Genomic DNA, 144,179 nt, shown 5'->3' with positions numbered 1-144,179 from the left:
AAAAGATTCAGAAGCTTTTAAAGAAGAAACAAGAAAAACACTCAAAGAACTCAAACAACGAGAGGAAAACAGAACCAAAGAAATAAAGGAATGGAAGAGGGAAATTAAAACAGAGATTGACACAATAAAGAAAACACTAAAAGAGATAACCCTAGATTCAGAACACCAAAAAAAGAAATCAGGAGTCACAGAAGCAAGCATTTTCAATAGATTACAAGAGATCGAACAGAGAATCTTGGGGGCAGAAGACAACATTGCAAACATAGACAAAACAGCCAGAGAAAATGCAAAAAACAAAAAGCTCCTAACCCAAAATGTCCGGGAAATCCAAGACACAATGAGAAGAACGAACCTAAAGATAATAGGAATAGAAGAGGGAGAAGAGTATCAACTAAGGGGCACAGTAAATATCTTCAACAAAATCATAGAAGAAAACAACCCTACCCTCAAGAATGAGATGACCACGAGCATAAAAGAAGCCTTCAGAACTCCAAATAGGTTGGACCAGAAAAGAAATACCTCCCGACACATAATAGTAAAAACATCAAGTGCCCAAAGTAAAGAAAGAATACTAAAAGCAATAAGGGAAAAAGGTCAGGTAACATATAGAGGCAGACTAATAAGACTCACACCCGATTTCTCAACAGAGACTATGAAAGCTAGAAGAGTCTGGATAGACATCATGCACTCCTTAAGAGAGCACAAGTGCCAGCCCAAGCTGCTATACCCAGCAAAACTATCAATCACCATCGATGGAGAGACGAAGATATTTCAAGACAAATCAAAATTCACACAATATCTGACCACAAACCCAGCACTACAACGAATTATAGGTGGAAAACCCAATACAATGAGGGAAAATACAGCCTAGTAAGAACAAGAAAACTCCTAAACAAGAAAACTAAAAGAAGAAAAAAAAACACAGAAACAACTCAACCCAAAAAAGCAATAATAGCAGGAAAAGGAAAAAACTATTCATTGATATCTACTAACATAAATGGTCTCAACTCCCCAATAAAGAGACATAGACTATCAGACTGGATACATAAACAAAATCCAGCCTTTTGCTGCATAAAGGAAACTCATCTCAGAGACAAAAACAGACACTATCTCAGAGTAAAAGGGTGGGAAAAAAACTTCCAAGCAAACAGCTCCAAGAAGCAAGCTGGAGTGGCTATTCTAATATCGAATAAAGTAAATTTCCAACCAAAAGTTATCAAAAAAGATAAGGAAGGACACTTTTTACTCATGACCGGGGAAATCTGTCAGGAGGAACTCTCAATCCTTAACATTTATGCTCTAAATAAAAAATCAGCCACATTCATAAAAAAAACCCTACTAAAGCTCAAAAAATACATTTCACCCCACACAATAATAGTGGGAGACTTTAATACCCCACTCTCACCAATGGACAGATCAGGGAAACAGAAACTGAAGAAGAACACTGCAAAACTAGCACAGACTTTGAACAAACTAGAATTAATAGATATATACAGAACATACTATCCCAAAGTAAAAGAATACACCTTCTTCTCAATGCCCCATGGCACCTTCTCGAAAATTGACCACATAATTGGACACAGAACTAGACTCCATCGATATAAGAAGATTGAAATACTCCCATGCATCCTCTCAGATCACCATGGTCTACGGCTGGTCTTTAACAACAATAAAGACAACAAAAAGCCCACATACACATGGAAACTAAAGAATGCTCTGTTAAAGGATAGCAGGGTCAAAGAAGAAATAAAGAAAGAAATTAAGGATTTTCTAGAATTCAATGAAAACGAAAACACAACATACCCAAAATATGGGATGCAATGAAAGCAGTATTGAGAGGAAAAGTCAAAGCCCTAAGTGCTTCCAAAAAGAAACTGGAGAGAGCTCACATCAGCAACCTGACAGCACAGCTAAAAGCCCTAGAACAAAAGGAAGCAGATATACCCAAAAAGAGTAGACGGCAAGAAATAATCAAAATTAGGGCAGAAATAGACCAAATAGAAACAAAAAGAACCATTGAAAAAATCAACAAAACCAAGAGTTGGTTCTTTGAGAAAATCAACAAGATTGATAAACCCCTAGCCAGAATAACTAGAGGGCAAAGAGAGAGTATCCAAATTAACAAAATCAGAAAGGAAAGTGGGAACATAACAACTGAAACTGAGGAAATTCAAGAAATCATCAGATCCTACTACAAAAACTTATACTCCACAAAATTAGAAAATCTGGAGGAAATGGATGAATTCCTAGACAGATACAAGGTCCCAAAGTTTATCCAGGACCAAGTAAACCATTTAAATAATCCTATAACACCTAAAGAAATAGAAGAAGTCATCAAAAGCCTCCCAACCAAAAAAAGCCCAGGTCCAGACGGGTTCAGTGCAGAATTTTATCAGACTTTTATTGAGGATATAACACCAATACTCACCAAACTATTCCAAAAGATAGAATCAGATGGAATATTACCCAACTCATATTTTGAGGCTACAATCACCCTCGTACCTAAACCACACAAAGACCCAACAAGGAAAGAGAACTTCAGACCAATCTCACTTATGAACATCGATGCAAAAATAATCAACAAAATCCTTGCAAACCGAATCCAAGAACACATCAAAACGATCATTCATCATGACCAAGTAGGCTTCATCCCTGGGATGCAGGGATGGTTTAACATAAGGAAATCTATCAACGTAATCCACCATATAAACAAACTCAAAGACCAAAATCACATGGTCATCTCACTAGACTCTGAAAAAGCATTGGACAAAATCCAACACCCCTTCATGTTAAAAGTCCTGGAAAGAACAGGAATCCAAGTCCCGTTCTTAAACATAATGAAAGCTATATACAGCAAACCAACAGCCAATATCAAACTTAATGGCGAGAAACTTGAAGCAATCCCACTAAAATCAGGGACTCGACAAGGCTGCCCACTCTCCCCCTACCTATTCAACATAGTACTGAAAGCCCTGGCTAGAGCAATTAGACAGCAAAAGGAGATCAAGGGGATACAAATCAAAAAGGAAGAGATAAAAACTTCACTCTTTGCCGATGACATGATAGTGTTCTTGAGTGACCCAAAAAATTCCAGCAGAGAACACCTACAGCTGATAAACAAGTTCAGCAAAGTGGCTGGATACAAAGTTAACTCAAACAAATCAGTAGCCTTTCTGTACTCAAAGGACAAACATGTGGAGAAAGAAATTAGGGAAAACGTACCCTTCACAATCGTTACAAAAACTATGAAATACCTTGGTGTGACTCTAACTAAGCAAGTGAAGGACCTGTATGACAAGAACTTCAAACCTCTAAAAAAAGAAATTGAGGAGGATCTCAGAAAATGGAAAGATCTCCCATGCTCATGGATTGGAAAAATCAACATCTTAAAAATGGCCTTCCTACCAAAAGCAATCTACAGATTCAATGCAATCCCCATCAAAATTCCAACCCAGTTCTTCATGGAATTGGAAAGATCAATGTGCAATTTCATATGGAATAACAAAAGACCTAGAATAGCGAAATCCATCCTCAACAACAAAAAAATATCTGCGGGAATCACTATCCCTGACCTCAAGCTATATTACAAGGCAATTGTGCTGAAAACTGCATGGTACTGGTACAGAAATAGGCAAGTGGATCAATGAAATAGAATAGAAGATCCAGAAATGAGCCCTCATGTATATGGTCACCTGATTTTTGACAAAGGCGCTGTAAACATTCAATGGAAAAAGGACAGCCTATTCAACAAATGGTGCTGGTCCAACTGGCACTCAATATGCAAAAGAGTGAAAATAGACCCGTTTTTATCTCCTTTTACAAAGCTCAAGTGTAAGTGGATTAAAGATCTCCACATTAAACCAGATACACGGAAACTATTAGATGAGAAAGTAGGGAAAACCTTAGAACACATAGGTACAGGAGAAAATTTCCTGAACAAAACACCAATGGCTCAAGCTCTAAGGTCAAAGATTAACAAATGGGATTTAATGAGATTGCAAAGTTTCTGTAAGGCTAAAGACATCGTCAAGAAAACAAAACGGCAACCAACAGAATGGGAAAAGATCTTTACCAACACCACATCAGATAGAAGCCTAATATCTAAGGTGTACAAGGAACTCAAAAAGCTAGACACCAGAGAATCAAATAACCCTATTAAAAATGGAGTACAGAGCTAAACAAAACGTTTTCAGTTGAGGAACACCGAATGGCCGAGAGACACCTGAGGAATTGCTCCACATCCTTAGCCATCAGGGAAATGCAAATCAAAACAACCCTGAGATTCCACCTCACACCAGTCAGATTGGCCCAGATCCAAAACTCAGATGACAGCAGATGCTGGCGAGGCTGCGGAGAAAGAGGAACACTTCTCCACTGTTGGTGGGGTTGCAAGCTAATACAACCACTCTGGAAATCTGTTGGCGATACCTCAGAAAATTGGATATAGTACTACCTGAAGACCCAGCTATTCCACTTCTGGGCATATACCCCAGAGACACTTTAATACACAACAAAGATATATGCACCACAATGTTCATAGCGGCTCTATTTATAATAGCCAGAAGCTGGAAAGAACCCAGATGTCCTTCAGAAAATGAATGGATACAAAAATTGTGGTACATATACACAATGGAATAGTACTCAGCCACCAGAAACAATGACTTAACCAAATTCTTAAGAAAATGGCTGCATCTAGAGAATATCATCCTGAGTGAGATAACCCAGTCACAAAAGAACAGACATAATATGCAGTCACTGATATTGGGATGCTAACCCCAGAGGCTTGCACTCCCCCAGAAACAACTCACAGACTGTATGAAGTCCAAGAAATAAAGAAAACAAAAAAATATACATATATTTACAAAACAAGAAGACTTTGACTATTTCCATGTTGCATTTTGTTTTGCATGTACTCTACGTTTATTGTAACTATTAGGTTTTCAATGCATACTGTCAAGCCCCTAAAAAAAATCAAGTACTGACTAAAAAAATATATTCACATGGTTTTATGTAAAAATTATTTCAATATCTGAAAAACCAGTACTGACAAAAATGTATAATTTTAAGCAAAAAATGTTCAAAATTTGTACTTTTATCTTTGTTTTGTAAAATAACGTGGTTTAAAAAAAGATTTGTATTTTATTTTTTTTTTATTTTAATGAAGCATGGCATTTTCTCATGTCTATACAAATATTTTATGCATAATTTTGAGAGAGATATCAGGTTTTCTCTGGTTTTATTATATTGTCAGGTATTTATGTTGTGAATGATAAAATTTATCCTAGTGATTAACTTCCTCATTGGTGTTTTAATCTGAAAAGATTTCTGCATAAGGCTTTTTAATTATACTAGCTATGTCTTTCGAAAAATATAGATTCCAACTTAAATTCTTTTCCAACTAAATGAAAGTGGTTATAAATGAACATTTTTTATTTAGTTATAAAACCAATCTGAGTTTCAACCTTGTTTGTAAAGTCATCTGGATAGTTGAAGGTCAAACTGTAGCACCCTATACAACCAAATTAACATCATCCCACATTTCTGAGTTGAAAGGTTAACACTTCTTTAATATCCTGAAGGATCATATTTGGTAAGGGCTCATTACATTGCTTTTGCAAGAAATTGAGTGTCCTGTAATTGAATTAGCAAAATCTCTGCTGTGTCTCTCATTTGGATAAAGATACTAGAGGTAGTAATGGCCCTCTAAAATCAACACCTCCAAACTCTCATATTCCAATATGTAATAGTATTCACTGACTATAGCTATTTACTTCATACAACAAACTGCTTTCTTCAGATTTTATTTGGGGAGATAAGACTCCACTTCATTATACTTTCAAGGTGCATGGCAAACAATTAAAAAACAAATGGTAATTCTGTCCTTTCTCTTTGAGATGAAAACAAAATTTAAAAACCTGAAATATAAGACAGAAAATTTGATACCAAATGTTAACATATTATGATAAAAATTATTGGAAGTTGAGAGTTACATGGCATGGTAATTCTTCAACCTACATAAGACCTCATGCCAGCTATACGTGGGACTCTTAAACTTTTAAGTGATTTACAAGACTAGAAGGGAGGTTTTCATCATTCTGGTGCCTCCATAAAGAAAAAAAGAATAAAGGGCATGTTGAGCTTGCCTAAATTCTTCTATCAGACTCTCATACTTCAATTCATTTCCTAAGATAAAGGGAGAGTTTAGACATGCTGCAATGTCTTTATTAACTGAATTGCCTATAATAGAAACAAAATTGCAGACCATTTATACCTTTGTGGAAGAATCTACAGGGCTGTTTAGGAATTCATGATTTTAGTCAGTTCCACTGAAGGCCCAAAGGTGAAATTCTTGAGATGTCAGCTATCCATTGTCACCTTAGCCTGTCACTTAGTGTCTTGTGATTGGTAGATAAAACTTTGTAATGTCTTCTTACCAAAGTACTAAGTTCCAGCCCTCCAAATGCCAAGAGTTTCATTGATAAACATCTAAAAACTAGAACAGAAAATTTTTTATTTGTTAGGGTATTTTTTTATTTTGGTTTGTTTTGGAGTTTGTTTGTTTTATTTTTGTTGTTGTTTGTATTGGTTCTTGGTTTTTTTGCTTTTCAGTGACTTACCTATGTGTCTTGGAAGTACATTCCCTTACAACTGTCCAGGCAATCACTTCTATGGAGAAATTCATCATTCAGGGCAGTTCATGTTTGTGTTGCTGGGTCAATCAATGATTTCTTATTCCATTTGTGTGTAGAGCTTTATGATCTATCAATTATTCACATGATATTACCTGTAATATAGGGTAAATTCCCTGCATTAATGTTTCACTTAAACTTATAGGACAAAATTTATTTCTTCATTATCTTTATAAAAGGAGAACTGCTATAATAGGTAACATGGTAGATAAAGTAGAAAGATATAATGTTAAATGTATAGCAAGTTATTAGTTAATTCCTAAAAACATAAAACAGAATAGATGTTATTTGGGATGCATGGTAAAACAAAGTGAGTTGTTAAATGGTTTAGTTTGATTATCGTAATTGCTGTTCTGCAATGAGTTGAGATAGGTATGATGATCATCCAATGTGATTTAACAGTTTGGGGTTCACAAATACACTACAAATCAGATAGAATATGAATTTATATGCTACATATCAATCATTATACATGGATCAGGAGATGTCATAACATTATTTTTCTAATGTAGTCATTTTATTAACATTATTATGATATTTAACACTTTGATCAGGAATAATATAAAATAAATAACTATTGAAATCAAAGTAGTAGATATTTTAAAAATACTTTGTGATTTTTATTTCAGGAGAGTCTTAGCGACTAAGTACTATAAATAATGTACTGTAGACATTAAACACAGAATTGAATGATGGCTCTCCCTTTTCTATAAGAGATTTGCCACTTGTTATTTGTTGTTTGGTAGGATACAGAGATATTTACAATGTAAAACACATTGATTTTGAATGCAAGTTTTTCTGAAGGAGTTCTTTTTTGTTAATATTATATTATTGTTTGTTATCTTGATAATAAATGTGATTTGATCCATGGTTAGTAAGTAACTTTACAATAGATATGAAATCTTAAATAATATATCTGTTCCATATTCCTAAGCCAAACAGCAGCACAACTGGTGGTAGTTTATTAATATTCTAAGTGCAAGATCCCAGTAGCCAATAAGTTACTTTCATGCCACCTGCATTAATGCCTTTACTTATACATCTTATACATATACATATAGACACAGACACACAGACACACAGACACACACAGACACACAGACACACACAAACAGACAGACACACACACACACACACACACACATATATATATATATATATATATATATAATGCAACCTCTGGTACTTGGGACCACATACAACCTTGCAAAAATACAAACTGGAGACTCAGCCCTGCCCAGATGGATGTGGTGAAATATCAACACATTTTCAATTGATGGAATATCTTGCACAAATCCGCCTTTCTTTTCGGGTAGTCAACTTTGGTTTTGTGTTTACCATTGGCAGTGTGGCTCATGGAATATAGCAATGATTATTCCCAGAAAGATTGCTTTAAATGCCCAGGGAATTATTTTTTGCTGATGAAAATGGAGCAGTTACTATTTAAACCACCTGCATTCAGAAATTATTCTTTTCCTGAAGAAAATAATTTTCTTTAGTCCTTATAATAAACACTAACAGGTAAGATGTGAGTTTAAAACTATGAATCCATACTTCCTACCTTAAGTAATTACTAGAGAAGGCAGTATCTTTTCAGTAGAAGATTAAACAGATTGCACAAAGATATCTAGTGCTGGAGGATCATTCTTATAAATTACGATGCATGGTCTCTTTATATTTATCCTCTTTTATATGACATGTTGAAAGTTACTTTAAAATCTCTGGAAAATAAAAAAAATCTTTTAAATGTCATTATTTTTAAACTTGGGCTTTAGGTACCATGGCTTTGAGTTCTGCTACAAGAGGCCCTGACTTAGTGTATCCTCTTGCTAACTTGTTTTAGCCTTCCTAAGTTACCATTCAAATTTGTTGAACACCACCCTTTCCACACAAGGGCAAGGATATCTACCCTTCTGGACTCCAATCTGAGATCCTGGAATATCAGGAGTGATGTGCTGTAGGCATGCAACTGTCTGTTAGTGAAGATCTTTAATGTAATAATCAAGGAACCCCAAAAATTTTAAGAAGTGATTACTAAAATGGAAATGTTCCTGTTTACATAGTGTACATTCTATTCAGGTTATGTGAAAGTGCAAATGTATAGCAGCCTTATACAAGCTGACATTGGGCAAGAGTACAATAGCCCAGGATTAATGACCATCCATTCTGATGGCTCCCCTCAGCTTCAACTATAGAAATATCATCATAGCATGCCAAGCTCTAAAAACTGTCTGGGATGTGGAGGTTTTGTCCTTTGGATTTTGTAAAAGTTCACTTGATACTTTGTTCAGAGACGTCAAAAGTATCAGGTAATTTGCCTGTAGGACTCACAGAAGGTAGTTGGATGTCATCACAGCCACAACTGAGGTAAATTAGAAAAAGACCATGTTGAGAAAGAACAGGAAATAGAGAGGCACACTATGCTGAAGAAGTAAAATGCTAGTTTCCTAGTTCTGTTCTCATTCAGGTTTGGGTCTCTCATTAGGGATGTGCTTTTTATCACTCTTTAAACTACTGTGATATATTAACAAGGGAGACTGACAAAAGACTAAGCTTTTGAGCACAGTATGTAACATTGAGAGCCATGGCAGCTAAATCTCAGGAAGGATACCAGCAATAAACCCAGCTGCATGTTATCAACTTTTATCTTTGTACAAGAGAGTCCTAGTGTGTTCATGTTCAATGATCTATTATTACAGGGGTACTGAATAAAATCACCAACCATCAGCATTAAAAGTCTGATGAAGTTCAGATTCCCAGGTCTCAGCGAAAGGTCTGTTGTGATTCTAGGTCCCCGAGAAAAGAATATTCAAGAACCAAGTAGCCAGCCTGTTCTGCCAGCTCTCATTCCAGGTTCTTTGCAAGAAATCAAATTGATATAGTCAATTACTAGATGGACAAATATGAATAAGAAGGTTGTTCATAAGCAAAACATTTGAAAAATTAAGTGTGTGTGTGTGTGTGTGTGTGTGTGTGTGTGTGTCAGAAGAAATGTGTAATAGTTTATTTGGAGATGATTCCATAAAACAAAGATAAAGAAGTGTGAAAATAAAGGAGGTAAAAGAAGGAAGGGCCAAAGAAGTTTCAATACCAAGCCAGCTTTTAGTTTAGGCTATCAGAATTCAAGCCTGGAGATATCACACTGTGATCAAGAGTAGAGAAACAGAATGATTTGTCTGCTAATGTACTTTATATCAATCACTATGGGATGTTTATAGTTATCAGTTCCTGAGCAGTATTTTTTTATTCTATGTAGAAGTCAAATATCTACCCAGATTCAAATGATAAAAAGTTGCAGCTGTTCAAGTAAACAATCATATGTACATTGGAATTAAACAAGGAAGTTATTGGCAGAGAAATGAACATGTCTGCTATATATAATTGTACATACACAAAAATAGATGTTGCTATATCCAGTTTCTGACAGTTTGTGTGAATATGAATCATAACCATGGACTCATGGACACTAGAGAATAAAATGTGTTGCCAAATAATTCTGTATTTAAAGACACAGCCTTGTAAATAGAGTGATTAATTTAAAGAGTAGGTTACTAGTAGTAGCCTGCTTCAGAGAACCATTTATTAAAGGTTACTTAGTTCATTCCAATTAAATTCCTCCAAGATCCATCTCTAAAACATGTAGTGACTTCAGCAATCAAGTTTCAATTTCAAGATCTTAAAGTAAACCAAGGACAATATCCAAAATTGTATAGTGAGTCTTATAGATTTCCCTGGTCAATAACTTAAAGGAAGATTTCTCCTGTCTGAATTTTTACATAGTCTATGAGCTCTATATGAGGAATGTTATCACCTCACATGAAGGAAACTATTACAGAGAACTCTCTGTGTGTGTTTGTGTGTGTGTGTGTGTGTGTGTGTGTGTGTGTGTGTGTGTGTGTGTATATAAGTATGTATGTATATGTATGTATGTATACATATATAGCACATATTAAAATGAGCAAATAAAATAACATGTTTCCCTTCTTTTTGAGCACCCTTACAATTATTTATCTCTTCTTCCTCCTGATCCCTGTATAATGCTTTTCTCCTTTGCTGGCTTGTATAGTTACTTCAGGTTCCATGTTCAAATCTAAAGAGTCTGAGAAAGAATCCATAAATAAGAGAGAAAATGAAAGTATCTCTTTTTGTGTGTGGGTTACTTCACTCAGTATGTTATTTTCCAGTTCTAACAATTTACCTTAAGTTTTAGTTATTTCACTTTTCCTTAGATGTTGAATCTAATCCTGATACCCAAATTCAGAAAAGTTCTAGAAAGCTACAATTGAATACAATAAGAATAAACCTTATTCTGTAAAATCTTAAGACCCAGTTATTCCACTTCTGCCCATATACCCCAGAGAAGCTCTCACATACAACAAAGACACATGCACCACAATGTTCATAGCAGCTCTATTTATAATAGCCAGAAGCTGGAAAGAACCCAGATGTCCTTCAGTAGATGAATGGATACAAAAATTGTGGAATATTTACTCAATGGAGTACTACTCAGCTATTAGAAACAATGACTTTATGAAATTCTTAAGAAAATGGATACATCTAGAGAATATCATCCTGAGTGAGATAACCCAGTCACAAAAGAAGAGACATAATATGCAGTCACTGATAATTGGATCCTGACCCCAGAAAGCTCTGAACACCCCAGAAACAACTGACAGACTATATGAAGTTCAAGAAAAGAAAAAAACATTATGCTTAATCCTTACACACCAAGAAAACTTTGACTAACTCCAGGTTACATCCTGTTTTACATGTACTTTATGCTCATTGTAACTAGTAAGATCTTAAAGCACACTATAAAACTTTTTTAAAAGGCACTGTCAAAAATGTATTCATATACTTTTATGTAAAAATGCTTAAAATTTGTACATTTATCTTTGTTTTTTAAACTAGACTTGTTTAAAAAAGACTACATTGTCAATATATACTTTATATGTTTAAGAATGTTTAATCCTCATATTATTGGAAGGCAGTATGCAGGTTACTAAAGAAGAAAAACAATAGTCATATCAACTAGGTAAGCATGTGAACCACAACAAGGACAAGCATAATAATATATTTCCAATGACATAGTAGTGACACTATTATTTTGTGGGATAATCAACAGCTAGATAATTGAAATTAAAGTCCAGGTAATGCTAGGAAATTCATGCCTGGTTCTAGAAGCCTGACCAACGACCCGTAGGTAGACCCTAGAAAAGAGCCTAATGTTATTGCTTTTCTGAAACAATATATTTTCTAACTGTAGATAGGTGTTTGAAAAGTTCAAATACCTATCTTTGTACACATAAATAACTGTAACATTTTTTCCTCATCAAAGCAGCTTCTTTTGCAACAGAAGGATAGTATTGCAGAGAACCATAAATATTTAAAACATGAAGAACAAGTGACTTGGGATGCACAGTCCCAGTTAATGCATCTCCAATGCAGCTTCTGCAGTAAGACTATAGGAACATTTACGATAAAAAGTTGTAAAAAAAATGATAAAACATAGAAATTCAGAAGATTGATAACAGTATCTTTCAGCCATAACAGGCTGTTGGATCAGTAATATCCTGATAATATAGTGTGCCAAAAAAAGACCTGCAGAATAACAACCCTAAACAAGATGCAAATATGGTTATATAAAATTTCACAAGACTCACTCCTAGATGGCAAGCTGCAGGCAAACAGTGGCTACAGAAGGAGAAAGAATCAGTATCCCTCATGAATGATTCTCCTGTGTATAAGTCTGATGTGTCAGCACTGAATTCATGTATATATACAACCTAGATGAACTCAATAGATTATATATGTACATATAACAGTTTTAACTATGCAAAACAGAGGCAATTATGAAGGCATGGGAGTTGATATGAAAGGGGGAGTGAAAAAAATGTAAACATAGTACTTGTATATGAGAGTCTCCAGAAAGGAATAAATAATTGATAAAGTCAGCAATAACAACCTCCTATTAACTCCTGTTTATATTGCTATGATGATAAGAGCAAGTCAGACTAGCAATGGTGATTTTGTCTTTGGTGCAGAAAATATAATAAATTCAAATTTGGTATTGGCTGTGAGGCTCCATTATTTGATATTTCCCTAAAAAGAGAGAAAAAAAAAGAGGAGTAGATTTACTATAACATTGTATAAACTAAAAATATGCAGTTGTATTTCCAAGATTTTAAAATATGTAACTTCGAAGTCTGGTGACACTGAGCCGTGATTGGTCAGGGCACAGAGAGGTCTGGGCTGAGCAGGCTGAACGTGACCGCCCCCTACGAACTGGATCAAGGAAGTAGAAACACTGGAATAGGGACTTGGTATCCATCCGGAAAGCCATTGTGTGCAGACTAAGAGCTCAGGCCATTTGCCACTGTGAACAGCGGATGTCCATGGACACAGGTCTGCAAGACTGCAAAGTGAGTAGCCATTGGCAAAAATGGTCTAGGCCTGGCACACAGTAGGTGCGGCCTTCTCAAAGATCCAAAGGAGCAAGAACTCTGCCACAGGTACACATTTTCCAAAAGGAAATCCCTTTCTTGTGGGCCAAACACTCGAGCCATTTGCCACCTGAAAGAGGGGAGATCCAGGGACATAGGCCAGGTACAAGAGAAAGACGGGAACCAATCACTGACAACAAGACCACATATAATCACAGACAAAAAAAAAATGGCAAGAAAAAAGGGAAAGAACTTACACAATGGAAACCAAGACAACATAGAAACATCAGAACCCAGATGTCCCAACACAGCAAGCAGTGGAATGCTAAGCACTGGAGAAAAAGAAGACTTGGACCCAAAATCATACCTAAAGATGAAGATGGAGATCTTTGAGAAGAGCAAGAATAACTCACTTAAGCAAGAATGAGAGAAAAAACATAAACAAATAGAAGCTTTTAAAGAGGAAACACAAAACACATTCAAGAAATCAATAACTAAAGGAAAACAGAAACAAAGAGATGAAGGAATAGAAAAGGGAAATAGAAACAATAAAGAAAACACTAAAAAAGACAAGGCTGGAGATGAAAAAACAAAAAAGAAAAAGAAATCAGGAGTGACAGATACAAGCATATCCAAAAGCCTACAAGAGACAGAAGAGAGAATCCCAGAGGTCAAAGACAACATTGAAAACAGACAAAATAGTCAGAGAGGATGCAAAAGCCAAAAAGCTCCTAACCCTAAATGTCCAGAAAATCCGGGACTCAATGAGAAGACCAAACAGAAAGATAATAGGAATAGAAAAGGATAAAGAATATCAACTAAGAGGCAGAGTAAACATCTTAGAAAATCATAGAAGAAAACTTCCCTACCCTTAAGAATGAGATGACCATGACCATAAAAGAAGCCTACAGAACATCAAATAAAGTGGAACAGAAAAGAAATTCCTCCCGACACATAATAGTCAAAATGGCACTTGTCCAAGGCAAAGAAAGAATACTAAAAGTAGTAAGGGAAAAGGGACAGGTAACATATGAAGGCAGACCAATCAGAATTACACCTGACTTCTCTACAGAGACTATGAAAGCTAGAATATCCTGGACAGACATTATGCAGAACCTAAGAGAACACAAGTGTCAGCCCAAGCTGCTATAACCAGCAAAACTCTCAATCACCATAGATGGAGAGACTAAAATATACCAGGACAAAACTAAATTTATATAATATCTGACCACAAATCCAGCTCTACAAAGAATTATAGGTGGAAAACCCAACACAAGGACTGAAACTAAATCTTAGTAAAAACAAGAAAAGAACTAAGAAGAAAAACAAAAGAAGAAAGACACACAGGCACAATTCTACCTCTAAAAGCAAAAATAGCAAGAAACAGTAAGAACTATTTTTTTAATATCTGGTAACATAAATGAACTAAATTCTCCAATAAAAAGACAAAGGCTATGAGACTGCATACATAAACAGAATCCAGCATTTTGCTGCATACAAGAAATTCATCTCAGAGACAAAGACAGACACTATCTCAGAGTAAATGGTTGGGAAAAAAACCTTCCAAGCAAATGCCCCCAAGAAACAAGCTGGAGTAGCCATTCTAATATTTAAAAAGTAGATTTTCAACCAAAAGTTATCAAAAAAAGATAAGGAAGGACAATTTTACTCAATTCAGAAAAAATTTATAAGGAGGAACTCTCAATGCTTAACATATATGCTCCAAATACAAGAGCATCCATATTCTAAAAACAAACCCTACTAAAGCTCAAAAACTACATTGCAACCCACACAATACTAGTGGGAGACCTCAGCACCCCACTCTCATCAATGGACACATCATGGAAGCAGAAACTGAACAAGGACACAGTGAAACTAGCAGAGGTTAAGAACTAATTCGGATTAGTAGATATCTATAGAAAAATTCATCGAGAAACAAAAGAATACACATTCTTCTGAGCACCTCACAGCACCTTCTCAAAAATTGACTACATAATTGATCACAAAACAAGCCTGAATTAATATAAGAAGATTGACATATTCCCGGGCATTTTATCAGATCAACATGGACTAATCCAGGTCTTTAATAACAACAAAGAAAACAAAAAGTCCATATACACATGGAAACTAAACAAGGTTCTAATAAATGATAGCATGGTCAAAGAAAAAAGAAAGAAATTAAAGATTTTCTAGAATTTCATGAAAATGAAAACACAACATAACCAAACCTATGGGATGCAATGAAAGCAGTACTATGAGGAAAACTCATAGCTCTGAGCGCTTCCAAAAAGAAACTGGAGAGTGCATACACTAGCAACTTGACAGCACAGTTGAAAGCTCTAGAGCAAAAGGAGGCAGATACATCCAAGAAGAGTAGTAGATGGCAAGAAATAATCATACTCAGAGCAGAAATTGAGCAAATAGAAACAAAAAGAACCTTTCAAAGAATCAACAAAACCAAGAGCTGGTTCTTTGAGAAAACTAACAAGACTGATAAACCCTTAGCCAGACTAACTAGAGAGCAAGAGAGATTATCCAAATTAACAAAATCAGAAAGTGGAGACATAACAACTGAAACTGAGGAAATTCAAGAAATCATCAGATCCTTCTACAAAAGCCTATACTCAGCAAACCTGGAAAATCTGGAAAAAATGAATGAAATCCTAAACAGATACCAGATACTAAAGTTAAACCAGGACCAGGTAATCCATCTAAATAATCCCATAACACCTAAAGAAATAGAACCATTCATCAAAAGCCTCCCAACCAAAAAATAAAAGCCCAGGTCCAGATGGGTTCAGTACAGAATTCAATCAGATATTTATAGATGACCTAATATCAATACTCTCCAAACCATTTCACAAAATAGAGTCAGATGGAACATTACCTACCTCATTTTTTGAGGCCACAATAACCCTTGTTCCTAAACCATACAAAAACCCTACAAGGAAAAAGAACTTCAGACCTATGTCACTCATGTTGCTCCAACATACAACAAAGATACATGCACCACAATGTTCATTGCTGCCCTATTTATAATAGCCAGAATCTGGAAAAAGCCCAGATGTCCTTCAGTAGATGAATGGATAAAAAAATTGTGTTATGTTTACACTATGGAGTACTACTCCACTATCAAAAACAATGACATTATGAAATTCCTAAGAAAATCAATGCAACTGGAGAATATCATCCTGAGTGAGGTAACCCAGTCACAAAAGAACAGACATAATATACAGTCACTGATATTTGAATTCTAACCTCAGAAAGCTTTGAACACCCCAGCAACAACTCACAGACTATAGGAAGCTTAAGATAAACAAAACCAGAAGAAGAAGAAGAAGAAGAAGAAGAAGAAGAAGAAGAAGAAGAAGAAGAAGAAGAAGAAGAAGAAGAAGAAGAAGAAGAAGAAGAAGAAGAAGAAGAAGAAGAAGAAAGCCTCAGTCCTACTTAGGGTAATAAGTAAATGTATAGTACCCCCTCAGAGTGTGGTCCACCTTGACCTCAAATCATTAACAATCTGAGAACTAAGATAATAGCCTTATGGCAATTTGTGGTATTCACAGATCATTATGCTTAATCTATACCCAACAAGACATGCGTTTCCATGTTACGTTCTGTCCTACATGTACTTCATGTTTATGGTAACTAGTGGGATTTCTATGAATGTTATCAAACCTCTAAAAGAATTAAGTACTGACAAAATGTTCATATAATGTTATGCCAAAATGCCTTTAAAATCTGTAAAAGTATCCCTCTTATTTTTAAAACATAAATCGGCAAGGAAAAAAATATGTAACTTCAACATCTCAATCAAACGTAATAGTATCAGTTTCTTATTGTTTAGGATTTGACTATTTTTTAAAGGGTCATATTCTACTGGCATATTTCCATCCTGTGGTGTTACTGGGAGCTCCTGGACCATTAGGGCATATGCCATTAATAGGGATGAAATAAGGTTATTGGGTTATGCTTCTGAGAACTCTTTTTTTTCTATTTATCTTTTACCTTTGTAGTTACTGTAAGATGAGGTGAGCTAATGTCCCCTGCCATGTTTCTGCCACATTTTCTCAGCACATACCCAAAGCAGTTGGAAACTCTAAGATAAAATCACCTTTTTCTTTCTTAACATGAGTCCTCCCATTTAAACGGAGGCATCTCTAGTATCTCTGATGACTCGGGGATTATCTCAGAATAGACTAAGGAAAGAATGTAAATGATGAACAAGCAGGAGGAAGGCTATGAAATGCTGTCTTGTGGTCACAGTATGCTCACAACATTGATAAACTCACAACATCTGTAGTGGCCTGCATAGGGCCTGTAAAAAACTAAGGCAGCACCTATTCAGTCATGCTTATTGTATAGGCATCTTTGGTCCCTAGTCTGCTCAGGGAAGCTACTGGTAGTTTGACATTCTTGGAGAAAAGAATTATGTTTACAGGTATGTAGCCACTGGGTGAATTACTCATGGTACAGTGGATTGCTTTATATCCATGCTAACACAAATGACTCTGGTCAAACCTAGAACATCACAGAGGATACAAGAAGACATGAAAGAGAAATAGAGATTTGGTAGGAGGACAATCAAATTACTGGCTTTGTAAAAGGATAAGAAATGTGGGAGAGGTGAATATGCCCAAAATGTGTTACGTCAAAAAGTAAGTGGACTCTTAACACTTAGTCCTCAGCTCTTCTCCAAGATTCTGTGTATCAGTGTTCAGAAGACGCCACAGTTGCTGCTCCTTGCATGAGGATTTCCTTTGGAATGGATGTCAGCAGTGATGAGTCACCTCTGGCACTGATTCCAAATATTCTGTTGCAAAGTTGCATTTGCTAATGCAGTCATAAATTTCATGGTGTCTGAGAAACACAGAGGAAGTAAATTTGTCCTTGTCATTACATGGGCAAAGGCTTCTCTTAAAAGATGCTACAAAATTAATTAGTCTGCAAATGCGTCTGTAAATTGAAAGGATTCAAAGCAGAGATCCAAACACAAATACCTAGACAAGAAAGACTCATTTCTATTAGGAGGTCCTTCTTGATGTTGAGTGGAAGTAGTTTGGATAAGATGATAATATTTCATCGTTATTATGAGTCCAAGAGTCAGTCAAGGAAGAACCAACATAAATAATCTGTTATTTCTGTCTGTGCCTATGATTGTTTACTCTATTATGTCATCACCTCACACAGTGATATTAAGAGGCTTAACATGAAATTCAATCAAAGAAAACTGAGTAGGATAGAACCTGGGAGTTTTGACGAGTAATTGCAATCATTTCTGTGTAAAGTACACTGAAAATTAAACAGATAAAAAGTATGTCTTCCTTTCATAGCTGTGCACATTACAATGTCAATCTGTAACATGAAGTTAAAATTGTTTGTGAGAATTAGAAAAGTAAACCAATGATAATATGTATTGTTATTGCAGAAGACCATGGTTCAAACCCCATAATCAATGTCAGAATGCTCACATCTCTCTGGAGCTGCAACTTAAGGGACATCTGATGACTTTGTCCTCTACACGAACTTGCACTTATGTACAATTACTGAAAGACAGACATGCAGGCTGACAGGCTAACAGACAGACAGACAGACACACACACACACACACACATGCACACGCACAGGCACATACACACACACACACACACACACACACACACATATATACACATGAGAAAATAAAAGTATATTTCTTTTGTAGTTCTACTTATTTTATTGTGCATGAGTGTTTTACTTGAATGTAAATATGTATATCATTTGCATGCATGAGACCTGCAGAGAACAGAAGAAATTTTTACATCCTCTAAAAATGGAGATATAAATAATTGTGAGCCACTATGTAGGTAATGTGAAGTAAATTTGGATCCTGGACAAAAACAACAAGTGGCTTTAAATACTGAGCCATTTCTCAAGCCCCACAAAATAAAACCAATGTTCACTTGGAGGTTTTAAAATTTTTACATGTGTTGTTATTTCACCAAAGAAGAAAGTATAAGAATACAGATCATAATTATATTTTAACCTTACATCAATTTATTTCTTTTTCAAAATTGGTGAATACTGTGACATTATGAAATTGCTAAATCAAATTTGATAAAGTAAGAGTAGAGGTATTGAAAATGTTCCTAACTAGAACTCTCTCATCTAGTTGTGTATCGGTCAATCAAACAGTTAAAAAGACATACAAACAGCTATTTCCTACTGGGATAACAATGCAGATTTTGAAACACTATGTACAGGAGAGAAATCTTGGCTGATTTTCAGCAAGTTGCTTCTGTCATTAAGTTGATGGAAATTCAGAGAAAATATGTAATGATGTAAAAATGTGTCAGAAGTACAAAATACATATAAATTATAAAAAACTGAATATGTAAACAATGAATCTGATAATTATTACTGAACAACACCATAAGTGTATGTTCAAGGAACCTGTAGGATTAACCATGCCTAACATGTTTACATTAAGTGTGACTAAATCCTATATTAAGTTGTATATGTCTGGAGAAAGGAGTATGACTTGCTCATCAATTATAAAACCAATTGGTTACCTAGATATACCCTACTTCATCAATAAATATCTTAAGGCAAAGTGGGAATGGGTGGGTGGGGAGCACCCTCATAAATGCAGGGTAATGGGGGGAATGGAATAGGCATTTTTCAGAAGGGAAATCTGGAAAGGAGATAAAATTTGAAATGTAAATTAAAAATATCCAACTCCTACCTCACCGCCCTAGCATTCCTCTACAGCAGGACATCAAGCCTTCACAGAACCAAGTATCCACACAGTGGCTTACCACATGTATAACTGTAGTTCCATGGGATCTCATCCCCTCTCCTGGTGTACAAATTTCCATGCAGACAAAACACCCATATACACAAAATACATAAATAAAATGTTTAAAAGAAAAATACTAAGTGTGGAAAATTATCTCATTTCATAAACACATACATGCTGAGAAATGATAGTTTATCATTTTATTGATAAATACCATATATAATTATATGTTCTTTATAATGCTTATGGGAACCTGAAATACCAACAATAAACCTATCATTTTCTTAGTAAAGAATATGCAAACTTAAAAAAAAAAAGATGAATCCAGACATTGAAACGGATCCCTGAGTTTGACACCGAATAGGAAGCAGTAAAACACATTGGTTTGACTTCTAAGTCTGTAGGCATTAAAAATAAGCACAACAAGCCTGAAAAGTAGTGAAGCACATCATGAGGTTCATAAGAAGTAAATCACGTTTATCCCAGCAACAGGGATCTTATAGACAGTAGCAACAGGAGAGGAAGAAACTTCAATGTCAAAGCACTAGTGAGGCGGCAGGAAAGCTGCCAATCTACTATTGTGAAGCCATAATATTTTTTAATAAAGATAGTGAAGAAAAGTTCATATCAGATAAGAAAAAGTTGACTGTCTGACTAGAGGGCTGTCAGTAAATTTACATCTAAAGGATTTACTTGTAAAGAAGAAATTATTCCATCACAGGATTTTGGTGGTAAGTACACCTGAACACAAATTTTGAGAGAAAGAAAGAAAATGGATGCATCTATAGAATATCATCCTGAGTGAGGTGACCCAGTCACAAAATAACAGACATAATATAAATAAAATAAAGAATTATTATGCTTAATCTTTACACAAAAACTTTGACTATTTTCAGGTTACATCTTGTTTTACAAATACTTTATGCTTGTTGTAACTAGTAAGATTTTAATGCATACTATCAAACCTTTAAAAAATCAAGTACTGACAAAAATGTATTCATATATTTTTATGAAAATATTCCTTTGGAATCTGTACATTTTGGGAGATCTAGGGACACAGGCCTGGTGAGAATGCATTCCAAATAGCTGGGGTACAGAGTGTAGAGTGATCTCTGCAGAGAGAGCAGAAAGTATGCCCCCCCCACCAAGCTTGGTTCAGGGAACCATTAAACCTGCATCGAGTTATTCCCACGGAAGAACATTGAGTGCAGAACAGGCACTAAGTTCATCAGCCACAAGAAACAGCAGAGATCCAGGGACACAGGCCTGGTGAGAAGGCATTTCAAGTAGCTGGGGAGCAGGAGATCCAGGAACAGAGGCCAGGTACAAGGGAGAGACAAGAAAGAGTCACTGAAAACAAGATCAAGTATAAACACAGACAACAAGATGGGAAGAGGAAAGCAAAAGAACTAACCCCAGGGAAAACAAGACAACCTGACAACACTAGAACTCAGCTCTCCCATCAGAGCAAACAGCAGAATGCCAGACACACAGGACTGGCGAGAACGGAGTGAAAATGGATTCCGACTACCCAGGGGGCAGAGAGATCTCACCAGAGCACACGGAAAGTGTGTGCCTGCCCAGCTTGACTCAGGGACCCAGGAACCCAGCAGCATTGGGCCCTCTGTTCCCAGCCAGCTGCTTTTGGGGTACACAACAGTCGCTTGGTCCATCCGCCACCAGAAACGGTGGAGATCCAGGGACACAGGCCAGGTACAAGGGAAAGACAAGAACAAATCACTGAAAACAAGATGGCAAGAGGAAAGCAAAAGAACGTACACCAGGGAAACCAAGACAACCTGGAAACACTACAACCCAGCTCTCCCATCACATAAAAACAGCAGAATGCAAAACACTCCAGAAAAAAAAGACTCAGGCACAAAATTCAACCTCAAGATGATGATAGAGATTATTAAACAAGAATGGGAGGAAAAACATAAAGATTTAGAAGCTTTTAAAGAAGAAACCCCCAGAGGCTTGCACTCCCCCAGAAACAACTCACAGACTGTATGAAGTCCAAGAAATAAAGAAAACAAAAAATATACATATATTCACAAAACAAGAAGACTTTGACTATTTCCATGTTGCGTTTTGTTTTGCATGTACTTTACGCTTATTGTAACTAGTAGGTTTTCAATGCATACTGTCAAGCCCTTGAAAAAAATCAAGTACTGACTAAAAAATATATTCACATGGACTTATGTAAAATTTATTTTAATGTCTGAAAAAACAGTACTGACAAAAATGTATAATTTTAAGCAAAAAATGTTTAAAATCTGTACATTTATCTTTGTTTTCCAAAATAAAGTCGTTAAAAAAACAAAAACAAAAAAAAAACAAAAAGAAGAAACGAGAAAAACACTCAAAGAACTAGAAGAAAAGAAAACCAAAGAGATGGAATGGAAGAAGGAATTTAAAATGAAAATGGACAGAATAAAGAAAACACTAAAAGAGACAACCCGAGAGGTAGAAATCCAAAAAATGAAGTTAGGAGTCACAGATGTAAGCATTTCCAACAAACTACAAGAGATGGAAGAGAAAATCTCGGGGGCCGAGACAACATTAAAAACATAAACAAAACAGTCAAAGAAGATGCAAAAACCAAAAAGCTCCTAACCCAAAATGTGCAGGAGATCCATGACACAATGAGAAGACCAAACCTAAGGATAATTGGAATAGAAGAGGGTGAAGAATATCAACTAAGAAGTACAGGAAATATCTTCCACAAAATCCTGGAAGAAAACTTCCCTACCCTTAAAAATGAGATGACCACGAACATAAAATAAGCCTACAGAACTCCAAATAGGTGGGACCAGAAAAAAAATTCCTCCCCACACATAACAGTCAAAACACCAAAGGTCAAAGGAAAGGAAGAATACTAAAAGCAGTAAGGGAAAAGGGTCTTGTAACATATAAAGGCAGAACAATCAGAATCACACCCGATTTCTAAACAGAGACTATGAAAGCTAGAAGATCCTGGACAGATAGCATGCAGACCCTAAGAGAGCAAAAGTGCCAGCCCAAGCTTATATACCCAGCAAAATTATCAATCACCAAAGATGGCGAGATGAAGATATTCCAAGACAATATAAATTCACACAATATATGAACACAAACCCAGCACTACAACAAATTATAGGTGGAAAACCCACTACAATGAGGGGAACCACCTCATAGTAAAAACAAGAAAATTTCTAAGCAAGAAAACCAAAAGAAGAAAGACACACAGGCACAATTGAACCTACCAAACCAACAATAGCAGGAAACAGCAAACACTATTCTTTGATATCTGTTAACATAAATGGACTGAATTCCCCAATAAAAAGATATAGGCTATCAGACTGGATACATAAACAAAACCCAGCATTTTGCTGCATACAGGAAACTCATCTCAGAGACAGACACTCTCTAAGAATAAAAGGTTGGGAAAAAAACCTTCCAAGAAAATGGCCCCAAGAAGCAAGCTGGAGTGGCCATTCTAATATTGAATAAAGTAAACTTTCAACTAAAAGTTATCAAAAAAGATAAGGAAGGACACTTTTTACTCATTACATGGGAAATCTGTCAGGAGGAACTCTCAATCCTTAACATATATGCTCCAAATACAAAAGCACCCATATTCATAAAAGAAATCCTATTAAGCTCAAAAAATACATTTTACCCCACAAAATAATAATGGAAGACTTTAATATCCGACTCTCACCAATGGACAGATTATGGAAACAGAAACTGAACAAGGACACTGTAAAACTAGCAGAGACTATGAACCAACTGGAATTAATAGATATCTATAGAACATATCATCCTAAAACAAAAGAATATGCCTTCTCAGCACCTCACGACACATTCTCAAAAATTGACCACATAATTAGACACAGAACGAGCCTAAATCGATACAAGAAGATCGATACTCCCATGTATCTTTTCAGATACCATGGCCTAAGGCTGGTGTTTAATAACAACAAAGAAAACAAAAAGCCCATATACACATGGAAACTAAAAAATGCTCTATTAAATGATAGCAGGGTCAAAGAAGAAGTAAAGAAATTAAGGATTTTCTAGAATTCAATGAAAATGAAAACACGACATACCCAACCCTATGGGATGCAATGAAAGCAGTACTGAGAGGAAAACTCATAGCCCTGAGTGCTTCCAAAAAAAAAAAAAAAAAAAAAAAAAAAAAACTGGAGAGAGCATACACTAGCAACCTGACAGCACATTTGAAAGCTCTAGAACAAAAGGAAGCAGATACACCCAAGAGGAGTAGACGGCAAGAAATAATAAAAATTAAGGCAGAAATAGACCAAATAGAAACAAAAAGAACAATCCAAAAAATCAACAAAACCAAGAGCTGGTTCTTTGAGAAAATTAGCAAGATTGATAAACCCATAGCCAGACTAACTAGAGGGCAAAGAGAGAGTATCCAAATTAACAAAATCAGAAAGGAAAGTTGAGAAATAATGACTGAAACTGAGGAAATTCAAGAAATCATCAGATCCTACTACAAAGCCCATACTCAACAAAACTGGAAAATCTGGAGGAAATGGATGAATTCCTAGACAGATACAAGACCAAAGTTAAACCAGGACAAGGTAAACCATATAAATAATCCTGTAACACCTAAAGAAATAGAAGCAGTCATCAAAAGCCTCCAAATCAAAAAAGCCCAGGTCCAGATGGGTTCAGTACAGAGGTTTATCAAACATTTATTGATGACATAACACCAATACTCTCCAAACTATTCCACAAAATAGAATATGATGGAACACTACCTAACTCACTTTTTGAGACTACAATAACCCTCATTCATAAACCACACAAAGACCCTACACGAATAGAGAACTTCAGACAAATCTCACTTATGAACATTGATGTAAAAATACTCAACAAAATCCTTGCAAACTGAATCCAAGAACACATCAAAATGATCATTCACCATGATCAAGTAGGCTTCATACCTGGTGGTTTAATATAAGGAAATCCATCAATGTAATCTACCAAATTAGTCACAAAAATTATGAAATACCTTGATGTGACTCTAACAAAGCAAGTGAAGGACCTGTACGACAATAACTTTACACCTCTAAAGAAGGAAATTGAGGAAGACCTCAGAAACTGGAAAGATCTCCCAAGCTCATGGATTGGAAGGATCAAAATTGTAAAAATAACCATGTTTAAAGAAAATATATAAAGTACACTTAATCTATTTAATCATATACTTTTCTCTTTTGTTGAAAAAAGAAGGTGTAAAATCACATACCAATTGTAATGCAGAAGAGTGAGTAATTGGAACAGAAGTTTCATACAGAATGTAGTCACTGAGTAACTTGGAGATGCTAAACTGAAGGAAAATTTAGTAAGTAAAATAAACACTTCTTTCAACTATCTTAGAGTATATGTTTAGAAACAAAAATTCTAATTAGTATGTGTAGCTCCAGAGGAAACAAACAAGATTAAAAGGCAAAATTTTAAGAAAATATAGTTTATTTTTACAAAGAATTAGTTTTAGGTAATGAATAATCTCATAAATACAATCTGGGAAACAATTTACTAGCTCTAAACTTATGGAAAATAATAGGACAATCAACATCAATGGTGTCTTCAGTTTCTTTAATGCTGTTTCTTTACAATCTGTTCCAGATAAGAATATTTTTGTGAGTGTGTGAGTGTGTATGTTTGTGTGTGTGTGTATTCATGCATGTGCATGCACAAGTGAGTGTACAATTTATTTTTGCTTTGATAGTGCTTTCCTATGACTTTGCTCATAACCCAAATTTAAAAATTATTGAATTGGACTAAACTTGGAATCTATGTAAAAAATAGCAGCTTTCAAGAGTCAGAGTGTTTACATATTTTTCAGATAGATTAGCAATACATATATCTCAAAAATACCTATTTGTTACTTTAAATTCTTTACTGTATAAAAGTGACTGTTTTTTTCACAGATTGCTTGCACAGTCCTGACTCCAAAGGGGAAGAGCTAGGCATTAAACTAAATTTAGGATAACTAAGCATCTACTAATCAGTGTGCTTCTAAATACATTTAGGAAAAAATAAGATAAAAATAAATCCCTTCCTAGGATTTATTATGCTAAATCCACATTAATTCTGGTTCCAGCCATTGAGAATTATTGAAGTAGTTTCTACTGGAAAGCCAAAGAGAACTAAGAGTGACAGGGCTATTGTGAAGGTGGGAGAATGGGTCACAGTGACAAAGGAAGAGCAATGATATTACTTTTATTTTGGTTTATATAAAAATACATTGATGCAATGGAGATTCAAATACTAATTATCAAAATTTAAAGATTACAGGTTAAGGTAAGTGGAAAGATCCACACTTTCCAACTCAAAAAGAGGAAAACGGTTCTATGTAAGGTCCTTCTTCCTCCCATGATTACACATTATCCTATCAGAAATTATAAGATATATTTAGCAATGGTTCTTAAGAGGTAGTCATGACCAGACAGGGCATCAGACCCCATTACAAATGGATGTGAGGCATTTGTCTAATGTGTTTGGCATTGAACTCAGTATCTCTGGAAGAGCAGCCAGTGCTCTTAACTGATGAGCCATCTCTCCAGCCCTTATGTAATATTTACAATGTGCATCATAACTCAAGAAGGCAACTGTAATAATTATCCTTTGCACCAATACTCATACTCACACACCCATATGGACTCCACTGTGAATGATGGATACTCCACGTGTGTGTAAAATATGACATGTTCCGTGGTTTAGCAGAACACATGATAATTGCTTTCAAAAATACAATTTGTTTAAAATATATAAAAAAGAGGTGATCATGAGAATAGTATAGCTTGGCATTTCGTAGAAGCAGTACTGGCATACATATTTATATTTGGACTGGAGATTGACAGTGTCATTCCATCACATAGATATTAACGTGTTAAACTTGAAGTTCTTCAGGACAGAAAAACAATTATAACCTTCTGTCTTCTACTGCAAATTCAAACTCTTTTATTTCAAAATAGTCTAACACACTTTACTAATCAATACATCTAAAATGTACATTTAGAATAAAAGACATTTGAGGGTTCTGATAGAAAATACTACACACGCTTCTATTATGAATTCTTATAGTGTGTTCAATATGTTTTTTTCTTCTTCCACTGGAAGCCTGAGAATGAATGAGAAAATGAAAAGCCTCCCCAGAGTCAAGAGAACTTGGGAAATAACCTCAGAACAAATCTCTGAGGAAAAACACTGCCCAGAAGAGCTAAAACAGTAGTCTGTTGCATAAAAAACAGGACAAGCAAGAATAAGATGATGCAGCAGAAGCATGTGGAGGATTTACAGGTTGGAGACCAAAGAGAAAACAGAGAATGCAGTATCAGAAATCATCCAGAAATGTCTCAAGAAGGTAAGAGAAACATTTGAGAAACTGTGTGAATCTTTCCATTGATTGTTGGGGGTGATACTGATAAAGACAGAAAGTGTTTCTTGGAAATGTTTAGAATCTGATAAGGGAGCTAAGCTGAGCTCTGTCTCTGAGTCAGAGGCATAGACAGGTATCTCTACATCAGACATTGTGAAAGGGCAATGCGGATGTAACAGCTTGACAAGTGACCCCAGAGCTGTAAATAGCTGGTCTGCAGCACTTGAATGCCTTCTAAAGTGTGTTGACCAAAAGAAATAGACATACACATAAAGATTTCTGCCATTTTAATAAAAAAAGTTTAATATTTTGGAAATAAAAATTTATTAATATAGTTTTAAAACATTCTTATCAGAAAATCTGTGACTTAAAAATAGACAAAATATTCAAAAGGTGGGATTTGCCATATCTACAGAGCTTGAAGAAAAACAATACATACACAAATGTAAGGAGCTTAGGAATAAATGTCCAGACAGCTCAAGAAGACCAAAATAAATCATTTAAATTTCAGGTATGGCACTCAACGAGAAAGTATATTAAGGAATATGAAATCATTTGAACAAACCATGAAAAGTGGTCCTCACATTGCTATGCAATTAAATTACAGATAATTACAGGAACATGCAACAGTACTCAGAGATGAAACATTTATTTTTGAATAGCATTATACTAAATAAATGTAAAATACATAAAATTATATTTTTAAAACACCACAAGCATGATAATATTCTCACTCTATCTGGTTTTATAGATCCAGATAGGTAGAAAAATAATTAAAAACATCAAGACAAAATTCCCATTTCTAGTTATTTGTGATGCTTGGCTTCTAGGCTAATTTTTCTGAAGTGTTCCTGATTACAATGTTGAAAAACAATTCTAATATACCCTACTGATATAAAACAACCATATTGACCTAGTAGTAAATTTTAGATACATTGTAGAAGAGATGTAATAGAAGAAACCTAGGACCCACTGGCTCAATAAACTCTTCACATCTACTAAACTACAATGGGTCATAATCCACTAATTTGAGGACTGAACTTGATGAAGCCAGTGACTTGGTTTCTGGTAGGTAGCAGGAGAGGATTTCTTTTGGTCAAATCTCTGCTGAGTAACTTCCACAACGTTTGACAACTGAAAGCTTCCACATACTGGAGATTTTGGTGCTGGAACTCACTAAAAGAAAGACTTCGGAGATTCCATGTGTTCAATGCGAAGGCATGTTACTTTGCAGTAGAACTTAATTATACATTTGTTGCTGGCTGTACAATAACACTACAAACTGTGGCTTGGATCACAGATGTTAAAGTGTGAAAGAAAACTGAGGACATCTTAGCTAACATCTTTCTAACTATTAAAGTAAGGAATAAACCCCATAAGAGAAGATTAACTCATGTGGGTCCCTGTAGTTGATAATCCACTCTGATCTCCTCAGCAGCTTTAGGAGATCATTCCTTGGTCCTGCTCCAGTGTTCTGGATCCTCAAATGAAAGACACACATAAGCAGTCTTCTACTTTAATAGCTTTAATCAGCCAAATAGTTGGGTTACTCCCAGTCCTTCACTTGGCTAACACCTCCCTGACTGATACTACTGAATTCTTACTTAGTAAAATCTATATTTCATCTTTGCTAACCTGGACCCAATTGATGGAGCCCCTGGGGGCTGCTCTTGCCTGGCCCTTACATGATTGTATGGTTTTACTTCTGAAGCTCTCAAGCCTGGTCCTTTTGCTTCCCCAGCATGGTGGTACTAAATCTTTCTTCTTCCCTCTGTTCTCTTGCCTATGAAATCTAAAGTCCTGCCACTATCTTCCTGCCCAGGTATTGGATGCCAGCAACTCTATTTACCAAGCAGAACCAGCTGGGTAGAGACCCTCAGTGTCTCACATTCAGGATTCTTGTGCAATCCCCAAATAACATAATACAAGCAAAAAACAAAATCCCTGAGCCCTATTTTATCCATTATAAAGGCATTTTCTCTCAGATATACAATGACTATAAGTTATAAGTTATGTATACTATAAGTTGTGATGCATGCTAATAAGCTTCAGTCCATCAATTTTGCTAATTTAGGTATATTACTCTAACACCAATCCTAAATTAGAGAGTTTATAATTCTATACTTGAATTATGTTTGGATTTTAACTTGCATTACTATCTACAAATCATTCTTTCAAGTCTATATCTTCCTTAATGCTAACCAACTTAGGTTTGATTATGAGACTATAACTAGTCTTTAACCCTGTCAGAGATGCAAGAATGAATTAAATATTACTTAAATATACCAGAAGCACAAACATAGCTTCCAAAATGTTACCAAATTTCAGAGACAGCTGACTACCTGGACAGTCTCATATTTCTCACAACACTGGAGCATCTGTCTTCAGCCATCTGTCTCAGAACCATATGACAGACCTTAAATGAAGCAGGAAGTAGGAATGACTGACTAGTTCACTCTATCTTGGCAGAGTTAAGCTGTCAACAATCCTGCCGCCTTGTGTCCTTTCCTGGACAGTATCTTTTTTTGTATGTAGATAAATTAGGGCAATTCTTATCCATTGGATGCACTACCACAGCCGAAGCAACTCCAAATGTAAGTTAGGCTGCTCAATCTCTTCTTTGAACATTGAAGTGGTTACTGTCAGGGATTTGATTTATTTCTAGAATTATTTGGGAATTTCACGAGAATTCCTCATGTGAGACACTGATGGTCATTGCACCCAGCTGGTTCTGGTTGGTAAATAAAGTTACTGGCAGCCAATGCCTGGGCAAGGATACTTTAAATTTCCCAGAGAAGGGAACCAAGGGAAGAAGAAAGATTTAGTACTGCCATGGCTGGAAAGCAAAACCAAGTTTTAGAGCTGCAGAAGGAAAAGCATACAATCATGTGAGCGAGGGAAGAACTGTCCCAGCTAAGCCCTCCAACTGGGTCTAGGGTAGCTAGAAAAGATAGAATATAGATTTTAGTACGTAATAATTCAGAAATATCAGACCAGGAGACATTAACAATTAACAATGTGGAAGTTTGGAAGTGCTCTAGCTATTGACTGTTTGAGGCAACTTTATTTACCAACCAGAACCAGCTGTGGGCAGGGAATATCAGCACCTTACATGCAGGATTTTTTCAATATTGATACATGCAATAAACCAAGTCCACAGCACATGTGTAGTAGAATACTGGACACCTGAAAATGAGTTCTAAAATTAACTCAGTCCATCACTCCTTCCTGTACTTCTACTATTTGCAATAAGACTTTGTAACTTCCTCTATCCAAAAGGAACTGGCTCTTCTTCTACCGCTAGAACTTGGGATTACTGTCTACTTTTCCTGTGTAACAGGTACGGAGAAATGGCATATGCCAATTTCAAGTCTGGTGTGTGTCAATTTAAACTCTTTTAAATTTGTATACTTACTGTGGATACCTCAGGCTAAAATACTGGAAGATGAGAAACCATCTACAACAGAGTGCTCAGATACTACATGGAGCCTCCCAGTCAGCCAGCACAATCAACCAATGACCGAGCCAGATCAGTAGAGGTGTATTTACTCAACTCATGAGAAACTACAAATGCTGTTAGCTGAATCTCTACCATTGGGGCTGTTTATTCCCAGCCATGGGAAGAAACATTCAGAATAGAAATAAAACAAGTGGAAAAACCTAGGTGGGTCATGTTTTCTTAATGTACAATCTAGATGTGTGTCTCAGCTATTGTTCTACTACAGTGAAGAGACACCATGACCAAGACAATTTACATAGTTGGGTATTTAATTAAGGGGTTGCTCACAGTTTCTCAGGATTAGTCCATTATCATAATGGCAAGGAGCACAGTATCAAGCAAGTAGGCCTGGTGCTAACTGAGAGCTTCCAGTATTTTAGCCTGAGGTGTCCATATCTTCAGGCTGAGAGAGAAACTAAGATACATCTCAAGCCCTTGTCATTCTAACAGCTTTGAAAGGGAAGTAGTAAATGGTGTTAGACTTAGAATATTAAGCACTGTTACTTAGTATCTTAATATTCTTATTGTCATCATTATAATAAATTCCTATTGTAAACAACAAATGGTGTGATACCTAGGTAATATACTGGTCAACATGTGCTGATAAAGTACTAGTTTCTGTAGCCAACGGCTGGCCAGGGTTAAACAACAATTAAACATTAATGAAACCAATACAAATTAAGTTAACTAAATTATTTCACCTTTAGTTTTGTTGAGTCAAATGTCTGTAATGTTACATTTTAAAAATTTTCCAAACATGGCTAATTTTTTAATGAGTTTGGTAAAAGCAAGACCACTAATTTTATGAAACATCAAGTCTAAGAGATTATTGTAATCAGTAAGATAATATATGTATATGGTATACCATCAAATGCCGAAATGAATACAGCATCCAATATATCCAGCAATTAGACAGCATTACACCCTATCAGTGACCAAGGTAGACTGAGATTTTCAGTGATGGGGCTTTGTTTCACCTGAATTTACAAGTTTTGCTCTCCATTTAGATACATTAACACAACTTGCAATCTCTATGCGTAGAATGAAGTAACTTAGAATCACACAAAAGACAAAAAATGCATTTATTATTGCTGTGTCTTCAGTAAGAAATTTTAAAGCAACATGATTTGAATGATAAGTTGTGTTATTGAAAACATTTTCTTGTTTGGAGCAATTTTTTTCAAAAGGTATAAAATGGGTTCAGATCTAGAATAGTATTCCATAATTTTTATTTAATTATTATCAAAATTTTATTTAAAACACAGTATTTTGGTGGAGTCAATGCCATATAATAAGGATAAGTCATTATGTAAGTATAATGATACCATCTTGAAAGGTATATTTTGATTCTTCAGTATTTAGCTTTCTATCCTGTTATCAAAACTACTTGCCAGAGATATAAACAAAACAGGAAAGTAAGGGTATTCCTGTCTTTCACAGATGAACCATGCTTCCTTGTAGGTCTATTTAGAAGCTTCAGGTATTCTTCCCTACAGAGCTTTCTTGTCCCCAGTGTTTATATGACTCTTCCAATATTTCCCAACTTCTCTGATAGCATACTTAACACTTGAGATTTTGGGTACCATTCCAGACCAAAGTATATTTGTATGTACACATATGCCACAATCCAAGGCAAAGAAACCAAAATCAGAAGAAATATATTTAAAAAATACTATCAGTGCCATTCACACAATTTATTTTATTAATTTAATATGGTCCTGTCTCTAGGGCGTTTTACCAGCATGTTCTGGGAGCTAAAGTTGGGACTCTTTAAGTTGAAGAAGTATATTCACTCATCTCTAAAAGAATGCCATAAACCTCCAATCTGAGATCTATGGTACCCTAGTCACTTGAAATAAAATAAAAATAACATTATAATTTTTCACTTTAAGGACTTATTTAAGCTTGCCAGTACAATACTGCCTGTAGGAATAACCCTTTCTTTCCTTGGGAAGAAAGTAGCTAAGAATAGAAAAATCACAATATAAAAACAATTTTGAGAAATTCAGCAAAAGTGGGATCTTTCAAAAACTTTTCCTCCTATTTTAGGTGCTATTTCCTTTCTTAATGCACAATACTTGATTTTTAAATTCCAAAAAGTAAATGAACATTTATTTGTGAATAAAAAATAATACTTAAAATTATTAATATTATACTTTACTACACAGAAAAAGCCTACTGTTAAGGGCTTTTCTGTCTTCACTCATTGGATAAAAAGCTGTCTACTGAGGCGGTTCCTAAGGTTGAAAATATCAATTCCTATGGTGGAAATGGGATTCTGGATTCAGAAATATGAATTGAGAAGTCTCCTTCTACATGACTAGAATCTGAAATTTTCCAGTACAGGGTAGCTAACCACTTTAGAAAATAAAATATGAGTTCATGTTTGTTCTTATTTGACTAATTCCTGTTAATAATTATTCAGCTATTTGAAAAAACCCATAATAAATCTGTAAAATAATACAATCCTTCCACATTTATCTCTTTAAAGTTTCAATTTTTTTAATAATAAACTTTCAATTTGGATGATGTTTCAAAAAAAAAGAAATTCATTTAAAACATTGGTTCTTGAATAAGAAGCCAAGTTTCAGGTTCAGCTTTTTTTCACAGCCACTCTTTTCATTAGTGACTTGATATATCATGACCAGCTTTTAAAAATAGCTTTTGAAGACTAAATATTGTATTTGAAAATATGATTGTGCTGTCATAATATCAGTGTATATTTATAGATACACATATTCAAACCTTTAGTGGTTCAGTCCAGCCAAATGCTCATTACATTTAAATACTGAAGCAAACCCATTGATAATTTCTGTCTTTATTGCCTGCTTCAAGTTAGGCCTTGCTTTAGAGTACTTTCTAGGAACCATGTGCATTATGTTGATGATTTCAGTTTTGTTAGTTCTTTAAGAATTTTATATGTTTTGATTGTGAACACCTCCTTTCCACTCTGCCTAGACCCATCCTTACCCACTTTTTTAAAATTAAACCCAGTACATGAATTTGTATTGCTGTATAAAGTTCAATGTGTGGCCGTCTACTGGAGTCTGATGAATTTACCATAGACTATGCGGATAAGGACAATTGATTCTCCCTCTCTGGATTGCTATTTTAAACATTTTCATTAGTAAAAGACAGAATTTAAATGATTTTTCATCAAGTAAGAAAAAGTTTGCTCCAAAAATAAGTTGGTATTACAGCTTTTACAAGTAGAAATCTGGGAAAAGTTTAAAGGTTCCCTTTTCCAGCTTCAAAAATACTAGATCTAGTAGAAAACTCTTTAAAAGAGCAGCAAATCGCCCATACACAAAAGAACACAGTGTGTGATGACTGCCACCTCTATATAACTCCAAATCCTTTGCTTGAATGGCTTAACAATAGCTTTCAATGACAGCAGGAATACTGAACAGACTTTTACAGACCCAAAATGGTGTTAGTAGGTAAGGGCCCCAATTACACAGGAACAGAATCAGCATGCAAGCTGGCTGGAGAGTAACGCTTCCCAACAGCAAAAAGCAGTCACCTCTGAGACAAAGTTGTGAAAGGCAAGCAAAGATGACTGAGCAGTTAAAAATACATGCCAAGTCTGAAAAGGTAAACGATGGGGCTAGAGAAACTTTTAATGAAGCTTCAAAGTCACCTTCCTCCTCCTTTTAAATTTAAAACAAGCATTACCCTGAGTTGTTCAGTTCTTTTCGTGTACCAAATGTTACATTTTAAAATGACAATATGAAGATTGTCCATTTTTTTCTTAAAGTAAGTTAAAGGCCTTTGACATCATAGAGGAAGCCAACATGGCACAGAGTGGCATTTGTGGGAGTGAGGGGCTGTCAGTGCTGACACCCCCTTGGGTCTCAGTGAGAGAGAGAGAGAGAGAGAGAGAGAGAGAGAGAGAGAGAGAGAGAGAGAGAGAGAGAGAGAGATTGAAGCAAAGGCAAGTTCCAACAGTTTATTCTTTCCTAACCCCTTTCTATCCCCAGTAAAACAAGTTTTTCTATTAGAAAGAAAATTACCTCATAGTCACAAGTTACACATATTATAAAGTCAACACAAAAACATATTCTTCAATAACAGATTAAAATCATTAGATGAGAGAAAATTACAACAGGGTTATTGATTACAAATTTATATGAAACATACCTAAAAACACAATTGTCATCTATCTTTCTTTCCATAAGCTTTACAATTATATGCTTTTAATACATGAAAGCTCACTGAAGTGGACATTTCTGGTTTCTTCTGAGACTCAGTTGTCATGTGATTTTTTTCTAAAAGAAAAACAAAACTGTCATATAAAGTAGTCCTAAAGTGTTGTGACTAACAGAAGGTTCTACAGTTGAATGAACCTTTAACTTTGCAGGGAAGAAGAAGGAAAAGGAGGAGGAGGAGGAGAAGAAAAGTTTTTCACTTGATATAATCCTTGCAGGAGAATCCAGTATTGATGATGTCCACTTGTCTATTCCATAGTAGGAGGAAACATCTATTTTTAAATAAGTGTGTTTTTAACTTCATGAACCTAAGGTTCTGAAATTTAAGAAGAAATCATTCACTGACAGTATCAAAAACATAACTTCCAAGGACCCCTAAAATTCCTAATGAAGCAAATCCAAAAATAAATGAAGTCAAAGAGATAAGATATATATAATATAAAATAAAGTATTTTGAATGAAAAAATAAGTATTAAAATAACACTATTTATATGTAATTATATATAGAATCTAATTAAGTACCTTTTCTTCATTTCTGTTTTTGTATATTCCATTTACTTAAATGAACATATTAATATTTGATTTTAAATAGGGAAATATTTTAAATGTTTTAGTATATCACCCAAGTCAGGCCTAATTGTGATAAAACTTAGACAATGAGGAAGAGTTCTAGATTCCTACATTTCTGTATTTTCAAAAAGATCATTAGAGCTAGACTAATGCAAAACTTACTTCACACATCTGTTCAGTATGTTTCTCTTCTTACCACAACAGTTTTTGCAAGTACATGTTCCAGATTCACTTCTAAGCAAGGAACAATCTAATCTTTCTATACACAATTCTGTCAAGAAACTATTTTTCCCAGAATTCCCATTCAGGCACTAAATTACACCTAGGTGTGGCCTTCCTCACAGGTTACCACAGAAATGAGCCACTACAACTGGGGTGGGCAAGGTCCTCCACCAAGTCTCTGGAAACAATCCAACCAACAAACAAGAATCAAATAAGAATTCTCTTCTCTCATGATCATTCATCGCTCTGTTTTCTAAAATTCTAATTTTCTAATGGAATATATCTACTTAAAAATGATAAATATTTTGTGATCCTTTTTTTTCCAGTGGCTGTTTTTTCCTTACAACTTTATTTTTAAAAAGAGAGAAACGTGCAGATTTTTAAAAATATTTTGGCATAAAAATATATGAATATATTTTTGTTAATATTTGATTTTTTTAAAGGTTTGATAGAATGCATTGAAATCTTACTAGTTACCATAGGCATAAAGTACATGCAAAACAAAATGTAACATGGAAATAGTCACGTTTTCTTGGTATGTAGAGATTAAACATAATGATTTTTAAATACCAAAAATAGCCACAAGACTATCTTCTTAGCTCTTCACTTGTTATGATTTAAGATCTAGGTGTATCACACTCTGAGTGGGTGCTATAAATTTGTTGTTATATTTTTTCAACGAAGGACTGAGGATTCTATTTTTGACCTTTCTTTTTGTGAGTTTCATAGGATCTGTAACTTGTTTCTTGGGTATTCAGAGCTTTCTGGGACTGATAATCCAATTATCAGTGACTGCATATTATGCCTGTTCCTTTGTGATTGGGTTACATCACTAAAAATGTTATTCTCTAGAAATATTCATTTTCCAAAGAATTTCATAAAGTCGTTGTTTCTAATAGCTGAGTAGTACTCCACTGTGTAAATATACCACAATTTTTATATCCATTCATCTACTGAAGGACATCTGGGTTCTTTCCAGCGTCTGGCTATTATAAATAAGACTGCTATGAACATTGTGGTGCATGTGTCTTTGTTGTATGTTGGAGCGTCTCTGGGGTATATGCCCAGAAGTGGATTAACTGTGTCTTCAGGTAGTAATATGTCCAATTTTCTGAGGAATCGCCAGACTGATTTCCAGAGTGGTTGTACGAGTTTACAACCCCACCAACAGTGGAGAAGTGTTCCTCTTTCTCCACATCCTCACCAGCATCTGCTGTCATCTGAATTTTTGATCATAGCCATTCTGAATAGTGTGAGGTAGAATCTCAGGGTTGTTTTGATTTAAATTTCCTGATGAAAAGAGCAAAAATGATGTCGACCACTTCCTTAGATGCTTCCCAGCCATTCGATATTCCTCAATTGAGAACTTTTTGTTTTGCTCTGTACCTCATTTTTTAATAGGGTTGTTTGATTCTCTGGTGTCTAACTTCTTGAGTCCTTTGTATACCTTGGATATTATGCCTCCATCAGTTGGTAAAGATCTCTTCCCAATTAGCCTTACAGAAACTTTGCAATCTCATTAAGTCCCATTGGTCAGTCTTTGACTTTAGAGCACGAGCCATTGGTGTTTTGTTCAGGAAATTTTCTTCTGTGCCTATGTGTTCTAAGGTTTTCTCTACTTTCTCTTCTAATAGTTTCAGTGAACCTGGTTTAATGTGGAGATCTTTGATCCACTTGCACTTGAGCTTTGTACAAGGAGATAAGAAACATTCTATTTTCATTGTTCTGCATGCTGACAGCCAGTTGAACCAACACCATTTGTTGAATAGGCTGTCCTTTTCTATTGAATATTTACAGCTTTGTAACATTGAATTTTTACAGAATTATGAAAATTCAACTATGTATCGGGGTTCCTTTCTGGATCTTTTATTCTGTGCCATTGATCAAGCTGCCTAATTCTTTACCAGTACCATGCAGCTTTTAACACATTACCTGATAATAAAGCTTGAGGTCCGGGATGGTGATTCCCACAGATGTTTTCTTGTTGTTAAGGATGGATTTTGATATTCTAGGTTTTTGTTATTCCAGATGAATTTGCAAATTGCTCTTTCCAGTTTTATGAAGAATTGAATTGGAATTTTGATGGGGATTAAATTGAATCTGTAGATTGTTTTTAGTAAGATGGTCATTTTTACAATGTTGATCCTTCTAATCCATGAGCATAAGAGATATTTCCAACTTCTGAGATATTCTTTAATTTCCTTCTTCAGAGATTTGAAGTTCTTGTCATACAGGTCCTTTATTTGCTTAGAATCATACCAAGGTATTTCATATTGTTTGTGTCTATTGTGAAGGATATTTTTTCCCTAACCTCTTCTTTCTCAGCATGTTTGTCTTTTGAGTAGAGGAAGGCTACTGATTTGTTTGAGTTAACTTTATATCCAGCTACTTTGCTAAAGTTGTTTATCAGCTGTAGAGATTGTGGTGGAATTTTGAGGGCCACTTTACTATACTATCATATCATCTGCAAATAGTGATATTTTTACTTCTTCCTTTCTGATTCGTATCACTTTAATTTCCTTTTACTATCTAATCCTTCAGCCAGGATTTCAGTACTATTTTCAATCGGTAGGGAATAGTGGGCAGCCTTGTCTATTCCCCGACTTTAGTGGAATTGCTTCAAGTTTCTCACATTTAGTTTGATGTTGCTCATTGGTTTGCTGTATAATACTTTTATTATGTTTCGGTAAGGGTCTTGGATTCCTGTTCTTTCCAAGACCTTTCACATGAAAATATGTTGAATTTTACCAAATGCTTTTCCAGTACCTAATGAGAAGACCGTGTGGTTATTTTCTTTGAGTTTGTTTATATGGTGAATTATATTAATGGATATTAAACCATCCCTGCATACCAGGGATGAAGACTACTTGATCATGGTGAATGATCATTTTGATATTTTCTTGGATTCAGTTTGCAAGAATTTTTTTGAGTATTTTTGCATCAATATTCATAAGGAGATTGGTCTGAAGTTTTCTTTCCTTGTATGGTCTTTGTGTGCTTTAGGAATGAGAGTTATTATAGCTTCGATGAATGAGTTGGGGATTGTTCCATCAGATTCTATTTTGTGAAACAGTTTGGAAACTATTGGCATTAGGTTTTTAATAAGTGTCTGATAATCCTGGGCTTTTTTTGGTTGGGAGGTTTTTGATGACATAGATTTCTTTAGGTATTATGGGATTATTTAGTTGGCTATCTGTTCTGGCTTTAACTGTGGTATCTGGTATCTCTCCAGGAATTCATCCATTTCCTCCACATTTTCCAGTTTTATTGAGTATAGGCTGTTGTAGTAGAAACTGATAATTTTTTTCAATTTTCTCAATTTCAGTTGTTATGTCTTCACTATTATTTCTTAATTTTTAAATTTTGATACTCTCTTTGCCCTCTAGTTAGTCTGGCTAAGGGATTATCAATCTTGTTAATTTTCTCAAAAAAACAGCTCTTGGTTTTGCTGATTCTTAGAATGATTCTTTTTTATTCTATTTGGCTAATTTTTGCTCTGATTTTGATTATTTCTTGCCGTCTACTCCCCTTGGATGTACCTGCTTATTTTTGTTCTAGAGATTTCAACTGTGCTGACAAGTTGCTAGTGTATACTTTCTTCACTTTCTTTTTTAAGGCACTCAGAGCTATGAGTTTTCCTCTTAGTACTATTTTAATTGCATCCCATAGGTTTGGGTATGTTGTGCTTACATTTTCATTAAATTCTAGAGAATTCTTAATTTCTTTCTTTATTTCTTCTTTGACTATGCTATCTTTGAGGAGCACATTGTTCAGTTTTCATGTGTATTTGGGCTTTTGTTTTCCTGGTTATTATTAAAGGCCAGCCTTAGTCCACAGTGATCTGATAGGATGCATGGAAGTATTTCAATCTTCTTATATCTATTGAGGTTTGTTTTGTGACTGACTATATGGTCAATTTTGGAGAATGTGCCAGAAGGTGCTGAGAAGAAGGTGTATTCTTTTGTTTTAGGCTGAAAATCTCTGTAGATGTCTGTTAATTCTAATTGGTTTATAACCTCTGCTAGTTTCACTGTGTCCTTGTTCAGTTTCTGCTTCCAAAATCTGTCCATTGATGAGAATTGAATATTGAAGACTCCCACTATTATTGTGTGTGGCACAATGTATGTTTTGAGCTTTAGTGGGGTTTCTTTTATGAATATGGGTACACTTGTATTTGGAGCATATATGCTAAGGATTGTGAATTCATCCTGATAAATTTTCCCTGTAATGAGTAAAATATGTCCTTCCTTATCTTTTTTTATAATTTTTGGTTGAAAATCTACCTTATTCTATATTAGACTGGGAACTCCAGCTTGTTTCTTGAGGCCGTTTGCTTGGAAGGTTTTTTCCTAGCCTTTTACTCTGAAATAGTTTCTGTCTTTGTCTCTAAAATGAGTTTCCTGTATGCAGCAAAATGCTGGATTCTGTTTAGGCATCCAGTCTGTTATTATATGTATCTTTATCTGAGAATTGAGTCCATTTATGTTAACAGATATCAAGGACTAGAAACTGCTGTTTCCTGCTATTATTGCTTTTAGAGGTAGAATTGTGTCTGTGTGTCTTTCTTCTTTTGGTTTTCTTGCTTAGTTATTTTCTTGCTTTTTCTAGGATGTAGTTTTCCTCTTTGTATTGGCTTTTACGTCAATTATTCTTTGTAGGGTTGGAGTTGTGGTAAAATATTGTGTAAATTTAGTTTTGTCCTGAAATAACTTGGTCTCTCCATCTGTGGTGATTGAGAGTTTTGGTGGTTATAGTAACCTGGGCTGACATTTGTGTTTTCTTAGTGTCTTTATGATCTCTGTCCAGGTTCTTTTAGCTTTCATAGTCTCTGTTGAGAAGTCGGATATAATTCTGATTGGTCTGCCTTTATATGTTACATGTCCTTTTTCCCTTACTGCCTTTGGTATTCTTTCCTTGTTTTGAACACTTGTTGTTTTGAATATTATGTGTCGGGAATAGTTTATTTTCTGACCAATCTGTTTGGGGTTTTGTAAGCTTCTTTTGTGCTCATGGTCATCTCATTCTTAAAGGTAGGGAAGTATTTTTCTATGATTTTGTTGAAGATATTTACTGTGCCTTTTAGTTGCTATCCTTTACCCTCTTCTCTCCTTATTATCCTTAGGTTTGGTCTTGTCATTGTGTCCTGGATCTCCTGTATGTTTTGTGTTAGGAGTTTTTTGACTTTTGTGTCTTCTCTGACTGTTTTGTCTATGTTTTCTATGTTGTCTTTGGCCCCTGAGGTTTTCTTTTCTATCTCTTGTAGTCCTGTTGGTGATGCTTGCATCTGTGACTTCTGATTTCTTTTTTAGGTTTTCTATCTCCAGGGTTGTCTCTTTTTGTGTTTACTTTATTGTTTCTATATTTATTTTCAATTCCTTCATCTCTTTGGTTGTCTTTTCCTGTAGTTCTTTGAGTGATTTTTGTGTTTCCTTTTAAAAAACTTCTATTTGTTTATGTGTGTCCTCCTGTGCTTGTTTAAGGGAGTTATTTCTGTGCTTCTCAAAGATCTCCATCATCATTGTGAGTTATGATTCCAAGTCTAAGTCTTCTTTTTCTGGAGTGTTTGGCAATCCCCTGCTTGCCATGTTGGGAGAGCTGAGTTCTAATGTTGCCAGGTTGTTTTGATTTCCATTGCATAAGTTCTTTAGTTTTCTTCTTGCTATCATGTTATCTGTGATTACACATGGTATTTTTTCAATGACTGGCACTTGTCTCTTCCTATGGATCTGAGGAACAGTAGGCTCAGGAAGAAAATTGCTTGAGTGTTTGGCCTTTAGTGGGCAAGCAGTGAGTTCTGGTAGCAGTGACTCAGCTCTGTCTTTGTGGGCTCAGGTGTGGGATCTCTTGTTAGTCTGTTCTGGGAGGTCAACCCACTGCCCACAGGTCCTGAGTACTACTGGCAGGGACCTGGCTCTTTTCTCTAGGTCCAAACAGATAGCACCCTTTTTCAGATAGCACAGTACTTTTTGCTCTCTGAAAACTCCCTGTTTGCTCTCCCTGGGCCTATGTGCCGAGCTCCTCTCTGGTCCAGGTGTATGAGGGCCTGTAAAGCTGAACTTCAAGCACTGCCTTTCCAGAGCAGACCTCAGTTTCCACTGACAAAGTTTTTTTTTCCTTACTGTGGGCTTGTGGGTTTAGTCCCCTCGCAGGGTCTTTATGGGCGGATCCAGAGTCCTTCTGCCAGTAGCCCAACTTTTACTGTGGGCTTCAGGGGCACCTTTTCTGTGAGCTCTGCATAGCCCTCTCTATGCTTTGGTTACTCAAAGTGCAATCTCACTAGGCCTGTGTCCATTTCAGTATTTTTTCAATACAATTTGTTTCTGGATCAAGTTTATACAAGTCAAAATTCAAGGTTCTCATCAAGTTTAGTCTTCCTCAATTGAAGATCTTTTCTATAAAGCCTCCTCCTAATGTTGATGTCCAGGTTATATGGCAAATAGTATATAAACTTCTAACTGACATCTAAGACATATCATTCTTTGATTAGGGATTGTCATCCAACATGTCTGTGCAGTTCTGTGTTGGTTATGAATGCTCATTGTACTGAAGGGTCTGTGAATTATTCTGCTCACTTTGATAAGAACAAGAGTTTAATTTTACTCAGGAAATTTGATGATACCAATTTGAGTATTGTAGGTGTTTCATCATCCTCTTACTAGTAATTTAGATATCACAAATTATGGCAGGGACCATTTCAATCCTAGGTGTAGGAAGTCTCTTAAGCGAAAGTCTTTATTTGCAATGAACCTCCAACACTTTTAACACTAAGTTGACACAGAAAAGCAACTTAACCAACATCTATTACAAGGATGCATATGAACACCCTATACTAATTAATTCTCCATTGATGTCCATAATAAAAAGATGTAAAGCTTTATATTTTTCTCTTCATAGTAATCAAATGATTTTCCTTTGGTTCTCTCCTTTCCTGTATCCTTTTTGGTGATGATTCCTCTCCCTTGAATAACCAGCCTCATGAGACATTGAATTTATTTGTAAAGGGAAAAGTAGTAAGGAAAGAACAATACTAGGTATTGTTGATGAAGCAATTAAGCAAATCATATTTTGGGAATCAAATCTTATGCCATTTGATCAATTTTTGAATGGATCATCATTTTCAAATATTTTAGTATTTATTAAATAAGCATGAGGGTAATTATTTCTATCTTCTTCATTTCATTGATATAAAAAGAAATGTCTTCAAATTCTCTTTTCCATATAATACATACGCATAAACACAGCGGTCTGTGTACAGATGCCAGCAATCTTATGATTGTTAAACAATACCCTGTATCATATTGTGAAAAGAAGTTCCCCAATTATTCCTTATTCAGCCTATGACTTGGCAGAAGAGATAAGAAGATTGTATAGCCAATCCCAGCCAGGAGACCTAGGTAGAGAGAGAGAAATAAATGAAGGAGTATGATAAGGAGAGTAAAGAGACCATGTGGAGAGAGGTTTGACATTATGCAATGATGAAAGAGCAGACATGAGAATATACACATGGACCAGAGCAAGACAGAGCAAGACTAAAATTGAAGGCAAAGGACATGGAATTGGGAAGTAGATCGATTAGAGGGTTAGAATCATCCAAACATTGCTCATCCCAAGTTTGCAGGTAGTTAGTAAACATAACCGGTCTTTGTGTTAATTATTTGGGAGATAGAACAGGAACAGATGAAGTTTTCACCCAAGTTTACTACTACAGGACACGAAGATGAGAAAAGACAATAGATATGCAGCAAAATAATGAACAGCAATAACACTAGGATATTGGCTAAGTCGATCATTTTGAGCACTGTAGTCAATATTCTCAATAAATTCATTTAGTAATTAGAACTAATTTCAGATGTCTGTTTACAGTTTGTGTTTGGGTGGTATGGAAATTCATTAAGGCTTATGCAGTTTAGTAAGGTAGAATTAATGCTCTGATCTTCTTAGACTGTGGTCCAGGTTTAAGTAACATTTCAAACCCAAACTTCTGTATGTGTTTTTCTTAGCAGATAAGCAGATCCTAATTCAACCCTCTTCAAGGCTAGAAAGGTCAGAAATGATTGAGAATGACGTGGTATAAATAAATAAAAGACTGCTCCCAGATTTTTATGTCTTTGTAGGACAAAAATCCTCAGAGAGATTTGGCCAAACATTTTAAATGCCTCTATCTAATTTAGCAAATTAGAAACTACACACTTAATGATATTTAACTTTTCATTGTCCTAGTGAAAGTGGTAAAATGTCTCCTGTTGCTGTGTAATTTGAACAACTTCAGATCAATACTATAATGATAACCAAGTATTTTCCCAAAGTAGCAGTCAGAGCTCATGTGTCCAAATCACTCTTCAAAGTCTTGCTGTTACCCTTATGGATACTTAGTTCCCAATTATGATGAGAAACTCTCATTTAGAGAACCCATATGAATACTAATTTCTTTCTTGTCTCTGAATCCCATTTACTTTAATACTTTGGAGCCCTTTTCTCTACCGTAAGCTCATTAGTGATCATGGTCATTTACCTTCAGTTGTTGATTGTGTGTTCTTACTGATTTATGTTAAGTTTCTGTTCATTAAATCACAGAAGTGTCTAAAAGTACTCTTTGTTTTCATTTCATACACAGATCCAAAGCAGGATCCCTAAACTTTTGTAAATACAAATCAGTGAAGCTTCTTTCAGTGTCTTACCTTATGCTTTCTGCAAATTGAGCTTAAAATTTTTTCTGCTTGAGGAAGGTTTCTTCAAATGAAAGTTATCTGACTTCAGTGAATTCAATCACTCATGACCAAGTCATGCTTTCAAACTCAGTTTAGGAACTGAACCATTATTAGTCATGAAAATCAGAAATGATTGTCAGTGGCTTCAAGGAGAAAAACAACAAAGCACTATATTTTAATTGCTATTTAAAAATAATTGTTGATATTGTTTTGTGCCTATTGGAAGGTTATATAGTGAAATAAACTATTTTGTTTTCTAAAATTATTGTTAAAAATCCAATTCTTTTTTGAGGAGTGTGTGTGTGTGTGTGTGTGTGTGTGTGTGTGTGTGTGTGTGTATGTGTGTGTGTGTGTTATATGTAAGTGTAGGTATATGGATGTGCAAATGTGTGTATTCATGTAAAGTCTAGAGTTCAGCATTAAGTATCTTCCTGAGCACTTTCTCTTCTGAGACAGTCTTTCATTCACAGGAAATTCAACTATTTTTCTGGTCTAACTGGCCAGTAAGCTTCAGAAATCTACCGAGCCCCACCCTACTTCCAAGGCTGAGGTTACTAGCAGGCATTGAAAACTCAACTTTTTTCCCTGTGGGTTGTAAAGAATTTTGACTCAGGTCATCATGCTTACATTGCAAGCATTTCATTAAATTAGTCATCTATCTCTCCAAATCTTTATCTTATATTTGGTAATGATAAACAACTATGAATGTAAGACAAATGCATTGTTATATGTTTTATCAGATCGTTTATTAAATATATTGATTATGCTATTCAAATGTCATGTTTTTAATACTTTATTAGCCATTTAACATATTACTAAATAGCAGTTTTATGTTAAATTTACATTTGTAAATTTATCAAATCTTTAAATAAAAAGTACATGGAATTTATAATGAGCTCATCTGCAACAGTTAGATATCTTTAAAGTTTTGTGCATATTCTCCTTTATTTTTGTCCACAAAGCTTATTTTATAAAATTAATATCACTAAATAAAGTTTCCTTTACTTATCATTTTATCATTTGCTTCCTGTCATATTGGAATTTGGTGACTTTTAAATCTCCTAAAATAACTGATTTAGAATTTTCCTATTACATTCTCTATTATTGAAATATAGCCTAATTTAACAACAATAATATTTCAAATTTTCATTACTCATTACCTTATGGGTTCCTGATTTTTCTATTCATTTACCTTCTCTCTCAGACCCAACAACTGAAAATTTTTGGTTTCTCTGAAATAAGTTGGCTTTGCTTTCTCTTGTTTTATATTTCTCAGAATTTACTTTTCATATCATAGGCTACACTTTTCAGTATAACTGAAACATGCAGGCTAAGTCAACTGAGCCACTATGAACTCATTCCAGTGCTTGACCAGTAGGTAGAAAGTCTGTCCTGACAGTAGCAGAATGACCAAATACCTCTCTTGGTAACCATTTAAACTTACTAACCTCATTCATGAAGGATTTGATATATTGATCTAACTATCTACCCAAGTCCTACCTCCTAAGGTCATCACATGAATAACTATGTGGGAATATATCAGTTTCAGAGGACTCAAATATTCACATCATCAAATTCCACTCCTACCTCCCAACTTTGATATCTTTCTACTATATAAGGTGTATTTTGCATGTCTTTAATGTGTTATATTTAAATTTTCATATTGAAACTTAATGGCCAATATGATATATTACAGTGTTGTTCTCAAAACGGACCTGCAGTTCAATGAAAAATCTCTTGTCCCATGTTTGATCCAAGCATCACTAAACGAGATTAAATACGTGGGCTTTGAGGAAGTAATTAAGGCTACAAAGGCTTTTCTTTGTGAATGAGATCAGGGTCCTTGTACAAAGGCTTCATTGTTTTACCATGTTGGAAGTCAACATTGGTTTCTGTGGATGATCCAGAATTAAGTCACATCTTAGCTCTCACCAGACAACTAAACCTGCTGTCCACTTAGTCTTTGAATTTTGAACTTCCAAAAGTGTGAGGAACTTAACTAGCATTCTTTATTAATTCTTTATCCTTTATTCTTGGGTATGTTGCTATAAAAAAACAGGTAGACTAATGCAGCATTTATTCACTATGGCAATAGTCCCTGTAGCCTTTGTTCATTCCAACATCAACTAAAAAGTCTGAAGTCTCATCTAAATATCTAAATCAGATGTGGGTCAGGATGGAGTTATGATTCATCTAAAGCAAACACACCCCCAGCTGTGAGCCTGAAAATTTAAACAAGTTATCTGTTGCCAAAATACAACAGTAGGGCACACATTTGAATGCCAACAGGGAGAAATTGAAAGTGGTCACAAGTTCTAAGATAATCAGAAACACAGCAGGATCTACAGTAAATATTAAATTTTACAACTTGTAAATAGTCACTATTGACTCAACCCTGTCTTCCAGACCCCTGGTTGAAAATGAGTTTCAAGCTCCATGTAGCACCACCATGGGATTCCACTGAATGAAGCTTATATTGTAGCTCTTACTTATTTTAGACAGATACTTCCTGTATATCTGGGGTCACACTGAACTTTGCATATTCTACTCTTCTCTCCTGTGCTGTACTCACAGTATGGGGTTAATGCTCAGATAAGCATTGCTGGTGGTTACTCTCAGTGATGACTGTACCCTTCTGGCAGCCTTCTGCCTGGTTCGTGTCTCAGAAATTCCAATGTCACTATCCTTCACAATCTAAGTAGTGGTAGCCATGTCTCCATTAGCTATGAGTTCCAGTTGCTTGTAGAAATGAAATCATATAGAGTAACCACCTGTGACCACTACAGTGGCAGCAGCCAGAGTTCATGCCACACCTGGTTTAGCTGCTTCCCAGGCAGGGGTTACAACACAGACAGCAATAGAATACAAGGAACTAAAACCTGAAACCTAGCAACAATTATCAATATCGCATAAGCATCTATGAATTTTTTTTTATAATTGAAATTATTCTGTAAGCCATCCCTTTGTATTCTAGGACCATAATGGTAATTGTATCCTTTGTGATCTTTTATGAATCATCAGGGCAGTTGTGATTTGAATGTAAAATCTTGCTTATAGACCCATGTGCCTATAAAGTTGACCCTAGCTGTTTCCAAAGTTTGGAGATGTGATGAAACCTTTAAAAAGTAGTGATTATCTGGCAGAAAAGGGGCATTGCATGAAATTTTGAAGAACATGGCCTATAGTTGGTTATGTTATAGCTTCTGTTATATGACTTGCCAAAATGTTGTATACTTCTGATACCACATTTTCTCTACCAACATGAACTGAATCTCCCCTATGTCTGTTAGTATAAATGAAACTTTCTTCTTTTCTTCAGGTATTTTGTCCACAGTAATACAGAAGTAACTAATACAAAGGCCAAGGACCATCCTGTTATTATTTTTATATAGGACCTAGCTAAGCTATAATCTTTAATGTGCTCTCACTTGGCCTTTTGATCTTTCTTTCTTCTTATAATATGGGCAGAATAAAATAATATCCAAATCTGTTCAATATTTTGATTTAAAAATTCATTTTCTCATGTTTTAACCACTTGAATTAAATTGTGGTGTGAAATATATTGTGACATGCTGCAAGAAAGGCAAAGCAAAGAACAATTATTTTTCAAGAGAAAGAAATGAGGTAAATCCAAATAAGAAAGCAATTATGTTTGCTACTAAATTACATATACCAACAAAATATCTAAATTATAAATTTGAGTTGTTGTTGCTTATAAAGGACTTGATCTTATGTCAATACTGTACCCATGCTAAACCTAACCAAGGTATGAAATGATAAAATCAGTTCAGTTATATTATGGGAAACAAAATCCAACAAAGCTGAAAAGCATTGAAGAGTATACAATGAAGTGTAATGATAGCCTATTTTATTGTGGATTGGAAAGATTAACATTTTTAAAATACCCTTGCTACCCAAAGTCTTTAAAGAACATTACTAGAAAAAAATGTGAGTTGGATGAGAATGTATCCAACAAGTTCATGCATTTGAACACTTGGTCCTAGCTAGTGGCATTGTCTGAAAAGGTTGTAGAATCTTAGGAGCTGCAGCTATGTTACAAGAAGTTCATTACTGGTGGTCAGCTTCGGGGTTTTACTCTTTCTTTCTCCTTCCTGTGTAGGGAGAAATGTGCTCATTATGCTTCCAGACTGCCAGGCTAGCCTTTTCTTATTCATTCTTTCCCTGTTGTGATGTGCTCAGAAAACATGATGATGATTTAGGAAGCAGATATGCTTCACCTCACTAAGCACTTATATATGGGATTATCTATCCGGGTTTTAAATGCCATTCTAATAATAGTTAATTAGCATTCTTTTAGGTAACAACTAAATAAAATTAGGAATATGTATATTTAGATATATTTAATTTTGAAAAGTTTATATATTTTTCTGATAATATTTATCCCCATATACTTTCTCCTAGATCTGGATATTATCCTACTACATACTATCCTACTACTTACTATATACTACCCTCCTAGATACTATCATACTGATTTATCATTGTGCTTTTTTTCTAATTTTGAAACCCATAAAGCCCCATCTGTGCTACTGCAGTTTATTCTTGGTGGTGTGGTCTTCCACTGGAGCATAGTCTACTAACCAGAGGTCACATTCTGGAAAAAAAAAAAAAACTAACTCTTATTCTCTTAGTAGCTGCCACTTGCTAATATGTCTCAAGACAGGATTGAAAATTCATGCTTGGCAATGATTTTATAACTACTGTACATTCATATGTTCAACAGCCCCATTATGTCCAGAGAACCTATTTTTGGATGTCATTTATTACTTCTGTTTCTAACATGTTTTACAAGGATCTCAGAGTCTTGTAGAAAGGGATTCAACACAGATGTCCAATATCAGGCAATCTGCAATCTCCTGTAGGGAGAGATGACACAGGCACTAATCTATGGATATAAAAGGATTGATCTAAAAGTGTATCCATGTAGTAAAATAATAGTAGGAGGCGCTCCCTTACTGTGTCTGACTGGTCTTTTCACAGGTTCTTAACTTACTATTGGTGCTAGGTATGGGATTTACTTAACTGATGGTAAAATCAGCTTCAACAACTTACTATCTGAATGAGTTATCACACCAAGTACATCTTAAAGACAGGCTTTTACCCTTGTTCCATTTGTTTTTCAAGCCATTTCTCACAAGCACAAAATAAATCTGTTTATATTTTTGTTTCAGTAGTTTCTTCTCTACAATGTTTTTCATTGCACATCATGTGTATCTCTGCATAGCAGCCCTTGTTAGCACCATTAGAGAATTGGATTCACTATTAGAAAATTGGGGAGAAATTGGGGTAAGAAAAAAATGTGTTTATATAAAAGTTTATCTTATAATAAGCTAATTCACACAAATTAAATCATAACTATCTTTTAAACAGTTAGTTTGGTGTATATGATATTGCTTAAACAACTAAAAGTAATCTGTGGCTGGAAACTCTATAATTAACTAATCATGATGAAGAATCCTATAATATCTATTACAAAATTACACTATCCATTAGTTGCTCTACTAAAAAAGATTACAACAAATATTTAGTCATTATTAAAAACTTGATAAATAGCTTTACTTTGAACAAGTATAAACTCTAAAGTATTGGCCATTTTAGAAATTTACTGTCTTTACTGTAACTTTACTGTCTTTTGCTGAACTACTGGGATCTCCACCAATGTGACAGGAATTGCAGAGAAACAATTTCAAAGGAAGGCTTATTTTGTTTCAGACATTAAATTAATTGCCTTAACATCAGTGAAAAGTGACTGATTTCAGGTTTTAATTTCTTTCTTGAGACACAATGCCATCAGAATTCCTGGCTGGTCTGCAGAGAACTGAGCATCCAGAGGAGACACAGGAGCACTCTCCCACAGGTGAGCCTATACTCTCTTTCCACTGATTACCTAGGGAGAGACCTCCAGAAACTCTCAGAACACAGATATCACTCTACTACATAGCTCTGTGCTATCCATCTCCCCCCCAAGCTAGAGCCGGCCCATTCCCATGAGAACTCACAGCCTGGCCATAAAGAGCTGAAGACATAACACCTCTGGAACCAATGGGCCACAGACACACAGGAAAGACAAACTCCATTCAGAGACAACAAGATCAACTAACATCAAAGATAAGAAGATGGCAAAAGGCAAGCACAAGTATCGAAGCAGCAGAAAAAAAGAAAACCTGGCAACATCAGAACCCATATCTACAACCACAGAAAGAAGTTTATATCCAAACACTCCAGAAAAACAAGATTTGAACTTGAAATCATGCCTCATAATTGATCAGTGGAACAGAATAGAAGATCCAGAAATGAACCCTTACACATATGGTCTCTTGATTTCTGAGAAAGGAGCTGAAAACATTCAATAGAAAAAGGACAGCCTCTTCAATAAATGGTGTTGGTTCAACTGGCACTCAGCATGCATAAGAATGGAAATAGACCCTTTCTAATCTCCTTGTACAAAGCTCACATGCAAGTGGAACAAAGATCTTCACAGTAAACCAGGTACACTGAAACTATGAGAAGAGAAAGTAGGGAAAACCTTAGAATGCTTAGGCACAGGGAAATTTTCCTGAACAGAACACCAATGGCTTGTGCTCTACGGTCAAAGATCGACAAATGGGACTTAATAAGATTGCAGTTTCTGTAAGGCTAAAGACACTATCAAGAAAATAAAATGGCAGATTGGGAAAAGATCTTTACCAACCCCATATCTGATAGAGGTTTAATATCCAATATATACAAAGAATTCAAGAAGTTAGACTCCAGACACTCAAACAATCCTATTAAAATGGGGTACAGAGCTAAATAAAATTCTCAATTGAGGAATATCAAATGGCTGAGAAGCATCTAAGAAAGTACTCAATATCCCTAGTCATCAGGGAAATGCAAATCAAAACAACCCTGAGATTCGACCTCATACCAGTCAGAATGGCTATGATCAAAAACTCAGATGACAGCAGATGCTGGTGAGGATGCAGAGAAAGAGGAACACTCCTCCACTGTTGGTGGGGTTGTAAACTGGTACAACTACTCTGGACATCAGTCTGGTGGTTCCACAGAAAATTAGGTATAGTCCTACCTGAAGACACAGTTATTCCACTTCTGGACATATACCCCAGAGATGCTCCAACATACAACAAAGACACATGCACCACAATGTTCATAGCAGCCTTATTTGTAATAGCCAGAAGCTGGAAATAACCCAGATGTCCTTCAGTAGATGAATTAATACATAAATTGTAGTATATTTGCACAATAGAGTACTACTCAGCTATTAGAAACAATGACTTTATGAAATTCCTAAGAAAATGGATGCACCTAGAGAATATTATCCTGAGTGAGGTAGCCCAATCACAAAAGAACAGTCACTGATAATTGGATACTAATCCCAGAAAGCTCTGAACACCCCAGAAACAACTCACAAAAATATAAAGCTCAAGAAAAACAAAGGCCAAAAAATGAAAGCCTCAGTCCTTCTTAGGAAAAATATAAGTGTATAACACCCTCCCAGAGTGTGGTACACCTGGACCTTAAATCATTACTAACCCAAGAGCTAAGAGTATAGCCTTGTGACAATTTTTGGTATTTAAAGATCATTATGCTTAATCTATACTCACCAAGAAAGCTGTTTCCATGTTTCGTTCTGTATTACATGTACTTTATGCTTTTGTAAACTAGTGGGATTTCAATACATGCTATCAAACCTCTAAAAGAATTAAGTACTGACAAAAATATTCATATAGTGTTATGCTAAAATGTCTTTAAAAATCTGTATATGTATCTCTCTTTTCTATATAAAATTGAAAGAGAGAAAAATATGAAAAAGAAAAAAATCATGCTTCATGCTGATGATAGAGGGCTACAAGAAAGACATGAATAACTTTCTTAAAGAAATACAGAAGAACACAGAAGCAAGTACAGTCCCTCAGAGAAACACAGGAATACATAAGCATGCAGATGAAGGAATTGGACAAAGCCATCCAGGATGTAAAAATGAAATTGGAAAAAAATAAAGAAAACACCAAGTGAGGCAATGCTGGAGATAGAAAACCTAGGAAAGAGGTCAGCAGTCATAGACACAAATATCACCAAAAGAATAAAAGATATGGAAGAGAGGATCTCAGAGGCAGGAAATAACAAAAAAAGCATTAAGACAACAGTCAGAGAAAATTTAACAATTAAAAACCTCCTAATCCAAAACATCCAGGAAATAATGAGAAGACCAAACCTAAGGATAATAGGTGTAGAAGAGGGTAAAGAATACCAACTAAAAAGCCCAGTAAACATCTTCAACAAAATTATAGAAGAAAACATTTTTACCTAAAGAAAGTGGTAACCATGAACATACAAGAAGCCTGCAGAACTCTAAATAGATTGAACCAGAAAAGAAATTCCTCCTGACACATAATAGTCAAAACACCAAATGTTCACATCAAAGAAAAAATACTAAAACCAGTGAGAGGAAAAGGACAAGTAACATATAAAGGCAGAATGATCAGAATTATACCAGACTTCTCAACAGAAACTATGAAAGCTAGAAGATTATGAATAGAAATCACACAGACCCTAAGAAATCACAAATGCCAGCCCAGGCTACTATATCAAGCAAAACTCTCAGTTACTGTAGTTGGAAAAACCAAGATATACAGGACAAAACTAAATTTATACAATAAATGTCCACAAATCCAGCCCCACAAAGGATAATAGATGGAAAACTCCAAGACAAGGAGGAAAACTAAAGCCTAGGAAAAGGAAGAAAATAATCTTCTTGCAAAAACCTAAAAGAAAAGAGGCATACTAACATAATTCTTCCTCTAACTACAAAAATAACAGGAAACAAAAATGATTATTTCTTAATATCTCTTAAGATCAATGGATTCAACTCCCCCCAACAGAAAAGACTATCAGACTGGATACATAAAATGACCCAGCCTTTTGCTGCATACCGAAAACTCCTCTCAGCAACACAGACAGGTACTACCTCAGAGTAAAAGGTTAGGAAAAAACATTTCGAAGCAAATGGTCCTAACAAACAAGCTGGAGTAGCCATCCTAATATTGTATAAAATAGATTTTTAACTAAAAGTCATCAAAAATATAAGGAAGGACGCTTTTTTTCGTAAAAAGTAAAATCTATCAAGATGAACTCTCAATCCTGAGCATCTATGCTCCAAATACAAGAGCACACACATCCATAAAAGAAACTCTATTAAAGATCAAAGCATATATTGCACCACACACAACAATAGTGAAAGACTTCAACACTCCACTCTCATCAATGGACAGATCATGGAAGCAGAAACTGAACAGAGACACGTTGAAACTGCCAGAAGTTATTAAATAGAGAACAGGAGGGTCAAGTCACTGTCAGAATCAGCAAGACCAGCTAACACCAGCAATAAGCAGATGGTGAAAGGCAAGTCCAAGAACCTAAACAACAGAAACCAAGGCCACTTGGAATCATCAGAACCCATTTCCCCTACCACAGCAAGTCCTGGATACCCAAAGACACCAGAAAAGCAAGATTTTGATTTAAAAATCTCAACTCATGATAATGTTAGAGGACTTTAAGAAGATTATAAATAACTCCCTTAAAGAAATACAGGATAACACCAGCAAACAGGTACAAGCCCTTAAAGAGGAAACAAAACAACAACAAAAAAAAATTAAGCTAACAGGTGAAGGAAATGAACAAAACACCTAGGATCTAATAACGAAAATAGAAACAATGAAGAAATCATAAAGGGAGACAATCCTGGAGGAAAGAGATAAGTAGTTATATACACAAGCATCACCAACAGAATACAAGAGATAGAAAAGAGAATTTCAGGGGCAGAAGATATCATAAAAAACATTGACAATACAGTCAAAGAAAATGCAAAGTGCAAAAAGTTCCTAACCCAAATCACTCAGAAAATCAAGAACACATGAGAAGATCGAACCTGAGAATAATAGGTATAAAAGAGAGTGAAAATTCCCATGTTAGAGGGCCACTAAATATCTTCAACAACATTATAGAAGAAAACTTCCCTAACCTAACAAAAGAGATGTTTATAAACATACAAGATGCCTACAGAACTCCAAATAGATTGGATGAGAAAAGAAAATCCTCCCATCACATAACAGTCAAAACACCAAATGCACAAAACAAAGAAAGAATATTAAAAGACGTCAAATGGTCAGGTAACATATAAAGGCAGACCTGTCAGAATCACACCATATTTTTCAGCAAAGACTATGAAAGTTAAATTGTGGGTAGATGTCATACATATTCTAAGAGAACAGAAATGCCATCCCAGGATACTATATCTCAATTAACATAGATGGAGAAACAAAGATATTCCATGACAAAACCAAACTTATACAATATCTTTAGATAAATCCAGTCCTACAAAGGATAATAGATGAAAAACTCCAGCACAAGAAGAAAAACTACCCCCTAGAAAAAACAAGAGATTAATCTTCTTTCAACTAACCCAAAAGAAGACAGACCCACAAACATAATTCTACCTGTAACAACAAAAGTTACAGAAACAACAATCATTGGTCTCTAATACCTCCCAACATCAACAGACCCAATTTCCCCATTTAAAAAAAAACACAGATTAACACACTAGAAACATGTAGAGGACAGGCATTTTGCTGCATATAGGAAACACCTCAGTTACAGAGACAGACACAACCTCAGAGTAAAAGGCTGGAAAACAGTTCTCCAAGCAAATGGTCCCAAGAAACAAGCTAGAGTAGCCATTCTAATGCTGAATTAAATAGATTTTCAACCAAAAGTTATCAAAAAAGATAAAGAAAAACACTTCATACTCATCAAAAAAATCCACCAGGATGAAATCTCAATTCTGAATATCTATGCTCCAAATGCAAGGGTACCTACACTCATTTAAAAAAAATCTTATTAAAGTCCAAAGCACACATCCCACCTCACACAATAATAATGGATAATTTCAACACTCCACTCTCATCAATAGATAGATTGTGGAAATAAAAACTAAACAGAGATACAGTGAAACTAAGAGAAGTTTTAAACCAAATGATTTAAAAGATAACCATAGAATATTTCATCTTAAAACAAATAATATACTTTCTCCTTAGCACCTTTTGGTACCTTCTCCATAATTAACTATATAATCAGTCACCAAACACTCTTCAACAGATATAAGAAGACTGAAATAATCCCATGCAACCGATCAGACCATCATGGACTAAGACTTCAATAACAACAAAAACAAGAGAAGCCCACATACACATGGAAGCTGAAATATGGTCTACTCGATTATAAATTGCTCAAGGAAGAAATAAAGTAAGAAATTAAAGAATTTAATGAAAATGGAGGCACTACATACACAAATGTAGTTAAAAAGAAAACTCAAAGCTCTGAGTGCCTCAAAAAAAAAAAAAAAAAAACTGGAGAGAGCATTCACTCACAGCTTGACAGCACACCTGAAAGCTCTCAAACAAAATGAAGAAAATTAACCCAGGAGTAATAGAGGGTAGGAAGCAATCAAACTCAGGGTTGGAGTCAACCAATTAGAAACTAAAAGAACTATACAAAAAAATCAACAAAACTATGAGCTGGTTCATTAAGAAAATCAACAAGATAGATAAACCCTTAGCCAAACTAACTAGAGGGCACAGAGACAGTATTCAAATTAACAAAATCAGAAATTACAAGGGAAACATAACAAAAGAAACTGAGGAAAATCAAGGACTCATCAAATCCTACTACAAAAACCTATATTCAACAAAACTGGAATCTGGATGCAATGGACAAGTTTCTAGGTACCCAGGTTAAATCAGGATCAGATAAAACATCTAAGCTGTTCAATAACCCCTAAATAAATAGAACCAGTCATCAAAAGTCGTCTAATGAAAAAAAAAATCAGGACCAGATGGGTTTAGTGAAGAATTCTATCAGACCTTCATAGAAGAACTAATACCAATACTCTCCAAACTCTTCTACAAAACAGAAACGGAAGCAACACTAAGAAATTCCTTCTATGAAGCCACAATTACACGTCTACCAAAACCACACAAAACCCAACAAAGAGAGAAAAGGTCCCTGATGAATATTGATGGCATGAATACTTAATAAAATTCTTGCAAACTGAACCCAAGAACACATCAAAACAATCATCTATTTCAATCAGGTAGGCTTCATACTAGGGATGCAGGGATGATCCAGTATATAGAAATCCATCAACGTAATCCATTATAAAACAAACTCAAAAAGAACACATGATCATCTTAGATGCCAATAAAACATTTGAGAAAATTCAACACCCCTTCATGTTAAAAGTCTTGAAAAGAAAAGGAATTCAAGGTCCATACCTAAACATAGTAAAGGCAATATACAGCAAACCAGTAGCCAACATCAAACTAAACAGAAAGAAACTTGAAGCAATCCCACTAAAATCAGGGACTAGACAAGGCCATCTACTCCCTCCCTACCTATTCAATATAGTACTGGAAGGCCTAACCAGAGCAATTTGACAACAAAAGTAGATCAAAGGGATACAAATTGGAAAGGAAGAAGTCAGAATGTCACTATTTGCAGATGATATGATAGTATACTTAAGTGACCCCAAAAATTCCACCAGAGAACTTCTACAGTTGATAAACAACTTCAGCAAAGTGGCTGGATATAAAATTAACTCAAACAAATCAGTAGCCTTCCTCTGCTCATAGGATAAAAATGTTGAGAAAGAAATTAGGGAAATGATACTCTTCACAATAGTCCCAAAGAATATAAAATACCTTGATATGACTTTAACCAAGCCAATGAAAGATCCATATGACAAAAACTTCACATCACCCAATGCCTCATAGTGAACATTATCAAAAGACTTACTAGACAATAGCCTAAAGATATCCTTTTATTCACATATCTTCCTGCAATGTCCGTGATGAATTTGCTGTTTTAAAAATCACTAACAGAAATTTCAAGTGAAGAAGATCAAGTGAATACAAACTGAAAAGGAAGATAAAAGTGTCTTTATTGGCAGATAATATGATACTGTCCAAATGTGACCTGAGAAGATCCACCTGGAGACTCTCAGCTGATAAACAATTTCAGCAAAGAAGCGAGATACAAAACTAAATTACAAAAATCAGTGTCCTTCCTATACACACATGACAAAGAGTCTGAGGAAAAAAAATCAGGGATAAAAACACTTTCATACAATAGCTTCAAATGATAGAAAATATCTTGGAGTAACTCTAAGCAAATAAGAGAAACACTTTAACATTAAAAACATTAACGTATTAAAAATAGACTTAAGAACATATCAGAAGATGGGAAGATCTCTCATGCTTATGGGTCAGCATTAATAGAGTAAGTATTGCCATCCTACCAAAAGCAGTCTCCAGAGTCAACAAAATCCCCATCAGAATTTCAACACAACTCTTTACAAACAATAAAAGGAACTTACACCTCTAAATGGAAGCACACACACCACACACACACACACACACACACACACAAACACACACACACACACAAACACACACACACACGCACACACACGAGCGCACACACATACACATACACACTCGTATAGCTAAAGAAATCCTGAACAACAAAACAACTGTGTGGAGTCTCACTAGTCCTTATCTCAAGTTATCCTACAAAGTCGCGGCAATATAATAGCACATCAAGCCACAGAAAAGCATTAAGGACCAAGAAAAAAAATCCACACATTTATGGACACCTGATATTTCATGAAGATGATAGAAATATATACTAGAAAACAAGGATAAAGTTGGGAGTGGAAAAGGAGATACAAGTAAGGTAATGCAGGAGACACTGATAAAGCTAAGGGCTACTTTAGGAAAATTATGGAATCATAACACAGTAGAGCCTTCAGAAAATGTTTACGTATATGAAGGGAATCTAAACAAAATCAAATAATGTGAGAGAAAGAACTCTGAGTGGACAATTCTTATCATTGGAAGCTTCCAAAACCAAGATTGGGTTTCATCTAACAAAGTAGTTGAACAAAGGGGTCACATGGGAAGCCCAAAACAACCCAGATAGTTGTAAACTATGGGTTACTCTTTACAAATTGACAAGTCCCAATTGATGAAGACAATACTTAGAGAATTCATTGAAAGTGGAGAAATCCAGCTGGTCCCAACATGGAGCCTTCGCTCAGATGTGCTAGCAATGTTGGGGGGATATAAGTTGCACTATGCTTCATGTCTGGCTGTGTGTATCTGTAACAGTTCCCATTTTCTGCAGTAGGAAGCTTCTCTAATGATGGTAGTCATCTATGAGCATAGCAGAATAACATTAGGGATCATTTAATAACTATGTTGTTGTTATTTGTGTATTTAAACAGTATTATTAGGTCCCTGAGCTATCTTGTCTAAGTTTCTTGGTTTCCCAGGCATTTTCAAGTATGGGTTTCATCTTATGAAAAAGCATTTAAGTCAGATCAGTTATTAATTAATTACCTCCACAAGTTTTACATCACCATTGCATTAGCTTAAGATAAGGAAAGACATCATATTTGGTCAAACAGTTTGTGGCTGATTTGTTGCTCTTTTGTTAGCATTCAGAGTACATTTCTGTACCAAGATGATGTAACACAGGAAAGCAATAACAACAATGATGACAACAGCAGCAACAACAAAGCTTAATGACCTCTAATGACAACCTACTATGAGACACTCATAGAGGAAGGAGTACCCGGCTCAGCCATCATGAGAAAGGCTCCCCCTGCAGCAAATAGGAGTAAATACAGAGATCCACACACTATGAAACAATGAGAGAGCTTAGAACAATCAGCCCTAAAAGGTAGAAGTGGGGAGATGGAATTGGAGGAAAGGGGATAACATCTGAAATGTAAATACAGAGAATATCCAACTAAAAAAGGGAGGTCTCCAGCAAATCTCTCCCCTTAGAACTCAGAGAACCTTGTTAAAGAGAATACAGAAAGAATCTAAGAGCCAGAGGGGTTGGCAAATATCAAGATAAACAACACAAAACAAAACAAGAACCAAAGAAAACTAACAAACAAACAAAAAACCAAGACCCTCTAAATCAGCATGGTTATTGCAAATATGAACTCAGAGAGACCGTGGCACCATGGGTCTGTACAAGATGAGGTCGTAGAGCTGAAATGAGAAGTGGATATATGTTCCCTATACCTAACCTAGAAGCTATCTCTAATTGATAATCACTTTTAAATGAAAATTTAGGTTTTTTCACGGTATTCTCACTGGAGAAATAAACTACTCTTTAGAGTAGGCTGCAGACCAGGGAGTAAATAACCAACAGAAATCGAAGCCAGCAGCATCATTGGAAATTCCTTTTCTCATAGTACATTTTTAAATTTCATCCTATTCCTTATTTTTATTTTATTTCATTCATATTTTCTCTTCCTTTACCGCACATGTTATATGAATATGTATTATGGCTTCTGATTTGTTTTCATGGAATTTCTGAGGGTATCTGGATGGGTTTCTGAGTCTCACACACACCCACACGCACACACACACACACACACACACACACACACTGATACATTCATACACACCATGTATATGTATATGAATGAATAAATTAAATTAGTATACAAATTTAGAATATTAAAACTAAATATTTGATAGCAACAATGTTTTAATACAAACATAATCCATTTGGGACATTTATAATAAGGACAGCCCCAATGCAATCATAAAGTCACTAAGGCAAGGAGATCTCTGAGCTCAAGATCATCTGGGACAAAGCAAGTCCCAGATTTAAGTGTGGTCATACAAACCTATAATCTGGGAAACACCTTCTGTTGGAGACCTATATAAGGACTTTTGGAAGAAGGAAGGCTTGCTCTATTGCATGCTTGCCTTGTGGGAATGAGCATCCGCTAGTTCCTTGGACTTCACAGCTGCTACTGACCATTGCTGGGGAGTTGAACTACAGACTGTAAATCACCAACAAATCCTTTACTATATAGAGACTACCTATAAGTTCTGTGACTCTAGAGGACCCTGACTAATACATGCCTCAAACTCCAACTCTCATCCCTCTTACTATTCATGCACAATATTGTCCTAAGATCACAGGATTAAATCTAGCAAAATGAAACTTTGTTTCTATGATGCAAATGTTGATAGATATGTTCCTTGTGGTGACCTAAAATTTCACATTAGCTCCACAGCTAATAATACCCTTCTGTGGAAACAGGATTCTTTTCAAAGGACTCTTTGGAAGGCCACATGTATTCATTTGTAATGCTTCTCGGCCTTTCAGTGCTCTCCTGGCAATAACTGTAATATAAAAATATAGATTTTTACTAACAAAAGCAGAAGCTTAGACTCATTTTTCCCTTTTTATTAGTTCTGTCAAATATTTGATGTACTTGATAGGAAAGAAATCTATGTATTTTTTTTCTTGTAAAACCTATTAGCTCAGTCTATCTACTCAGAAGCTTTTATTACTCTGTTGGTATGTATTTTCATATCATGAAAGTTGAATCTAATATTTCATCATAATGTAAGATCATTTTTTAACTCATTGAAAGTAACTGAGTGGGGCTGAGAGGTGAGAGAACTAAGAATCAGAGGTTGAAGAATTTTATTTCACAGCCTCTTGGTTCTTGAAAATTGTATTTTTTTATTCTTTTTACTATTTTGTCTTATTAAGACTCCATTCATCTATACACCAATTAATTTGGGTATACTTCTACAAGCACGTTTTGTGTATTAACATTCCTCTTTATACTGCAAAAAGAAAAGGAGGCAAGCAATTAATTCCAAACAGTTCAACTGATCATTTGTAGAACAAAGACTGAAAAACATTTAAAGCAACCCATTAGAATCATAAAAGTTGCCTTGGAATAAAAAGAAATTGCTTTTTAACAGAGAAATTACAAACAAAGGTAGGTTCTTTTTTGTATGTTGCCTGTGATCAACTGTTCCAGCACTTAAACAATATTTTTAAGATGAGGTAAATTTTATTTTCTGTTTTCTTCTTTTTTATTAATCATTCCACTTGTTTACATCTCAAATGATATTCCACCTCCTGGTTACCCCCTCCACCAATGCCCCCATGCCATGATATTCCACTTTCCAGTTACCCCCTCCACCAATGCCCCCATCCCATGATATTCCACTTCCGGGTTACCCCTCCATAAACCCCCAATCCCACATCTGCCCTCTCCTCTCCCTTTTGCTTATATGAGGCTACTCCCCATTCACCCACACTCTCCAGCCCCACTGCTCCAGCATACCCCTATGCTGGCACAACTAAACTCCCTGGGAACAAGGGTCTCCTCTCTAGCTGTTTGCAGGCATGGCCATCCTCTGCTACTTATGTATCTGGAGCCATGGATTCCTCTAGGTATGCTCCTTGGTTGGCACAAAGACAATCTTGTGATGGGAAAACTATAAAGTGAAGTCAAATGCCTTTACCTGATTTAAATTGCCAACCCAGATCACTCAAACTAAAAATAGCATTGACAAAATGAGTTAAGACATCTCCTCCTACTGGGAATTTTAAATGTGTGTGTGTGTGTGTGTGTGTGTGTAACTATGTCTATAACCAAAATAAGATATCTTCTTCACACTTCTTCACAATCGTATATTATAGATTATTCTACTTAAAAGTATTAGGAAGTAAAAACTCAGAAAAAATGTAGTTTTCCAAAGGTGAATATACAGTTATATCATGATGGTAATTAAACCACATAGAAACCTGCTTCCTTTAAAATTTAAACAACAAAACTGCTCATTTTAGTTAAAGAAAATATTTTGGATGCTTACTCTATTGCTAATGGTAACATCTTTATTTACAGCATAATTAACTGACTATATTGCAAAATTAGTATTTTTCAGTTACTAAACAATTACAAGAACTATATAACAAAAAAAATTGTTTAAGTAGGAACAAGGAAAGCCAGCTAAAGGTCACTGTCTTTATTTCTAAAACAGCTGATTCGCAATTTTCAGCAACTCTGACAAGTGGTCTATCACCCATGTCCAAGGCCTGCCACTTGCTTGCCCACTGCCTACCCACTGAAGCCCATGTGTGCTGGCTGGTTTTGTGTCAACTTGAATTATCACAGAGAAAGGAGCCTCAGTTGAGGAAATGCCTCCATGAGATCCAGCTGTAAAGCATTTTCTCAACTAGTGATCAAGGGAGGAGGGCTCAGCCCACTGTGGGTGGTGCCATCCCTGGCCTGGTAGACCTGGGTTCTATAAGAAAGCAGGCTGAGCAAGCCAAGGGAAGCAAGCAAGTAACATCCCTCCATGGCCTCTGCATCAGCTCCTGCTTCCTGACCTGCTTGAGTTTCAGTCCTGACTTCCTTTGGTGATGAACAGCAATGTGGAAGTGTAAGATGAATAAACCCTTTCCTCCCCAACTTGCTTCTTGGTTATGATGTTTGTGCAGGAATAGAAACCCTGACTAAAACACCATGCTAGAGAAGTGTCCTGGCAGGAAACTCTTACCACTGCCCAGATCAAACTGCTTGCTGTCTAAAAGCTAACTAACCTGCTAAAGACTCTTGGGCTTTGGGTGGAATTCATGTTTCTAAAAAAGGTGTCATTTAAATTTTAGAAAGGTTTTTAAAATATCACTACCCAAACCTACGCACCTAAGCTGAGTTGAATCAGAAAATGTCCGTTAAGGATGAGTCTTGATTTTGCCTTTATACATTTTCTTATTTTGTCTAACAATTCACTTTCTTTTCTTTTTTTTTATTTTTTAACAACTTTATTTTACAAAACAAAGATAAATATACAGATTTTAAGCATTTTTTGCGTAAAATTATACAATACATTTTTGTCAGTACTTTTTTTCAGATTTTAAAATAATTTTTACATAAAACTATATGAATATATATTTTAGTCAGTACTTGATTTTTTAAAGGTTTGATAGTATGCATTGAAAACTTAATAGTTACAATGAGCATAAAGTACATGTAAAACAAAATGTAACATGGAAATAGTTAAAGTTTTCTTGTTGTATAAAGATTTTTTTGTTTTGTTTTGTTTTGTTTTCTTTATTTCTTGGACTTCATACAGTCTGTGAGTTGTTTCTGGGGGAGTGCAAGCCTATGGGGTTAGCATCCCATTATCAGTGACTGCATATTATGTCTGTTCTTTTGTGACTGGGTTATCTCACTCAGAATGATATTCTCTAGATGCAGCCATTTTCTTAAGAATTTGGTCAAGTCATTGTTTCTAGTGGCTGAGTAGTATTCCATTGTGTAAATGTACCACAATTTTTGTATCCATTCATCTTCTGAAGGACATCTGGGTTCTTTCCAGCTTTTGGCTATTATAAATAGAGCTGCTATGAACATTGTGGTGCATATATCTTTGTTGTGTACTTAGGTGTCTCTGGGTATATGCCCAGAAGTGGAATAGCTGGGTCTTCAGGTAGTATTATGTCCAATTTTCTGAGGTATCACCAGACTGATTTCCAGAGAGATGCATTCTTTTCTTATAAGCAATTCTATTAGGAATTTGAATCACTATAGAAAATTTGTATGGAAGTTTAAAAAGTCACATTTCATAACATGAAGAATTTACAATGAAGTTGAATTAGAAATGGTATGCATTTATACATAGGCGTTTATACACATAGAATATTCTCATAAATAAATAATATTCCATGTGTATAATTAATCAGGATTGAAAATTCTTTGCTGTTGTCAGCATGCCTTAGAGAATAATAAGATTGTCACAAATAATGACGATTGTCACATACAATTCTTTTGGGTCTCAATCTAAATGTCACTTTAAAGAGCTGAAGATCATTCTGACTCAAAACATTTTTCCCAAATATTGCTCAGAATACTTAATGTTAATTAAGTGAATGGAATGACAATTTTTAAAATATTGCCAATGAGGGCTCTACAGGTAAAGGCATATTTCTTCCTGGAAGTGTTGCATGGCATATAGGGCACTGGAAATGACATGAACAAAAGAGCTTCCTCTGGCTGCATTGCTACACTGGGTGCCAGAGCAGCTGCCTCCATCAGTTCTGTTGTCTTTTCTGCCTGTCAGAGAGTTAGTCAGCAGCTATGCTATTCCTTAGAGGTTTGCCCTCCAAGACTTCACTTTTTTTTTTTTTTTTTTTTTTGGTTTAATATTCTGGTAGACTAGGAGGAAGGCACTTGTTTTATGCTGCCTAGACTTTTTTTAAGCAAAATCTCTCAGTTATATAACAACTCATTGCTGAAAAGAGTTTGAACGTTATGTGACTTATTCCCAATTGGTTCGTTCCAATCAAAACAACTTGTGGTTTTGTTTCTGCAATAGTTTGCAGTTATCTACACCTTTTGTCTATATCTTCTCATCTAAAAATTCTGATTACTCAGTAAATAATAAAACATAAAGAATAGATTCACTTTTAATATATGCCAGCTAAAAATTTATGAGTGTCCTCATATACCCTGATATAATAAGGATAAAATGGGAACACTTGCCTCTTTAATTTAGGTCAATTTCTACAACTACATACTCTTTAATAATCATGTCAAATTATGAGCATTCTTAATAAATATTTTGACATATTTAAAATGATAAATTATTGAAATGCAATTTCTTTCCTAAATAATTAAGCATTTTATCCACAAGAAAATTTCACTAAATATTCAATTAGCAAATATTAAGCACCTGTTTTATGCAAAATATATTACATCTGAACAAGAGGCTGGAAAGAAGATTCAAGTAACCAAGAATTGCCTCACATTGACAAGGATCCAGATACCCTCAGCCCAAGCTGCTGAAAAGATCCACATGTTTCTTGGTACCTTTTTTATGTTAAGACTTTCTATCATACAATGCACAATACCACAGACTATAAAATATAACTTAAGGCTTGTAGATTAGAACCAGAAACTGATTTCTTTCTAGTCCAAACATAGACAATTCATATAGTATACTCAAACTGCCTTCTAAGAAAATGAAATATACATTTAATCAAATATGACTTTGTCAGGATTATGAGTAAGAGTCAAGATCCATTCCTGTGATCCCAGAGTCAGGAAATTTAAGAAATAGTCTTGAAATTTATGAAGTGGTCTATATCTGAGTTTGAAATGAGAAAAAAAATTTACTCTTCTTAGAAAAAGCATATTAGATCCACATGAGGCATAGAAAATGTATTTATTTTATCAGATATCAGAGCATTTAAGTCTTACTGCATTGCCAATACAGTAGATTGTTTCATGTGAAATATGTAATCTACTGAAGCACTTTTACAAAGAATAGATATTGTTGTATTAATGCCCCAAAATAACGTTTTATTTTATATTTGAGATTTATCAGTTTATAAGATCAAGCCTTTCATACTAAACATTATTTTGCATCTGCTTAGAGGTTTACTAGTGAAATGCCCAAATGAAAGCCCATTATTTTTGGTAACATGATGTCTTTTAACTACTGTTGACAGAAAATACACAGGATGTATTTCAAAGAGAATTTGAGTGACCCCATCCCTGGAACACAGAATTAGGTTACCTGAGATCCCATGTCACAATATGGAAATCATTTTAAGGATTTTATGGGAAATGAATAAAGAAACTTAAAAGGTAAAACACCTTAAAATATGCCTGTAGAAACAATACCCACATATTGGGTGGGTACAGCAGGCAGAGAAAGATCAACTATGGACGACATCTGGCTGATGGCATTCACAGTCCTTAAATTGATAGAGGGTAGGGCTTTGTTAATACATTCCGAAGATAATTATCTGTTAATCAGGATGCTCCTCTGATTACAGACATGAAGAATGAATCAGTGGAAGCTTAAGAGAGCTCAAAAGAAACTAACTTGGCTGTCCATCAGCAGCATCACAAATTCTACATAGTCTCTGGAGTTTGTATCAATCGGTCAGGTCATGCACTTTTTTTTTCCTACCAAATGGAAGATGAAGACTATTCTTTGTCTGATTAGTTTAGAGTAGTTTTTAAATTTTATTTATTTATATGTTTTGCTAAAATAGTGAAGTGCAAATGGAATTGTTAACAGACAGTGTAGTGGACTGGGAGAACAACAAGAACTCTGCACAGATCTTTAGGATGAGAGACATGCTATATTTCTTCTGGGCTGATATTTTTCAGACAATGCCAGATAAAACTAGACAGTAAATCCAGATAACTGACTTACTACAAACATTAAATCAGTGGGACTTCTAGTTCTCAGCATATTCCAAGCTCAGCTCATGTGGAACACCAATGGCTCTATGCTCAGTGCCTGTTCCTCTTTGAGCAATTGCTGCTGTTGCTGCTGCTTCTGCTTCTTCTTCTCCTTCTCCTCCTCCTCCCCCTCCTTCTCCCCCTCCTCTCCTCCCCTTCTTTCTCCTCCTCCCCCTTCTCCCTCCTCCCCTCCCTTCTCCCTCTTCCTACCCCTCTTCCTACCTCTCCTCCTCTCCTCCCCCTCCTCCTCCTTCTCTTCCTTCTCTACCTCTTCTTCTTCCTCTTCTCTTCCTGTTCCTCCTCCTCCTTCAAGTTTCTCAGTACTGGATACTTGAGAAACTTGACATTTTCCCTCTTGAATACTCTCTGCTTTTTGATGACCTTCTCTAGTCTGAGGGCTTTAAGGCCTTCTGCATCTAGTTTCTTCTGTAAACTCTCTGACCTCCAGACCCATGCAAGCTATGCATCTTGACTAACCGCTTGAATGACCAAGGGACATCTTCCAGCATGGCAGTTCCAAATTTGACTGTATCACTTTTATACAATGACCTTCTCACTGAAAATTAATTTCCAGAAAAACAAAACATTGAAGCAAAATGTGTCGCTTCAGGAGGCACCTGATCCATGACGGCTCTAGTCTCACAAATGAGATTATACACCAATATAGATTAATATGGGGGCCCAAAATACCTCAATTGGGAATACACTGGATACTGTTCTAGTGGACCACATTTCAATTCCAAACATCCAAAAAGGGAAGTTCACAACAGTTTGTGACTACAGTTTCAGGGAACCAGATGTGGTGCAGACACATACATGTAAAGGCTGTACATACTCTTAACCACTTCAGGCCTCAGACTTCGTTCTCACAGCAACTATACTTAAGGACTCTAGCCACTCTATCATGACTCCAGCTGATGTCCTGGGTTCCTGCTCTGGTTTTTCAAAGACTCGGGTTCTAATGTTTTATTTTTATTTCTGATTTTTCTCTGATTGTGGTAGTCTGGATTGCTGAGCTTTGCTGATCTACATAGAGATCCCTTTTTGCTTCCCCATCTCTGAATCTAAGTAACAAATTACTGTGAACTCAGGCATTCCAACCATCTCTTTACCATTTCTTTTTGTTTACAGAAAAAAAAAATGACCCAAGGAAACTAACCAAGATCTTGGGTTTTTTGTTTTGTTTTGTTTTGTTCTGTTTTGTTTTGTTTTGTTCTTTGTGTGTTTGTTTTTTTTAGAATATTCATCTGGATGCTTCCTCTTCTAAAATCCAGTGAGAAAAAGCCAAGTCCACCCAACAAATGCAAAGTAACTGCAGATATCAATATCAACCCATTTTATCATCACTTGTACACTCTTACCATTTTTCAGTGTGGTAGAGGTGATCTGTAACAAGTGAGCCTGCTGAACGAGCAAATGAATGCACATTTTTGGCCTTGACTATTGACAAAGTGCTTGAGTACTTAACACAATGATAAAACAACATATTAACAAAATTAAAAGTACTCACAATAGACTACAAAAGCTTAGAGAAGTTACAAATGTAGGGAGACAGAAACTAGGTCTTTTAGGGCAAGGGATATTGAGAAAACAATAAGGTTTCCAAGTTCTTCTAGTGCTTCTTATGTTCCAGCCTCTTAAGTAGTAGGACTATAGATACACAGTACTGACTTATTCAATTTGGATAAATCCAATAACATTCTAGAGGTAGAATTTTTTACTGAATAGTCCTAATATCAGAAACCCTCCTCAACAATACTAATTATAGAACTAATTAAGAATCAAACCTGTCTAAGATCATGAATTCTAGAACTTGCTGAATCCATTTAACTAATTTAACTACTAGGTTATCTGCCAGCACATCAGTAAATGTTTAAATAATGGTTTTGTGATCCTTGAAATTGACCCAACATTTGATTTTATTGTATCTAACAAGTGGTTTTGAAGATAAGGAGTACTTTCCTTAAAATCTTTGAGACTCATCACTACCTACCAAAACATAAGTATTCTCTAAATGACCTGACTCAGAAAAATCATGGTGGTTTATGTTGGTGGGCAATACCTTACTTCTATGATCCATATATAAAACAACAAATTCTAAATTGGTACATTGCTGGTAATCCATTATCAATCTATCATCACATTTTGTGCATATGTGGGTAGGAGGAAGGAGGTGGAATATTTTCACTGGGATACTTTAAAAGTTTCTAATTTATGAAGAGATTCTGAATATACTGAATTATATTGCAATTTTTAAATGTCAAGCTCATTTTAAAAAATAAGAAATTATGCATGAAATGTATTTGTGGCATGCAATGAGATAGTTGTAAAATATTTTAATCAAATGTTTTATTTGAAAATGATTAAATAATCACTTGCTGTTGTAAGGAGTACTACAGAGAGGGATGCTGTGTATCTCATAGTTTTCTATCAGGACAACAACTTGAAAGACTATAGGTTGATAGTAGCACAGTGACAGTGACAACAGTACAGGGAACATACAGAAAAATCCCATCAGCACATTGCCTTCCAGTTAGTCTTCTGTAGCTCAACTCACTGCATATGTGCATTCTTTATCCACCCTTAATTCCACAAATGTGCAAATATGCCTGCCATTTCCAAGGATTTAATTTCAGAATGTTGTTTATAAATAGAACAATAATAATATAGTCTTTGGTTATTGGCTTTCAAAGAACAAAAAGAAGCCTCTCCAGATTTATTCAAGTTGTGTCTTCTATCAATTAAATTTTCTGTTTAATAGTGTTCTGCATGCATAAATTACATTTTGGTAAATGTTATACCTGCTGAGGGACATTTGAATTTCTTCCAGATTTGACTATTGCATATAAAACTGTTGTATTTTTCTATGAATTTTTACATAGTTATAAATCTTTATTTCTCCTAGATAAAAATATAGGACTCTGATTATGAAGTCCTATAATAGCTGTCTGTTTATCAAGAAGCTGCCACACTGCTTTCCATGGTAACTATGCCATATACATTAATGAGATGGTTCCCTACATTCCTCCCAGTGTATGTAATTTATCTCAGTTTGGCTAATGTGTGTATTTAAATTTAATGGCCTTATTAACAATGCTGAATACTTTTATTTTGCTTATTTGCCATTCTCTTTAGGGAAATGTTATTCATTTCATAATTGCATTACTTTATTTGTATTTTTGAGAGTAGTAAGTCCTTTATATATTTATATATTTATTGGTACTTTGCAGATTTTATTATCTCACTCTGTATTTTCTATTCTCATAGTCTTTTAAAGTGTGTGTGTGTGTGTGTGTGTGTGTGTGTGTGTGTGTGTGTGAGTGTGTGTGGGCAGTGTGTGTTGTTCAATGGTAGCTTGATTGCTTAGTATAAAAATAGGACCAATTCTTATCACTGCTAATGTAAAAAAAATAATTACCCCCTAAATATACTTACATTTCCTTAAAAGAATTTCTCTTTGTAAGTATAATGAAGTTTCACACTTGTTTATTCCAAAGGGTCTTTTGCATCTTTAAGTCTTTCCAAGTTTGACTAAGTTATGATTTGACATTGATTTTTTTCATGTCTTATGTTTTACTTATAACATTGTATCAGGAACATTATTCACAAACTTGATACAATCTTGTTATTATATTTCTTTTTTTCTCTTCTCCAGTCAAACCTCTGGTGACAAATATTTTACATATTTCTTTCTACGAGTTCCTAAAGTTTCTTTAAAAACCATTTTATTAGATCTTTTGATGATTTGAATAAAAATGCCCCCCCACAGGTATGTAGGGAGTAGCAGGTACATAGGGAGTAGCAGTATTAGGAGGTGTGGCCTTGTTGGATTAGGTATGGTTTTGTTGAAGCAAGTGTACCTCTAGAGGAGCAGGCTTTGAGGTCTCAGAAGTTCAAGCTTACATAATGGCTCACAGACCCTTTTCTGCTACCGTAGGCTAACGAAGTAGAACTCTCAGCTCCTTCTTCAAAACCATGCTGACCTGCATTCTACCATGTTTACCACCATAAGGATAATGAACTAAACCTCTGAAAGTATAAGACAGCCCTGATTACATTCTTTCCTTTATAAGATTTGCCATGGTACTGTTGACTCTTCATAGCAATAAAAACTCTGTTAAAACCAGATGAATTCATTTTACTTTATGTGTGAATGTGCTTGGTGCTAGTGAAGATCAGAGAAGGTATCTGATTCCCTGAAAATGGAATTATAGATGGTTGTGAAAAACAATGGTGGTCCTGAGAATCAAACATGGGTCCTCTACAAGGGCAAAAAACATTGTTAAAAAATGAGCTAAAGAACATTAATCTATTTCTCCAATCTACTCTCTTCTTGTTGTTCATACTTGATGATGTCATACTTGATTTTTGTTGCAGTACCTTCATATATCTTGCTTTCCCCCTTGGATCTGTTTTCAGTCTCATCTATTCTAAGCTCCTATTCACTGTTACTAGATTTTCTTTTTATTAAATACATTTGATTCTTTGTACATTATATTTTCCCCCAAGCATACTTATTGTCTATCTAAGATTTGTGTGATATCTGCCATAAATAACTTAGATAATCTCTGTCAGCCTGAAACTATTTGTTAAGGGGGTAACACCTGAATTGTAAATACAGAGAATATCCTCACAAAAGTTAAAAATATTTTTTAAAAATTTTTTTCATTTAAGTTGAGGGTTTTTTTTGTTTTGTTTTGTTTTGTTTTTTAGTGTGTTGGTTTGAGAATTTTCTATAGAAAACTGGATGTATTTGCAATTGTTATTTGGCTGTGGATTTTACTCTAGTGTTTTTTCTATCGCTTTTTTTTCTAACTCAAGTAATGAGAGATTATTAGTGACACAGATGCAGAAATGAGAATCCTGGATCCTTACTGTGTATTTTATACCACATTCAGTGGGAGTGGCGAGTGTTTCTGTGCCTCACTGATAGAAATTACTGTGAGAATCACAAGAAAATGCCTTCCATGTCACTGAATACTGGTAAAAGTTTGATTCTTCCTAGGTTCCCTGTAACACTTAGCAGAAAGAAAGACATCATGTACCATGAAAGATTGCTCAGAGAATTAGCATTAACCACAAGAAAGGAAGGTTTGATACTGCTTGCTCACTAAGCAGTTTACTGGTTCTTAATGGTCCTTTCTCTTTTATCATTTTTATTGGATATTCTATGTATTTACATTTCAAATGTTATCTCCTCCCTCCTTCCATTTCCCCTTCTTCCTCCCCTTACTTCCATAAAGATGCTCCCACTCCCAATCACCCACTACCACATCATTGCCTTGGTATTTCCTTTACACTGGGGAAATGAGCTTTTACTGGACAAAAGGTCTCTCCTCCTATTGATGTCAGACAATGCCATCATCTGCTACATATTCAGCTGGAGACATAGGTCTCTCCGTGTGTAATCATTGGTTGCTGTTTTTGTCCCTGGGAACTCAAACTAATAAAAGAGAAAGTGAGGAAGAGCTTAGAACACATAGGTGCAAAAAAAAATTTCCTGAATAGAACACTAATGACTTAAGCTCTAAGATGAAAATCAACAAATGGGACCTCATAAAATTGCAAACCTTCTGTATGGCAAAGGACACTGTCAGTAAAATAAAATGGCAACCAACAGATTGAAAAAAGATCTTTACTGATCATATATAGAAGGTTAATATTCAACATATAAAAGAAATCAAAGAGTTAGAGAATCGGATAACCATATTAAAATATGGGTGGGGAGTTAAACAAAGAATCCTCAATTGAGAAATACCGAGTGGCTGAGAAGCACCTAAAAAGGTGCTTTCTGTCTTAACACAACCTCAGAATATTGTTTACATAGCTTTCTATAGCCTGGTAAAGATAGATGTCTTCACTTCCCATTTAGACTTTCATAAGGTGATCAAGGGGAAGACAATGGACCATTCTGTGGTTTTATTTTGGGGCAGAAAAGATATTTTATATCAATTTTTAAATTTAATTTTCTTTTATTTAAAAAAATTGGAACTATTTATGTCTTTGCCTGCTAAGAGTTTCTGTGTAACCAATAATTCAGACCACAATGTGGGAAGTCTGAGTAAAAGCTCTCCCAAGAAATCACTACGAGGTTAGGAATCACAGGATACTTAAACATTATCTTTATTTTGTTCTCCATCTTCTAGAGTCATCTATATATTTTTGTATCATTTACAAAGTTTCTCCTTGAAGCAAAAATATTCATATCTTGTCTTCCAAGAAGTAGAATTTGACTAAGATGTCCAAGCAGTAGGGAAAAATTTTAGAAATGCATTGATGTATATGTAATCATATATTAGTTATATTTATATTTGATAGACTAGTTACATTTTCTCAAAGAACTTCTAAAGTTAATGATAATTAATGATAAAGCAAGTTGTCTTTGACTTTTTCTTCCTATTTAATCTTGCTTCTCAGTAACTATGGTTGTTGTCCCTCTGTCATTGCTGGTATTATCGTTATTTCTGGGTTCTCATAAGGGTGGATGTCTGTTGCATTGTTTCTGAAGTTTTGTTTTCATTTCTGGCTAATAGTGACAATCTATCTTAAAGAATATTGGATTCTTTGGCTGAGAACTGGCACTCAATTTAGTCCATCTCTGTCTAGCTACTTCACAGCATAGCATCAGCCTCTAGAGATGCTACAGAAAGATACTTAGACAGGGACCTTGAGGACAGGTATGAGTGATATCAACTTGTTTTTTAACGATAGAAAAAAAAATAGCTGCCCTCAAAATGCTCAGAGAAAAAAGTGGATAGGAAATTATGTGACTAGTATTTAGTTGTCAGGTTGTCTCAGTTAGGGTTAATGTTGGTATAATAAAACATTATAACCCAAACAACTTTGGGAGAAAAGGAATTATTCTGCTTAAGTGTCCAGGTGATGAGAGGAATAAGGTCATGAACTCCATTATGACAGGATCATAGAAGCACGAGTTGATGCCGAATCCATGGAATAGTTCTGCTTATAGGTTTGCTTATCACATGGATTGTTTATCCTGCTTTGTTTCTTTTTTAAGTAATCATTATATTCACTTACATTTAAAATGATAACCCCTCCACAAACTCCCCTATCTCACCCACACTTCCCCACTTTCCCTTTCCCTCTATGAAGATGCACGTCCATCCACTCACCCACTTCCACCTCATTGCTCTAGCATTCTTTTATGTTGGGGCATTAAGCCCACACAGGACCAAGCCCATGCCCATTGTTGTCAGATGAGGCCATCCTCTGCTACATATATATCTGAAGCCATGGCTCTTTTGTTGGTGATTTAATTCTGGGAGCTCTGAATTGTCCAGTTAGTTGATATTGTTCCTTTTATGGGGATACAATGCCCTTCGGTCTTTCCCCTAGCTCTTCTCTTGGGCTCCCTGTGTTCAGTTCCATGGTCAGCTGTATCTGTTTTGGTCAGGTGCTAGTAGAACCTCTCAGAGAACAGCCATAATAGGCTCCTATCAGCAAGCAATTCTCGGCATCAGCAATAGTGTGGGGGTTTGGTGTCTGCAGTCAGGATGAATCCCTAGGTGGGGCCGTCTTGGGATGGCCTTTCCTTCAGTCTGTGTTTCATTTTTTGTCCCTGTCTTTCCATTGGTCAGGAATATTTCTGGGTTAAAATGTTTAAGATTTGTGTGCGGCCCCATCCCTCAACTGGGGGTAGTGCCCAGATGCTGGAGGTGGTTTCTACAGGTTTTTATTTCCCCTTTGTTGGGTATTTCAACTTAAGTAATCCCCTTTGAGTCTTGGGAGCTTTTTGCTTTCCTGGAGTCTGGGATTTTCTAGTGGCTACGCTTAATTCCTCAGCCCCCACAGCTACATGTTTCTATTCAATTTCCAGACATTCTGTACTACTCTCCTGTCCCTCCTAATACCCGATGCTTCCTTCTTTCTTCCCTCCCCCTCTCCCTCCCTGGTCCCTCTCTCCCTCTACCTCCTGTATTAATTTTGTTCCCCATTCTGCATAGGATTGAAGCATCTACATTTTTGTCCTTCCATCTTCCTAAGCTCCTTATGGTTTGGGAATTGTATCCTGAATATTCTGAGCTATGGGTTGATATCCACCCATGATTATATACCAGGGGTGTTCTTTTGCCTGGGTTACCTCACTCAGGATGCTATATTTTTTAGTATTATCCATTTGCCTGCAAGTATCATGAAGTCATTGTTTTTAATAGATGAATAGTACTTCACTGTATAAATGTACCACATTTTCTGTGTCCATTCTTCTGTTGAGAGACATATGGGTTGTTTCAAGGTTCTGGCTACTATAAATAAGGTTGCTATGAACATGGTAGAGAATGTACCCTTGTTATATGTTGAAACATCTTTTGAGTATATGCCCAGTAGTGGTATAGTTTGGTCTTCAGGTAGAACTATTTCCAATTTTCTGAGATGCTGCCAGATTAATTTTCAAAGTGGTTTTATCAGCTTGCAGTCCTACCAGCAGTGTAGAAGTGTTTCTCTTTCTCTACATAGAGCTAAAGAAATAATTCACAACTTAGGAATTCTGAATGACTGAGAAGCACTTAAATGTTCAACATGTTTAATCTTCAGGGAAATGCAAATCAAAATGACCCTGAGATTCCACCTCATACACTGGGTTCTTATAGAACCATGATCACCAACCCATGGGTGGCTCCACTCATCAAGGGCTGATTATCAACAACTAATTAGAAAAATACTACACAGGCTTTTTTTTCTACAGCATAATTTTATTAAGGTAATTTCTCAACTGAGGTTGACATAAAACTAGTCAGTATTTTGTTCTTCCAGAAGATTTTGATTGTTTAATCTCTAGCATTCATGTATGAACTGCCTGACACTCTTGCCCCAGAGATGCTGATGACCCTTTCTGGCATATGTGGGTTCTGCAGACATAAAAGAGAAAAAAAAACCTAGAAGTATCAAATGTTGATCAACATATGCCACAACTTGAAGTGTTTAAATTTATCACTGCTAATAATTATTGGAAACATAAGTGAAACAATTTGTGTAACTTGAAAATTTTGTGTGACTCGGAATAACATAAGGCTTGCAAGATAGGAGCTAACCCATAAGGCAGCTCTGTTATGAGCCAAGCCTAAGAAAGGCTTTGATATGCTAATGAACAAATCTAAACATAGCAGAAACCTAATTTTTATTGGAATAATACAAAAACTGGAACATTGGAGGTTGACCCTGGAATTGCACTTTTCCAGAGACACATCATCTCAAGCCTTGTCTCTGACAGTTATCAGTAACAGGTCTGTGAGACTCCCACAATGTGGCTATGAATTCAAAATTTTAGAATTTGCATCACCATGGCTAAGTTTACACATGCTTTGTTAGGGATAATCTCTGGCTCCTGCTCCCAAGAACCTTCTGGGAGCTCTAACAGTTACATCTTCCAGCTGTACCACAGCTGGAAGACTTCACAGTGGATGTGAGTCTAGCTTTCAAGCTCCTGACCAGTTCTCACTGGGGAAGAAAATTCAGTCCAACCATGCAGCAGGTTCTGCCTGACCAATCATTCTTGCCAGGTAAAATATCTGTTTACCCAAAGTAACTACAACCTTTATAGAAGCACGGTATTTTAAGGAATGGTTATTAGAATAAAGAAAGCATATTTGAAAGGTAGAGAGACAGAAAGAGACAAAAATAGACAAAGAGACATGCAGAGAGATGCAGGCTGGCAGACAGAGGAGCCCATCAGTTTGTATTCAGTGTCACTTTGAGCATTCTACTTCATGCAGAAGGGAAGTAGTTCTGTAATTGTCTACTCTAGAGTTCAGCAACATGGTCTTTTTTGTTTTGTTTTGCATATTTGGTCTCACCTCTTGTTTTTCTTTAAAGAGAAGATACATCTTAAGGTATTTGTTGATGCTTACCAAGTGAAATAGAGGTTAAGTAGATTGCAAGTATGCTTGATGATTTAGCTATGGGTTAAAATAAAAGTAGTCGAGCAGGGTGCCCTTCCAATAGCAGCCGGGGAAGCTGGGGCACTAATTCTCATTGTGCATTCTGTAAGAATTTCTTCTAACTATTAAATCTCTAGGAAGTCACTGAAGCTTAAATTTATGTCCAGATTTATCCCATAAATTGGAGAGATACACAAACATATTCAGTCTTACTGCTAAATCAACCCATATTAAGAATTAATGATGATCTTGTTGGAAGATTTACTGTGTAATTCAACATACCATTAAAACTTCATTTATTTCACTGCAGAGTAAAACGCAGATATAACTTATAACCTACAACTAACGATACTTTGAAACACTATTAAGTGTCATTCTGGGTATAAAATACACTGCATCAGACCTGTTCTATTGTGTGGTAGATGTTTTCACCAGCTATGGAGTCAAGTATACTTTCTTCTGCTCTTAATTTACTAATAACACATAATCTAAAATAATTTAAGTTTTTTATTAAATTCTTCTGAATTACCATCGATTTTAACTTAATTTGAAATTTCTTTATACATATTGTAGCAACACACCATCATTTTCCATTAGGACCATTGCAGTACTGTCTTATTTGAAATAGATGCTACAAACACATGTATATATAATTATACATCAACTGCATGCAATGTAAATCTGTTCATGATTTTAAATTTCTATTAAGAGTGGTGCTGAAATTAATGGTAGCTCTATTGTCTAACTACCACTTTGCCTGCCTCTCATAGATCCTTCCCTCCATCCATCCCATTCCCTTTTTGTTGAGTCACTATGGTTCAACAAGTTGCTCTGAGCTGGATTCCTGCAATCCCCTGAACTCCATTGCCTGGCCACCTTCACCAGAAAAAAACTATTCTAAAATGATCCATGCTAGAGGCTTCCTCCACTACTCCCAATACCATGCCATCGATGCCTTATGGGGCACACCTTGATCTCTGACATTCACTGATACAGAGTTTCATTGTCCAATAACAGCCTGCTCACCAGAGGACTTCTTTACTGAGAATATCTAGGGTCAACCAAATGGATAAAAGTCAAGATAAGAACACAATCAACAGGCAATATAACAACTTCAGAGTATATGACAACTTCAGACAACAGTATATTATGATATTCATATACTGCAAGCCCTGAATATCATAACAGAACCTAAGCAAAGAAAATTACCTTATTGTGAAGCAATTGGAATTAATAGACTTCTACAAAACATTTCAACCTAAAACAAAAGAAAAAACTTCTTCTCAGAACCTCACAACACCTTCTCCAAAATTGACCTAATAATCAGAAACAAAACAAGCTTCAATAGATATAAGAAGATTAAAATACTCCCATGCATCCTATCAGATAACCATAATCAAAGGCTGTTATTTATTAACAACAAAGACAACAAAAAGCCCAAATACACATGGAAATTAAATAATGCTCTATTAAATGATAGTATGGTCAAAGAAGAAATAAAGAATAAAATTAAGGATTTTCTAGAACTTAATGGAAATGAAAACACAGCTAAGTCAAACTTATGGGATTCAATGAAGGCAGTACTGAGAGGAAAACTCAAAGCTCTGAGTGCTTCCAAAAAGAAACTGGAGAGAGCATACACTAAAAACTTAACAGCACAGTTGAAACCTCAGATACAACCAAGAGGAAAAAACAACAAAAAATAATCAAACTTAGAGCAGAAATTGACCAAATAGAAACAAAAAGAACCATTCAAAGAATCAACAAAACCAAGAGCGGGTTCTCTGAGAAAACTAACAAGATTGATAAACCCTTAGCCAGACTATCTAAAGGGCAAAAAGAGAGTAGCCAAATTAACAAAATCAGAAAGGAAAGTGGAGACATAACAACTGAAACAGGAAATTCAAGAAATCATCATGTCCTACTACAAAAGCCTATACTCAACAAAGCTGGAAAATCTGGACAGATAACTGATCCTAAAGTTAAACCAGAACCAGGTAAACCATCTAAATAATGCCATAACACCTAAAGGAATAGAAGCAGTCATCAAAAGCCTCCCAACATAAAAAAACCCAAGTCCAGATGGGTTCAATGCAGAATTCTATCGGACATTTATTGATGACCTAATACCAATACTCTACAAACTATTACACAAAACAGAGACAGATGGAACACTACCTAACTCATTTTTGAGGCCACAATAACCTTGTTCCTAAACCACAAAAAGACCCTACAAGCAAAGAGAACTTCAGACCAATCTCACTCATGAATACGAATGCAAAACTACTAAACAAAATCCTTGCAAACCGAATCCAAAAACAAATCAAAACAATCAATCACCATGATCAAGTAGGCTTCATCCCTGGGATGCAGGGATGGTTGAATATACAGAAATTCATCAATGTAATTCACCATATAAACAAACTCAAAGAAAAAAATCAACATGGTCATCTCAATAGATGCTGATAAAGCATTTGACAAAATTCAACACTCCTTCATGTTAAAAGTCTTGGAAAGATCAGGAATCCAAGGCCCATACCTAAATATAATAAAAGTAATATACAGCAAACCAATAGCCAGCATCAAACTTAATGGTGGGAAACTGAAACAATCTCACGAAAATCAGGGACTAAACGAGGCTGCCTACTCTCCCCCTACCTTTTCAACATACTACTAGAAGACCTGGCTGAAGCAATTAGACAGAAAAAGCAAATCAAAGAAATAAAAATTGGAAAGGAAGAAGTAAAAACATCACTATTTGCAGATGACATGATAATGTACATATGTGGCCCCAAAAATTCCACCAGAGAAACTTCTACAGCTGATAAACACATTCAACAAAGTGGCTGGATATAAAATTAACTCAAACAAATCAGTAGCCTTTCTATATTCAAAGGGCAAACATGCAGAGAAAGAAATTAAGGAAAAGTCACAATAGTAACAAACAATATGAAATACATTAGTGTGACACTAACTAAGAAAGTAAAGGACCTGTATGACAAGAACTACAAATCTCTGAAGAAGGAAATAGAGAAAGATCTCAGAAAATTGAAAGGTCACCCATGATCATGGATTGGAAGGATCAACATTGTAAAAATGGCCATCTTACCAAAAGCAATCTACAGATTCATTGTAATCCCCATGAAAAATCCAATACACTTCTTCACAGAGTTGGAAAGAGTAATGTGCAATTTAATCTGGAAGAAAAAAAGACCTAGAAAAGTGATATCTGTCCTCAACAACAATAAAACATCTGCGGGAATCACCATGACTGACCTCAACCAATATTACAAGGCAATTGTGCTAAAAACCGCATGGTACTGGTACAGAAATAGGCATGTGATTCAATGGAATAGAATATAAGATCCAGAAATGAGCCCTCACATATATGGTCACATGATATTTGACAAAAGTGCTGTAAACATTCAACAAAAAAAAAAAAAAAAAAAAAAAAAAAAAAAAAAAAAAAAAAAAAACAGCCTCTTCAAAAAATGTTGTTCTTCCAACTGGCACTCACAATGCAGGAGAATGAAAATAGAGCCTTTCTTATCTCCTTGTACAAAGCTCAAGTGCAAGTGGATTAAAGATCTCCACATTAAACCAGGTTCACTGAAACTATTAGATGAGAAAATAGGGAAAACCTTAGAACACATAAGCACAGGAGAAAATTTCCTGAACAGAACACCAATGGCTCATGCTCTAAGGGTCAAATATCGACAAATGGGACTTAATGAGACTGCAAAGTTTCTGTAAGGCTAAGGACACTGTCAAGAAAAAAAAACGGCAGCCAACTTGTTGGAAAGAGATCTTTACCAACCCCACATCTGATAGAGGCCTAATATCCAAGGTATACAAAGAACTCAAAAAGTTAGACACCAGAGAATCAAACAACCCTATTAAAGATGAGGTACAGAGCTAAACAAAATGTTCTCAATTGAGGAATATCGAATGGCTGGGAAGCATCTAAGGAAGTGCTCAACATCATTAGCCATCAGGGAAATTCAAATCAAAACAACCCTGAGATTCTACCTTACACCAACCAGAATGGCTATGATAAAAAATTCAGATGACAGCAGATGCTGGCGAGGATGTGGAGAAAGAGGAACACTTCTTCACTGTCGGTGGGGTTGTAAACTGGTACAACCACTCTGGAAATCTGTCTGGCAATTACTCAGAACATTGGACATATTACTACCTGAAGACACAGTTAATCCACTTCTGGGCATATACCCCAGAGACGCTCCAACATACAACAAAGTCACATGCACCACAATGTTCATAGCAGCCTTATTTATAATAACCAGACGCTGAAAAGAACCTAGATGTCCTTCAGTAGACGAATGGATACAAAAATTGTGGTATATTTACACAATAGAGTACTACTCGGCTATCAGAAACAATGACTTTATGAAATTCTTAAGAAAATGGATACATCTAGAGAATATCATCCTGAGTGAGATAACCCAGTCACAAAAGAACAGACATAATATGCAGTCACATATAATTGGATACTAATCCGAGAAAGCTCTGAACACCCCAGAAACAACTCATGGACTGTGTGAACTTCAAAAAAAAAAAAAACAGAGGCCAAAAAAATGAAAATGAAGAACCATTATGCTTAATCTTTTATACACCAAGAAAACTTTGACTATTTCCAGATTACATCATGTTTTACTTGTACTTTATGCTCATTGAAACTAGTAGGATTTTAATGCATACTATTAAACCTTTAAAAAAATCAAGTACTAACAAACATGTATTCATATACTTTTATGCAAAAATTCTTTTAAAATCTGTGCACTTTTCTTTGTTTTTTAAAAATAAAGTTGTTCAATTTAAAAAGAAAAAGAAAAGAAAGGTCAATGTGGCCAATGAACATTTGATACATATAAGCCTGACGCTCTGAGGGATGCAGATATGGATTCTAAATTTGGAACTTATTTGCTCTTAAGAGTATTTTCCTGGGCGGTGGCCATGATACAGTGTTACAAGGTTTGTCTACCTTGTGTGGAGATCTGAGATTTACTCCAAATTAGCAAATGAAAAAGTACCAACTAAATAAATATTCTTTAGAAATATGAACTGGGACACATGTTTCTAAAGGGTAAAGAATGACGAATAAAAGCTTAAGAAAAAAAATTACCTTAAATGCAACATCATAAATATAATGGATGCCTTTTAAAAAGAAACTAATGAAACTCCAAAAGAAACAGAGGAAAATACAGTTAAACAGGCAAAGAAAAATGAAAAAAAAAAAACTGTTCAAGACACAAAAATAAAAATAGAAGCAATAAATCAACAGGATCTGAGACAATTCAGGAAATGAAAAACCTTTGAAAACACAAAGGAACAAGAGATGTAAGTATCACCAACAGAATACAAGAGATAAAAGAGAGAATTTCGGCATAGAGATAAAATAGAAGACATTGATGCATCCGCCAAAGAAAACGTTAAATCTAAAATTTCCTAACAGAAAACATCCAAGAAATCTGCGATACCATGGAAAGACCTAACCTAAGAATAATAGTATTAAAAGGTGAAGATTCCCAACTCCAACGACTAGAAAATATTTTATACAAATTCACAGAATAAAATTTCCCAAACGCAAATAGATACCGATAAACATACCAGCAAAAAAAAACCAAAAAACAAAATAATGAAGTACACACAAATACATACAGTCATACATACACACACACACACACACACACTCACACACACACACATACCCCACCACCACCACCACTACCACCACCACCAACACCAACACCAACACCACCAACACCAACATCAGAAATAACAGGAATTAACAATCATTGGACATTAATAACTCTCAACATCAATGCTGTCAATGCCCTGTATAAAATCACAGGCTAACAAAATGGATGCAAATATTGGATTCATCATTCTGCTGCATAAAAGAAACAAAACTCATCAACATGGATATGACCTCAGAGTAAAGGACATAAAAGTGTTTTTCAAGCAAAAAGACCCAAGAAGCAAGGTGGAGTATCCATTCCAATAAAATAAGCTTTTAACCAAGAGTTATCAAGAGAGGAGTGTTGCGTTCCCTATGTCTCGCCAGCAAGAACGAAGTGTGACAACAGGATTCTTCTGCAAACAACCTTTATTGTACAATACTCTTGAGCAGGGGACCACGTGGAGGAAAAGTGCACTGCTTATAAATGCTCAGGAGACTCCTGTTGCTACCTGATTGGTGCGCCCTCCAGTATCTCATTGGCGGAAAGCTGGCGCCATCTATTGGTGAGGCACAAATGGCTTCCAATACCTCCCCCTTCTTTCTTAAATAAAACATGGCCAATCAACCATCAGACTCTTGTTGGACCTTTAGGGTTCAAGACCACGATCAGCAATAATTTTGGGTAAGGCACCTTTCTGCCTGCAATGGGAACGAGCCCTGCAGGGTGCAAAGGTTGCCTATGTGTAGGACACCCATTCCTGGTGCAATGAATGCCTCAAAGGTTCAGGGTGCAAGGGCTATCCAGACACAGAGCTATCACTTTTCTTTAAGCATACTAAGCCAAACAGAGGGAGAGGTGCCCATTTCGAGTGCAGCAAGAGCTTGTGCTATGACCACTTTGTAACGGAGTTTGAGTACGGAGTTTGCACTCCATCTAGAGCAGAAACACGATCCCTCTGCACAAAAGCATGCCAAAAACTACTTGATAAGGCAAAAGTTCTATTTTCCCCTAACCCTGCTATCTCAGTGTCTAAGGGCAAATACAGTACATCAAAGGTTTTATTGGTGCCAAACAAACGAGGCATTAGTTTTGCATTTAGGTAAATGGGCATCGGTTTTGGAAACACTGACAGAATCTCCCATCTCAGTTCTCCTTGAATCGTCATGCAGGACAGGCTCATCAGAAGCAGGTGGTAGTACTCAGCGTGTTAGACGTTCTGGGATCCAAATCGGGCTTTCTTCTCCCTATGGAAACACATAAATAGCTCCCCTGGATCATATTAAAATAGGATCCGGGTCTTTCCAATCACCAGTGAGGACATCTTTCCATTTTACTAACTCTTTAGGTGGAACGGGCCATTGTCCAGGGCGCTCGGCAGCTGAATGGCCATGAGAATCCAGATTTAAAATATTTAAGGTAAGAAGTGTAGTAGAAATGGCCATTTTTGGTGTAGGGGGCCCCTCTTCATTTCCCCCTTTTTGTTTGTTTAAATAAACCTTTAGGGTGCGATGAGTGCATTCAATGATGCCTTGACCCTGAGGATTATAAGGCAATCCTGTCAGGAGTGAAACTCCCATGTGATGGCAAAATTGCTTGAATTTTACTGAAGTACAGGCAGGACCATTATCTGCTTTTAACACTTTAGGTATGCCCCATGCACTCCACGTTTCAAGACAATGAGTAATAACATGAGAAGCCTTTTTTCCCGATAAAGGAGAAGCAAAAATGACTCCTGAATAGGTATCAATGGACACATGTAAAAGATACTGAGATAATTGTTTAGAATAATTTGCAGCTTTAGTAAAATTTTCATACTGAATACTGGTCACACATAATCCTGAAAACTTTCATTGGCAGCCCAGCTGGGCAACCTGCCACAATATATCTATCGGTTCTTGAACCAGATCAATTCTCTAAGGTATTATTATAAATTGTTACTATATTAGGAGAAAGGGTAAAGAGGCCCTTAACTGCCTAATGTACTCCCCGAGATTGACAGCCAGTCCAAGGAGGCAGGGCTAAATTTCTTCTTCCTGTACAGAAGGGTGACCATTTAGGTTGGGCTGGAATAGACAAATTACCCTTTGGCTGGGAAATAGGCCAGCAACTGGCAATCCAGGTGGCATTAGCCTCCCCAGGTTTTTTGTATAATTAGCAGTGGCTCTATAAGTTCGGACTGACTCTTCCAACTCTTTAACTTTCTTATGTTCGAGGCAGTGATAACCACAAACACTATTATCCTCCTCAAACATGGGAAACATTTGCCTGATGGCATGGCGTGTCTCCGGTGAACAAATGGAGAACTTGCATTTCCTCTCTGGATAAAGCAGAGGAGCAGAGGCGGCAGCTGCTTTAAGAGCTTTTGGTTTCACTACAGGAGTCCTCCACCCCGATGATACCGCTCTGCCTCACATTCCACTGCCTCCTCCTCTAGATCTTCCTCCTTAGACTCAGACAATGCATCCTCTAACTCCTTGTCTCCCATCTCTAAAGTTTTTTGCTCTTTTACCGGATGCAGAGTATCCTATCTGGGAAACTTGTACTTCGTTTCCTGGGGCTGAACTGTTTCCTCTCCTGGCAATCTTTCTGGGGGCTCTCTCGGCGGTCCTTCTGCCTTTTGGCTTTCTTTCACTGTCATTTTGTATTCTGCTCCATTTCTGACATGTACTGACATGCCTCTCGGAGCCTACCTGTTTTAATTTTTGTTCCTTGCGCACTCCCTATTTCATTCTGCTCTGTTTCTGACCTGCCCTCTTGGTGCTGCATGATAACTTTCTGTCTAACTAACTTCCACAGTGATATTGTTACAACAATTACCATGAATGCAAGCAATAACCCTTCTACTGCCAGAGAGAATCCAAAGAAGGACATGCCTTCGTTTTTGGCACACTCTCTTGGTGCCCCATAAAATCCAAAGGAGGACATGTCTCTTGGAGCTTACTTATTTAATTTACCTTTTCGAAGTTCTGAATCAACTTCAGGAGACTGAAGGGTCCCCTTGGTGCCAGCGATGTTTAAGGCTTCCCGGGATTTTGGCACCACTTGTCGTGCACCCTACGTCTCACCAGCACAAACGACGTGCGACAACAGGATTCTTCTGCAAACAACCTTTATTGTACAATACTCTTGAGCAGGGGACCACGTGGAGGAAAAGTGTACTGCTTATAAATTCCAAGGAGACTCGTGTTGCTACCTGATTGATGCGCCCTCCAGTATCTCATTAGTATGCCTATTGGTGAGGCACAAACGGCTTCCAACAGAGGAGGAATAAACCCAGATGATGTCTCAATTCTGAACATCTATGCCTTGAAATGCAAGAACAACCACATTCATAAAAGAAACACTTCTAAAGCTTAAATCACATTAAAACCCCACATTTTAAGAGTCATAAACTTCAACACTCCACTCTAACCAATGGACAGATCATTGAAACAAAAGCTAAAAAGAGAAATAATAAAACTAAGTGATCTCATCATTCAAATGGACCTAAAAGATAGCTACATAACATGATAAGATAGTATACATAAGTGACACCAAAAACTCTACCAAAAAAAAAAAAAAAAAACCCTCATACAGCTAATAAACACATCTTCAGCAAAGTAGCTTTATAGAAACATCAACTTAAAATCAGTAGTGCTCCTTTATATAAATATAATATAAATATAAGCAACCATATTGAAAAAGATATTAGGGGAACAGCACCCTTAGAATAGCCACAACTATAAAATATCTTGGTGAAACTCTAAGAGAGCCAGTGAAAGACCTGTATGACAAGAGCTTTCAGTCAACACATAAGCTCCAGGAAGAAGTCTCCAGTTTTTATTTCCCCTCTAGAGTTTGGCACTAAAGCAGTATGCACATACAAGCTGCCTTATGAGACATGTAAGGTGGGCACACCCCACAAAGCTTATGCAAGAAAATGGAAGTCTATCAGCAGAGTCCTCCTTTTCCTCCCTCCCTCCCTCCCTCTCTCTCTCTCCCTCTCCCTCTCCCTCTCCCTCCTTCTCTCTCTCTCTCTCTCTCTTTCTCTCTCTCTCTCTCTCTCTCTCTTTCTCTCTCTCTCTCTCTCTCTCTCTCTCTCTCTCTCTCTCTCTCTCTGTCTCTCCCTCCCTCCCTCCATCTCTCTCTTTCCCTCCCTCCCTCCCTCTCTCTCTCTCTCTGTCTCTCCCTCCCTCCCTCAATCTCTCTCTTTCCCTCCCTCCCTCCCTCCCTCTCTCTCTCTCTCTCTCTCTCTCTCTCTCTCTCTCTGTCTCTTCCTCCCTCCCTCCCTCCCTCTCTCTCTCCCTCCTTCTCTCTCTCTCTTTCTCTCTCTCTCTCTCTCTCTCTCTCTCTCTCTCTCTCTCTCTCTCTCTCTTCTTGTCTGATTCCACTACAGCCTGCAGATGTGGGAGATCTAAGCACTGAGCTGTCACCTGTGAGACTTGTCCAGAAAATGGCTGCCAAGATCTCTTTCCCTGACCAAATAATGAAAGAGTATGTGGCTGTAGTTTCTTCTGAAGAGGTGTCTGCTGATGTGTCTATCCCTGAAAAGTATAACAGAGAGGAGGCTTTGGCAGGCTCCTCTGCCAGCCTTCCCACACTCCATTAGTATGGCAGAAAGAAACCTTTCCCTTCCCAAAAGCACATCTGAGTCCAGGAGGAATTCAACCATCTAGAAGAACATTGACTTGTAACCCCTTGATAGCCCCAAGGCTGTCTGTGTTCACTGTATGAATGAGTTCAGCAGAGGGAAGAATGGGAAGGACCTTCGCACAAGCTGCCTCATCAGGCACATGTGCAGAGCATACTGATCTATTGTAGTACATGAGAATGGGAGCAGCACAGGCATCCCTCCATTGGACCCTATGTCCCCAACCCTGCTGCCTGCCCTGCTGCCCCCAGTAGGGAATATCAGCTCTGTATTATTGCCTCCTGGCAAACAAGTCAAAGACTCCCCTTCTGCCTCCTCATCCCCAGACAGGCCTCCTGAGGACCTGTCATCACACACTAATCCTGGGGATGTGTCTCAGGAAGATGTGTCCGTGTTGTCATCCTCTGATGACTCTGGGGAGGCCTCTGTAGTGTCCAGTTTAGAGAAGCATCCAGCGGACACAGTACATCCAAGGTTTGAATCAGCAAAATAAGAAGGTGATAAGAAGACTGAAGTTGGATGTCTGGCATCACTTTTCCCTGGCCCCGATGGAAAGTCTCAAAAGCAGTGTGCTGGTACTGTTGCTGCATGATTAGTCAGGGGAAGAAGGAGGTTTAAGAAGATCAAACCAGTTGTTTGATGTGACATCTATACAAGTGCCACCCTGAGGTTGTCAGGAACCAGAAGAACTTTCTGGGTGCAATTTTGGCAAACTCTTCATATGCTACTTTAGCTTCTGTGGAAAGCTTCTCCAAATTGACTGACTTGCCAGAAGTGGTCAAAAACAAAACAAAACAAAAAATCCAGGTCTGTTTTCTACTAATAGCAAGAAGCCCTCAAAGCCAAGGAATCACTTTTCTATTTGTTCAGCAGACTCAACAAAGATGGTGGGCCTGCACTGTAACTGGGCCAAAAGCAGGGGCAAGAAGCCCACCAACCTGGGCACCAGTTGTCTCTTAAGACACAAGTCTCATAGCTGAAATGATTGCACTTGACCTTCAGCCATACTCCTTTGTAGACAATGATGGCTTTAACTAGCTGTTCGAATACTTAAAACCTCAGCACTCTTTACCCTCCACTTCCTACTTCTCTAGAACAGCTATCCCAGATACATATGACAATGTGAAACAGATAATTATATCACATCTGAAAGAAGCTGAGAGTGGTGTTGTCCATTTTACCTCTAGATTATGGATGAGTAGCCATACTTGTGAATACCTGACTTTTTGCAACTCACTGGGTCACCTTTGCATCGGCTGTCCGACCACATTGTGAGGACCACCATTGCTCAACACTTTTAGATGTGTTGCAGATCGACTGTGACTGTGACTGTGACTGTAGTGGAAACAGCATTCAGAAGCAGCTAGAGTGTTGGTGGGAAGCCTTGGTGACTTATATTGGTTTTCAGATTGGCATCACTGTCACTGACAATTCAATCATAGGGAAGATGGTGAGTGAGGAAGAACACTCGAGTGTGCAGTGCTTCAGTCACAGTGAATCTGATAGTGAGTGAGGCTATCAAGAGCCAGAGGATGGTGCAGAACTATTGCCCAGAAGCTGTAAGAACGGGTCCATTGGTCCCCCAGAGAGAGAGAGAAACTAGCAGAACTGCAGAAAAATATGAGCTGCCTGCCCCAGCTGATCGAGGATGTGCCATCCAAGTGTAGCACGTCATTCCACATGCTTGAGCATCTAATTGAGCAGAAGATAGAAGTTAACAAGGTATCCACTGAGTGTAACTTCAGAGAATTGATCAGTGGTGGCCAGAGGGAGGTAATGCAGTCTGTGTGCCATGTGCTGAGACCATTTGATGCTGCAAACTGAGAGATGAGTGCCCACATGTCTATGATGAGCCAAGTCATCCCCATGATCCACATCCTCAGCAGAAAAGTTGGGATGCTATTTGGGGAGACAATGGGCATTGACACCATGCTTAAGTCCCTGAAGGAAGCCATGGCAAGCCACTGTCTGCCACCCTCCATGACCCCAGGTACATTTTTGCCACACTTCTGAACCCTTTCTACAAAGCTTCTCTGTTTACCAAGGAGGAGGCAGAGCAGTACAGGCAAGACTTAAACAGGGAGCTAGGAACATTGAATTCTACCTCAGAGAGCACAGCCACCTTCAATGGCTGTGACTCAGGGTTCCCACTTAAAGACACTAGCACAGAGGAGAGCCTGTGGTCACTTGCACCAATGAAGAGATCAGAGAGAGAAGCTACCTGAACACATGGTGCTTGCATATTTGGAGGAAGAGGTGATGGAACACAGTTGTGACCCACTTACCTACTGAAATCTGAAGCAGTCATCCTCACCTGGGCTGAACACCTTAGCAATCCAATTTCTGGGCTGTCCCCCAAGTACCATTCCCTCAGAAAATCTATTCAGCACACCTATGGAAGCTGGTAGCTTCAGCCAGCCCAGGCTCATAATGGAGCATTTTGAAAAGCTCATCTTTTCTAAAAATGACTCTCCCCTTAATGTGCGTTCAGTATTGAACTCAAGAGATGGAATCACCAGACTGGAAATGTGCTTTAGAGTGCTAGCTGTTGTACCAGGGCTGACTTGCCTGGCAGGGTCATGTAGGGTACCAGGCCAGGCATCTGGGGCTACCTTTCAGTTCTCACCATAATATCACATGTGCCTTATTCCTCCTTCAGTACAGGTGTCGAGGTGCATTTTCAGAAGCCCACTATAAACAAAGTTTTGGCAATTAGGAAATAGGATGATCAGGTTTAAAACTATAAAGTTTTCTTTAGGAGATAGTAATCTGTTTTACTAGAGTAGAAGGAAGATGTAAAGAACATTGTGTAGGTTTTTATTATTATTATTATTATTATTATTATTATTATTCAGTTCTGTAAAAACTACAAATCAGGTGCTATATTTTGATTAAATATTATTTTAATTGCAACAAAACAGCTTTTGTGGCTATCAAATGAAACCTGTAAATGGGTGGTAGAGGTTAACCCATTCTAACTAAACCACAGGCTCCAAGAGTATGTTGAAGAGAGAATATTCTGGAAGCTGTTTACTGTGACAGAACCAGGCATGTAAAAACAAAACTGAACTTGGGCATGTCATGGAGGGTCAGTCACATGGCTAGTTGGTCATGAGAGCATTCCCATGTCAGATGTATGCACTCAGGTCTTACATGGTCAGTTAGCTCAGAGATATCCCACTTACCATGAGCTACTTGAAATTGGAACCAAGTTTCAAAGTCATGTTTAGGACTTCACCAGCACATGATATATATAACATGTTTACAACAGATGGCCCATTGACTACATCTCCATGCCTTTGATTTATTTTTACATCTCTGTACAATAAAGCTATCTCATCAAAAGTATGCACTGACCCCCTCACAGTTTATCAGACTCCAGCTCAGATTCTACTTTGAGGAGGAAGCATGGTAACAGCGAAAGTGCTTGTTTATTGCAGTCATGAGAAAAACCTTAAGCATTTAGATTTTCTTTCCTATGATAGGAAAGACTCAACCATCATTGGGACATTATACAATCCCACAGATATCAAAATAAAGTATCAGCTATCAAATTCTTTTTCAGACTCCAAAGTTTTTGCTTATAATGCCTTAAAAAAGTTTTTCAATTTCTTATTTCAAATCATTTAAATATTATGAGTGAAACAAATCACTCAATGGCCTCTGACCTTTTAGGAAAAAAAGTGTTTTGTTGAAATACTGTGTGTAGACTCAGTTTGAATTTGCATGGACTATGCTTTAATGTATTTATAAATGATGAGCTTGACTTCTAAAAGTAAACTATTTATTTGCAATTTTCTAAAAGAAAGAAAGAAAGAACAAAAGAAAGAAAAAAAGAAAGAAAAAAAAGAAAGAAAGGAAGGAAGGAATAAAGGAAGGAAGAAAGAAAAAGAAAAAAAGCATCTTAAACAAATGGTACTGGTCTCACTGGATGCCTGTCTGTAGAAGAATGCAGATATACCCTTATCTATTACCCCAAACAAAATCAAAAGCAAATGGATCAAATAACTCAACATAAAACAGACCCTCTGAATCTAATAGAAGGGAAAGTGGGGAACTGCCTTGAACTCTTTGGCAAGGGAGACAAAATCCTGAACAGAACATCAATAGTAAAGGCACTAAGATCAATAATTAATCCATGGTACCTCATGAAACTGAAAAGCTTTTCAAAGCTAAGTACACCATCAGTGTCATCCTATAGAATATGAAAAGATATTCAACAGCTCTATATCTGAGAAAGGACTAATATCAAGAAAGTTGAAATCAAGAAAGTTGACACCTATAAGTCAAATCACCCAATTAAAATTGTGTTACAGCACTAAGCAAAAAATTATCAACAGAGAATTCTCGAATTGCCAAGAAGTTTTAAAATAATTTAAAAAGTTCAGTGTTCTTGGTCATCATAGAAATGGCAAAAACAACTCTGAGATTCTTACAGCAGTCAGTGTGCTTAAGATAAAAGCCTCAGGTGACAGCATACTGGTGAGAAAGTGAAGCAATGGGAGATCTCCTCCATTTTTGGTGGGAGTGAAAACTTGTATAACCATGCTAGAAGTCAATTTGGTGGTTTCTCAGAAAATTGGAAATAGTTCTACCCAAGACCCAGCTTTATCATTCATGGTCATCTACCCAAAAGATGTCCTATTATCCTAAAAAGACACTTGCCCAACACTATTCATAGCAGATTTCTTCATAATAGCCAGAAAATGGAAACAACCTATATGTCCCTCAACTGAAGAATGAATAAGGAAGATGTGGTATATTTATACAATGAAATATTATTCAACTATTAACAACAAAGCTATCGTGAAATATACAAGACCATAGATAGAAGTAAAAAAAAAAAAGAAAAAAAAATGTCTTCCTGAGTGAGGTAACTCAAACCCAGAAAGACATACATAGTATATACTCACTTTTAAGCAGACATAAGCCGTAAAGTGTAAGGAGCAGCTTGGCAGCCCTGCCAAAATGGCACCGACATCTGGCTTGGTTAGAAATAAACAACCTGACTGCGCATGTACATAACCAATTCTGGCGCCAAACATGCCCGCATGGTATTATGCTAATAAGGTGATCCCCTCTCTGCCAATCCCCGGAAAACAAGTCACATAACCTCAGTTCGAGAAGGACCAAAGGAGGGTGCTCTCGGCACTTGTGGTCCCCATATCAGCATTGAGGTATTCCTGAATAAAGGCTGTTGAGAAGAATCCGGAGTGTTGTGTCTTCCTTGCCAGTCGAGTTGGGTGCGACAACTGGTGGCCTGTACGGGGACCCGAGGAAACCCTCATAAATTCAGAACTCTTGAGCCACAGGACAGCAACGTTGGTAAGTTCCCTGGGAATGGGTCAATAAAGCTCTCTGGAGGTAAGAAGAAACTAGAAAAGCCTCGCCCCAAGTTTAAGGACGGGAGTTCTAGTAATGCTGTTAGGGCCACTTGATCCACTGTGGGTTGGACTGGTAATTGTCTTTCTTTTTGTTCTTGTTATTTGAATTTGCTTTTTGCTAAATTGTCATCACCCTGGATGCAAGTGCATTTTCTGGGAGAAGCTAGGCAAGGACCTAGATAGGGAATATCAGGAAGGGAAACTCAAGCCAGGAACCAAGCCACTTTGGAGGGTGGTCCGCGCTTGTTTGGAGAACAAACGCTGTGAGTAAGCCAAAAGAACAGGGCAAAGAATCTTAGTAGAGCAACAAGAAAGTATGTCAGAGGAGGAAAGAACTCCAAGAGGAGGAAAGAAAAAAAAAAAAAAAAACATTAACTGTTTCTGAGTTCTTCAAATGGGAACTTGAAGGTCAAGAGATGTCCTAATTTTCTAGTTGTCACTGGAGAAATGTCTAGTTCTGATTCTGGGTCCCTTAGAATATCAGGGTCCCTTAGACTGGTAAATTCCCTGGATTGGGACAATAAAGTTCCACGGATTGGGACAATAAAGTTTCCTGTATTGGGACAATAAAGTTCCCTGGATTGGGACAATAAAGCTCCCTGGATTGGGACAAAAATGCTCCCGGTAATTTGGGACAATAAAGTTCATGGTACATGACTATTAGAAAAATACATTAGGTGTTTCTCTCTTGATTCAGCTTTAACTTGAGTCTAAGAAGATAAAATTAAAGATTAAAAACAGGCATTTAGGGCCCTACACCTAGAGTTAGTAGTTTAGCTCAGTTGAAGACCTGCTGGAAGCTGATTTTTAGGCTGCTCCTAGAAAAGGATGCAGGCAGCTTATTCACTTAGAGCTGTTCCATTGCTTCTCCTAGAAAAATCTGTGTTTGTAGAGCTCAACAAATGACAAAGTTCCCATCTCTTAAAATTACAGCTAAAAAAAAAAGCAAAATAATTTATCTAGTTTAAATATATAAGATGTATAGTTACTACTAGTTTTAAAAGGTATAAATATTTTCTGCATGTCTTGGTGGTAAACTATTTGCTTATAAGTAATTGGATATGATTCAAAAATTGCAATATTATTAACAAAAAAATTTGTTTAAAACTAGTAACTTGGTTAAAGTCACTCTAAACAACAAAACGTGGCATAAACCAACCCAGGGAAACAGGTTTCTAAAATACCTCTAAATTGGATTATATTATATGTAATAAAATAAGATTTAAGACAGTATTGCTGCACTGTAGTGAGTTTGTGTGCAAGAAACTAAAGAACTTCTACAGCACTAGAAATTCAAGAAGAATTTAACACTCATTTAACCTCCGGCCTATTATTGGCCAACCAAAGAATTGATTTATTGCAGGATCAGGTTGATGCCTTATATCATATGATCCAGTTATCCTGTGTGTCCTCTCACAAAAGCTTGTGTGTTACTCCTTTGCCAGCTAATTTTTCTCAGTCTTCTCAGCCGAGCAAGGACCACTCCAGTTACTAACAAGGAAATTGGTCCCTGAGAGCAGAACAAATTTCGAGATAGCTCCTAATGCTGATTGTGGTCCTAAATAACACCAGACTTGATCTAGTCACATTGGGAGACTTAATGTCTTGGATTACCAATGCATTCTCCTTCATTAAAGAATGGGCGAGAATGATCTCATGGGGTCTGATTGTCCTCCAGGGATGTGGAGTGTTTCTTTGGTTCCTTTACAAATTGAAAAAAGAAGAGGCCAGACATAAAGTGATAGTTTGTCAAGCCATGAATGCCATTGAAAACGGTGACTCCCCCAGCATATGGCTGGCCTCCCTAAAGGATTAGGGAGTTCGCCCTAGACCAGTTTGGGAAACATTGCCGACACAAAAAAATCATGAGTATCCAGAGATGGGCAACTTTTCACAGGGCTTGGACCAACCTAAGACAAGGGGCCCGGTGGCAATAGGGTGACCCTAGGACGGGTAAGTCTAAGTATTGTGCGGAATAACCTAAGACAGGAACCATGATATCAGTGTCCCATTTCCCGAGTCTAGACCGGTTCTTAAACAAAATAAAAAAGAGGGAGATGTAAGGAGCGGCTCGGCTGCCCTGCAAAAATGGTGCCAACATCTGGCTTGGTTAGAAATAAACAACCTGACTGCACATGTACATAACTGCTTCTGGTGCCAAACATGCCGGCACAGCATTATACTAATAAGGTGATCCCCTCTCCGCCAATCCCCAGAAGACAAGTCACATAACCTCAGTCCAAGAAGGATAAAAGGAGGGTGCTCTCGGCACTCAGGGTTCCCGTACTCAGCATCGAGGTGTTCCTGAATAAAGGCTGTTGAAAAGAATCCGGAGTGTCGTGTCTTCCTTCCCGGACAAGTTGGATGCGACAATAAAGTGCATGGTAACCATGCTACAAAAGACAGATCCAATGAAACCAAAAAAAAAGAAAGAAGAAGAAGAAGAAGAAGAAGAAGAAGAAGAAGAAGAAGAAGAAGAAGAAGAAGAAGAAGAAGAAGAAGAAGGACCCAAGAAAGGATACCTGAACCTCACTGAAAAGCAGAAACAAAATAATCACTGATGATGGATGAAGGGAGAGAATCAATAAGGAGGTGGTGAGGAAATGAACAGGGAGTCATCAGATGAGGGGAGAGAAGGGACTGGAGAGACATGGGAGACAGAATAGGAATCAAGGCAAGAAAACTTTGGTAGAAGCTAAAAACTAAGGATGGGGAGGTTCCTGGAAATCTATGGGGGTGACCTATCTGGGACTCCTAGCAGGTTGGTATATGAAGACTGAGTGGCCACTTCCTGTGGCCCAGGAGGACTTGAAATGGAGGGAAGGGTACAGAAATACAACCACAAAACCTTCAACACAAAATTTGTCCTGCCTCTAAAATGCTCAGGAATAAAGGTGAAGCAGAGATTAAAGGTGAAGCAGAGATTGAAGATGAAGCCAACAAGTGAATAGCCTAACTTGAGACACATCCAAGGAAGAGAGCTAACTCTTGACACTCTTAATGATACTGCTATGCTTGCAGACAGGAGCCTAGCATAATTATTTCTTGAAAGGCTTCATCAAGCAGTGGACTGAAACAGCTACAGAGATCCACAAACAAACAACAGTTGGTGCTTGGGAAGTCTTGTGGGAAAGTAGGCGATAAAATTCCATGAATCAAAAGGGTCAAGGACACCACATGAAGACATAAAGAGTCAGTTAACGTGGCCTCAAGGGTGCTAACAGAGACTAAACCACCAACCAAAGAGCACAAATGTGCTGGACCTATGCCCAATTCACATTTGTAGTAAATGTGCAGCTTGGTTTTTATGTGTGTTCCCTAAAAATTGAAAAGGAGGATGTCTCTTACTCTGTTGGCTGTCATTGGATCCCCTTTCACTAAATGGGCCTGAGAGGGTGCATTGGGTCCTACAGAGATGGGATGTCTCAAGGTTGGGCATAACCATGAAAGGGCCTTTCCCTATTCTGGGGAAAAGGGAAAGTAATAGAAGGATAGATTTTTAAGGGTTAGACTGGGAGGAGATGAGGCAAGTAAGGTAATAGGTTTGTAAAATGAATAAATAAATGAATTAAAACAAACAAACAAATGGAAATGTTGTAGTCAGATTCGGTACCATTCTTTAATATCTAACTAAATATTAGGTATTAGTAACATTAGTAAAAATCAAGAACAATTTAAATAAATATTTTCTATCATATTCTGGCTTAAATGTTTTATAAGTATAAACTCATCTATTCAATAAACATCTATGATAAGAATAATTATCTCCATTTCAGAGAAAGGACACTTTGAAAGGTTATATAACTAATCCAAACATAGTCAATTATAAATTGTCATATGTAATTTATCATTATTTACATTGAAATGGTTTATATTGAATAAGTAAAAGGGCAAAAAATAATTATTTTATAACTTTCTGATATAATATAGAACCTGATGCTAGAGTAGACTAAGGTACACTGGTGATTTTATACAGATATGTGACAATGGAGCTATAAATTTCAAAGACAGAGGTAAATAGATTGATTCAGTTCAAATTTAAATAGATATTAGAAGAAACACACACACAGAGAGAGTGAGGGGGGAGAGGCAAGTACCGAAAAGCAAATATGGCTTGAACATATAAAACTAACTGAACAATTGCATTACTAAAACCATCCAAAGAAAACATTGACTCCAATTTCAAAACAGAAATAAAAATGAGTAAAAACATGAAAATGAGGAACAAAAGAAAAGCAACTACTAAGAAGTAATAGCTGCAGTGGTGGAGATACAGTGTCCTTATTGGAACAATGCAGACCAAACAGCACCCAAAAAGCACAGTAGAGCACACATCAGTGTTCCACTGGATAGGACAGTGCCCAGCATGGACAATGTCCATATTCAAAAAGAAAATCCTGCATATGGATCTGATGGAATTGGCAGACAAGGAACATACCCATAAGCAGATCTCAATGTTTCAACAGGCTCAAAACAAACGCTGTAGAGGAAAATAAGGTCCAGGCATCTTTCAGTCTTGTATTGACATTCTAGAAATATTTAAAGAATATTCCTCTTCCAGACAGGAAAATAATGGTTATATAATGAGCTGAGTGGGTTCTTTTTATTATTAGGAACTGTAAGAATAAAATGTAAAAGACTCCAAAGAAGTTGAAATAAAACCATCCGTAATCCAAAATTTCAAGGTTGGATAAGTAGTCATTGTGTATATGAACAAGATTTAAATCTAAACCATTTCAGTGGAGTAAATGCCCCTATAACCTATCATTCTGGGAAGGACAATAAACTCATTGAGTCAGCATGCCCCTGATTAGATTATTTTAATTAATCTAAAAAATTGGCAGATTACTTTTTAGTTAAATTCTAACACAAATTTTTCATAAACTGATTTTTAAAAATATTCAAATTGTGATTTATTCTGCTTGAAATCATTTCAGAGAATCTCTGCTATACCATACCCAGGAGTGTTAGAGGCATTACCAATTTGACAAAAGATCAAAGGATTTAGAAGGCCAGCCACATGTAATAAAAGTTTCTTTGTAAAACACCAGTCAAATAAAGGTTTAATATCTAAAATATACCAAATATTTTTAAAACTCAGTGATAATAAAGAAAATAGCTTAACTATGAAATTAGAAAAAGGCACAAATAATCACTTCATCAGAGAAGATATAGCCAGAAGGAAAGCATATGGAAAGCCAATTAATATCATTGTTTCTGAAAGAACTACATTCTAACCATACTGCACAAATATCAGATTGTTCAAACTTCCAAACCTAGAATAAAGACACTAAATGCTTATGAAAATACTCAGCAGCAGTAGGTCTCATTCATTGCTAGCTAAAAATGAAAACAACTTAGCCATTTCTTTTAAAAACTGGCTCTATTAATTCTTTTACTATTTTTGAAATAAAACATCATAACCCAGGCAACTTCAGAAAATTTCATATTGGCTTACAGTTCCAGAGGGACATGGGAGAACCCTTGGCTACAACCCAGTATGTAACAGGATGGCATTGTCTGGCATCAGTAGGAGCCCTTGGTCCTGAGAAGGCTCATTATTCCAGTGTGGGGGAATGCCAGGGTGTTGAGGTGGGAGTGGGTGGGTGGGAGAGAAAGCATCTGCTGGTATTTGTGACCTGGTGGTTATATGGTGCTCTATGGGTGTGACTACTGTAATGCCACTTAATATCTGAATAAAGTTTACAACTTTGAGACCAACAGACTTATTTTGAATCTTTCTTCTGGAGATGAGTTTCAACTATAACTCATTATTTCTGTAAAAATTATTCACCAACTTTTTACTCTTTTTCTTGAATGGGCTTATAACTTATAAAAGTAAAGTATAAAACAGCAGGCAGTGGTGAGATGTGGAAACTACCTGGAATCCATGCACTCCCAAAAAGAAAGCAGGCAGATGACAGATTGAAGGCTCCCACAGCTACAGAGAAAGGCTTTTGTCTCAAGATGAAAACTAACTCCATGGAATTCTTCACAACATTGGTGTGCAAGTAAATAAATGTCTACAGTCATAGAACACCACACACATTACTAAATCTATTTTAAAACGTTAATCATTAATGACATGTTATTATTTTCATGACACATCGATTTAAAGTGTGTTGCTTATTGAATATAATGGCTGCCTGTCTTGGTTTAAGCTGTTAAATGTTCATTACGAAAAGTTTTTATGAATTCTTATGGCACCATCCTGAGGTTTTACTTCTGTGCATCTCTGAGTGCCCTCAAAGGAAAAGTTCATGGCTTCAAGCACGAAACAAGGCAAAGAAGTAAAAAAGTTGATGTGTCATAAAAATAATAGCATGGTTATTCCCAAACAATAAAATACCTAACATTTATTGAAAAAGTAGTAAGTTCTGAACATTGGATCCATTTGTCACAACTACTCTTTCCTGCAAAGGAAATCTAGATCTATAAAGTTTATGAAGTCATAGTTTTTGACACTGATGACTCAGATAGTAAAAAACAGGAATAAAATTCAGGTGCTTTGGGTCTATGGATGCCCTTAGAGTGTAGGAAAGGCATTGCTGCAGTAAGGAAGTAATGTGTAACAATGACTCATGGCTCAATACACTTTAAGTCCTTCAAACGTGCTGAAAATTCAAATGTGTGTGTGTGTGTGTGTGTGTGTGTGTGTGTGTGTGTGTGTGTTTAAATGTGTTTGACTACATGCAATTGTGGCCATTAGCACTAAGAACTCCATACTGAGTTCACATAAAGAGACCCATAGCTCCAGGTACATATGCAGCAGAGGATAGAATTCTCTGGCTTTACTGGGAAAAATACCCTTTGGTCCAGGGAAGGCTCCTTCTTTCAGTGCAGGGAAATGCCAAGACACTGAAGAGAAAGAAGTTGTTTGGGAGAGGGAACACCTTCATGGAGGCAATGGGAGAAGTGAGGGGAGATGGCATTGAGGGAAAGGAGATAACATTTGAAATGTAAATACGAAGAATATCCATTAAAATAATAAAAGAACTCCATACTGAGAAAAATAACAAGGAGAGACACTTAAAGCTCAATGTGATCTCTGCAGGAGCTTAATTAATGGGGTGCATTAAAGTTGCAGTGCAGAGATTGTTCCTTTTCACAGGATCCTGTGTTAATGGTAAAGGGAACTCTGCACACGAGATGACTGGCAACATTTTGAAGTCAGTTTCATGAGATCTGAAGTTCACTCATAACTAATCTATTGCTGCCTGGTGTGTAGGAATCATTGGGATCAGACACCTCTTTGTGAATCCCATTCCAGCAGCATACTGGAACTATTATCCAACCATACTGCTGGGCAGAGAACATTTTCAGAAGTAGAAGAAAATCAATGGCATAGGAAAGAGACCAAACAGAGGAAGAGCAAATGCTGGGAGCCACCATTTCAGCACATGGAGTAGAGAGTACCCAGTTCTAACTCCCCTCAATTTTCTTTCCCAGTATTTCTGTAGAATCATCTTCTCCCTTTTGCCACCTTCTACAGGATGCCTGCAATCTGCTTTAAAAGATAAGTTTACAATTCTTTTCAATGATAAATTAAGTATTGTCACAAACTTTAGTCCTACATTAAGGAAAAAGCATGGAGACAAAGGACTGGTAAGACTGCCCTGCCAGTAGCCTGGATGCAGACAGGCCTTTGTCAAATGCATGGAAATCATGCACCCCCCCCCCCACCAATTGGGTCAGGGGAGCAGAAACTGCCATAGGGACTCAGTCTCCACTGGCAGGGCCCGTGCATGCAGACCAAACCCTCAGGCCAATTGCCACTGGGAACAGCAGAGATCCAGGGACTCAAGCCTGGTGAGACTGCACTGCAAGTAGCTGGAGAGCAGAGAGGTTTGGGCTGAGCACACAGAAACCACAACCTCCTGAATGGTTCAGAAGAGCAGGAACTCTGCCATAGGGAGTCGATTTCTATCCGGAGGACCCATGCATGCTGACCAAATGCTCAGACCATTTGCCACCAGAAACAGCTGAGATCCAGGGACACAGGCTAGGTACACAAGAGAGACAGGAACAATCTCTGACAACAAGACCACATTTAATCACAGAAAACAAGATGGCAAGAGGAAAGCGAAAGAGCTTATGGAATGGAAACCAAGACAACCTGGCAACATCAGAACCCCAAAAGATCCTAACCCAAAATGTTCAGGAAATCCAGGACACAATGAGAAAACCAAACCTAAGGATAATAGGAATAAAAGAGGGTGAAAAATATCAACTAAGAGGCATAGTAAATATCTTCAACAAAAATCACAAAAAAAAAAAAAAGTCCCTACCTTTAAGTATGAGATGACCAGGAGGATAAAAGAAGCCTACAGAATTCCAAATAAAGTGGACCAGAAAAGAAATTCCTCCTGATACATAATAGTCAAAACACCAAGTGTCCAAAGCAAAGAAAGAATATTAAAAGCAGTAAGGGAAAAAGGTCATGTAACATATAAAGGCAGACCAATCAGAATCACACCACACTTCTCAACAGAGACTATGAAAGCTAGAAGTTCCTAAACAGACATCATGCAGACCCTAAGAGAGCACAAGTGTCAGCCCAATCTGCTATACCCAGCAAAACTCTCAATCAGCATAGATGGAGAGACCATGATATTCCAAGACAAAACTAAATTTGCACAATATCTGACCACAAACATACCACTACACCAAATTATAGGTGGAAAACATATTACAATGAGGGAAAATACATCATAGTAAAAGCAGGAAAATACCTAAGCAAGAAAACCAAAAGAAAAAAGACACACAGGCACAATTCTACCTCTAAAAGCAAAAATAGCAGAAAACAGCAACCACTATTTTTAAATATCTGTTAACATAAATAGACTCAATTCCCCAATAAAAAGATATAGGCTACCAGACTGGAAACATAAACAAATTCCAGCACTTTGCTGCATACAGGAAACTCATCTCAGAGACAAAGACAGACACTACCTCAGAGTAAAATGTTGGGGAAAAAAGTCGAAGCAAACGGCCCCAAAAAGCAAGCTGGAGTGGCAATTCTAATATCAAATAAAGTAGATTTTTAACCAAAATTTATCAGAAAAGATAAGGAGGGAAACTTTATATACATTACAGGGAAAATTTGTCAGGAGGAACTCTCAATCCTTAACATATATGCTCCAAATACAAAAGCACCCATATTCATAAAAGAAACCTTACTAAAGCTAAAAAAAAATACATTATACCACACAAAATAATAGTGGGAGACCTCAATACCCTACTCCTATCAATAAACAGATCATGGGAACAGAAACTGAGCAAGGACACAGTAAAACTAGCAGAGGTTATGAAACAATTGGAATTAATAGACAACTACAGAACATATCATCCTAAATCAAAAGAATACACCTTCTTCTCAGCACCTCACAGCACCTTCTCCAAAACTGACCATATAATTGATCATAAAACAAGCCTCAATAGGTACAAGAAGATTGAAATACTAACATGCATACTATAAAATCACCATGGTCTAAGGTTAGTCTTTAATAACAACAAAGACAACAAAAAGCCCATATACACATAGAAACTTAATAATGGCTATTAAACGATAGCATGGTCACAGAAGAAATAAAGAAAAAATTGAGGATTTTCTAGAATTTTAAGAAAACAAAAACATACCATATCCAAACCTATGGGATGCAATGAAAGCAGTACTGAGAAGAAAACTCATATCACTTAGTGTTTCCAAAAAGAACTGGAGAGAGCATACACTAGCAACGTGACCCAACAGTTGAATGCTCTAGGAAAAAAATGAAGCAGATATACCCCCAAAGAAGTAGACAGCAAGAAATAATCAAACTCAGAGCAAAAATTTACCAAATTGAAACAAAATAAAACATTCAAAGAATCAACAAACACAAGAGCTGGTTCTTTGAGACAATTAAAAAGATTGATAAACCCTTAGCCAGACTAACTACAGGGCAAAAAGAGAGTATCAAAATTAACAAAATCAGAAAAGAAAGTGGAGAAATAACAACTGATATTGAGGAAATTCAAGAAATCATCAAGTCCTAGTTACAAAAGCCTATACTCAACAAAGCAGGAAAATCTGAAAGAAATGGACGAATTCCTAAACAGATAACAGATACTAAAGTTAAACCAGAACAAGGTAAACCATCTAATTAATTCTATAACACCTAAGAAAGAAAAGCAATTAATAAAAGCCTCCCAACCAAAAAATGCCCAGATGCAGATGGGTTCAGTGCAGAATTTTAACAGACATTTATTGACAACATAATAACAATACTTTCCAAACTATTCCACAAAATGGAGTCAGATGGAAAACTAACTACCTACATTTTTGAGGCAACAATAACCCTCGCTCCTAAACCAAACAAAGACCCTACAAGAAAAGAGAACTCCAGACCAATCTCACTTATGAATATTGATGCAAAAATACTCAACAAAATCCTTGCAAACCAAATCTAAGAACACATCAAAACAATCATTCAACATGATCCGGAAGGCTTGATCTCTGAGATGCAGGGATGCTTTAATATGCAGAAATACATCAATCTAATCCACGGTATAAACAAACTCAAAGAAAAAAATCATATGGTCATCTCACTAGATGCGGAGAAAGCATTTGACAAAATTCAAAACACCTTCATGTTAAAATTCTTAAAAGAACAAAAATCCAAGGTCCATACCTAAACAGAATAAAAGCAATATAGAGCAAACCACCAGCCAACATCAAACTAGACAGTAAGAAACTTGAAGCTATCCCACTAAAATTAGGAACTCGACAAAGCTGCCCACTCTCCCCCTACCTATTCAACATAGTACTGGTAGTCTTGGATGGAGAAATTAGACAGAAAAAGGAAATCAAAGGGATAAAAATTAGAAAGAAAGAAGTAAAAACATCACAGTTTGCTGATGACATGAAAGTGTATGTAAGTGACCCCAAAAATTCCACCAGAGAACTTCTACAGATGATAAACAAGTTCAGCAAAGTGGCTGGATACAAAATTAACTCAAACAAATCAGTAGCCTTCCTCTATTCAAAGGACAAACATGCGGTAAAAGAAATTAGAGAAAAGATACCCTTCAGAATATTCACAAACAATATGAAATTCCTTGGTGTGACTCTTATGAAGCAAGTGAATGACCTGTATGATGAAAATTTTAAATCTCTAAAAAAAAAAATAGAGGAAGATCTCAGAAAATGGAAAGATCTCCCACACTCATAGATTGGAAGAATCAACATTGTAAAAAATGGGAATCTTACAAAAAGCAATGTACAGATTCAATGAAATCCCCATCAAATTTCCAACCCAATTCTTCATAGAGTTGGAAAGAGCAATGTGCAATTTCATCTGGAATAACAAAACACCTAGAATACTGAAATCCTTCCTCAACAAGAAAATATCTGTGGGAATCACCATCCCTGACCTCAAGCTATATTACAAGGCAAGTGTGCTAAAAACTGCATGGTACTGGTACAGAGACATCAGGTGGATCAGTGGAATGGAATAGAAGATCCAGAAATGAGCCCTCATACATATGGTCACTTGATAAACATTCAATGAAAAGGGGACATCCTCTTGAACAAATGGTATTGGTCCAACTGGAACTCAGCATGCATAAAAATGAAAATAAAACCTTTCTTATTCCCTTGTACAAAGCGCAAGTGCAAGTGGATCAAAGATCTCCACATTAAACCAGGTACTCTGAAATTATTAGAAGTAGGGAAAACCTTAGAACACATAGGCACAGGAAAATTTTTTCTGAACAAAACACCAATGGCTCATGCTCTAAGGTCAAATATTGACAAATGGGACTTAATGAGATTGCAAAGTTTCTGTAAGGCTAAGGACGCTGTCAAGAAAATTAAATGGCTGCCAACAGAGTGAAAAAAGATCTTTACCAACCCCACATTTGATAGAGGCCTAATATCCAATGTATACAAAGAACTCAAGAAGTTAGACACCAGAGAATCAAACAACCCTATTTAAAAAATGGGGTAAAAAGTTCTCAATTGAGGAATATTGAAGGGCTTAGAAGCATCTAAGAAAGTGCTCGACATCCTTAGCCATCAGGAAAATGCAAATCAAAACACCCCTGAGATTCTACCTCACACCAACCAAAATGGCTAAGATCAAAAATTCAGATGACAGCAGATGTTGGCAATATTGTGGGGAAAGAGGAACACTTCTCCACTGTTGGTAGGGTTGTAAACTGGTACAACCACTCTGGAAATCTGTCTGGCAATTCCTCAGAAAATTGGACATAGTACTACCTGAAGACCCAGTTATTTCACTTCTGGGCATATACCCCAGAGATGCTGCAACATACAACAAAGACACATGCACTACAATGTTCATAGCAGCCCTATTTATAATAGTCAGAAGCTGGATAGAACCCAGTTGTCCTTCAGTAGATGAGTGGATACAAAAATAGTGGTATATTTACACAATGGAGTACTACTCGGCTATCAGAAACAATGACTTTATGAAATTCTTAAGAAATGGATGCATCTAGAGAATATTATCCTGAGTGAGGTAATCTAGTCACAAAAGAACAGACATAATATGCAGTCACTGATAATTGGACACTAAACCCAGAAAGCTCTGAACATCCCAGAAACAACTCATGAACTATATGAAGTTCAAGAAAAACAAAGGACAAAAAAATATGAAAAATCATTATGCTTAATCTTTACACTCCAAGAAAATTTTGACAATTTCCAGGTTACATCATGTTTTACCTGTACTTTATTCTCCTTGTAACTAGTAAGATGTTAAGGCATACTATCAAACCTTAAAAAAAATCAAGTACTGACAAAAATGTATTTATATACTTTTATGCAAAAATGCTTTTAAATCTATACATATATCTTTGTTTTCTAAAATAAAGATGTTCAATTAAAAAAGTAAGAAAAAGGCATAAAAACAGTTTAAGTAAAAGACTCAAATTTCAGCCCATTGAACTAATTATTAGCCTTTTCCCCCTTTCTCACATTTGTATTTTTGGGGACTTGGGGTGGGCTAAAGATCTAACACATATTCTTCGGCCTTGAAGAAACTACTTGAGGGTGATTGTTCACAGGATGTCCACTCACTTCCTATCAAGATAGTTTCCTTCACAGGACTTCACGGTCTACTTCTAGCTGTCTCTCAGAGTATTTATGACATAAACAGCAATCAGTTCCTGGACAGTCCAGAGCGTCTTTTGTGTTTGTGGGTATATTTTAGAATGTTCTCTCATAAAAAGCATATTATGATTATACTCACTCTCATTATCCTCTCTCACTTTCTTTCTGCTTAATCTGAAAGTTTTTTCTACCCAATTAGTCCAACTCCTACTTTGAAATAGTTTTTCTTCTTTTCCCACTGAGATGAAGTTAATTAAAATAATGTGCATGAGTTTGATTAGTGTGTTGTTTTCTGGAGAATGGTTACAGCCCAGAAAAAATGCTTTCCCTATCCTGACAAACAGTAATTTCCAAAATCATTTCTGTGGAAGGGGTGGAAAAGTCTAATAGGTTTTTTTATACTTTTTAACTACCCCAGTGTTAGTGTCCCCTCTCCTTCCCTCCTCTGAGTATTTGTAGTGGCTTGAATATAAAATGTCACTAATAGGATCTAGTAGTTAAACACTTGGCACCCGGGTCATAAAGATATTGTGAGGGATTTAGAGGGTACAACCATGCCGCAAGAAGCATATGACTGTGAAATGCCCTTGGGGTATATTTTTCATTCCATTTTTAGTTATTTTCTTGTTCTCTCTCTCTCTCTCTCTCTCTCTCTCTCTCTCTCTCTCTCTCTCTCTCTCTCTCTCTCTCTGGCAAGACTTTTGATCTAAATTTCTTGTTCCAGCCTTTATACCTCTGGATCTTTGCTGCTTTACTGACAAGCCAAGATGAACCACAAACCAAAATTAAGTATTACTTCCAAAAGATTGCTTTGCTGTGTTTTATAGAAACACCAGAAAAGTAGCTAATACATAAATTTATATCAGAGAATGGACTGCTTGCAATGAAGAACATGACTACAATGTTTTTAGAAGAAGGCGAGGACATTGTAATGCTGAAATGGAAAAGCAGTAAAATACCATAAGCAGAGTTCAAAGGCTCATTCTAGTATAAGCACTAATCAATAGTGCTAAGATCATTCTAGTATAAATCTTGAGGACAATAGTACTGAGAAAAATGTGGACTGTAGAGTTCCAGTTCAGGAGGTTGTTAAGAAGAAAATATATTAGTAATTTATAGCCATTTGATCTACCACTCCACCATCTTCTTTAATGCTAATTATACACATGTTGTCCAAACACTTATTATGAGTCTCCTGTATTCCCTTTAGTATAATGATCTCTAGTTCTGTTTTCCTGAAAATGTTTATATATATATATATATATATATATATATATATATATATATATAAACATATACATAAATAATATAACTATTTATGTCTACTAAACTTAAAAAATATATTAATGTTAAAAAGTATGATGACTTTAATGTTGTACTAAATACATTTTTGTATCATGACTTAACTATAAGCCAATGGGAGCCAAGAAGTGGAATGTGATAGTTTGAATGAAAGATGTTCCCAACAGGCTCAGTTATTTGAACACTTGGTTTCCAGTTGGGTAGTATATTAATTACTTTTCTGTGGCACTGATGACCCACATTTAATAAAATGGAATTTATATAAGGGAGAAATTATTTGGGCTTAGATCTAGAAGAATAAGAATCCATAAAGGTGAGGAAGAAAAAGTAGTAATCAACAATCTAGGTGGAAGGAGCAGATAGCAGAAATATCATGTTTGTAGCTATAAGCGAGACACATGGAGAACAATCTTAGAATGGCATGAGGTTTGAAAAACTCAAAGCCTGCCCCAGTAACATACTTACTCAAGAAAAGGTGTAGTTCCTTGATGTCACTAATAAGTGCCATTAAGTAGGAACCAACTAACAAAATATCTGGGACCCTGTCATTTAAACTACTACAGGGAAATCTGAGTGCTTCCTAAATAGAAGTTTATCACTGGTGACAAGCTTTCATACTGTACAGTCTTTTTCTATTTTCTAGTTCAAATTTTGTTCTCTGATTATGGTTAGAAATGTAATCTTTTAGCTTCCTGTTTCTGCTGCCATGTTTGTTGTTTGTTGCCACATCTCCTAGTCATGATGGACTCATACCTCTAAAAACATAAGTCCAAATAACCCTCTCTCCATCTTTAGGGTGACTTGGTCATTGTGTTTTATCAAAGCAATGCAAAGGTGACCAATAAAGTACTATGAATTGAAGATTTTGTAAACTATATATGGTCTAAAATTTCTGCTCATTGAAGTCAATTTATTCAAGCCTCACCAGTGATTTCTAGACTTAGTCTCTAATGGGATACTCAGATCCTATTATGGAGAGCCAAGTCATTTATTATGAATTGATTGTTAAAATGTCAAAACAATTCTCAATTTGTGTTTCTTCACAAGTCTGTTTTACTATGTTTAAGCATGGGCTTTGAATTCATAATCTTTTCTAGACTTTTAACATGAAGAGGTGTTGAATATTTCAAATGTTTCTCAGCATCTAAAGAAATAATCGTGTGTTTTTTAATTGGTTTCCATAGTGGATTACCTTGATAGATTCCCATATATTGAACTATCCTTGTATCCCTGAAATGAAGCCTACTTGATCATGGTTAAAGATCATTTTGATATGTTCTTGGATTTGATTTGCAAAAATTTTATTGAGTATTTTTGAGTATTTTGTATCAACGTTTATGATATAAATCATCTTTATTAAATTACAATTCTAATTATAAGTAATTGTACAGTGTTCTCTGAAACATGTGTGCATCAGTACAGGAGAGTATTCAACTGTTTTCTCGTGCCATAATAAAGTAGTGCAAGGCACTCGGAACACCTGCCAACAGGAAGAGCAGAGATCCAGACACACAGGACTGGCGAGAACCAGGTGAGAATGGATTCCGACTAGCCAGGGGGCAGAGAGATCTCAGTGGAGCATGCTGAAAGAGTGCGCCTGCCCTGCTTGATCTGGGGATTCAGGAACACGGCGGCATTAGGCCCTCTGTTCCCAACTGGCAGCTTCCAGAGTGCACAATAGGCACCCGGAACAAAAGCCACCAGGAAGAGCAGATATCCAGACACACAGGACTGGTGAGAACAGGGTGAGAAGAGATTCCAACTAGCAAGGGGGCAGAGAAATCTCAGCGGAGCATGCTGAAAGAGTGTGCCTGCCCTGCTTGATCCAGGGATCAAGGAACCCCACAGCATAGTGCTCCCTGTTCCCAGCGGGCAGCTTCCATGGCGCATAATAGGCACTCTGATAACCTGCCACCAGGAAGATTTATTGATGACATAAAACAAATACTCTTCAAACTATTCCACAAAATAAAATCCGATAGAACACTACCTAACTCATTTTTTGAGGCTACAATAACCCTCAATCCTACAAGGATTGATAACTTAAGACTATTCTCACTTATGAACATTGATGCAAAAATACTCAACAAAATCCTTGCAAACCAAATCCAAGAACACATCAAAACGATCATTCCCATGATCAAGTAAGCTTCATCCCTGGGATGCAGGGATGGTTTAATACACGGAAATCCATCAATGTAATCCAAGATGTAAACAAACTCAAAGGAAAAAAAACACATGGTTATCTCACTAGATGCTGAGAAAGCATTTGAAAAAATCCCAAACCACATCATGTTAAAATGCTTGGAAAGATCAGGAATCCAAGGCCCATACCTAAATGTAAAGCAAACCAACAGCCAACATCAAACTTAATGTGGGAAACATGAAGCAATCCCACTAAAATCAGAGAGTAGACAAGGCTGCCCACACTCCCCCTACCTATTCAACATAGTACAGGAAGTTCTGGCCTGAGCAATTATACAGCAAAAGGAAATCAAAGGGATACAAATTGGAAAGAAAGAAATAAACACATCACTATTTGCAGATGACATGATAGTGTACTTAAGCAACCTCACAACTTCCACCAGAGAACTTATACAGCTGATGAACAATTTCAGCAAAGTGACTGGATATAAAATTAACTAAAACAAATCAGTAGCCTTCCTATATTCAAAGGACAAACATGTTGAAAAAGAAATTAGAGAAAAGATAACCTTCACAATAGTCACAAAAAGTAGGAAATAACTTGGTGTGACTCTAACTAAGCAAGTGAAGGACCTGTATTAAAAGAACATTAAACTTCTAAAAAAGGAAATTGAGTAAGATCTCAGAAAATGGAAAGATCTCCCATGCTCACGGATTAGAGGATCAACATTTTAAAAATGGACACCTTACCAAAAGCAATCTACAGATTCAACGCAATCCCCACCAAAATTCCAACCCAGTTCTTCATTGAGTTGTAAAGGGCAATGTGCAATTTCATCTGGAATAAAAAAATGCCTAGAATCGTGAAATCTATCCTCAACAACAAGAAAACATCTGTGGGAATCACTATCCCTGACCTCAAGCTATATTATACGGGAATTGTGCTGAAAACTGCATGGTACTGGTACAGAAATAGGCAAGTGGATCAATGGAATAGAATAGAAGATCCAGAAATGAGCCCTCATGTATATGGTCACCTGATATTTGACAAAGGAGCAGTAAACATTCAATGGGAAAAGGACAGCCTATTCAACAAATTGTGCTGGTCCAACTGGCACTCAACATGCAAAAGAATGAAAATAGACCCGTTCTTATCTCCTTGTACAAAGCTCAAGTGTAAGTGGATTAAAGATCTCCACATTAAATCAGATACACTGGAACTATTAGATGAGAAAGTAGGGAAAACCTTAGAACACATAGGCACAGGAGAAAATTTCCTGAACAAAACACCAATGGCTCAAGCTCTAAGGTCAAAGATTAACAAATGGGACTTAATGAGATTGCAAAGTTTCTGTAAGGCTAAGGACATCGTCAAGAAAACAAAACGGCAACCAACAGAATGGGAAAAGATCTTTACCAACACCACATCAGATAGAGGCCTAATATCCAAGGTGTACAAGGAACTCAAAAAGCTAGACACCAGAGAATCAAATAACCCTATTAAAAAATGGGGTACAGAGCTAAACAAATCATTTTCAGTTGAGGAACACCGAATGGCCGAAAAACATCTGAGGAAGTGCTCGACATCCTTAGCCATCAGGGAAATGCAAATCAAAACAACCATAAGATTCCACCTCACACCAGTCAGATTGGCCAAGATCCAAAACTCAGATGACAGCAGATTCTGGCGAGGCTGCGGAGAAATAGGAACACTTCTCCACTGTTGGTGGGGTTGCAAGCTAATACAACCACTCTGGAAATCTGTCTGGCGATACCTCAGAAAATTGGATATAGTACTACCTGAAGACCCAACTATTCCACTTCTGGGCATATACCCCAGAGACACTTTAATACACAACAAAGATATATGCACCACAATGTTCATAGCGGCTCTATTTATAATAGCCAGAAGCTGGAAGGAACCCAGATGTCCTTCAGAAGACGAATGGATACAAAAATTGTGGTACATATACACAATGGAATACTACTCAGCCACCAGAAACAATGACTTAACCAAATTCTTAAGAAAATGGCTGCATCTAGAGAAGATCATCCTGAGTGAGATAACCCAGTCACAAAAGAACAGACATAATATGCAGTCACTGATAGTGGGATGCTAACCCCAGAGGCTTGCACTCCCCCAGAAACAACTCACAGACTGTATGAAGTCCAAGAAATAAAGAAAACAAAAGTATACATATATTCACAAAACAAGAAGACTTTGACTATTTCCATGTTGCGTTTTGTTTTGCATGTACTTTACGCTTATTGCAACTAGTACGTTTTTAATGCATACTGTCAAGCCCTTGAAAAAAATCAAGTACTGACTAAAAAACATATTCACATGGTTTTATGTAAAATTTATTTTAATGTCTGAAAAAACAGTACTGACAAAAATGTATAATTTTAAGCAAAAAATGTTTAAAATCTTTACATTTATCTTTGTTTTGCAAAATAAAGTCGTTTAAAAAAATAAAAAAAAAAAGAAGTCGCAAGGGGACTATTTTGGAGATGAAAAATGACTAGAAGAGAGAAAGCAAAGAAAATAAAATAATAAAAGAGAAAAAACAAAATGAAAGCATTACTCAGAAGTTTTTTGTTTTACTTTTATTTCACTTACTTTAAATTTCTTTGTTATATACACAAAACATGATTTTGACATATTAAACTTTATGTAATATATATATAGTGAAATTATAGTTATATTTAAGCAAACAAATATTTCCATCATGTTTTAATTTTTGTGACATGTAGTAAATTATCTCAAATTGACTTTTATGTCAAGTTTCTAGTATAAACCTAATTAAATGTGTAAATCATTAAGAGTAGCAAATCAAAACAACCATGAGATTCCACCTCTTGCCTTTAAGAATGTCTAAGATAAAAAACTCAGGTGAGGTGACAGCAGATGCTGGCAAGAATGTGAAGAAAGAGGAGCACTCCTCCATTATTGGTGGGATTACAAGCTAGTACAACCACTCTGGAAATTGTTTCCTTAGAAAATTGGATATAATACTTCTTGAAGACCCAGCTATACCACTCCTTACCATATACCCAAAAGTTGCTCCAAGATATAACAAGGACACATGTTCCACCATGTTCATAGCAGCCTTATTTATAATAGCCAGAAGCTGAAAAGAACCCAGATGTCCTATATAAGAGGAATAGATACAGAAATTGTGCTACATTTACACAATGAAGTACTACTCAGGTATTAAAAGAAAATGACTTCATGAAATTCCTAGACAAATGGATGGAACTTGAGGCTATCATCCTGAGTGAGGTAACCCAGTCACAAAATATCACTCACTGTATGTGGATACTAGCCCAGAAAGCTCAGAATATCCAAGAAATAATACACAGATATTATGAAACTCAAAGAGAAGGAAGGCCAGAATGTGGATGCTTGAGTCCTTCTTAAAAGAGAGAACAAAAAACTCATGGGTGCAAATAAAGGAACAAATAGAGGAACAGGGATTGGGGAAAAGATCATCCAGAGACTGCCTCACCTGGGGATCCATCCCATATGCAGCCACTAAACCCATGCACCATTGCTGATGACAAGAAGTGTTTACTGGCAGAAACCTGATATGGGTGCCTCCTCAGAGGCTCTGCCAGAGCCATACAGATACAGCTGAGGATGCTTGCAGCTAACCATCCAACTGAATACAAGGACCCCAATGAAGGAGCTAGAGAAAGGACTGGAGGAGCTGAAAGGTTCTCCAACTCCATGGGAAGAACAAAATTATCAACTAATCAAATCCACTACAGCTCCCAGAGAGTACAACAGGAACCAATGAGTTCGCATGGAGAAACTCACAGGTCCAGGTACATATGCAGCAGAGGATGGCAGTCTCTGAAATCAATGGGAGGAGAGGCCTTTGGTCCAGTGAAGGCTCTTTTTCCCAGTGTAGGGGAATTCCAAGGTGCTGAGGTGGGAGAGGGTGGTTGGGAGAAGGAGCATCTTCATGAAGGCAATGGAAGGGGGAGGAAGGATGGGATTTGGAAAAGGGGGATAACACCTGAAATGTAAATATGGAGAATATCCAATACATAAAAGAAAAAAAAGAGTAGCTTTGGCTTTCCTCACACTCCAGCTACTTTACTGCAACTCTGCAGTTCTGTCCCTTCATTTTTTCTTCCCAACCAATCTCATCAAATTTTTTCAGTGTTTCCATGTGATTGACTTTTAGATTCTTCATGTATGGGCTTATTCCATAATTTCTTTGATATATATGAATTATTTTATGTGTTACAACTTCCCTTGGCTTATCTATGTTATAATAAAATAAAAATACGTAATTCTTTCCTTAGTCCTAGAATTTGACCTTAGTGTGTCTCACTGATTAAGGTACTGTGCCACTGAACTACACTCCCACCCAGATTTCAGTTGTAAAGCTGGAAGATTCTACTGTATTTCTATGCCAGGAAACATTCATAAGCCTTCCACAAGTTAGCAAAGGAGCTGATTCCAACTCAATCTCTTTAAAGTCTCTTTATTCAAGCTCAAGCTTGAGTTTCTTGTCAAATGACAACCCTGACACAGCAGGAAGGTGGAGCCCTCAGCCTAGTTTTGGGCAAGCATTTATAGAGGGAAACCTAATATGCATGGGATTGGGGAGCTATTTTGTTCTTTAACATAATTGGCTGGTGCTGGGAACCAAATCATAAACCTAACTCTGTGTTGCTTCTGAATAGCAGTTATTAGAAAGTGAAGTGTCAGGGGTGGGCTTGTAACCCAGAGGTGTAGATTTGTTGGGGGAATAATCTGAAAACTGGTTCTAGACAATGATCTGTTGGGGGGGGTAATCTGAAAACTGGGGAAAGGTACCAGTTTGTTAGTTAACTCTACTTCAACCTTAGGTCAGATTTTCTAAAATGGAGTCTGAACACAAAAATTTGGTCTATTAGTATGTATGTATACATATGTATATACGCATACAGAATGTAACATCACAGATATATTACAATATATTAATTAACTCATTTGTTGATAAATGACTGAATTATTTCCACAACTTGTTATATATATATCATTTTAATCATCCAAACAAAATCATAATTTAAAGAGAGACAGCTAACAGTAAGATATTTCAGTAGTTTTTCTATCCTTATGTGTAAAAACAATAGAAGAGTGTTTTTTTTTTTAAGCATCAAGTTTAAAAAGTAGTTCTATGGTTGTTATAATCATGTCTGATAACCTAATGTCAAAAACAAAGTAGAAAAAATTTCTCATGATTATTTACGCCGTAGAACATATTAGTACAAATGAAGGCTTATGCAACCATAAAAACAAGAGCTTATCACTTTCTATTGCTATGCTAAAACACAATGACCATGACCCCTTATAGAAAGAAGAGTTTATACAAGCAGGTTTCCTGATGGATAGTCCATCACTATCATGGCGCAGAAGCATGGGAGCAGGAAGGTATGGAGACAGTGAGAGCAAGCTGAGTTCACATCTGAAACAAGGAACAGGAAGATCAGAGATCAAGCTGGGGAAGACGTGAGTGTTTGATGATCCTCTCCAGTGAAATACTGATTTTATCAAGGCTATACCTCCTAAGCCTCCCCAAACAGCACCTGCAACTAGGAACCAAGTATTTAGATGTCTAAAATGTATAAAACATTTCACATAACCCAGTTGTATATCACCATGCAAGTTGATATTTAAATTTTGATTAAAGCAAATATAAACTGCATACAAGCATACTAGGAAGTTTATGTATACATTTAATTTGTATCCATTAATTCATAGAACCATTTTAACTGTTCTATAAATGACATTCTTCTTTCTTTGCTATAAGATTATATATATATTGAACAGCTTCAACTATTTATAATCATCCTAAGGCCTGATCTATTAGAAGGCTGCCTTTCTTGCTCTGTGTTTTAATGGAAAAGACAACCATACACTACTAGACCTCACCATAATTCCAGACTATGTTAGCAACGGAGGGGTTTGTTGCAATTGTTTGGTATTTGGTTGGTTGGTTAATTTGGAGTGTATTATTTTAATTTCCCCTCTCTATTTTGATTTTATCTCTATTTTTATCCTCTGTACCTCAAAGCATCCACCTCTAGTGATCCTTTACAAACTGAAAGGTACAAGTCTAGAAGTGAGTGGACATGGGTAATTAGGTTTTAGCAGAAAACTTAGCCAAAATCAAAGGTATAAAAGCTGTGGGATACTGAAGAAATAAACCCAGATAAAGGGCAAGTGACATGAAAAGAAACCGAGGAAATACTGTAGGTATTAAGGTAGGATACGAAGATTGGAAGAAAAGAGTGTAGGGACTGTGTTAGCCAAATCTAAGGTTACACAAGGAAGGTAAAAGATACAGTAGTTTGTAAAATGCTATTACAACTATGACAACAACAACTACTACTAAGTATATATAAGTAGATGAGATAGATACATACAGACATACATACAGACAGACAGAAAGATAAAAACAGGATGGAAGTATTCTGCATAGATGAAAAGTGCTAGTCCCAGAAAACATGATTATTACATGAAAATTTCAGTGTCAGGCACTGGATACCCCCTTAGGAGTTGTTGGTCAGGAAGTTCACAAAACACCCAAAACATCACAAGGTATTTCCAGTGATCTCAATTGCCCATCATAGCAAGATAATTAAACTACTTAATGATGAATACACAACTGATTTTGAATGTGGGGCATAAAGAATTCTTGAGTCGATCGTGATTCTCTCATTCTGATTACATAATACCTGAGATGTGCTATGCAGTCCTCTGGGGAGAAAAATCAATAACTTTATCCAGCTCTAAATACAGAATGGTTCAATATTGACTTGCTGGCAAGGTATGCCTATTGGTACAATAGTAAAATGAAGGTTATGAGGATAACCAACTACTTTCTGATTACCAGCTCCATGCATGGTATATTTAGCTTGATATTGCAAAACTAGTACAAAGCCAATAATTGGGAAGATCTCCTGGGCCCAAAGGGTGACCTTCCATTATCACTTTGCTACATTATCATGCTATATATTGCAGCCTAAATATTTGGTTGCACTGATTGATTTGTGCTGCTTTAAAATTTTGTCAGAGAAATTTCTTTTGGCCATGTTAGGGATTAATGATAATACTCTCAGAACATTTCTGGTAGTTATGCTGAGCACATATATCTGGATGAGTCACCTATATCGACTTTCTACAAGTTTCTCTCAACCCAAAAAACTTCATAGAAGAGGTGGCAGAAAGAATATAGAGCTGGTAAATGGAAAGGAACTTTGTCACATTCTGACTTCTGGGTATGCCATGGCTGTTAAACCTTACAGCAGCTGTGGATATCTACACAATGCCCAAATGATAGGAAGCCAGCCAGGATTGTAGATTTAAAAGGAAATGGCTCCTGATGCCCCATCACTATCAGAGAAGCTATTGGCAACTGGTGGATGCTGGAGAAGGAAAAGCCATTTTCTGCTACTGATTGCTAATGGTAGGCTGCCATGACCCAGTGAATGTCACATATGTTTACATAATTGAGAAACACTTACTGGATTTAGAGATTGCTAATAACAAAAATGAGGACAACAGATTGAGAGATATATGGTGTGATGGCACGAAAGAATGTGAGGAGTGGTGGTAGATGGATATGATCAATACATGTTGAATACATGTATAGAATTTTCAAAATATAAAAGTGTTATTTTTAAAATAATGTAGAGAAGAGTTTTCTAGCCTTGTCAGAATATCAGTGGGAAAGATTTACATATATAAGCATTCCATGCCATTTAATTAGATCGGAGATGTGAAAAATGATCATTCCAACTTTGGTTTGTGAATTTTGAATGTTAGCATTCACACTTTCCTTGATTTGCTAGAATAAATGGCAAAGAATCACCCTTGTACAGGAATAATTAAATACAAAAGCTTCCAGGTTCTCAATACATTTTGGCTTTCCTGGATGGCAGCACTTCAGAATGTGGAAGATCCCAGGGTGAGTTTGGGAGGTTACAGACAACAGTTGGATAAATCCAGAAAGAAGTGGGTATGCTTCAGTGCATGAATTGATCTATGTCGATGCTGGGACTTCAGGAAGCAGCTCTTTCTTCTTCTTCAAGGTAGAAAATGATGGATTAAAGACTTGAAGGTGAAGTAGATTAAAATCTGAGTTCACAATGGGTGTGGCAGCTATTTTGGTTTTTTACTTGTACTTCAACCCACATTCTTGAATTACTTTCATTCTCTACAACCTACTTTCTTGACTTTCTTTTATTCTCTACATATTGTGGCCATTTTTCCTTATCTAACTTCTTTCTATCTTGCATAAAACAGAAGGGAACCATAAGTTTCCTTTTGCTTGTCATTTCAATTATCCAATTTTTATAAAATTACATGACAACACTTTTTAAATTAATAATCTTTTTTGTGTTAAAAATAGCTTAAATCCATTGATTTAATATAGAAGATACAAGCTAATATGAAGATAGCCAAGAACAAAAAACTAAATTAACAGTTTAAATGTGTATTGCTTCTTGGCTTCCATGTTTCAATTCAAAGAACATTTATAATAAAGGTTCTATACTGAAATCAGTATGTCTTTAACTTGGAACTGATACTGTCATATAGAAGAAATATAATGAGACATCAAGAACCTCTGTATTGCCATAAATTATAAGCATGCTTATGAATACACCCTGTGGTTATACTTTTGAAATACAGCCTGCCCCCCCACCTCATTAGACCCATTTCCTGATGATCATACTACTGACTAAACATATCTTTAATGTTTGAATTTTCATTTTTTTCCAGGTTGTCCATGCCATCTACCTCAACAGACTATTGTATAAATATGCAATGGCAGAGGCATTTCAAATACTAAGAAATCCTATTAAGACAAAATGAATGAAATCCATTATATGAAAAAAAACACTGACTGCATCTAAATGACTTTGTGGTACTTCAGCACACCAGTGTATGCTAAGCGGTAAGTCATAGTCTATGTGACTCTTTTTATTCATTTATAAAGTGCTCATAAAATATCATTTAATTATATAAACTTTCAATTATCTGAGCATTTTGAAGTTCAATGTAATTAATGTTTGATTGCAGGTATATCAATAGTTTTGTGTCATGATATCGACTTATGTTAATCTGTTCAATAAAGATAATAAGTGTATTAAGATAGGCAAAAGAGAATCAATGAAACATTTTCTTTCATTTTTTAGGTTTTTTTTGTTAATCTGCATAGATTGTTAACAAAGAAAACCAATTTTTAATAATCTGAAAGGCTTGTATTGACAGTTGTATCTATGACCATTACTTCAACGGTTCTCTGAAGCATGTGCATTTTCAATCATATATGCTATGTTTTGGGAAGGAAAGTGATGAAACAATTATCCTTATACATTAAAACAAATCAACTTTTATTAATATTCTGTTAGCTAATTACAAGTAAGTAAATTCAAACAGCCGAGAGAGTTCATTTGGAAACAGAGAGCCAGAGCCACTTTCCTAGACAATGTCATATTTGAGAATCTGACTTTGAGATTCTATATGTGAGCAAGTAAGAAGAAGAATGTCTGGATGGACAGTGAGAAGCCACAGATCTCTGCAAAACTGTGAACAGTTGTGAAACTGAGATGGTCTTGTAAGGGAAATTGGGAGGTAAAAAGAAAGCAGAACGCAATATAATGTTAGAATGAAAAAAGAAAGATTACTGTAAAAACCAAGAAGGCTAGCTAGAAGAAACAAGACAATGAATATTTACCCAGCATGGCCGGAAAGAACGAGGCCCAATAACAACTGTACTTTAGCTCCCTAAAATTTAATCCAGAATCTTCTCTTGCAGAGCTATAAGAAAAATATTAAAGGTTGCCTTAATTGACTGAGGTCATAGTACCTTGTTAAGGAGTAATTTAGTACTAATACATATTTGTGGTTCTGTTGATAAACTTTAAATCCATTTCCAGATGGAACAACTACAAACAACATTTCTGTTCAGTACTTATCATATGAAAAGCAATTATTTTGAGATGTTAGGGTAAAATCTATGGAATGTAATTTTAGAAAACACATTAACCAAATTAAATTAACATTTTATACTAGCATTGGTTTTTATCTGCTTTACAAGTGTTTGTTTCTTTTTTATCTATAATTTTTCTAATTCTGATGGACAGATGCTGGTATATCTCCATAATGTTCATTTGTATTTCACAGATGTCTAATCTTACTTTATATCCTTCTCATACACAAACTTACCATTTTATTACTACTTTGAAATTTTTATTAAACTAATAGACTGCTTTTAAAAGAGTAGATATGTATTTAACATCTTCTACATAATTTGGGGTATTCAGTGAACCTTAAAGCCTCTATATGTCTTAAGACTGTTGGCCAAGGTTTGATGCTGTCATCAAGTCTTGCTCCTACCCATATCCTAATTCAAATTTGCTACTCTAGAATACCAAAGCCTCTGCCCACAGTGCAGTTGACTGTATCTTATTTCCATGCATTTGAAATGACCTCTTATACTTAGTGTCCACTCCCTACTTTATATATAACTCACAGATTTCCTTCTTTAGAAAGATTCCTTTAGCAACTATTCCTGTCCTTGTGCCCCACCTTCTCTGTCTAATCTAATTCACCATTTTAAGTCTCTGTGTATTACTTTCTTTCCTGAATATCTTGAAATCAATAATTCTACCTGATAATATGAAAAGGGGGGAACATGTTTAAAACTTAGGTTTGTATTTAGTAAAATCCGTTGTCTTAAACAATTGTATCTCCATTTGATACTGTGTAAAATGAATTTCCAGAAACCAATGTGATTAGTGTAGCCTAAAATCAAGTATGCAGTGTCCTAGATAATATATAGTACTAGATAATATATAGTATAGAAGAAATTTGATTTGTTTTCAATTTAATATTAAAGAATCTATTCCTATCTTGTGTTAAAGTTTCTTTACACTTTTATTATAGACATCATTCTAAAAGGCTATATTTCTTAAAATACACAATTGTCCTTGAGTAGCATAAACTCCTTAAATTGGTTTACATGACTTTTTTGTAAAGGTACAAAGTAGTTGTTCAATAAATCCCTGATAACTGGGATTGTTTTTCTGATCTTCTTGCAAATACGAAAGTCAAATCACTGGCCAAAATCTAGCATAACAAATGTCATTGTTTGACATTAGCAATTGGGCTAGCTCTATTTCCTTCACTACAAAAGTCAATAGACCAGCTAAAGGCAAAAGCATGCCAGGCACTAACCTTCTAAAGAGCATGGCAGCAAGTCCACCACCAGCTGCTAAACATCCGTTTGTTCGAGGGTAAGAAAAGGTCATTCCTAAATTGTGGTGAATGTCATGTGCTCCTTCATGAAAAAACACAGGCTGTTCAAGATTGTGCAATATAAGCAAACTCATTTCCTCTTTGAAAAGCAAAAGGCCAGCTGGGTTCAGGAAAAAGGCCCCCTTGGAGAAGGCTGGTCTACCACCCCTCTCTGCATTTACACATTAACTGAACTGTATGTATTAAAAAGCTCTAAGACAAATCCTCTGCTGAGCACTGTGACTACAGACAATTGAAAGCAACCTACAGCCTTTGAAATATACACTATTGCAAAAATAACTATGGTCAATTTCTCCTCTAGTCACATAAGTTTAATTTATTTCATTTTTAATATTTATATTGAGAGTTAGCAATACAGAACTGTTTGCAAATACGAAAGCTCTAGACCTATCATTTAGGTTTTCAAGTATGACCTCATTATTTTTCTCCCCCTGTGAATATCAGAACTTAGCTGCTCTATTTTCACATGCTTGTTCCGCAAGGAATTCTGTTTCCACCTTTTGGTTCTTCTAGAGTGTTCTGACCCATCACCTCCTTTAGGCTCTCCTTTCTTTTCTTTCTTACTTTCTTCACTTTTCTCTAAAGGAGTCCTTTTACTCTTTGAATAGCTCTTTATCCTGCAACCTCAGAACTACATGGATGGCTATATCTGGAATGAATGCCTTTAAAAATACTCATTTATTAAATCTATTTTTGCTGTTTCTAAATAACGATGACTAGGTTAAAGAAAAAGTGGGCCATCCAATAACAACCACCTGACCTAAGCCAATTCCCAAATGTTTCGTGTTACAGAATATGTCTTCAGAAATGAAAATGAAGGGAAATAAAATGTTTATTTTTCTTTAGAGGTATGGCTGCCAGGAGGTGACCTAAGCCTCAAGTAGATGGCATCACATTCAGGAGCATAGAGACAGCATGAGCTGGACTCTGTGGGTTATGATGAAAAAGAAAAATAGGATATGAAGGCAAGAGGAACTAGCATGTTTGGGTGGTAGGAAAGGAATGAAAAGTATTTTGGTAGGTTGCATACATGTATACAATAATTGAAGGATAAACAAAATATTTTTAAATTAAAAGGAAAGCAGAAAAGGCATAACCATATAAAGAAGACAAATTAAAATAAGAATTAAATAAAGATTTTTGCCTACCCTTAGCAGAGCATGAGTATTTTCTGAAGAAGTAAGAAATGGTTTTACACGGTTCTCCTTTTTTTTTTTTTTTTTTTTTTTTGAACAACTTTATTCTAAAAGACAAAGAAAAAAGAACAAATTTTAAGCATTTTTGCATATAAGTATATGAATACAATTTTGTCAGAGCTTGGCTTTGGCTTTTGTTTTCCAAATGTTTGATAGTGTGCTTTAAGGTCTTACAGTTAAAATGAGCAAAAAGTACATGTAAAACAGGATGTAACCCAAATTAGTCAACATTTTCTTGGTGTATAAGGATTGAGCATAATGGTTTTTTTTTTTTTTTTTTTCTTGAACTTCACACAGTCTGTGAGTTGTTTCTGGGATGTTCAAAGCATTCTGGGGTTAGTATCCGATTATCAGTGACTGCATATTATGTCTGTTCTTTTGTGACTGGGTTATCTCACTCAGGATGATATTCTCTAGATGCAACCATTTTCTTAAAATTTTCGTTAGGTCATTGTTTCTGATAGCTGAGTATTAAGCCATTGTGTAAATGTACCACAATTTTTGTATCCATTCATCTACTGAAAGACATCTGGGTTATTTCCAGCTTCTGGCTATTATAAATAGGGCTGCTTTGAACATTGTGGTGCAAGTATTTTGTTGTATATTGAATTGTCACTGGGGTGTATGCTCAGAAGTGGAATAGCTGGATCTTCAGGTAGTACTATGTCCAATTTTCTGGGGAATCACCAGACTTATTTCAGAGTGGTTGTATCAGTTTACAACAACACCAACTGTGGAGAAGTGTTCCTCTTTCTCCACATCCTCGCCAGCATCTGCTGTCATCTAAGTTTTGGATCTTGGCCAATCTGACTGGTGTGAGATGGAATCTCAGGGTTGTTTTGATTTGCATTTTTCTGATGGCTAAGGATGTCGAGCACTTCCTTAGTAGTTTCTCAGCCATTCCATATTTCTCAAATGAGAATGTTTTGTTTAGCTCTATACCCCATTTTTAATAGTGTTGTTTGATTCTCTGGTGTCCAGCTTTTTGAGTTCTTTGTGTACCTTGTATATTAAACCTCTATCTGATTTGGGGTTGGTAAAGATCTTTTCCCACTCTGTTGGCTGTCATTTTGTTTTCATGACAGTGTCCTTAGCTTTACAGAAACTTTGCAGTCTCATTTAGTTCCATTTGTCAATCTTTGACCTTAGAGCATGATCCACTGGTGTTTTGTTCAGGAAATTTTCACCTGTGCCTATATGTTCTAAGGTTTTCCCTACTTTCTCATCTAATAGTTTTAGTGAACCTGGTTTGATGTGGAGATCTTTGATTCACTTACACTTAAGCTTTGTACAAGGAGATAAGAATTGGTCTATTTTCATTCTTCTCCATGCTGAGTGCCAGTTGGAACAACACCATTTGTTGAATAGGCTGTTCTTTTTCCATTGAATGTTTACAGCTCCTTTGTCAAAAATTAGATGACCATATATATGTGAGAGCTCATTTCAGGTTCTTCTATGCTATTCCATTGATCCATGTGCCTATTTTTGTACCATTACCATGTGTTTTTTAGCACAATTGCCTTATAATATAGCTTGAGGTTAGGAATGGTAATTCCTGCAGAAGTTTTCTTGTTGTTGAGGATGGATTTTGCTATTCTAGGTCTTTTGTTATTCCAGATAAAATTACACATTGCTCTTTCCAACTCTATGAAGATTTGGGTTAGAATTTTGATGGGGATTGCATTAAATCTGTAGATTGCTTTTGGTAAGATGGCCATTTGTAAAATGTTGATCCTTCTAATCCATGAGCATGGGAGATCTTTCTATTTTCTGAGATCTTACTCAATTTCTTTTTCAGAGGTTTAAAGTTCTTGTCATACAGGTTCCTCACTTGCTTTGTTAGAGTCACACCAATTTATTTCATAGTTTTTATGACTATTGTGAAGGGTATCTTTTCCCTAATTTCTATCTCCACGTGTTTGTCCTTTGAATATAGGAAGGTTACTGATTTGTTTGAGTTAATTTTATATCCAGTCACTTTGCTGAACTTGTTTGTCAACTGTAGGAGTTCTCTGGTGGAAGTTGTGGGGTTGCTTAAGTACACTAATATGTCATCTGCAAATAGTGATGTTTTTACTTCTTCCTTTCCAATCTGTATCCCTTTGGTTTCTTTTTGCTGTCTAATTGCTTCAGCCAGGACTTCCAGTACTATGTTGAATAGGTAGGGGGAGAGTAGGCAGCCTTGTCGAGTCCCTAATTTTAGTGGGATTGCTTCAAGTTTCCCACCATTAAGTTTGATGTTGGCTGTTGGTTTGCTGTGTATTGCTTTTATTATGTTTAGGTATGGGCCTTCTATTCCTGTTCTTTCTAAGTCTTTTAACATGAAGTGGTGTTGGATTTTGTCAAATGCTTTCTCAGCATCTAGTGAGATAACCATGTGGTTTTTTTCTTTGAGTTTATTTATATGGTGGATTACATTGATGGATTTTCTTATATTAAACCATTTATTTATTCCAGGGATGAAGCCTACTTGATCATGGTGAATGATCATTTTGATGTGTTCTTGCATTCAGTTTGCAAGGATTTTGTTGAGTATTTTTGCATCAATGTTCATAAGTGAGATTGGTCTGAAGTTCTGTATCCTTGTAGGGTCTTTGTGTGGTTTAGGAACGAGGGTTATTGTAGCCTCAAAAAATTGGGTCAGGTAGTGTTCCATTGGATTCTATTTTGTGGAATATTTTGGAGAGTGTTGGTATTATGTTGTCAATAAATATCTTATAAAACTCTGCATTGAACCCATCCAGACCTGGGTTTTTCTTGGTTGGACGCTTTTGATGACTGATTCTATTTCTTTAGGTGTTATGGGATTATTTAGCTGGTTTACCTGGTCCTTTTTTAACTTTGGTATCTTGTATCTGTCTACTAATTCATCAATTTCCTCCCAATTTTCCAGCTTTGTTGAGTATAGGCTTTTGTAGTAGGATTTGATGATTTCTTGAATATCCTCAGTTTCAGTCGTTATTTCTCAACTTTCCTCTCTGATTTTGTTACTTTGAATACTCTCTCTTTGCCCTCTAGTTAGTCTGGCTAAGGGTTTATCAATCTTGTTAATTTTCTCAAAGAACCAGCTCTTTGTTTTGTTGATTCTTTCAATGGTTCTTTTTGTTTATATTTGGTCTATTTCTGCCTTAAGTTTGATTATTTCTTGTGTCTACTCCTCTTGGGTGTATCTGCTTCCTTTTCTTCTAGAGCTTTCAACTGTGCTGTCAGGTTGCCAGTGCACTTTTTTTTTTTAAATAAAGTTGTTCAATTAAAAAAATAATATAAAAAATAATATTTTTGAAGTGCTTATATCAGTTTAGTAGAGATATTAGCCACATAACAGAATTTATAGTCTTAAAAATATTGAAGAGCCCACTCAGGCCATTTGAAATATGAGTCATATGTGCATACACTCAAGCATAAAAGCTCATAATTTTGACATGCAATAATTAAAGGGAAGAGCAAATGATTGAAGACAGTGTTGTTGTCATGACAGCTTAACACCAGTCCAAATATGAGATTCGAAGTTGCAGCTATAAATCCAAACTGATTTGTATTGACATACTACTAGAAAAAGTGTACTCATGTTTTGGCACACAATCACAGATATACCACATAGTCATCTCTTAGAGTTGGAGTAGGAGAGATGAATAAATAGTAAATGAAATACATGCTCCCAGAGAAAAGCCACTTTACTCCTCCGACACTTGGGTTTCCATGTGCAAAGGAATAAAATCAGCCCTGAAATCTTAAAAAGTTGCATCCAGGAAGTATGACATGGAAAATGCAAACACATGGAGCCAACTTACTTAACCACATAAGCAGATTTCTCTTTCATTTTATTGTGGTAGGAACATAATGAGTAAAATCTACTGCCTCTTATATATTATTGCATGGTGCAGTTATTAGACAATGGCATGAGCCTCAGATCTGTAGATTTACTCATTTCCATGACTAACTTTATTGCTGTGGATCAGCAAACACTCATTTCTTTCTTTGCCTAGGCTGGGGGACCATTTGCTTCTATGGATGACTATTTACTTTTCTTACAAATTTACTTTTAAAAAGGAGAGATACCTGGACAGATTTTTTTTCTTTTTCAAGAAAGACTGAGGCTTCTATATTTTGGCCTTTCTTATTTGGAGCTTCATATAATCTGTGAGTTCTTTCATGGGTATTCAGAGCTATCTGGGCATAGTATCCAATTATCAGTGACTGCATATTATGTCTGTTCTTTTGTGACTGGGTTATCTCACTTAGGATGATATTCTCTAGATATATCCATTTTCCCAGGAATTTTATAGCTTTTTTTTTCTAATAGCTGAGTAGTACTCCACTGTGTAAATATACCACAATTTTTGTATCCATTCATCTACTGAAGGATATCTGGGTTCTTCCAGCTTCTGACTATTACAAATAGGGCTGCTATGAATATTGTGGTGCATGCGTCTTTATTGTATGTTGGAGCATCTCTGGGGTATAGGACCAGAGGTGGAATAACTGGGTCTTTAGGTAGTTCTAGATCCAGTTTTCTGAGGAACTGCAAAACTGATTTGCAGAGTGGTTATGCCAGTTTACAACCCCACAAACAGTGGAGGAGCGTTCCTCTTTCTCCACATTCTTGCCAGCATCTGCTGTCATCTGAATTTTTGATCATAGTCATTCTGAATGGTGTGATGTGGAATCACAGGGTTGTTTTGATTTGCATTTCCCTGAAAACTAATTATGTCCAGGACTTCCTTAGATGGTTCTCAGCCATTCGATATTCCTCAATTGAAAACTTTTTGTTTAGCTCTGTACCCCATTTTTAAATAGATTGATTGATTCTCTAGTGTCTAACTTCTTGAGTTCTTTGTATACCTTGTATATTTGGCCACTATCAGATGTAGGGTTGGTTTTTCCCAATCTGTTGGCTGCCATTTTGTTTTCTTGACAGTGTCCTTAGTCTTACAGAAACTTTGAAATCTCCTTAAGTCCCATTTGTCAATCTTTGACCTTAGAACACAAGTTATTGGTGTTCTGTTCAAGAAATATTCTCCAGTGCCTATGTGTTGTAAGGTTTTCCTTACTTTCATTTCTAATAGTTTCAGTGTACCTGGTTTAATGTGGAGATCTATGATCCACGTGCACTTGAGCTTTGTACAAGGAGATAAGAAAAGGTTTCTTTTCATTCTTCTGCATGCTGAGTGCCAGTTGGACCAACACCATTTGTTGCAGAGGCTGTTCTTTTTCTATTGAATGTTTACATATCCTTTGTCAAAAATCAAGTGACCATATATGTGAGGGTTCATTTTTGGATCTTCAATTCTATTTCATTGATCCACATGCTATTTTCTGTACCAGTACCATCCAGTTTTTAACACAATTGCCTTGTAATATAGCTTGATGTCAGGGATAGTAATTCCTGCAGATGTTTTCTTGTTATTGAGGATGAATTTCACTATTCTAGGTCGTTTGTTATTCCAGATGAAATTGCACACTGCTCTTTCTCACTCTATAAAGATTTGGGTTGGAATTTTGATGGGGATTGCATTGAATCTGTAGATTGCTTTTGATAAGATAGCCATTTTTACAATGTTGATCCTTCCAATCCGTAAGCATGGGAGATCTTCCCATTTTTTGAGATCTTCCTTCTTTAGAGATTTTAAGTTCTTGTCCTACAGGTGCTTCACTTGCTAAGTTAGAATCACACCAAAGTATTTCATATAGTTTGTGACTATTGTGAAGGTATCTTTTCCCTAATTTCTATCTCAGCATGTTTATCCTTTGAGTAGAGAAAAGCTACTGATTTGTTTGAGTTAATTTTATATCCAGCCACTTTGCTGAACTTGTATATCAGCTGTAAAAGTTCTCTGGTGAAATTCTGGGGTCACTTAAATATACTATCATATCATCTGCAAATAGTGATATTTTTACTTCTTTCTTTCCCATTTGTATCGCTTTAATTTTCTTTTGCTGTATAATTGCTTCAGCCAGGTTTTCCAGTATTATGCTGAATAGGTAAGAGGAGAGTGGGCAGACTTGTCTACTCTCTAATTTTAGTGGGATTGCTGAAAAGTTTCCCACTGTTTAGTTTGATGTTGACTATCGGTTTGCTCTATATTGCTTTTATTATGTTTAGGTATGGGACTTGGATTCCTGTTCTTTTAACATGAAGAGGTGTTGAATTTTGTCAAATGCTTTCTCTGCATCTAGTGAGATGACCATGTGGTTTCTTTATTCTTTGAGTTTGTTTATATGGTGCATTACGTTGATGGATTTCTGTATATTAAACCATCCCTGCATCCCAGGAATGAATCCTACTTGATTATGGGGAATGGTCATTCTGATGTGTTCTTGGATTTGGTTTGCAAAAATTTTGCTCAGTATTTTTGCATCAATGTACATAAGTGAGATTGGTCTGAAGGTCTCTTTCCTTGTAGGTTCTTTGTGTGGTTTAGGAATAAAGGTTATTGTGACCTCGAAAAATGACATTTGACTATTTTGTGGGATAGTTTGAAGAGTATTGGTATTAGGTTGTCAAAAAAAATATCTGATAGAGTTCAGCCCTAAACCCATCTGGTCCTGGGCTATTATTGATTGGGAGGCTTTTCATGACTCTTTCTATTTCTTTAGGTGTTATTTAGATGGTTTATCAGGTCCTGGTTTAACTTTGGTATCTGGTATCATGCTTGGAACTTATCCATTTCTTCCAGATTTTCCAGTTTTGCTGAGTATAGGCTTTTGTAGTAGGATCTGATAATTTCTTGGATTTCCTCAGCTTCAGTTGTTATGTGTCTATTTTCATTTCTGATATAGTTAATTTGGATACTCTCTCTTTGCCCTCTAGTTAGTCTGGGTAAGGGTTTATGAATCCTCTTAATATTCTCAAGGAATCAGCTCTTGGTTTTGTTGATTCTTTGAATAGTTCTTTTTGTTTCTATTTGGTTAATTTCTGCTCTGAGTTTCATCATTTCTTACATTTTACTCCTCTTGTGTATGTCTGCTTCTTTTTGTTTTAGAGCTTTCAAGTGTGAAAGTGTATGCTTTCTTTTTTTTTTTTTTTTTTTTTTTTTTTTTTTTTTGGAGGCACTGAGAGCTATGAGTTTTCCTCTTAGTACTGCTTTCATTGCATCCCATAGGTTTGGGTATGTTATGCTCTCATTTTCATTAAATTCTAGAAAATTCTTAATTTCTTTTTTTGTTTCTTCTTTCACAATGGCATCTTTCAGTAGAGCATTGTTCAGCTTCCATGTGTATGTAGGCTTTTTGTTGCCTTTGTTGTTATTAAAGACCAGCCTTAGTCCTTGGTGATCTGATAGGATGCATGGAAGTATTTCAATCTTCTTATATCTATTGAGGCTTGTTTTGGGACTGACTATATGGTCAATTTTGGATAAGGTGCTGTCAGGTGCTCAGAAGAAGGTGTATTCTGTTTTAGGGTGAAATCTTCTGTAAATGTTTGTTAATTCCAATTGGTTCATAACCTCTGCTAGTTTCACTGTGTCCTTGTTCAGTTTCTGTTTCCATAATCTTTCCATTGATGAGAGTGGGGTGTTGAGGTCTCCCACTATTATTGTGGGAAGTTCAATGTATTTTTTGAGCTTTAGTGGGGTTTCTTTTTTGAATATGGGTGCTCTTGTATTTAGAGCATATATGTTAAGGATTGAGAGTTTCTCCTAACAAATTTTCCCTGTAATGAGTAAAAGCTGTCCTTCCTTGTCTTTTTTGATAACTTTTGGTTGAAAATCTACTTTTTTAATATTAGAATGGCCAATCCAACTTACTTCTTGGAGCCATTTGCTTGGAAGGTTTTTTTCCCCCAACTTTTACTCTGAGATAGTGTCTGTCTTTGTCTCTGAGATGAGTTTCCTGTATGCAGCAAAAGGCTGGATTCTATTTATGTATCTAGTCTGATAATCTTTGTCTCTTTATTGGGGAATTGAGTCCATTTATGTTAACAGATATTAAGGAATCATGGTTTCTGCTTCCTGCTATATTTGCTTAAAGAGGTAGAATTATGTTTGTCTGTCTTTCTTCTTTGTTTTCTTGATTAGTTATTTTCTTAATTTTTCTAGGATGAAGTTTTCCTACTTGTATTGGGTTTTCCATCAATTATTCTTTGTAGGGCTACATTTGTTTTCAGATATGTGTAAATTTAGTTTTGTCCTGGAATATCTTGGTCTCTCCCTCTATGGTGATTGAGAATTTTGCTGGATATAGTAACCTGGGCTGACATTTGTGTTTTCTTACTGTCTGTATGATGTCTGTCTTTCAAAGTCTCTGTTGAGAAGTCAGGTTTAATTCTGATTGGTCTGCCTGTATATGTTACATGTTCTTTTTCCCTTACTGCTTTTAGTATTCTGTCTTTGTTCTGAACACTTGTTGCTTTGATCATTATATGTCAGAAAGAGTTTCTTTTCTGGTCCAATCTCATTTGCATTCTGTAGACTTCTTTGTGCTCATGGTCGTCTCACTCGTAAGGGTAGGGAAATATTCTTCTACGATTTTGTTAAAGATATTTACTGTGCCTTATAGTTCATATTCCTCACCCTCTTCTATTCCAATTATCCTTAGGTTTGATCTTCTCATTGTGTTCTGGATCTCCTGTACATTTTGGGTTAGGAGCTTTTTGGTTTTTGCATCTTTCTGACTGTTCTGTCTAAGTTTTCTATGTTTCCTTTGGCCCCAGAGATTCTCTCTTCTATCTCTTGTAGTCTGTTGGTGATGCTTGCATCTGTGACTCCTTATTTCTTTTTTAGGTTTTCCATCTCCAGGATTGTTTCTTTTTGTGTTTTCTTTATTGTTTCTATTTTCATTTTCAATTCCTTTACCTGTTTGGCTGTTTTTTCCTGTAGCTCTTCGAGTGATTTTTGTGTTTCCTCTTTAAAAGCTTCTATTTGTTGATGTGTGTCCTCCCATGCTTGTTTAAGTGAGTTATTCCTGAGTTTCTCAAAGATCTCCATCATCATTGTGAGGTATGATTTCAAGTCTGAGTCTTCTTTTTCTGGATTGTTTGGCATTCTACTGTTTGCTAAGGTGAGAGAGCTGGGTTCTGATGTTGTCTTGGTTTTCATTGCTTAAGTTCTTTCATATTCCTCTTACCATCTTGTTATCTGTGATTATACATGGTCTTGTAGACAGTGACTGGCACCTGTCTCTCCTATGGATCTGAGGTTTCCTGAGCTCAGGAAGAATATTGCTTCTGAGTGTTCAACTTTTAGTAGGTAAGCAGTGAGTTCTCGTAGCAGTGACTCAGCTCTGTCTTTGTGGGCTCAGGTGTGGGAGCTCTTGTGAGGCTGTTCTCAGAAAGCTCAGCCCTGAGAACTACTGGCAGGGACCTGGCTCTTTCTCTAGGTCAAAACGAACCCTTTTCCAGATAGCACAGTACTTTCTGCTCTCTGAGAAATCTCAGTGTGCTTTCCCTGGGACTATGTGCCATGCTTCCCTCTGGTCTAGGTGTAAGAAGACCTGTAGAGCCGAACTTCAAGCACTTCTGCCTTTCCCAGGAGACCGCAGTTCCCACTGACAAATGCCTGTGCCTTACCGCGTTTCTGTGAGTTTAGTCTTAGAGCATTGGCTTTCCAGGCAGATCCCGAGTTTCTCTGCCAAAGGCATGACCCTTACTGTGGGCTGAAAGGATACCTTTTCTGCGAGTACCACCTAGCCCTCTCTGTGCTTTGGTTACTCACAATGCAATATCACCAGGCCTGTGTCACCGAATCTCTGCTGTTCCAGGTGGTAATGGGCCCTTGTGTCTTGTCTATGAGCACAGGTTTTCTGGGTGGATCCTGAGTTCCTCTGCCAGAGGCCCAGCCCTTATGTTGGACCAGAAGGGCATTTTTTCTGTGAGCACCACCTAGCGTCTAGGTGATTTGGTTTGCATTACTATTTTTAATAGTGCACACAATTAGAATTATTCATTGTCTTCCCCCTTGACTTGTTTATTTAACTCAGCAATAGAAATTTTTGCGTGCCTGTCACTAGATGCCCAGCATTGTAGCCACATACTTCTGCTAGAGCCACAGATGTTACAGTGCAACTCAGAAAGGGACACAAAGTGCAAAGCATAGCTTACACTCTATTCTTTCATTCAGGGTTAATTTTGAATATCTATATGCATTTCTGAGCTCCAACACAACTTTCTCTGTGAACACAGTGATCAGCTGTGTCACAGAGAAAGATTATTCTCCTTTGCTCTGCTCTCACCTACCTCTGCTCTGGTACACTGAAGTCCTTTTCTGTGGAAATTCGTAGAATATGTTAGACACACATTACTTTCAACTTGTTCTAAATGATGTTAAATACTTAATGTCCTGTGGATCTGTCAAATCCCAAAAAGATGAATGACTGTCTCACTCTGATGATCCATCATATTTCTTCAGTATATGACTCCCCATTTTCCATTTATTTCCTGTCCCTGAAGAATGGGTAGCCACCTGTGAGTTCACACCTCCTACCAACACTACAGAGGCTGTTCTCCCATGATTCTTATGGAAAATGAAAGGGTTTTGTTTCTAGGGGATTAGACAAACTGTTGAGATATATGTTCATCCCTAAAGTAACAGTGTAGACAACAGTCTAAGACAAAAAGCCATCTTTGAGCCAGGAGTCAATAACCCTATAATGTTTAAAGAAAAATGAACTGTATGTATGAAACTGAATGAATACACAGGGAAGCCTTGTATGATACAAAGACACTCTTTTTTTTTCAAGATAGACTTAACTATCTATTAAATATGCAAACTTAACTGTGCCCATCTGATGGTTCTGAGTTATTATTATGAAACTCCTAGTTTACTGGGAGATAGATGGTCTGGTAGTCTTGTGAATCTACATGGACAACACAGTGAAGGTTTTCCACACTTAGTGTGTGCTTGCTTATTTCCATCTCTTCTCATGTTGTAATCTGTTTGCTTGTGATTGGCAGCCTTCAGTTCATAGTATCATTATTACTTTGTTGTTGTATAAAATTCTATCCTTTTAGAAAATATCAGGAGTAATTCAGTTGCAGGAAGCAAAGTATTTCTTAATGGAATACAACTCATTTTATATAGATTAATTCAAAAGTTAGACTTGAAGCCTGGGAAACATTGGAGTGTTATAGAGTCATTCGCCCCAGTCACCCTGTCTGTATCTGTGTTTCTGCACTCTTCTGACTTAACAATACCACCATTTTGTCAAAACACTCAATATCTCATTTGTATTTTCTTATCTAGATTGACAGTTGTGAAATTGTTTGTTATCTTAAGAAACAAGCAAAGCCAAAACAAATTAACAAATCTAATACCTCTAACAAGAACCAATGATGCTTACCAGATTCCTTTTATTTCAAGTGGTCAGCTTGCTCCTTAAGTTGATCAGTTGCTTTATCTCTGATTATGACTGTTGTTGTGTAGACATATATTGTCTCTAACATAAAGTGATGTAAAAGGTATTAGCTATTGCAGGTGGTTACTGGAGCAACATCAGATCTGGAGATTTTATCCTTGTGCAATCAGGTGTTTTATCCATTGTACCTCAAGGAACAAATTATCAGTGAATGTCAACATCTGTAATGCTAGCCATATATCAGGATTCAATAAAGAGGAAAGCAAGTGCCTAATGTAATGGACGAGGAGGCAATTTGGAACATTTGAGGCTCCTGGGAATCTGAAGAACATCTATATCCCACAACAGTATTAAGCATAATATTTTGACAAGTGGATCTACACTGGTTCTTCGGTGTTTCCCATCTCTATGCTGAACCAAAGTCATCAGGATACTGTACTATGACTATAGGATTTTCTTCGATAACTATCAACATTTTATTTTTCTTGATGATGGTAACTTTTTACAAATGTTTCTTTGAATCAAGATAATACATTTTCTAAAGCAGCTTGGAAAAAATCTATATTTCTATTTAAATCTAGATCTACATCTATATCTAGATATATATACATAATAATTAGCTTGCATCAATAACAAATAATAATAAACATTTATATGTACAATCAATGATATGTGTAACATTTTATTGAAGTGATAAAATAGAGTAATATATAAAAATCAATGCCTATATTTCATACTTCACATGTGAATATTTTCATGTCCAGCCACTAAGCCACTAGTTGTATATGGATAGATGGTAGAATTTTTAAAGAAATAAATGTATTTTATGCTTTTCTATATTTTGTTTATTTATTGTTTGCTAAATCTATCAAAGTAAGCCAGTTGCTCCTGTGACTCATAAGTTAAATAAACAAACTTGAAGCTGTCATAAATAAATACCAGGAGGTCAGTCCCCTTTAGAAGTATTTTCTCTTTCATCTGGTGGTGTCCTTGCCTCAGCTCCAAATCCTGAGCTCCAAGAAGGAATTGTATATTTATACTGTCTACATTTCTCAAGTAAGTATGTGATAATATCTACCATAAGAAAGTAAGGCCAAATTTCTACAGAAATTCTGAAGACAAAAATCAGAAAGAACGTGTGAATATGTAGTAATATATTTCTCAGTCCTCTAAACTGGAGTACAATAATAATCCTAGTGTAGTAGAAAAGAAAATAATATTTTGGAAGAAAATATGTTATGCTCTATGTCTATTGGTAGAATGGGAAGCCGACATATTCTATGAATCATTTCGTCAGAGTCAGAAAGCTTGGGCTCTGTATGTTCTCTATTGCTGTAAGGAAAAGGGTGAAGATGAAAACAATCAAAACACAAAAACTCAAAATAAACAACAATAACAACAAAAAACCCAACCAGACCCAGAGAGACAAATTTTATATGCACTCACATCTGAGTAGATATAAGCTATTAAGTAAAAAATAATTACATTACAATTCACAGATTCAGAAGAGTTCGACAAAGAGGAAAGGTCTAAGGGGCACATGTGGAACTTCCTGGGAAGGGGAAATAAGATAGATTTTGCATGTGGACAGTGGGTAAATAGAATATGAACAGGGGAGTTCAGGTTGGGGAGAATAAAACAAAACGAGAGAGTACTGAGAAGTAGAATTTAAAAAGGTACTGAAATGATATTCTGCTAAACTTAGAACAGTGCCTCACTCAATAATCACCAGAAAGAATTACTCTAGCAGCAGATGGGGGCAGATACTGAATAGAGACCCACCAACAAACATTAGGTGGAGTTTGGGGAATCTCAGAGAAAATAAGGAGGAAGGACTTAATGAATCAGAGAGGTCAAGGACAGCAGGAGAACATGGCCCACAGAATCAACTAAGCAGGGCTCATAGGTGCTCACAAAGTCTGAATCAGCAGCAGGAAGCTTGCATGAATCTCTACAAGGCGCTTTGCATCTATGCTGTGACTCTTTAGCACGGAGTTTTTTTGAATTTGTAACAGTGAGAGTGAAGGTGTCTCTGGTTCTTTTGCCTGCTCATGGGAACATTTTCTCCTCCAGGGTTGCCTAATCCAGCCTGGATATGAGGGCATATGCTTAGTCTTACTGCATCATGTTTAGTTGATAGAGCTGGAGGCCTGCCCTTTTCTGAAGGGAAATAGAGTTGTGATGAATTTGGAGGAGAAGGGAGATTAAAGAAGCTTGTGGGGAGGGGGTGTGAGGAGAGCCTGCAGTTGGGATATATTGTATGAGCAAAGAACAGGTAAAAACAATGTTTTCTGTTAGAGGAGATCCTTTTATACAGACTTCTAAACAAGCTTGGAGGAGAAATCCAATGTAGAGCCATATGCATTGTCTGAATAATAAAAACTTATAAATCAACTTGGAAACTGCTAAATGAATATGTTCCAGTCCCTTTCCATGGTAGATAAGGAAATTCTACTCTAAACTGAGATGTTTTAGTCTCCTTGTCTGGCAGGAGGTAGCATTATGCTTTTCCTACCCTTGTTTAGCTATGTAAGTGGCCTTGCATGTGACCACGGTGGGCTGCATGTATGAATTCTGCCCATATGCATGAGGTTCTTTGAGTTCTGCAGAAGGAGGCCAACACAGTAGGGGCAGAACTAGCTAAAGATGTATGCTTATTTCATCAAAAAGTTGGCTCATTTTAAGCATGTTATGGACAGAAAAAAAATAAGAAGAAACCATGATGTAGTAGTATGACACAGCGACCAACATGAAATGACAGAAGATCAGTAAACAAACACAGGAAGAAGTGGAAGCTCACACGAAGCAAACATGGACTCAGAATACATCCTCCCATAGGTCTCAGTTTTACTCACTTCTTAGTAAACAAAGATGGCAGATAGCTTCTCCTTCAATCTATATATGGTTTTGAAGACTGTTTAAAAAAGATTTCTATGTAACTAAGCACTTTCCTCAATTTACAGTGGTTCATTCTCTAAAAGGATGTCAACAATATGCAGTTAATCATCTTATTTCTAAGGATAGTGCCTACATTCGACCATCAGTTTATTGTGTCAGGAGAGAGCAGGATGACAAATTGAATTATTTTCAGAATGAATGTTTTGATAAGATTGTGATTTGAATGGGAGACACACCCACTTTCTGCATCTGCAAATAGAAAAAAGATAATGATAATTTCATTAGGAAGTATCAAACTTAATATTGTTATATCAATGATTAAAATCATAAGTAAAGAAAAACATTAAGACATAGAAGGGAATCAAAGATCTCCACATTAAACCAGATACACTTAAACTATTAGATGAGAAAGTAGGGAAAACTTTAGAACATATAGGCACAGGAGAAATTTTTCTGAACAAAACACCAATGGCTCAAGCTCTAAGGTCAAAGATTAACAAATGGGACTTAATGAGATTGCAAAGTTTCTGTAAGGCTAAGGACATTGTAAAGAAAACAAAACGGCAGCCAACAGAATGGGAAAAGATTTTTACCAACTCCACATCAGATAGAGGCCTAATATCTAAGGTATACAAAGAACTCAAAAAGCTAGACACCAGAGAATCAAATAACCCTATTAAAAAATGAGGTACAGAGCTAAATAAAATGTTCTCAGTTGAGGAATATTGAATGGCTGAGAAATATCTGAGGAAGTGCTCGACATCCTTAGCCATCAGGGAAATGCAAATAAAAACAACCCTGAGATTCCACCTCACACCATTCAGATTGGCCAAGATCCAAAACGCAGATGACAACAGATGCTGGCCAGGTTGCGGAGAAAGAGGAACCCTTCTCCACTGTTGGTGGGGTTGCAAACTAATACAACCACTCTGAAAATCAGTCTGGCTATACCTCAGAAAATTGGACATAATACTACCTGAAGACCCCCCAGCTATTCCACTTCTGGGCATATACCCCAGAGACACCTTAGTACACAACAAAGATATATGCACCACAATGTTCATAGCAGCTCTATTTATAATAGCCAGAACCTGGAAAGAACCCAGATGTCCTTCAGAAGATGAATAAATACAAAAATTGTGGTACATTTACACAATGGAATACTACTCAGCCACCAGAAACAATGACTTGACCAAATTCTTAAGAAAATGGCTGCATCTAGAGAAGATCATTCTGAGTGAGATAACCCAGTCACAAAAGAACAGACATAATATACAGTCACTGATAATGGGATGCTAACCCGAGAGGCTTGCACTCCCCCAGAAACAACTCACAGACTGTATGAAGTCCAAGAAATAAAGAAAACAAAACAAAACAAAACAAAAAAATCTTTATACAACAAGAAAACTTTGACTATTTCCATGTTACATTTTGTTTTACATGTACTTTATGCTCATTGTAACTATTAAGTTTTCAATGCATACTATCAAACCTTTAAAAAAATCAAGTATTGACTAAAAAATATATTCATACAGTTTTATGTAAAAATTATTTTAAAATCTGAAAAAAAAGTACTGACAAAAATGTATTGTATAATTTTATGCAAAAAATTCTTAAAATCTGTACATTTATCTTTGTTTTGTAAAATAAAGTTGTTAAAAAATTAAAATGAAAAAAAGACATAGAAGAGAGCACAAAGACTGGCTGCTTAATAGTAAAAAAAATAATAATAATACCAGCACAAAACAGTAGTAGTACAGCTCTAAGTGTCTCTGGGTAAGTGTGTATAGTGATATATTGCATATGTCATAATGACATAATGGCATATGTGTGCACTGGTTGTGTTTGTTCAGGACTAGGTGTGATTTTATAATAAACATCTTAGTTTTAGAGAATTTAAATGTATATTTTCACTGCATATTATTTCTGGAAGTATCCAACTTCATTGTGAGGAGAACATGGTTTATGCCTGCCATTCTTTACCACTGCAATCCCCTCCCCAAGTAAAGAATGATCATCATACACTAAGAAACTCAGTAACCCAGATATATTTTTAAATAGACTTTATTATTATATACAGCTGTAGAAATTTTATCTACCAGTCACACTGAAAATTATATATTGATCAAAAAGAAAATCAAAATGAAGTCTTTGTGTAGATGTTTGTGTGAACAATTTTCAGACTAGAGAGAGATGTAAACATCACTTCATCTCATTAATTTTCTCCAGCTCACTGAAAATTATTATTGTAAGAGTTACATTTTTAAAGATGTCTGAAATTTAAAATTTTAGTCCTTTGAGGAATATACAATTTGTTTAATAGGTGACAGTTATTCTTCAACACTGAACTCCCGCTGAAGCCTTATTATTGAAACCATGGTAGAGAAACAAATTTATGAGTACAAAAAAATAGGTTACCAATTTCCCACACTGTGCTTTCTTCTGGGATTTGAAGATATACATGACCTTTACCACATTGTGCCCATTGGAAAAACTGCTATGTTTGAAACATACATAGAATTGGCTTTGACGTATTTAAAATTCAGAAGTCTGTGTCTACATCCAAGGTCATCTTGTCAAGATAATTAAATTTCCCGTACAAAGCACAGTTTGAAGTAATAGGGATAAGAATAGGCTGAAAAATCTCTTGAAAAGTGGCCGATTCTTTAACAAAGGTCATATGCTTAAAAGCAACATAGTCTACAAACATAAGGTGCTGTCAATAAGCACATTATGTAGAATAAAGAGAATTATGGAATTGCTATGACTAAATGCTGTGGAAAAGTTGACATCATCTTGGCTTTGATATGCAAGAGTCAATTCAATACAGTATAAATTCATACGCAGTTATTAAGAATTCAAAGTGCAAATGTATGAAAATGAAAAGTCATTGAGGTATTTTTATGTGGCACGAAGCAGTCTTTGTCCTTAAAATAAGCAGTCTTATTGGAAGTGGTAACTCCTTCTGATTTATAAGGGACAAAATTTAGGAATCAAAGAAGTGGGAAAATATTTCAGACATGCATTAAATAAAGAACTAGATATATGGATCTAGTCTAGGTCTATCTGCTTCAAGGCTGTGCTATTTTAATACCCATATTTCAGTTTTTGAAGAGACAGAAGGTCATAGCAAGTAAAGATGGTGGTATTCAGTACCTTGTAATAGATGCTAAGTTGTATAAAGTACTCTTTACAAAAGAATGCTGAGCTGTAAAGAAAAAGGAGCCTTATTTTGTAAGTTTGTTGTCTGATTCTGTTAGCTGTTTGACTGAATCTAACCACTCTTCATTTGGTGCTACTTTGCTACACATATATGTATATATGCATGTATGTATGTATGTATTATGTATGTATGTATGTATATATATTGAATTTAAAATATGATTACATTGTTTTCCATGAATCATTACTATGTACCTCCCTTGTTTTCAATCAAACTCAAGGTCACACATATACACACACACAAATACAACCTGCTCAGTTCACATACATGTTAGATACATGGCTTCAGGTCTGAGCACATTCTTTTCTGTCATTATACCACCTGAGTAATAAGGATTTTGGCAATAGATTTTCCCTATATACATTTTTATAATAAACTCAATTATTTTTAAGTTGCTTAAGAATTGCAATGATTAACTACATTTGTTATGACCTATCAATGACCTCAGGGCATGTGTGCAAAGTTTTTCAAGCTGTGATGTGTGGTCTACATTACAGTTTACTTTCTCTAATCTCATTCCTGAATGGCTGGTGGGTAACATGCAGGATATGTTGATAAACAACTGAAGCATTATACCTCAATCTTATGAAGAAGCTAAATTCTCCTTCAATCACAACTTCTGTTGATCTCATTTTAGTTTAAGATTGTTATGAAAACTATAGACATCTAGATTGAGATCAAGTAAGATTAAAGGAAGAAATGGCTCATGTTGAAACATGATTTAATTTTCAAAAACCCTTCAGCAGACTTCCTGTCTAATTTGACGAGGCAATGTCCCTAGGCTGGCTCAAATTGGATGGAAAACTAGGAAAGAAGCATGCATTTCTGCTATCCTTTAGAATGGAGGAAGGCATAAAGAACACTAAATATGAATATTGGGTGAGCCTACCAATCCTATCTTTGGCAAAATTGGAGAAAAATATGAAATACTAAAGTGAGTTCATGAGTGATAAATGTCCATTTCAGGACTTTTATAAAGGAAGAAATTATGGATACAGATATCTAGGGAGCAATACTGTGAACAGCAAATAACTCTTGGAGAGCTTGATGGGAGCACTTCTGTTCCCAATCACACAATTTAATCTTGATTAAATTGTTTTTATTTACTATAAGCTTGAAATCCATAATTACAATTGAAGTACTTTAGGTAATTCTCTCAAAGTATCATTTTAATTAACCCTCTTCTCCACAGCCCAAGGCCAGACTTGGCCCAGTTTCATCAGGACCCGCGGCCCACCCACAGGTCACTGGATACTCAGAAGAGATGCAGGAGGGCTTTTACTCCTAAGTGGAGGGGTGAATAAATGTCCACTCCCCACTGTCTACCCCAGGAGAAGCCACCCAGAACTCTCACACACAGGTAGCAGTGCTGCCTGGGAGTGCACACTTTTGGCCCAAGGCCAAAACCAGCCCAGTTAAATCAGGACTGGGCACTGCCATTGAAACTAACAGCATCCAGAAAGAGCGGAACACCCAGGAACAATCTCCCTCTGGAGACCATGGTCCCACAGACCCAGAAGAAAGAAAAGCTCTAGTAAGAGACAGCATTATCACCTAGCATCACCTATAACAAGACAGCAAGAAGCAAGCGCAAGACTCTAAGAAACAAAATCAAAAACAACCTGCCCATATCAGACCCCAGTTCTCCCACCACCGCAAATATGGATATCCCAACTCACCAGAAAAACAAGATTTAGTTTTAAAACCATACTTCATGATGATGATGGAGATCTCTGAGACGCACATAAATAGAACACTTAAGTACAGGAAAGCCAGGAAAACACACACAAACAAGTTTAATTCCTTAAAGAGGAAACACAAAAAAAAAACACTTAAAGAGCTAAAGGAAAGCACAAACCAACAGGTTAAAAAAAGCTGAAAACAGAAATACAAAAAGAAAAATGAAGAAGTCACAAAAGGAGACAACCCTGAAGTTGGAAAACCTAGGAAACACATGGGGACACAAATATTCATCAGCAACAGAATACTAGAGAAGGAAGAGAGAATCTCAGGAGCAGAAGATACCATAGAAATCATTGACATGACAGTCAGAAAAACTACAAAAATTAAAAAAAATTCTAACCAAAAACATCCAGGAAATCGAGGAAACAATGAGAAGACAAAATCTAAGGATCATAGGTGTAGAAGAGAACAAAGACTCCCAACTAAAAGATCAGTAAATATCTTCACCAAAATCATAGAAGAAAAGTTCCCTAACCTAAACAAAGTGATGACCATGAACATATAAGAAGCCTTCAGAACCCCAAATAGACTGGACAAGAAAATAAATTCTTCTCGACACATATAGTCAAAATAATAAAAGTTCAAAACAAAGGAAGAATACTTAAAGCACTAATGGATAAAGGACAGGTAACATATAAAGGCAGACCAATCAGAAATACACCAAACTTCTCAACAAAGACTCTGAAAGCTAGAAGATACTGGACCAATGTCATACAGACTCTAAGAGATTTCAAAAGCAAGCCCAGGTTACTATATCCAGCAAAACTTTCAATTACCATAGATGGAGACACCAAGATATTCCAGGACAGGGCCAAATTTGCACAAATATGTCCATAAATCCAGCCCTACAAAGGATAATAGATGTAAAACTCCACCATAAAGAGAGAAACTTCACCCTAGGAAAATTAAGAATCTAATTTTTTGCAGAAAAAAAGAAAAAAAAAGAAAAGCACACAAACATAATTCTACCTCTAACAACAAAAATAGAAGGAACAACAATCACTAGTCCTTAATATCTCTTAACATCAATAAACTCAATTCCCTAATAGAAAGACATAGACTATCAACTGGATATGTATGGATTCAGCATTTTCTTGCATCCAGGAAACTCATCTAGCAACAAAGATGAGCATTAACTCAGAGTAAACGGTTGGGGAAAATCTTTCAAAGCAAATGGCCCCAAGAAACAAGATGGTGTAGCCATCCCAATATCAAAAATTGGAAATTTTCAACCAAAAGTCATTTAAAAGAAAAGGAAGGACACTTTTTACTCATCCAAAAAAATCTATCAAAATGAACTCTCAATTCTAAACATCTATGCGCCAAATATAAGGGCACTCACATTTATTAAAGAAACTTTACTAAGGTCAATTCATATATTGCACCACACACAATAACAGTGTGAGACTTCAACACCCCACTCTCATCAACAGACAGATTACAGATGCAGAAACTAAACAGAAACACAGTGAAACAAGCAGGAATTATGAACCAAATGGACTTCACAGATATCTATGAAATATATTATATTAAGACAAAAGAATATATCTTCTTCTCAGAACCTCATGGCCCCTTCTCCAAAATTGATCATATCATTGGTCACAAAATGGGTCTCAATGCATATAAGAAGATGAAAATAATTCTATGCATTATATCAAATCACCATGGACTAAGGCTGGCCTTCAACAATAACAAAAACAACAAAAAGCCACATACACATTTAAACTAAACAATGCTCTACTAAATGATAGCTTGGTCAAAGAAGAAATAAAGAAATAAATTAAGGACATTTTTACAATTTAATGAAAGGAAAGCACATCATACCTACCCAAACTTATGGGAAACAAGGAAAGCAGTGCTAAGAGGAAAACTCATAGCTCTGAATGCCTCAAAAAAAAAAAAAAAAAAAAAAAAAAAAAAAAAAAAAAAAAAAAACTGGAGAGAGCATACACTAGCAGCTTAACTGGACACCTAAAAGATCTAAAACAAATAGAAGCAGATACACCCAAGAGGAGTAGATGGCAGAAAATAATCAAACTCAGAGCAGAAATCAACCAAATACAAATAAAAAAGAACTATATAGAGAATAAACAAAACCAAGAGCTGTTTCTTTGAGAATATCAACATGATTGATAAACCCTTAACCAGCGTAAGTAGAGGGTGTAGAGAGAGTATTCAAATTAACAAAATCAGAAATAAAAAGGGAAACATAACAACAGAAACTGAGGAAATTCAAGAAATCATCAGATCCTACTGTAGAAGCCTACACTCAACAAAACTGGGAAATCTAGAGGAAATGGACAGTTTTCTAAACAGATACCAGGTACCCATGTTAAATCAGGATGAGATAAACTATCTAAACAGCCTTATAATTCCTAAAAAAATATAAGCAATCATTAAAAGCATCAGAACCAAAAAGAAAGCCCAGGACCTGCTGGGTTTAGTTCAGAATTCCATCAGGTCTTTATAGAAGACCTAATACCAATATTCTCCAAACTATTACACAAAATAGAAACAAAAGAAATACTACCCAACTCATTTTTTCTAGCCACAATTATGCACATTTCTAAACCACACAAAGATCCTACAAAGAAACAGAACTTTAAACCAATTTCCGTCGTGAACATTCATGCAAAAATATTCAAAATTCTTGCAAACTGAGTCCAAGAACACATCAAAACAATCATTCACCATGATCAAGTAGGCTTCATCTCAGGGATGCAAGAATGGTTCAACATATGGAAATACATCGATGTCATCCACTATATAAAAATTTCAAAGAAAAAAACACATTATCATCCTTCTAGATCCTGAGAAAGCATTTGACAAAATTTAACACCCCTTCATGCTAAATTCTTGGAAAGATCAGGAAATCAGGACTCATACATAAACATAGTAAAAGCAATATGCAGCAAACCAGTCACTAACATCAAATTAAATGGTGATAAATTTGAAGCAATACCACTATAATCATGGACTAGACAAGGCTGCCCACTCTCTCCCTACATATCCAATAATGTAAGTACTAGCCAGAGCAATCAGACAGAAAAAAGAGCTCAAAGGGAAACAAATTGGAAAGAGAAAAGTCAAAATATCACTATTTGCAGATGATATTATAATATACTTAAGTGACCCAAAAAATTCAACCAGAGAACTCATACAGCTGATAAACAACTTCAGCAAAGTGGCTAAATATAAAATTAACTCAGTTCAGTAGCCTTCCTCTACTCAAGGACAAACAGGATGAGAAAAATAAAATAAAGAATTGAAACTCTTCACAATAGTCACAAAGAATATAAATATACCTTGGAATAACCCTAACAAGCAAGTGAAGGATCTGTGTAATGAAAACTTCAAGTCTCTGAAGAAGAAAATTGAAGAAAACCTCAGAAGATTGAAAGATCTCCCATACTCATGAATTGGAAGGATCAACATAGTAAAACTGGCCATCTTGCCTAAGGCAATCTACAAATTCAATGTAATCTCCATCAAAATTCCAACTCAGTTCTTCATAGGGTTAGAAAGAGTAATTTGAAAATTCATTTGAAATAATAAAAAAAAAAAAAACAGGATAGCCAAAACCATTCTCAACAATAAAAAACATCTGGGAGAACCACCTTCCCTGTCTTCAAGCTGTATCCGTTGTGAAAAAG

The sequence above is a fragment of the Micromys minutus genome (genome assembly GCF_963924665.1).
Source record: "Micromys minutus genome assembly, chromosome: 1".
NCBI classification, from domain to species: Eukaryota; Metazoa; Chordata; class Mammalia; order Rodentia; family Muridae; genus Micromys; species Micromys minutus.
This window is presented reverse-complemented; position numbering follows the sequence as displayed.